The sequence below is a fragment of the Pholcus phalangioides genome, unplaced genomic scaffold (genome assembly GCF_987345545.1).
Source record: "Pholcus phalangioides strain wild (caught in Gottingen) unplaced genomic scaffold, Ppha-v1.0 ptg000015l_1, whole genome shotgun sequence".
NCBI classification, from domain to species: domain Eukaryota; kingdom Metazoa; phylum Arthropoda; class Arachnida; order Araneae; family Pholcidae; genus Pholcus; species Pholcus phalangioides.
The window spans coordinates 116,657,183-116,767,864 of NW_028301608.1; the positions used below are offsets into that span (position 1 = coordinate 116,657,183).

At 41.5% G+C, this 110,682-nt stretch overlaps 1 protein-coding gene and 3 non-coding genes across 4 annotated transcripts; all 4 read right to left on the reverse strand.

Moving 5' to 3' along the window:
- Window positions 1–20,659: 20,659 nt before the first annotated feature.
- Window positions 20,660–59,811, reverse strand: LOC149077693 (protein phosphatase 1 regulatory subunit 3B-like). The gene is made up of 3 exons (XM_089245279.1): window positions 59,196–59,811; window positions 31,762–33,173; window positions 20,660–21,341 (listed from the first exon to the last, which is right to left on the reverse strand). The coding sequence occupies exon 2, from the start codon at window positions 33,066–33,068 to the stop codon at window positions 32,172–32,174; it is 897 nt and encodes a 298-aa protein (XP_089101405.1). The 5' UTR covers window positions 33,069–33,173; window positions 59,196–59,811; the 3' UTR covers window positions 20,660–21,341; window positions 31,762–32,171.
- On the reverse strand, window positions 57,957–58,030 carry TRNAT-AGU (transfer RNA threonine (anticodon AGU)). The gene has a single exon. It is a non-coding gene; the product is annotated as a tRNA-Thr (tRNA).
- A 33,751-nt stretch (window positions 59,812–93,562) lies between the features above and the next one.
- TRNAI-AAU (transfer RNA isoleucine (anticodon AAU)) lies at window positions 93,563–93,636 on the reverse strand. Its single transcript has one exon. It is a non-coding gene; the product is annotated as a tRNA-Ile (tRNA).
- A 2,476-nt stretch (window positions 93,637–96,112) lies between these two features.
- On the reverse strand, window positions 96,113–96,184 carry TRNAE-CUC (transfer RNA glutamic acid (anticodon CUC)). The gene has a single exon. It is a non-coding gene; the product is annotated as a tRNA-Glu (tRNA).
- Window positions 96,185–110,682: the final 14,498 nt, after the last annotated feature.

A 110,682-nucleotide genomic window follows, 5' to 3' on the forward strand; every position in this document is an offset into this window, starting at 1 on the left:
GCCCCTAATGAAAAAAGCATCGAGAGAGAGAGAAAGAAATAAACTTTGTTTTGCATTTTTACAGATTAAGATGGGTTTTATGTAACAAGCTACCTTAAAATATGGTCAAAGCTGTACTAGAATTTGGTGTATCTAAAATTCTGGTGTTTAAATTTAAAAAAAATAGAAAATATAGCAAGTAAAAGGAAGCAATTGGGGGCAACTTCATTGTCCACCATTAGGAAGGAAACGGTCAAGTTCGTCCCTCTTTCTCTGCGGGCCCCCCTACCCGAAAGTTAAAGTGTTCTACGTCCATTCAAGGGAGTCTAATATTTTATTACACCAATTATACCCATTATAGAACCGGGAGCTGCCTAGTCCCTTTAAAACTGAAATCACTATATAGTACGCAAGTACATACAGTCGAATCCCGTTTTAGCGAATACCGTTATAGCGAAAATCTCGTTTTAACGAACACTTTTCTAATCCCCCGAATAAGTTTACATAGGAATAATGCTAAAATCTGGAATTCCTTTATAACGAAATTTCGTTATAACGAAGTGATTTCTCCGGTCTCTTGGAGTTCGTTATAACGGGATTCGACTGTACTACGTAGTACTCCTGGAAAGAAAGAAAAAATAAAGAAATTGGGTTCTTGGAAGGAAAAAAACAAAGAAATGAAGGTTTCGAGAAAAGGAAATTGCCTCTGATTATCCGGAAACTCGAACTTTTGGGGCTCGGATTTTCGAGGCTCCACTGATGTCCTAGTAGTATAACGATCCCCATCAGCAGGTCATCGCCACGTTGGCATCTTTCTTGTGTGATAATTATGGCTATTTATAATTAGCAATTATGGTCAGGTATGGTAACCCTAATTTCCAAACGAATCGAAGGCGTTTTTCAAAGGAATTTGATACCGATATAGTGATCCATATATAGAGATGTATAGGGATCAACATGTAGGGACCGGCCAAGCCCCAGAGAAAGCCCGAAATTCGGCACTGACCGGATCAACTGGGTCGGCAAGTTCGCGGAGTAGCCAACTTCCAGTTTTGGCAGTAACATATACATATATGTCTAACGGCGAGATGAGAGAAGAAAGCGTCGTGTTGGGGCAACTTGAACGACATCCTGAGTGTATTTGTGCAGGTCGGAAACCATGTTTGTTCACAGTAGAAGGAAGATTGACGTTGTCGGTTTTTATTTCAACTTATTATTATTTTTTGGTCGATTCGAATCAGCAGCAGCTCCATCTCTCTCTCATTAGAATAAACATTTCTGTTGTGACACGCAAACGGGAGGCCCCTTTCCTTGAACTTGTAGGATATGCCACGGGATCACATGCATGTTGCACCTGTGTAAACAGTCTACGAGACGGATGTCCCGTACCATTCAAAAATAGAACTTCTACATTTCACTTTCACGTGTGCACACGGTTTTCTTTCTCGTTCTCCCGTGTATTGTACGATTCACACAAAAACTAGAGCTATCCATTCTGATAATGCCATAGGCATTAATTAGGATCTCACGCACGTTAGGGAGGCACCGACAGGCGTCCCGCCCACACTAGCGGAATGAATATTAATTTTGTTTATAAAACAAAGTGCTCTTTTATTGGGACAATGTTCAAAGTCTAAATAAATAATTTAAGAAATTATCCAACACTAGTATATACGTACGGCGAAGGGGAAAGTGGGGGGGGGGGCTCGCAATTATTTCGAATCGATCTCGCGTCTGCTAAGGGTGTTTTCAATTTGATGGGTGTTCTTCAATTTCTGCTGAAGAGCTGCGTTTAAATGAACTTATAGGCTAGAGCAGTCAGTGGTCAGGGCGTAAAAGGGTCGACCATTGGGGGCAGGAGGTTAAGGATGGCCACCGAGACCCGTGGAAAAAACACAAATGTGAAGCATTTAACCAGCAGAAATCATTAAAGCTCTTGTAAAATGCCTTCTCTTTTTTTTTAGTAGGTTTTATTCCTATTTTTAGCAGCTGTATGTTATACCATCCGCCTGATAGAAGGGATATATAGGAGAGTGTTCTCCATTGGGCTTTACATAATATCCAGGCTTCCCATTGCTAAAATAAAAGTCATCCAAGAAGGTGAGACATCTATTTCGTCAGTTTCGGGGAAAGTGGCTAAATGAAATGTGGAGGGGATAAAAGGTGACTGCGCTTTTAGAATCTGGTAGAACGACCCGTACAGAGCTCTCCATAACGATTAATAACAATGTATATAATAAATACAGTAGAAGTCCTTTTTAAACGAGTATGGCTCATAACGAGAATCGCTACATCGAGTGATTTGTAAGTGATAGTTAAATAGCTGATGTTTTAAAGATGCAAAAAACATTCGATTATAGCGAGCTGAAAGTTAGGAACCATTCGCTATAACGTAAAAATACAGTTAACCCTCTGGTTACGAACGTTTGTGTACAATTCGGTTTACGAACAACAAAATGATTCGAGTTACGAACTAGTCTTGGTTTACGAATACACAAGCCGGCGAAAGTAAGCCTCACAAACATGCAAAATGGGCAATTTTCCTCTGTGTACATGGGTTATGTGATTATTTTATTCGACTTTAGTCTCTTCCAAAGACTAAGAGACCTCGGAAGAGAGACCCAAGAGACTTACAAGTATAAACCCCACGTACATTTGCCGCTGTGGTGGTCGAGTGGTTATAGTGACGGACTCGCGATGCGAGGATCCGGGTTCGAACCCCACAGCGGTGGTCGGCTGAAGTTGGTTTTCTGTGGTTCCCAACTTCAAGGCGCAAATGCGAGCCGATCTCCCCGTTAAAAAGTCTCGCCACAGAGAGCAACAGTCCTACAACAATAAATCATTCAATCATAACACTTCACTCATAGTTAGAAAAACTAGTGGCAGATGGCAGCACTACACATAACAAGCATTACAGAGAAACAACAAAAAATTTCACGTCAGGTTTCACTACACGTACACGCACATTCCCGCATGTACCGATTCGTTGGGGGACCATTAGGGGGGCATGTGTGGTGTAGCAGTTGTAGGTAGGGCCTCCAAAAAATGGCTCGGGGATCCATGATGTTCTTAAGTCAGCCACCTCGTTGGGCAATTTGCCTGTTGTGGCGTGTATTTGTACACAGTGTAACGTGTCGCCCCTTTGGGTCTCCCGTTACGGGTTGCGTTACCGATGTCAGCAGTGGTAAAGCCCGAAAATTTAAAATAAAAACAAAAAAAAAAACACATTGTGACTTTTCTGTGAAATGGGAACCAAAATTTGCAGTTTAAAGTCGTTTCCGACTGACTGAAGAAACTTCCCGATTAGCGGGAAAAATGCTGACGAGTCGCATAACAGCCATGAAAGTGAAAAATTTAATACAATTATTCAATCATTACACTTCATTCATAGTTAGAAAAAATGTTGGCTGATGGCAGCAATACATGTAATAAGCATTACTAGAAACAAACTTCTCACGTCAACTTCATCACACGTACACGCACATTTCAATTTGTTAGAAGTTCTGCAGAGGAATGTGGACGAGGTGCATGTCTAGCTTATTAGTAGTCAAGGGCGCAGCGAGGGGGGGGGGGCTTGGGGGTCTGGTCCCCCCCCCCCCGAAATGTGAGAAAATGACCGAAAAAAGGGAAAAAATGGCCAAATCCATTGTTCTGTCACTTTGGTCCCCCCTCCCCCCAACGAAATTTCTGGCTACTCCCCTGTTAGTAGTAGCCATGAAAGTGAGAAGTGATATTGTAATTGAGACTTTTAACTGCTGAGATGGTCGACTAAATCACTTTGATAATACGAAATTCTGCGCAAAAATATTTTAGAAAATTAACTGCGGTGATATACAGTCGAATCTCGTTTTAACTAATACCGTTATAGCGAAAATTTCGTTATAACGAACACTTTTCTATTCCCCCAGATAAGATTTCATAGGAACAATGGAATTTCTTTATAGCGAAATTTCATTATAACGAAGTGATTTTTCCGGTCTCTTGGTGTTCGTTATAACGGGATTCGAGTGTACCAAAAATGCATTTCATGACTCTAGAGATCTGTTCATTCGTTAATATTAGAACGAAACGGTCTAAAAAGACGTTCTATTGCAGATAAGGGGGCAATTTTCTACAATTTTATAACCCGACAGAACAAAAATGGAAAGTCACTTTTAACGAGAAGTTCGTAAAAACGACAATTTCCCTCGTGATTGCGAACTTTCGTTATAACGGACTTCCATTGTATTCCGGACTGATGGGTTATAGATATATACTATGTTAGTTACACTACCAAAGACCGAAATTGGAAAATTTCGTTAAATATTCATCCGACCAATGTCCGAATTGGCCGATGATCCCTGGCCAAAGCCCGACAACAATAGACATTATTCGGGATCATCGTCACGTTGGCGGATTTTTTCACGATAATTACTGTATATCCAGGTTGGTTATGGCAACCCATCAAACCGCAGTAACGATGCGGTAATCATTTTTTCCTTCAAAATTTAGCAGAAAAAAACTATATAAACGTATATATAATTATTTTTACAGTTTTTATCCCAAATTTCACTTTTTTTTCCTCTCGTCACATGGAGCTAATCCAATATAGCTGCTATGTAAAGACATGTATCACACACGTTGGCGATTAAAAAAAAAATTGCTTTTTCTCCTACCGAGCCGTCTTACATCAGCATTTCGAGCTTTGCCCAAGGATCTCCGGCCACTTTGCGAAATGGCTGGCCAAAGTCCGAATCATTTCTGCAATTCGGACCTTGTCCAAAACTCTTGGCCACTTTGCGAAATGGCCAATTTTTGGATTTGGCACTAATACAATCAAACCTCGTTAATGAGTCACTCTTGGGAGAGCAAAAATATGACTTAGTAAGCGGAGTGACTCGTTAAACGGAGTAAGCCATAGCTGTGCCAATTCCTGCCCGAGGACAATCGGGACTTCCAAAAAGTGACCCGGTAAGCGGAGTGACGTGTTAACCGGGTGACGCACTAACGAGGTTTGACTGTATATATATATCGACCGGGGTTATATAAAGATCCGCCATGTTTGTCAAATATTTGTACGCTGTAAAAATGCTCAAAATGTACCGTTTAAGCGAAGCGCAAAGCAAAAGATGCAGTTACTGTGCCATGTGAAAGGCATAAAAAGACCGACTCTATTTTTGAACGAACCATTTTTCCGGTGCCACCACCAATGATGACAAAAAGCTTACAACTGTCTTCTTTTTTTCACTTCTTGGCATGTTTTTGGTAGAAAGAGGCGAAAAAAAAAAACCGTCTGGAATTTTTTCGAAGCAAGGCAAGAAAATGTCAGCGAAGAGAGAGGCTAAAATAAGGACAAAACGCACCGTTTGAAGGAGGAGGGGGAAAAGTTCAACTTTTTTTTACGTGTAGTTTTGAGGGGCAGTTGGGGAGGCAAGTGACCCGCTACGGGAACCTCCCCACCGCGACTTTTCATAAATCAAACGAACACCAACCTTGAAGAAGGTCGACGGTAGGGAGGGAGGGAGGGAGAGGCCCCCCTTCACCAAAAAATTTAGCCGGGCACGTAATAACACACGGGTTGCGTCTGTTGAGTTTGGCTTCTAAAATATCTTTTGAACCCGAAGAAAAATATTTCGTCGTTTTTTTGGGACATTGACCCAGTCGGTGTTTCGAAACAAGGATCGCATTTCCCACAACACTTCCAGATCAACAAGTGATGATGATGATGATGATGTCATCCGTTCAATTGGCATTATTTGAGTCTAAAATGATCTGGTTCGAGATGCGAGAAATGAATTAACCTCGTAAGTCGAGGAAACGAATTAATCTCGTTCGCACCTCCTTCCGTCAATTTATTTACCCGAAGCTAAGAATATAAGTACGGGGTGTTCCATAAATTTGTAAATGGTGTAAAAAATCATAAAAACGTGAAAGAAATGGTCATTTCAATGCGATTTGCAAAAAAAAAGTTATTCTCACTAAGAGAAATTTTTTGGTACGGGAAAAAAACAATTTTTAGTTCAAATTTTTGTGATAGAGAGCGCTGCACGAAAGTAAATTACTAAAGTATACAAATTAGGGTCCTATTTGTATGCAGGGTAAACGATTAACAGCTCATTTCTGAATTTTCCTGTTACTTGCGCGTATGTAAGGGTTTCTAATGGGATGTTGAACTGTGGTGAATAATGCACTATTGGTGAAGTTGTTTTACCTCAGCACACGACTCGTCGGCTGATGCTACACGAACGTTTCGAACACGGAATAGATTGAGAAAAGGTAAAGGCCCAGTCACTCCTGCCGGGCTGGTTGCGGCGCCCTTTATCTGTCCCAAATGATTCCCCCCCCCCCCCCTCGTGAAAATAACTTTTTTCAGAGAGAGAGAGAGAGATATAGACAACTTTTTCCTTAGCCCAAGATATCAAGGAAACAAGTATTTTCTGGATATTATGCTGGGGTGAACTCGGAAAGAAAAGTTGTCTTGTGTCTGCCGAACTCGAACCCAAGCCCCTCGCATACTGGGTAAGCATGCTATTATCTACACCACCGGAGACACGACCCTGTCTTCCTTATTTCACGCACTGTGGTGCGAGGCGCTGAAGTAGAGACATTAATAGCGTCTCTTAACTTCAGGGAGGCAGGGTCGTGTCTCCAGCGGTGTAGATAGTAGCATGCTTGCCCGGTATGCAAGAGGGCCTGCGTTCGGCAGAGACAAGATCACTTTTCTTTCCTAGTTAACTTCAGCATAATACCCAGAAAATACCTGTTTTTCCTTGATTTTTTTTTTTTTTTTTGCCAACCGCATTCAAATGTACCCAATTCCTTCAATTTTTATGCAATTTTAAACCATTTCCGAATTTATGGGACACCCTGTACGTAGGTCTATCGGAAGTGAAGGCATCACAAGCATTGTTTTACCACTCAAGGCTGGTCGTCCACTGGAAGCTATCACGATCGAAAACAAGTCGCGAAATAAGTCGCACGTAGGCATAAGACTACTATAGCGGTCTTGCGCATATAGGCGACTCATTCTACGCCTTGTTTTCACTCGTGGTAGCTTCCAGTGGACAACCAGCCTTAGTTTGGTTATCCACTGGAAGCTAGTAGGAGTAGGAGCGATAACAGTTACAGTTCGAGCACGACTAGGCTCCGTCATTAACGTGATTTAAGCTCAGTGCCGGAGATAACTCCAACCGGGAAACCGGCTGGGCGACGAGCGGTAATAAGTCGTCGCGTGTGTATGCACAACACCGCTATTATAGTCTTGCACCAACACGTGACGTTGTTTTCGCTCGTAGTAGCTTCCAGTGGATGACCAGCCTAATAATAAAGCCCGTCGTCCACTGGAAGTGGCAACACGCGGTAATCAGAGAGAGCGGCAACAGCCGATACCGAGTCAAACGACTAGCGGGTGTCTGACGTCGTCCACTGAAAGCGACCTTCACACGCTACTGAATTCGCGACTGCACTCCGTGCACAGACGAGTGTGTGTTCGTTAAATAATCTCTTGAAGAAATATTGAAAAAACTGAAATTTTTGAGGAATGTGTACAAGGACCTGCATTTATTAAGTCCACACAAACTCGGAGGAAGCACATTCTTGTTGTGAATAAACAAATAATATTATTTAACAATGGTTGCTACTTACCATTACAACCCATGATCGACAATTACTAAATTCGCAGCTTCCACGTTCACACATGACACAACATTATTTGTCCCCAGTCAATTAAGATGAGAAACTATACAATATATAACTTTACAATTAAATTACATATTTTACAATATTTAAAAGAAAATAGAGAAAAAAATTATATTTGTTGAATGGACACACAGAGTAGAACAGTTACTTATAATGTGATGACGAAATCTGGGACAGCAGTAGCTATAAGAGCTAGTACATATACAGGGTGTTTCAAAAAAGAATCATCCGATTTAAAAAAAATCATAACTATTCAGCTTTTAATCCGTTTTGATCGAATAACGTATAGGCAGAAAGAGGGAAATCTCGAGTTTCACGCAGTTGCCAACAGGTAGCGCTAGCGCTCTTCCTTCGACCGCTACTTCAGTGTTTGTCAAGATTGGCTTTTCTCACAGTTAGAAACAGATTCGGATGACTTCATTTTCCATCAGGACAGGGCACCACCACACTGGAGCTTGGACGTTCGAGAATTTTTGAACAATCGCATTCCTAAACGATGGTTCGGCCGTACGGAACCCGACGATTCAGGTAAACATCACGACCTGCAAGATCGCCGGACTTCACAGTGTGCGATTTGTTCTTGTGGGGGTTTATAAAAGACTATGTTTATGTGCCTCCCCTTCCAGCTACATTAGCCAAACTGAAAATACACATAACAGCAGCCGTGGAAGCAGTGAATGCAAACATGCTCGCAAAAATTTGGGACGAATTTGACTACCGTATAGACATAGGCCGTGCATCCCAAGGAAGATCACATTGAGCACCTTCAATTTGGTTTGTAAAAGACTTTATGATTAGCCGTGTAATATATAAAATTAATCTTAAATGCTTATTTTCAATATTTTTCGTAATTTACGCATTTCAAATCGTGTGATTCTTTTTGAAACACCCTGTATATAAAATACTCCCGACCCTATGAAAGGATAAAGACCGAGGAGAGGAGTTAAAAAAACGCGGAGCAAGTGGCACGTAAAAAAAAAAAAAGAGTAAACAATCGTACCGCGCTTGCGCGCGCAGATAAGGTAAGAAGCGCATGATCCCATTCGATTCGGTTTTGGTCCGTCGTCTGATGCTGTCGTCGGAAAAGATCGTTTCTAGTGGACGACGACGATCTCCTCCTTTCTTGCGAATGCAGACGACTGCGCGCGACTTGTTTATCGCTTCAAGTCGCTTTCAGTGGACAACCAGCCCAAGACCTACTCTCTTGCACATGCACGCGATTTGCTAAAGTGAGGCGATCATCTCACGGCCCAAAAAAAGTAACTCATTCTCGAATGTAAAACATGTTTCAACCAATTAAGGAAACTCTCTCCTTCGTTCGCATAAATTAGCCTTGACATAAACAGGGACATCCCATTTTCCCCGAAGACAATACAAGCTCGTAAATACTCGCGAGCTCCATAACTTGAACGCGTGCAATATTTACGAGTTCCAGTGGCTTGCATTTTTACTGCGGAATCGAGGAGCCCTGGAACATCGCGTGTAAACGAAACACCCCTCCCCCCTCCCCACTCGACACGTTCCCTTCAAATAGACAACAACAATGATGCGAATAACCGTAAATTCCACCAGAGGACGTCAAAGTCAATAAGATGATGATGGTGGGTGCCGTTCAACTCTCGACAACTCAAAATGGAAGCACGTGTGTGTGTGTCTTACTCATGCAGCCTTGGTGTCTCTCTGTACAACAAATGATAACTTAAAGCATCAATAAATATCAAGAGGCAGCTTCCGTTTTGTGAATGATGAGACGCCTTATAGACACCAATGACATTTTTCTATTTTTAGGCCTTGAGGAAATTGCCGACGTGGAAGACAGACATAAAGAGAGGTGTCTTTGGCGTCTCGGAAGTTGAGTTCGTATTTTTGTGGAAGACGAGGATTTGTAGGATATTCAAGGCGATGCGGGTCATGATCCGTCGATGCCCTGTCAAATTTCTGTGGCTTCGGCTCATGTGTGTATGATGCCACTACCCACTTTTATATAGACAACTAGTCAGTGGAGGGGCGGCTCGAGCTTACTTGCCGCCCTTAAAGACGATCCTTGCGGGAGGATGACAGGGCTTTAGACTAGAGCAGTGCTTCTCAACCTAATGGTCGGCTGACCAGAGGTGGTCCGCAGGCAGACTTGATGAAATTATTCACCCGTTGTAATTGACATCAGTAATATCCATATGGGTCCAAATAAAATTACACTTTCATTCTTGCAGGTTCCCCATACATCATGGAAGATAGGAAATTGCGATCCTAAAAATACGGGATAGCAATGAATTATGCCAAAAATTTCAATACATTACTTTTAATGCAGTTTGCTAATTAGTGCTAAAATTGTGTTGAGGGGGGTGTGGAAAGAAAGGGCTGCTACAAATCGCAGTAAATAAAAATGCATTTCACGAAGAAAAATATTCAAATTGTTTGATGACCATATTTCAATGAGAAAAATAAAATTCGGTAAACTGAGATCTTAAATAATAATCCGAAAAATATTTACGGGACATCGTTAATTTTCATCGAAAACGTTGTCAGATCGCCAACTCAAAATCGCCAATAGCGATTAAAAGTCCAAAGAGATTTAGGACAAAACCTTAAACCTGACGTATATGTGAGATGAATTTCAATAATTTTCGTCATAATTGTTTGTCATAACATTTTTATATTATAAAAACGCTGTGTATTCACTATCCGCAACTTTAGCATTACAAATTCAAATAAGTCTCGTTGAAAAAACAGGACAAATCGTAAGAACGAACGAAAATTACAGGAATGTCCCATAATACGGGACAGGGGGGGGATCCGTTAAATTGTTTCAGATTATTTAACTGGTCCTTGTTCTCACCAAGGTTGAGAAACACCTTGGGGACCCTGGGATAAGCCCGATTCTCTTTTTAATATAAAGCCGCACACTGGTGTTTTAAAGAGCAAAATACGCGTTTGAAGAAACTGTCCCGCTTTTTGGTCCACGATCACATTTTATCTTTCTTAATTTATGCCACATTACAGATCTCTCTCATTGACGGTCCCCATCATTTCATTTACACTTATATCCTGTGAAGGGAAAAGAGCAAGAATAACGCGCGATTTACCAACACATTTACTAACAAATTTATTTCAAAGGCGATTCTGGTGCTCCAAAGACCGGACAAGTGAGAAGGCGAATTTCTCCTTTGCTTTGGGTCGTCGAATCCCGTTTTAACGAATACCGTTATAGCGAAAATCTCGTTTCAACGAACACTTTTTTATCCCCCCCAGATAAGTTTACATAGGAATAATGCGAAAACCTGGGATTCGTTTATAACGAAATTTCATTATAGCGAAGTGATTTTTCCGGTATCTTGGAGTTCGTTATAACGGGATTCGACTGTATTCAATCGTTCCGGAATAATTTACTGAAGGGGGGGGGGGGCACCAGAATGCACACTTGCCTCTCGTGGCGTAGTATATTCCATCATTGACGTAGTCGGTCCCAGGCCCTTTCCGTTTCCGCAACGTCTTCATCGCTGAGATATCGCTCAAAGCGTGATGTCACGTGAATTTCACTTTTGAAATTTTTTTTTTAATGTGGTGTCTAACTAAAGATTAATATTTGCCGCCCCTTACACCAGGCATCTTCAACCCGTTGCTCGCGAGTACCACGGTGCTCCCTGAACCACCCAGATGCTTATGTCCGATTTCGTGCTCGCGAGCACTTGATCAACAATTTCAATTAAGCACTTTCAACACATTGCATCCAAAGATTGAAATTATCCTGATTTCATGTACAGTCGAATCCCGTTTTAACGAATACCGATATAGCGAAAATCTCGTTTTAACGAACACTTTTCTAATCCCCGAGATAAGCTTACATAGGAACAATGCATAATAACCTGAAATTCCTTTATAGCGAAGTGATTTCTCCGGTCTCTTGGAGTTCGTTATAACGGGATTCGACTGTATTTGTATGTCAAACTTGCTGTAAGGGGTGCTCTTCTTTCGATGATGAGTACGGGCAGTGCTCGCGACTAGAAAAAGGTTGAAGACTTCTACCTTACAGCCTCTCTCAAATCACCCTTGGATCGGTTTGTCGCTTCACGAAGTGGTTAATTAGTGTACGAGGTCCCTTGGAGGAGCTACACTTCGAGACTTGGACCGAATACATACGGGGCGTACACGGGGCCGTCTTAAAAGCACCATCGGCCCTTGGGCCAAGTGATATTTTGGGGTCCCCCTCCCTCACTTTTCTGAAAAAGTGCCTACCAATTTATTCACATTTTTACTCTTGAAAATCGCACTACGAAATGTTTGTTTTTCCTCAAGGCCCTTATGGTCGTAAGGCCCCCCCACGGCCTCCTCCTCAGTTAAAAAATCTTCATGTTGATCATTTTTATTGCACCACGGTCATTTTCTGCCCACGAAGGCTAATTAGACCCCGGCACCTACAATTTATTGCCGATTCCGAAAGGCAGGCTTGTTTTTTATACTCATCGAGAGGTTGGTGCGCTAACCCCTCGATGGGGGAACTCCCTGCGGTAGAAATTTTTTGCTGCGGTCAAGTCGTTATTTTTTGTTGTACCCCTGTGTCAGGAGAGTGTTCTGACAAGGACAAACTGGGTATCGAACTCGTGACACCTTTTTATTCCGGTTTTTTCCGGTTTTTATTCATTTTGAATGTTTTTAAGGACTTTTTTGCCCACCCTGTATTACACGGGCCAGGACCCCACTTACCAGACGCGAGGCCCGGCACGAAAATAAACGGCCCTTAGCCCACGATTTTTTTTCTTCCGTGAGAGAGGGGGGGGGGAATCAAAAAATTCCGAATAAATGCAAAAAATAATTTCAGAATTAGTGAAAATTCAGAATAAATAGAGAACGAAATATAATAGAACTGATGAGATTTTTTTTTTCGAAATGAATGAAAGAAATGTCTCAAATATATCGAATAGATAATTTCAATTTTCTGCAGTTAACGACCATGATTTCAAATTTATAGAAAAAAGAAGAAGGTTCCAGAATTGCGTGATGAAAATCGGAATTTATTTCAAAAAAATAGGCCGCCCTTGATTATTGAATGGATAAAAAAGGTTTGTTTTGTGCGCGAAACACTTTTCTACGTACTTCGACATTGGAATGACATCCGATACAACAAATCGATCAACGCATTTTCCGTGGATTCGTTGTTTGGATCCCACCATTGTGTTATCTGCAGGTTATCACCGCCCAGAGTTATCTGTTTTGCACCGCTCGCTGGGAGAAGTGGCCTTGGAGATGATGTCGTAACTTTATGTCATACTCTGTGAAAGTTATTCTATGGATCCGATGTTTTCGAGAGAAAGTTTTCCACTCTTTCTCTTATGAAATAGTGGATTTTAAAAAAACAAACAAATTCTTATTTACGATTTGGTCTCTCTCTCAACGGTATAAACTTCGGCGTTTGAAACCCATTCTCGACGACGTTGTCATTCGTCCTGTTCCTTGGACGTCCAAATCATCAAATCATTTCGTTGTGACGTGTTGTCCTTCCTCAGACGCGCGTTTGAGGGTTTTGCCACCCTTTTCCCATTCTAGTCTAATTTCCTTGACTGCTCTTTCCTCGAATTCGCCACCCTGTGCTATAACCCGCTTGGCCCATCCCTCACCCCACTCCTGCAAGTACACCCGCGTCTCTAAAGTCACTCTTTGAGTCATTCACATTCTTGCACACTGTTTTGATCGATAGCATGCTTGCACACTATTTTGGTCACTTACGTGCTTGCACACGCTCTAGGTCACTCACTGATCTGATTCCTTCGCTCTGTGGCTCACTCGTTTGGTCATCCACATGCTTGCTCACCCTCTGTGTCACTCTTTTGCTCACTCACGTGCTTGCAAACTCTTTAGGCCACTGTTTAGGCCATTCACTGACCTAGTCCCTTGGCCATATTTTCAGCCACCTCGTTGGGCATTTCGCCTGCTGTGGCATTTCTGTGTGTATTTGTCTGGGCAGAGGCGGATTTATTGGGGGGTTATACAAATTTCGCCGCTCTGCTCCAACGCCCCCTATAGATAAGATATCTCATATGTGGGGGTGTTGCCTGCTCCCACGCCTCACGCACATAAACAAACTACATACTTTTTCCCCGTAATCACCTTGGCGGGGGGAAGAAGAAGTTTCCCTCTTGCTCCTCCCCTCATGAAGTGAACAAGGTTGTCATATTTTGGCGACTTCTGAAATGAGGTAATACATGTATCGCTTGAATGAGTGGGTTGCGAACGTTGGTTTTCATTGAAAAAAAATTATTTGTTTTCACACCATCCATTTCGGTAGTAGAGTTCTAGAACACACTGTATATAATTTTGTCACACTACTGGTCACAGAAAAGTATTATTGGCGACATTTTCAGGAGAATTCATTGCATGTGGCGATAATGGAGCTGGATGTGACAGATTTGTTTTATTGGTCACCCTACTTATAAGTATACAGGGTGTCCCAGAACTCTGCCGCCAAAACGAGACAGGTGATAGTCAATACAAACAACTTTTCCAATGGTAGCCAAGGTTCGCAACCCACTTATTACGGGCTATAAGCGAACTAACATACTTCAGAAGTCGCCAAAATATAGCAACCTTGCTCACATCGTGACGAGGAGTGAAAACGAAATCTCTTTCTTCTAGTCGCAGACTGCGCCGCCTTAATGCATGGGCCCGACCCTCAAGAAAAGAGGGGCCTCAGGAAAATGAGAAGTAGTTGAATTTTTCGATAATTTAATAGGTAGGGCCTCAGTGAAATCACTTGGCCCGGGAGGGCCCCCATGATGTTCTTAAGACGGCCCTGGTCGCAGTTATTTACGGAGGAGGACGGGAGATATCACGTTCATTTTCCCCTTTCTTTCTAACGGTACTGTATTATAAGTGTGTGGGGAAAATTTTTTCCCTCACTCTCTAATTGTTACTTTAAGACCCTTTTTTGGAGCAATGGCTTAAATTCCATAGTAATATGCACTGAGGGGCTATTCAAGTATTACGTAAGCAGATTTTTAGCCGTTTTTGACTCCCCCTCCCCCCTTTCAGTAAAATTTCGTCAGCAGCTTAGAATATTTCATATCTTCAAAAAGGGTAGTTGATGACGTAAGCAACCTTCAAACCCCCCCCCCCCGTCATCACAATTCAGCGAATCCGAAACATCCTCCCCCCCCCCCTCGATGCTGACGTAATACTTGAATGACCCCTGATCAAAAAAGTTACTTGCAACCACAAGTTCCCATTGCAAAAATTTTCGTCTTGAAGTGCACTATCACTCCCCTTTCATTTTAGCGGTACAGTACTAGAGCACCCCATATAGCACGATGGATAATAGAACAGTGTGTGTTTTAACTCTCAGCGTGCTCCCATAGATTTCCCACACTCATTTCAGGGATGATTACCATTTTTTTCTTGTAAGATGAAATTCTTTAAATGACGTATAGATGGCGTACGCATATATATTTTAGTTTTTTTTTTATTATCATTATTTCTCTATTTTCAGACAGATTTGCTCGTGCGGGTGTACGTTGTTGAGGTAGAATGCAGAGGCCTACCCTAATCGACATTTACTCGGTAATTGTGGGTTCGAATCCAGATTCTTTGTTTGAACCACACCTTTTTTTTCGATTAGTTTCAGTTTGCAAGTATGTGAGTTTGATCGCCATCTATCTGTCACAAAAGACAACAGTAAAAAAGGGAAATTATTTTACTCAGGCCCTCCGGCTATTCTCGCAGCCTAAGGGTTAAGCTCGTGCACTAATCTCAGTTAAGCAGATCATGGGCTCGTCATCCTTCATTAGAAGTCGAAGCAAAAGAGAACGTTTCTCCCTCGTCCCAAACGTCTCTAGTTTATGCCGTTAGGAGGATCCTTCACCCAATTCAGCGGAACTGTCTTCTCCATTTTCAAATCGAGTTTCACTCACAGCCAATCAATGACAATAAAAAGAAAATGGCCTTTTCTCGAAACAAATTCGCCTTTTAGGATGAAAAAGATTTATGGCTGCCTTTTATTCAATTTAGCGTCTTGGATGTGTAAAGGGGAGGAGGAAACGGGGCGATAACCCTAATTTCTCGTCTCGTATTTCCTATCCGAGTCCCAAATATTATTTATCATCGGCTGCCTCGATTTTGTTTTCGAGCCGGATGCTGTTTTGTGTTTGTGTGTCCCCGATTGTCCGGTCTAGACGACCCAGACCAGAGCTTATACCCGATATATAATATATATGCCCTTCCTTCCTTCCTGTTTTCGTGTCCGGGCGATTGACCAGAAAACTCACAGTTGATTAAATAATAATAATTGGAGCTCTTTTCATCATGAATGAATGAATGAACGATGCGAGAAAGCACGTCTTCTCCGAGAGACGCCCTAAAAACCATGCTTATGTCATGCTACCTGTGGCTTAAGAGGATATCTTTCGGGATCTGAGGAAACGGGCGGATCGTCTATCTGGACATAAGACGGAGGTGGTCTCTCATGGATTCGATATTCCACAAATCCACATCGACTCGTACAAAAAAGCCACACCCGTTTTTTTTTTTGGAAACAAGTTCCAATCAAACATAGTCTATACCAGAGGTCTTCAACCTTTCAGACACTGCGGGGCAAATTCAAACGAAGCCCGCGGGCCACAAACTCATGTAATTTCGTGACCGTCTTAATAGAAGAGGTCAGTGGGACCCCTAGTTAAACAGCGATGAAAATAATTGGACTTTTATTTATTCCGAAATTATTTTTCATTAATTATCTCAATTTCGATTAGTTCTGATGAAAAGTAAATAATAAGTGGTAAACAATTATTATGTAAATTATTAATAACTAAATAATTCGCTAATTAAAAAAATAATTGGTGAAACGTTTTTCGCTAATTGTGACAAAGTTTTCGATTAATTACTGATGAAATTAATTAATTCTGAAATTAATTTCAATCTGGAATCACTTTTAATGATTCTGTATTAATTTCGGTAATTCTGAAATTATTTTTCTTCTCAATATATCTTGAAATTATTTTTTTCAATAATTATTCTTTTATTGATTGTGAAATAATTTCTATCAGACTCCCTCTTTCATTACTCATCAGAAATTGCTCTCATCTCGGAAATTATTTCTCTCGTTGATTTAGAAGTTACTTTCCTCATTGATTCCGAAATTCAAAAATTATTTCTTTCATCAATTTGTTCCGGAATCGTTTGTTGCATTTATTCTAGATTTAATCGTTTTTCAATCTTTTCAGTCATTTTCTGAAAATGGGCCAAATGTGGCCAGCGAGCCACGCGTGTTGAGATCTACACCCTTATAAAAGAAACTCTACTTGCATTGGCGCAATACACCGTCTGTGCAAAAAGTTCCTAGACACAATTCCGGGTTTTGTTTCTTTTCCCATACATTAAACATCGACGGTGACAAATAATTGTTAAGTGTTTATGGTCGTTTATTTCTCGAGATTTTTCGCCTCGTCACTCGATATGAACAGAAATAGAAAAATTTGGTTTTAAAACAAAAAAATTTCGTATTTCTGAGAATGTTCCGTGGAGATGACTGATTGTCTCCAGTGGTATCGATACTTCAAAAAGAGCCACCAGTACTTAGAAAATTGTCAAAAGGAGGGACATCGGACAAGGGGAAACTATAGCATGAGTGAAATTTTTTTAACATGTACAAAGTAATATAGACGTAAAATCAGCATTTGTGTGACATCTGTAACAGTCAGGCGCGGATCCAGGGAAATGTGCCGACTTATTGTGAAGTCCCGTAAAATTGTTCGTCCCATATTCTACGGAAAGAACAATTTTTCTTATATTACTCGTCTCTTCAGAGGGGCGATCCATGGTCCCCCTCCTGGAGCAGGACCCCTAGGCTGGGATCTTTTAGGGGGCCCTTCTATAGTTAATTTATAGCGTGAAAAAGTAAAAAATGACGAGCATTGTCCCGGGTCCTGTCAGCCGCACCCATGTGGGGGTCATGGGGCGATCGTTTCCATCCGGATCCACTTTTGGTAATAGCACAATGTTCATAATTAACTGATGTTCTTGACAAAAGAAAAAAGCCGGGGTCAAAGTTTCGGCCCAAAACGAGGACCGGCTCTAGCATACCGTACTCATCAATACTTTTATAGTGAAATTTTGCACTAAACGTTGGTAGCGGAGAGGGGTACCCAAAATCGGTAGGTCAGAGAGTAAATTTTCGTTTCCAGTTGCAACTTTTTATCCCGCAATCATCAGACTTGACACCTGCAGACATTTTTGTTTCTAAAAATGAAAGGAATCCAGATTTAATTCTGTGACCAGATACCTGAACAGTGCCTCGTAAAACAAATTCTACTGACCATAATGTGAATGCTCAAAAGCATTGTTTATGTGAAAGAGGGGGTTGCTGTGTGTGTCTCAAAGACTAAGTCAAAATAGTAATTTTTTTTATAACATCAAAATATTAATTTCTTATACATCAAGTAGGCTACTCCAGTGCCCGAATTAATAAAACCGGCTTTGTATGGCTCGTCACAGCATGGATTGTTAAGAAATAGAAAAGAATTAAAACCCGTATTTCTATAGAGGAATCCATTTCACAAATGCAGTTCGACATCATCTCTATTTTTGTCGAAAGACGGCCGAGGTAATATATTGTGGTGATGGTGATTTTTTGATTCTTCGTCGATCGAACCCGATGATCGATCACCGTTTTCTTTATTTCATTCTTGTGCGATAGAGTGGACTTTGATCATAGTAAGAACCAACGGATGAGACAAGAGAAAAAGAGGATCACCCTTCTCTTCTCTCGTCTATCGAACTTAAATATTATCAGGAGCAGCAATGATCATCGTATGACTATTATGACGTAATAATAATACTCTAGCGGTAGTGGCTTTCGAACGCGCAAGACAAAAAGTATGTATCTCTCTCTCTCTCACTTTGTATTCTTATCTATTTTTTCGGGATGAAAACATAAATGAGTTCATCGACCGCCAATGTCTGAAACGTCCGAGAGAAAAACTCCAAATGCAAATGATATTCCTGTGGTATAAACACCACTGATAAACATCGAGAAGAGAAAAAAACTGACGCAGTCGGCGAGTTGCATTGATCATCTCTTGCCGCCATCTCTGAAAAACGGCCGTGGTGCGAGTCGCGGAGACGACACGTGTCAAGTTGACATTTCTTGGCAAGCTGAGGAAAACCACTCGGTCAAGAGAAAAAAATTGGATATATTTTCCGACACGAGGTGGTCTATCTCGATGCGGTGAACGTACTCACTAAACTAAAAACCACCTACACGTGCAACCTTCTAGTCGCCATTTCATGACACAAATAGCTTTGATCGCGAGCTATCACTAGAGTGCCGCCGTGGCTTCGCGTCGAAAAGCCCGCAACCAGTATAATGGTGGTCTACTGAAAGTGGTTTTCAGTAACTTCGAAACACATGCGATCCGACTTCTACTTTAAAAACGAAAGTATCACCCGGACAACATCTAATACAGGAGTGTATAACCTCCGGTCCGCGGGCCAAATGCTGCCTACCAAGAGATTCCATCCGGCCAACGAAAGTTGCTCCGGTATAGAAAAGTATCAATACACACAACACAATACCTTGTCTGACCACATTTCTTTCGACATCGCTAAAAAAATTATCAAATGCAAGTGTGAAGCTGTCAATTACAGCCAACAAGCAGTCAAAGGCAAGTAAAGTTGCAAAATATCACTAAATTTGCTAATCGCGGAAAATGGTAGGTACTGGAAGTCAAAAACGTAATTATGTGATTTAACCAAAGAAAACGGATACGTTTGACAAATATGTGAAATGAATATACTGTAAATGATATAAATTGTATTGTGATAATTATGACTAAATCATGAAAGTAATCTTTTTTACTTGACTTCGAAAATTCAACCAAGCCATGTTGAAAGCAGGGGTTAAAACTGGACATTTTGTTAAAAAGTTGGGCCAAAATAACGGGAATGTCCCGTAAAACACGGTTCATATGATCACTTTCTATACAAGATTGTGCACATCTGATCTAACAGAAAGAAAAATACCGCATATGGCTCGTGTACAAGTCGACCCGACCACCGAAACGGCTTAACAATTGAAACCGGTGCAAAATCTGGGCACATTTTAGAGAGGAAATGAGTTTTATAGGATACAAAAGTTGCAATGAAAAAAATTTCACAACTCTTTTTCTTAGCTTCTCTCTTCTCCAATTTTTTTCATGTTGGTGTCCGTCGATATCCGTTATTTAGGTCTCGTGCTTCTCTTTCAATTTTTTTTAAATGAAAATCTTCAGCCTGAAAATAATCTTATTGGCAACAGATAGGAGTGACGAGATTACAATGAAACGAACCATAACATCTAGCCAAATGTTGCCAATTTACGACGAAATCGGTCGAGACCGATCTTTTAATTACTTCACTTTCAAGCTTTTGGCAAAAAATTTGGTTTATCTCTATTTGACGAATCGGCGATAAATCTGGTAACCTCGTCCTAAGTAACTGCATGTTAGGAAAAGGGAAAAGAAAAAAAATGAGAGGAAAAGTATAATAGATAAGAGTTTTCTTTGAAGTCTCTTTTCACCCTCACCCTACGTGTTCTCTTTCGATCTTACATGCATATAGTAGATACATTATGTATGGGGGAAAAATCATTAACAGGAATATAAAAAGAAAGGAGGGAAAGAAAAAGCAACTTCCATAAGTAATATTACCACAAAGCTTCACGATGGTGGAGAGAAAATAAAACAGAACTTGTTTAAATTTATTCCCCTTATGTCAGTTTCCCAAAAACTTTTTGTTCCATCGCCCCCCTCTCTCTTCATCAGCTATTATTTTCCTCTCATTGCCCTAACTCAAGTGAACCCATAGGATCCTATGTTAAGTCCGTAGCTTCTATCACCCCCTGGACCCTTACATCGCCTACGAGGGGGAGATATTGCCCACTTTGGAAAACACAGACTTATATGCTCTCAGTTGGTAACACAGGTCACCACGATATATACAAGAGGAAGCATTAATATAAATATTGATTTCTCTACTCGTTCAATTATGTAAATAAAAATCACGTACGTTTAATGCTTATCTATTTGTACATGGGTGTAAACAAAACTCATTTCTCGCAAAAAAATAAAAACCGAAGAACAAACGTCGAAACTAAAACGAGCGAATGAATATAATAATCGATTCTTTCTTTTTGAAGCCTTTTTACAAATACATCCAAATAAAAAATAAGATGTCGTTCGCTTTCTCTTATTTACAGCATTAGGAACCATTTTTATGTATAACATATACCTATAATAATAATGTCATTCGCATCGACTCTTTGCCACATCGTCACAGTTTGTTCACGTGGACAGAACACAAAAACTTTCCAGGACTAATTGGAGCTGGAGTTCACATCGCGCACGCGTGACATCATATACTGTACAATTCACACTATCTTCCACAATAAGAGTACATTTTTCGAATAAATAACGACTCGAGCGATCAACGCCCGAGGAGACGGAGACTTTCTTGATATTATTTACGTCGCCAAACACTTATTTCTCGAATAAAATCAGACATACGGAAGACACGTCGGTCGCAATCGTGCGACACACACTTCGAAGACTTTTATGGCTCGGTAATGGCATCCGGACGAACAAGGAACGCTGACTATGGACCAGAACGCAAAACTGTTGCTTGGACGACTCTTCCTGGATCGCCTTCCCTTTCTTCTATATGGCACTCTGCAAATGAATTTAAAAAGTTCAAATTAGGACAACTTCACATGCATGTCATCACATCATATCGAAACAGAAAGTGTCATCATTCGAAGTCTTAACCCTTTGCGGTCTTATGTCCAGGTGGAATAGACATCGGGAAAAAAGGGTATTTCATTGTTATCACGGCTTCTTACGATTACAGGAAGGCTGCTGTGAGTTAGCTTCTTAGCATAACTTATGAGCTATTCAAAAAACGCAAGAACTAGAGTCCAGGGGCCTTTCTTATCGTGAGAGGGGGTGCTACAAAGTATGAACTGTACTAACGATATACCGAAAAACCCTCTGGACCGCAAAGGGTTAAGAAAGACCAAAGTAAATTTGGTGGTCTTTAATATTGCCAAGGTTTTTTTTTTTTAATAACGTGATCACCACCTATTCCCAAGAGATCATTGCTGTCTGTCCAGGGATTTGTTCGTGTCCGAACCCAGACCTGAACAGTCAGAGGCTGGCTCCCTAAAAACTGGATTACCAGGCGGCTTTGAAAAAGGAGTTTTCTCAGAACGAAATTCTGAATAATTCAATGGGACAATTTGACGTTGCTTTCATCAAGATAAAAAGGCCGGGCATGAATATCGAAATGAAAGCAGATACACTAGTGTCCCTTGCATATATGTCAAGGCATTCCCCAAATGTATAGACAGATTTTACGGGAGTGGGAAGGACCCGGTACAATTCGTGCATCGCTACTTTTAGCAGCAGTAATGCTTATTTTACTTTTGATGTTGCATATTTGGTTGAATATGCCCTTGTAGACGTGATTGTACCGTCGGTTTAAAATAGGAAATGAAAAGACAAAACTCGGCGAATTTCTGCAGTGGCAAATTTAGTAGAAATCACGAAAATGCTTTGACACGGTGTTGATAGGATGCTTGGGCTGCTTCACATCCCCTGTGGACAGTAGCGTACACAGGACTACGTATGCCAGTGCTTGTGGACAAGGATTTATCTACTGATACTAGAATATAAAAGCCGTATAAAAAATATTACAGTGGGAATATTCTCCTGGATGTAAAAATTTGAGAATCGAGAAAATTCATTTCCCCCCGTAAATAATGTTTTACTACTTTCATAATTATGAAATATAACTGTTTTCATTGCTAGAAACATTTGAAACAAAAGGATTTTTGGCATAATCACCTCATAATGACAAGTTTTAGTTTGAGAATATTCTCGGTCTACTGTTTTTTTTAAATTTTCCTCGAGTGGCCGCGGAGCCCCTGGAGAGTGCACAAGGAGCCCCAAGGGTTCCGCGGAGCACCGGTTGAGAACCGCTGCTGTAGTTCAATATATGGCGGCGTTTCTCAACCTGTGGTCTGTGACGATGGCATAGGTGGGTCCACTGGCAGACTCGATAAAATTATTCACCCGGTGTAATTGATATTAGTAATATCCATATGGGGTTCGAATAAAGTTAAACCTTTATACCTAGGTTCATCGAGAATACAGGAAAGTGCGATTATAAATAAGGGGCACCACTAAATTTAGCAGAAAAATGCAATTCATTGCCTTAAATGCAATTTGCTAATTACTGCTGAAAGGTGTGGAAATGAAGGGCTGCTACAAATCGCAGTAGACAAAAACGTATTCCATGAAAAAATATTCAAATGATCTGATGACCATATTTCATTGAGAAAAATACGGTAAACTGGGGGAATCTTAAACAATAATCCGTAAAATAATATACGGGACATCGCCAATGGTCATCAAAAACATGGTCACAAGTGAGCACGACCACCAATCGTAATTACAATTCCAAAAAAAATTGAGGACAAAACGTTACATGTGGGATGAATAATATTTATAATTTTTGTCATAATCATCATAATTTATATTTTGAAAACGCTGTGCATTGGCTAATTTTGTAAATTCCCGCAGGAATACCGAAAACAAATAAATCCGAGATTTTTCGGGGGGTCGTCTACCACGTGTTTTTAAAACAAGGGATATTTTACGAATCTGTCGCTACATCAAGGCTTCACAAAATTTAAGGAAAAAAATTACGCACTAGTCACATTTCTTAGGCACTAAGCGTTTTTTTTTTTGTGAGATTGAACTGATGCATGTTGTATGGTTATTGTAAACGCGGGGCAAAAACTACTTCGAAGCAGTAATTTTTCGGATATGCTAAAAGCGATCTGAATGGACGAGCCGCATTTTATGAATTTCATATTTTTTCATTATTTTGGATATATGAGCTATATAAGAAAAAAATATGTTACCGTGTAGATTAAATGATAAAACATTTTAAGTGCTCATAAAACAGGAAAGTGCGTTGCTGGAATGTCGTAAAAAAGTGCAGGAAATGGCGTAAAATTTCCATTTCTTTTCCTCCTACCGAGTGTCGTAAAATAGATAACCGGCAGTTGCAGACGGATCGCATCCAGACTTCCGAAAGATTTCAATTCACACACGTTCGTGTCTCGTAGGAAATTAGGCTACCGTGAAAACAGGAGAAAAAATTCTCAAGAATATTGACGTGACTATTGATAAATTCGGTTAAAGTACTGATGAGTTTGCCAAGAGATGGCGTAAATTTTGATGGATTTAGTTGAGGACCTTGACGATAGGGCGTTGCTCCGGACAGAATTCAAGTCGATCGGAGCAAGACTTTCGGAGTTGGCAAGAGCATGATCGATTAATATTTTGGTAATAACGACTCACGTTTTGGTTTCGAATTGATTAGCGAAATCATTTCGGATGGGACACCGAGCTTACAGATTAAAAAACAAAATTGTCAGTCATCAACGAGTGGCCGAAATTTTAAGCGCGTTGTTCTGCATTGACCAAAAACACGGAGTAATACCTTCCTTGGCTTAATTTCCCCCTATCCTAGAACACGCCGTTCGGTTTTGGAGGCCACACTTAGACTCGGTTTAGGGGGTGAGGTAAACTTTCTAGGCCACTTGGTACACAAGGTTTGAGCTTATGAAGTGAAATTCTAATCTTGCAAAGTTTTCATTGGAAACATTTAAAGTATTTAAGACAAAGGCGATAGAAGTGTTTTAGACCTCTGTCTAGGTGTTTGACTTGATTTCTAGATTTTGATTTCTAAATTAATTCTGGGGTGCTACAACATATTGTGGTGGGCACCCCCGGCTATGCCGCTGATTCCAGCTGTTCAATGGGGAGGACTACGAGTTATCAATACATCGTAAGAGAGGGCCGAGATCTCGGTCCAACCTGGTGACTGGAATGAAACTCATTCTTCGTATGCGGAATGTGGATAAGAGAGTGGCAAGCAACTATCCTTCATTCGAATTTTTAAAAAAAGGAAAAAAAGGGGCGGTGCTTGAAATCGATCTTTTCCCCTTCCACATCGGTCTCAGTGTTTGCCAATACGCACCAAAATTAAATTTTACTCTTTGTTAAGGAGTGAAAAATATTCTTTCAAATTTTAGGTTTTTTAAATGGAGTTTTTTTCCCATAAAAGAGAATAAATACACCCTCCTTTTTACAAAACTGCCCTCAAAATTTTGAAAAGTGAAATTATTCTTGAAAATATATTTTTTTTTTGCGGATAACAACACTGCTCGGTCTAATTCAAGTTGATTTAAGGGACATCGTATACCAGCGGTTCTCAATCTTTTTTGACTCGCGGAGCTCTTTTCGGTAAAAAATTTCTATGACGGAGCCCCGAACACTTATTTTTGATTTATTCATCGAAGTTACCGATTTATCCTTAAAAATATTTATAATTATTTTTTCAAATTTACTGGTGCTTTTTTTTTGTTCTGTAGCGTCCGCGGAGCACCGGTTGAGAACTGCTGTAGTATACAAAGGCGGATATAACGGCGGGCGCTAGCCCAGGGTCCCAAATTCTGAAGAACCCCGAAAAATCCCAGCTTTACACTTTATTTATAATTTAAGAGGCCCAATATTTTCTTCCGCTCCCGGGGCATCAGCCGACCACAATCCGTATCAGACAGCGTATATCGCAGTTCTCCAAACTTTTTGTGCCATCGCCCCCTGACTCAAGTGAACACATAGGATCCTATGCTACACTCGTAGTTTCTATCGCCCCCCCCCCCGGACTGTTCCATCACCGACCAGGGGGCGGTATTGCCGCCCACTTTGGGAAACACTGGTGTATATAAACCCAGAAGAGAAATACTCTCGTAAAAAACCAGCAGCATAAAATACAGCGTACTGCATATAATGTGCCAGAAACGAAGGAACCTACTAGGCCGATGTGAAATGAGACGAGTGTGTATGGAATAATCTTGTATTCGACAGAGTTGCAACATAATACTGTACCACGCTAATGTTGTGCCAAAAAAAGACTAAATACTTGTGTGGATAGAATCAATCCGATACTTTAAGATAAATACGAGCATCGGTTGGTTGAGGACAATTCCAGGTTGTGGTGCCATGACATGGAAAAATGCTTAAATTCCACGTTGAAGAGGAAATCGTATTTATCGTGGAAAAATCTATAAAAGTGATTATTCCCAAAAATTTTTTTTAGGCTGTTTAAATTTGAAGGGAATGTGCAGAAACAAATTCACGCACTAAAGCACTTGGCATTTAAGCCCTGCCGATTTATTTATAAAAAGGTGTAAAAAATATCAATCGCATCGCTATTTATTGTGGAAATTTTCTGGATTCACCAGCCACGTTTAACAATTTAGCAAGTTGTGTTTGCATTGTATAATTTAGCTCGTAGTGTTTTGATATTTGCCGATTCCTTTTCCCTGTGGCTTTTGACAAACGCGTTAATTAATCCCTCAAACGATGAGCTATTGGCTGATCGGTTCACCGTCCATTGCACGGTTCCGTTCGGCACATATATACGCTCTAGCGAAGGAAAATCTCTATCTCCTCTGTAGCTTAGTGGTCAGAGCACTCGTCCGGCAATCGAGGGACCCGGGTTCGACTCCCGGTAGAGGCAGAGATAATTTTTTTTAAGGAAGGAAAAACTCAACATCTCAAATAATAAATATCTTCACAACATCCAGTCTTCCGTATATCTTGAATCTCTTAAACGTCAGTCGATTTAAACCAAACTCATCAAATACAGCCATCATCACCGAGGAGTTGCATTATCGTTAGCAACAACTCGGCTAAAATTAAACCGTGTTTGATAACAAACATGAGAAAGAACACGAGGTAATCGCGCCACCGACCGGTGTCAGTGCCACACTCCTCCGTTCGTTCGATAATAATCAGCTAAATAATATTCACGACCACTTGACATTCGTTACCGTGACCTCGAAAGATAACGAGAAAGATCTCAAAGAGTTATTCAACCACTGAAAAAAGGGTCTGGGTTCGATTCGGGAAGAGTGGATGGACGGCAGATAACAACCATCCTCTCTGCTTCTGACACAGTAAAGAAAAAAGAGAAACGGTGCACTGAACCAGATATCTCTGCTCCATAGATGCGAAAAGAAAAAGAATGATGGTGCTTGTCAAGCACAATCTCCACGTGGCTCGACCTTCTCTTTACAAATAAGGTCATCTCGTGGGAAATAAAAACCACTTCCAGCTCCAAATTTATATTTTCACTTTACGAACGGGGGGGGGGGGGGTAACAAAAAATGCTACTCGGGAAAGTCTATGAAGAGCACCGCTTGAAGATTGAGCACAGAACCGATTCCCGTTTAGAGAATCACGCGTGTAGAGCGAGCACTCACTCGCCAATACGAATTTCAGTGTCATTCTTTTAGAGCTGTCATTCGAATGTGAAACCAGATAACGTATGTTCATACGGCCACCCCTTTCGACATAAAATATTTGGAACACGTACGCGAGTCAAATTCCGTTCGTAACTGGAAACAGAACAGAACGTTTTACAGCAAGCATCTCCAACGTGGCACTGTCACGAAGTGATCGAGAGGCACTGATCACAATACCACAGCTAAATCATCCAGACCAGGGGCGTATGCAGATCGACCTTTTGGGGAAGGGGCACAAGGAATATTTTCTAAAGAAATTTTAGGCAAGTATTCAGAAAAAAAAAACATTTCAAATAAACAGTAATTGATTAATATAGCATACTAGCAAAAATGCCCGGCACTGCCCGGGTTTTCAATTGCTGGGAGGAAAAAGTGACAAACCATTATGAAGGAATGAACTATAATCATTGGGGCCAAGCCAAGATTATAGTGTTATTTTGCAGGAAAAAAGTAAACCCCCAGAAGGAAAAAAAATCTTAAACCCCCATCGAGAAAATTCTGCGTAAGCCTATGACTATAATACTGGCAGCCATTGTAAAGACATGTGCGCATGTCTGAAACACATTGTTAGAGAACCACGATAACCGAAGTAAACATTCCGAAAGTGACTGTTGGGGCCCAGGAACCATTGCTGCCCTACGGTTTTTTGCCCATTTCGGGCATTTTCCCTGCTCTGACGAACTTTTAAAGTATCCTAAGGTTCAATCCCGGTCCTGTTTGGGGAAAAATATGCAAAATTTGGGGATCGGTCTAAAATTGTAGATTTGTATAAAGAACAGACATACTTTCACATTTATATATAAGATACATGGCATGAGCAGATTCATCCCGCTTCACATCTTTTGCCCGCTATCAAACCCAAATCTGGGTTCCTTTTTCCATCATCATCATCATGGGCATCAGCCATAGCAGATTCACTGTACAGGTTCACTGCCATAGACTTGACAAGTCTATGGCAGCCATCTTCGACTTGCAGCTCACGAAAATCGCAAAGCTCGATGAAATACCCAAGAGCGATCTCAATGACAGATTTATTGCTCACGGAATCATCCTTCAAAAGCTCTATTCAATTCACATTCAAGAGAGGGCAATAACTACGCTGGAGCAATTGGGGGAGGGGCGCGCATGAAAATTTCAACTCTTAAACGTGTAGCTTTGTATATGTGCAAATGATTTTTCATTACGGCAGTAAGTTTGAAGATAGAAAATAGGCCAGAATCGACTTCGCACATAAGGCGAGACCAATTTATACGTTGAATTTGCTGTCGTACGTCGCAATTAACGGCAGCAACTCTGTTGCAGAGCGTGGTGTGCGGCTGTGATTTTGCTAATTTGTTAAAATGTTTTGTTTGCATTATTTTTTTACCCCGAAATTTGCAACTCGAATTTTTTTTCTTACTATAGTTGGAATCGCAAAGAAGGTAGTTATATACATAGTGTATGAAAATAATATTACTTTAATACATTTATTTTATGTACGATTTTTAAGGCTGTGCACGTTCTCATTGAGGTCTTGTATAAGCACTACGATTCGAAATTGATTTTTTTAAATGATTTTCACGGCTTTCAATACATATCAACTATGAAGAAAATTATCAGGTCGGAAAAAAAATCATGCATTTAAGGGTTAATCCCTTAAGATTGCGGACGAAATATTTCGTCCAAACATCGGTGGAAGAAATTCAAGCCATTTCTATTTTCTTTCCTCTCTCATCATCGCGAAGCGTTATTTAACCCTTTGAACCGAAGTTGCTTTTTTCCCCCACACACATCCGTTTTTTCTGTATACTGTTACTTTTTCCCCTTACATACAATATATCTTTCTACTATATGCATGTAAGTGTGAAAGAGCACGTGGGGTGAGGGTGAAAAGAGAAATCTACATTTATACTTCTCTTACAGACTTATTTCTTTTTTTCCCATTCTTTTTTCTAACGAGTGGTTAGGTTGAAACGAGGTTACCAGATTTATCGCCGATTCGTCCGAGATCCGAATTTTTTGTCAAAAGCTTGTAAGCGAAAGGGGGGTGTTAATGTTTGAATTTTTTCCAATAAATACAGGGAAAAACCTTTTGCGGACACAGACGGAACAAAAAAAATTCAACGTAAAAAAAGGGCGACTGTTAATCAGGGGTTTGAAATGCACAATTTTTATTATACAAAGGGAAATTATTTGGCCGTAAAAGAGGAGTGATGGCATCCGAGTGGTGTCCGTTAAGAAAGGGTTTTACTGTATTTTGAGGAAGTACGTGTCACGCAATCACGCAAGTTTCCTCTTTTTTGGTGATAATTTTTCACATTTTAAAATACAGAATTTTTGTTCTTTTCCATGAAACGCCTCGTCCATAGCCTTAAAGAAAATCGACTCGAACATAAATTGGCGCCGACCAAAAATCAAAGACAAATAAATAACGAAGCCGAAATTAATGGCAGCGATTCGTTTCATTCACGATCCCGACGGTTAATTTCTAATTGCGCGCGCGCACATTTCCCTCCCCCCCCTTATCAGATGGAAAATAATTAGTTTGAACTAATTACGAACGGGCGGGAATTTGATCACGGAATCGAAATCAACGAAATGCTTCGCATCATGAGTTCGAGGAAAATATATTTTTTTCTTCTCATTTTTACTATTTGTTTTAATTCATAACGAGACCACAGAATAGAAGAAAAAAAAAATAATATATATATATATATATATATATATATATATATATTTTGGTGCTGCAGGTGCTACTCGAAGGACGGAAACTGGGGAAATCCCCGAAACACCGAGAATATCAAAATATTTACCGTAGTTTTTATTCAAGGAACGCTTTGCCTCTGAATTCCACACGTCGTGGACTTGGGGATAACTGTGCTAACCGATCAGAAAAGCTGGATCCATATTAGCAGAACTCTACAGCGCAAAAACCGGTTTTGTGATACGGCTACGCAAAATCGACCATTTAAATTGCCCGCGCTGTGCTAACCAAGCTTCAAAACAGTCTACAGAGTACATCTGGTGTGGATCCGGCTTTCAGAGAGGAGTTTTCCACACATAATAGTAGAATAAAAATTAGTGAACAGTATCGTGCATATTTAGCCGGATCCACATCAGAGCACTGCAGAATTCCGCAGCACCAAAACCGCCTTTTGAGGCGTGGCTAGCGGAGCGCGGGTGATTTAAATGGTCGATTTTGCGTAGCCGCACCACAAAACCGGTTTTTGCGCTGCGGAGTTCTGCTGGCGTGGAACCGGCTTCATGAAACTGCTGAGCAAAAGTTTCCCCCAAATCAACGGCTCTAAATAACGACTGCCATCCATCTTCTATATACGACGATATCTGGCATACGCGTCGTCGTCGTCCCCGACAGAGGGAACGCAAGTAAGGCTAGAGCACCAAAGACTTTGTATCAACCTTTTTCCCCCCACTGTAATTAGCAACTAAGCCAATGCTTGGGCTCACCAAGTGACCTGACCGAAGAGCCCCTACAAAATAAAACCCGGTTATGACTTACACATCCTTGAGTGGGCTCCTAGGCCAGGACCTTTTAGCGTTTCTATATTTTTGGTCTCCAGGACAAAACCTTCAGCTCTCCCTGTTTATTAATAATTTCAACTGCCATCAATCATTTTGGCACGAAGCCATCAGCGACCTTTTAATTAACGGAAAGCACATAAAACGAAGGTAATCCTGAAACTATAAAACCTTGGCAATAGGGCCCCAAATTTCTAGAGCCGTTTTCCGAACAAACATTTACATTATATATATGTTACCGCCAAAGCCCGACGTTGGCCGCTTCGCAAACTGGCCGGTCCAGTTGATCAGGCAGATATCCGAATTTCGTGCTTTTGCCGGCCCTTATATGTCGATCACCAAGACATCGATATTCAGATTTCTTTGATCATTAGGGTTGTCGTAGCTAACCATAATTATTACGGTTAGCTATGGCTAATTATAAATGGCCATAATTATCACACAAAAAAAACCATCATGCTAACGTAACGATAACCCCGAATCATAGGGTTCGATTTTTAGGGATAAGAAGGGGCAAAAGCCCGACTTTCGGACACTGGCTGGGTCAAATGGGCCGGCCAGCTGTATAAAGACATTAAACTTATGTATGAGGTACTGACCCGCATCAAGGAGAAAAAATATGAATGGGGCGGTTTTTGGTACTAAAATGGTTGTTTTGCTATGGTGGGGGCAGGAAGTGAGCATTTGTGTAACTCCGTTCCACCACATTAGGCCGGATTCTACATACAGCCATAACCATGCTTGGGAAAGCAAGCAGAGGTAAGCTGATTAACATCCCGGTTGGACAATCACCTCCTAGAGATAGGCCTCCGCACTCTGCCTGTGACGTCAGTAAGTAGTCTATTTTCCCCCAGAATACTGAGGGGAAAAAAATTCCCTGCTCGTGCTAGTATCAATGTTGTGAGGAAAAGAAATGAGCTCAGTATTGGCGATTTCTATGCCCCACATCCAATCACTATGCGGCTTTTGTGAGGCAATCAGGAAGATTCGACGCCAAAATAAGAAGAAACGAAATACGATGCTGTGTGGCAAACTTGCTAAGGTAGTCTGATGTTTATGGCAAACACTGCAGAGGCCTTCTATCTCTAGGAGGTGATGGTCGGACACAGCCTCGCCACATGCGCATAATCAGTGTCATATTAAACTGCTGTAAAAAGAAAAGCAAACTGACAAATACGAGGGAAACTTACTGTTTGTGATATGTCGTATCCATGTCTTTTTGGATATGTATGTACACCAAATGATCATTCCAGAGGAACCAAGTGTCGTTGGCACAAGTTACATCGTTCGGTGGACGGGAACAAATACGTCACAATTTCAACACTGACACTAATATAAGAACTAAACAAAAGAAGCATCGCAAGTAATGAGAGAGAGAGTAAAGTCACGTTGTTGTGATGGCGGCTGTCCTCGAAATAACATCACACACAATTCGTTCTTACGAGACAAAAACCTTTCTCGCAGCAGCCAAATATTTCTAAAAAAAACAAAGTAAAGGGGGATTTACACATGCAACGACTCTTAAAAGGCATCACGAGGATGGAGTGGTCGTATTTAGAGATGGATGTTTTTCATTCATTAGAACGGCATTTCCGAATCCTCACCAATAAGGTCCATCGGTGATGAGGTGGCTCCAGCTCGAGAACTCAGACCACGAGTCCAGGTTGGCTTTGAGGGCGTCGTTGAACTGCCTGAAGTGAGTGTGGTCGTCGAACTGCTTGCCCTTCTTGCCCAGGACGGTCAGCTTGTAGTTTTGGCCGTCGTTGTTGTCCCAGTACTCGCGATCGTTGCACTTGAAGCAAACGCAGAACTCGATGACTTCGAACTTGACGGCCGAGGGCGGTATGGGCACTGCGAACGAGAACGTGTCGTACTGCGACGTGCCGCCGTCCATCCCCGACGGCACAAAACACGCCGGCATGTCCTGGCTGCTGTGCCATCGATCGAAGGTCACCCTGACGAAGACCTCTTTGTCGAAAGCCATGTTCTTGACTTTTATGGTTCCGGAGAAAGTGTCAGAATCTCCGCGCAGTATCACGTTCTCCAGCGAGACGCACATCCTCTGCAGCCTGTTCCTGAAGGCCATGTAGTCCGAAGCAGGCTGAGCGAACATAGTCTCCCACTGGACTTCGGGGGTCGTGTTGGTCTTGATGCCTTTAGTGATCTGCTCCAGGAACGAGTCCGACCAGCGAGGGGGGCAGTTTGACGGTTCCGACATGACCTTGACGTGGGTCAGGGCCAAACCCTTGTCGTCGGCGAACCAGACGCGCTTCTTCTCGGATCGGTTCTGGTCGTCGTCGGTCCTGTCCATCATGCAGGACCGGACATCTCCGTTGTGTCCGCGGCCGAACTCGTGGACCGTGAACTTGTTGAGTCCGCCACGCTGCTGCTCGTGGCGGTGGTGATGACCGTAATGGCTGTAGTGGATATCCATGAAAGCGGACGTGTTAAATATAGGAGGACTTGCAGACAAGATCATCTCAAGATCTACTGGCATAGTTAGGAGGTCCACCTCTTCTACGATTCGGGTTAGCTTTTTTTGTCTTTTCTTTTGGGTTCTCCTATAGGCGCGATCTTCAGAGTCGTCTCGTTACATGTTTACCTGCAGAGAAAGAAGTGAACCACATTATTGTATGCTTTATGGGTATGAGCAAGTTGAACATGCTATATCAAACATTGATAGAAATTAGTGGTAAATCGATTGTGGTTGCCAGGACCCGAATAAGTAGGTGCCCAGCTGCACCAAGCCGATAAATATTAGGCACCATGAAACGGGATTAAGAACCATTGACTACGTAATTAAATTTTGGCTTTAAATGATCGATAAAAAAAAATTTACATAGAAGTTCCATCAATTTAATAGATACGTAAGTTATATCAAAAATATTGCTAACGCGTATACATACAGCCTCCTGGAACAGGATCACCGCATGGCTCCTAGGCTGGGATATTTGGTAGGCCCCAGGTCAGAATTTTCACGGACCTCCTCCGTAGTGAATTTATAGAGTGAAAAAAAAGGTAAGAATCATATCTAGGGGCCACGGCCGGCCTAGGTACAGCTCCCTAAAGAGGAAACTAACGGGGCAGTCACCAACGTCAACTTTTTTTTAAAATAAAAAATAAACAAGAACGTCAATAAACAGGGAGAGCTGAAGGTTTTGTCCTGGAGACCAAAAATATACACTGGTGAAATAAATTAAGAGAATTTGCATATTTTATCGAATTCCATGAAAAGAACTGAACGTAAAACCACTGCTTTTAGACAAAAATGCAAATCTTGTATGTCAAATACGTAAGCGTACACGCGTGTGTGTAGGCGGAGCCAGTAGAGAAACAGGCTTTATAAGCTAAGACGCATTTCGTTCGCTAGCACACCTCGGCGAATTTCTTCGTGTTATTTTGCAGCAATCGGTTAATTTCAAATTGTAACAGTAAAAATGAGTAACCACCAACGCTTAGATGATGGAATGAGGTGGCGAATTGTGGGGAGGCTAGAAGCAGGCCAATCTCAAGTTCAGATTGGTATAGAGTTCAATTTAACGCCCAGCGTCGTGTGTAACTTATGGAAACAGTTCCAGGATACCGGATTCATCGAGAGAAAGCCTGGGCAAGGTCGTCCAAGAGCCACGACGGCCAGAGAAGATTGCCATTTGTCGATTATAGCGAGGCGTAACATGAGTGCTACAGCTTCTCAGCTCTCTCGTGATTTGTATGCAGTCACAGGAACCCGTGTATCAAGGGTGACGGTTTCCAAAAGACTTCATGAGAGAGGGTTGTTTGCAAGAAGACCTGCTGTTTGCGTCCCGCTCACTTCTACGGACAGGAGAATCCGTTTATCATGGTGCAAAGAGCATAGAGATTGGAGTATGGATCAATGGGCAACCGTTCTCTTCACTGATGAGTCCCGGTTCAGCCTAAGCACCGATTCTCGCCGTACGTTCATATGGACAGAACCAGGGACCCGCTACCTACCCTCCAATGTCCGCGAAATCGACCATTATGACGGAGGAGGTTTAATGGTCTGGGCAGGCATCATGTTGGATGGCCGCACACCTCTCCATGTCTTTGAAAGAGGCACTGTGACTGGTTTGAGGTCTTGGAGCCCTATGTTTGCCTTTTCAGGGGTGCAGTTGGCCCTGAGTTCATTTTAATGGACGATAACGCCAGGCCACATAGAACTACTCTTCTGATCGACGATTTTCTAGAGAGTAAGGATATTCGCCGGATGGATTGGCCAGCCAGATCTCCAGACCTTAACCCTATAGAGCATGTCTGGGACGCTCTGGGGAGGGCAATTGCAACTCGCAACCCCTCTCCGGGAACCATCCAGGGAATGAAAACACGTTGCTGAACGAGTGGGACCAATTGCCACAGGAACTGATAAACTGCCTTATTTCAAGTATGAAACCACGCTGCGAGACCTGTATATCTGTAAGAGGGGACCATACCCCCTATTAACCCCTTTTTTTTTATTCTGCAACCGCTGCTTCATACCTTCCGACTCCAACGAGTGTTACGCACGATCATGCGTGTGTATTACAATTATTGAATGGTTATTTGTTTTGTATTGTATCAATGTATGTACATATCAAATTTCATTAAAATCGGTACAGTAGTTCTAGAGATAATCGACCAAGTCTGCAAATTCTCTTAATTTCTTACACCAGTGTAGAAAAACTAAAAGTCCTGGCCTAGGAGATCACTCAAGGATGTGTAAATCATAACCGGGTTTTATTTTGTCGGGACTCTGCGGTCAGGTCACTTAGTCATTGGCTTAGTTGTTAAGTACAGGGGGGGGGGGGAAGGTTGATTGCAAGGTCTTTGGTGCTCTATCCTTATTTGCGTTCCCTCTGTCGGGGAGGGGGGGACGCGTATGCCAGATATCGTCGTATATAGAAGGCCGTAATTAGTGCCTAAGCCCAGTCCTGGTGGTAAAAATCCACACACACAGCATTTATGAAAAAATTATAAGCAAAAGGAACAAATCTAAGGATCTTAAGAAGAAAACCGCACAGAAGCCGATTTTGACGCCTAATGTATCAAACATGGTTCGCGTGAAGAATTTATGCCTTCACCCCAATTTCCGGTAAAAAAGATCGCCCGATGTTATTTATACCCGGGGATGTTCCAATTTTAAAGGTTGTTTTTTTAAAAAATATTCTACGTGGAAAGAGGGGAGCTGCTCACACACACATCAGGCCACCTACACACTCACTTGAAACACATTTGAACCGGCTCAGCTGCTGCTATTTCAGCCAGTTATTATTCAAGTGGAAAGGCATTGCTTTTTCCGACCCCCACGAGCTAATTAATCGTCTCAATTATATCGCATTACATGAACGCCACGTGGAATCTCGTCGATTTACGGTATCCGATCGATTCGAACCAGACGGTGTTTAATTTATATTAGGCTATTTTTCCTCCATTATGCAATGGTTGTCGTTATCCATAAACTCAATCATATGGGATAGGTATTCAGCATCCGGGGTGATCAATAATTTATATTATCGGGAGAAGTCCGACCGAATGGTCAATGGTCTTCGTATACTTACGGGCACCAAAAAAAATGGGGGTTACTATTTTTTTTTTACCAAAACCCATCGTTCACAGACCGTTTTTTTGTGTACGGTGTGTGATAATGTCATATGTTACATGCTGTAACGGTGTTAAAAGGCGTATCTGGCCCTTCGGCTCGAGTACTCTCAACATTTGCCACCATCTGATATCTACCGAAATATTACGCCCGAGAGTCAACCACCTGCTCCGTCAATAGTTTCAATAACTTCACGTCTATGATTGTGTATAAGATAGCAATTTGTTGCACTAAACACGCTTGCAGCAAAGGGTAGGCGTAGGGCAAATCAGCCAGGATATCTCCAGGTTGTATTCTTCTTTAACTAGAGCCACAGTCCTCTGTTCTTGGATGCTGACACTGAAGGCTAAGGTTTTGGAAGCATTGCCGTCTCAACAGCATCAGGCATCCTCGGGCAAAGTGATATTCGATATTCTAGGGGGATCCTACCTTAAGCTTCAATGTATCTGCTTACTAACTTCTATACTTACTCTCGATAAATCATATGTACAGAGTCGTACGCAGGATGTGGGGGGGGGGGTGCTCAGGGATCCCGTGCTTTCCCTCCCCCAAGCCGACCAAGAACTAGAAAGAAAATTTAACATTTCGGTGAAAAAATTGAAATATAGAAAGAAAATACCCTTTTTGTGCTGCATCAACCAATTTCTGTTAATTCAAATGCTTTTTGAAGGGTGGCAACTCAAAATTTCTCGGGAAGAAAATTTTTGTACATCTCACAAAGGCCGATCCTGCGTACGCCCCTGCACATATATAGTACCTAATCTCAGTAAGGTAGAGGCCTCCCATGCACTTCAGGCAGGATCAGTGAGTTAAACACGGCCCTGCCCGAACGGCCCCTCCTGATTTTCTCAAGTATTTACTAGAATCCATATAAAAAAAACATTAACTTTTATTGCTGTACGAGACCCAAGAGGAAAAAAAGCGTAGGGCATCCAGTGCCGTCTTTACAGCATCATGGACCCCAGGGTCAACAGATTCTTCTGTGGCTCGCTCCATCTGGCTAGAAGTACTTGGCTACCAATTTACATATTACTACAATTTTTGGAGTAACTATCTTACTATCTATGGGGGATCCCAAGACCCATGGGTCGATCCCGCTTAAACGGATAAAATCCCTCCGGCGAAAAAAATCTCTCCTACAGACACGATGTTAATAAAGTTCTCCGCTGAATGATAATTTCTTCGCTGAATATAATAATTTCAGCGTCTCTTTCCCCCGCTTAATCGAATATTACGCTTTACACGTCAACCGTTAATGCATATCAACCACTATGGACATAATGTTTTATTGAATGTAAACATTTGGAATTGATAGAAAATATGTGACTAAGATTTAAAGAAAAACTAAGACATTTTGGTTGTAGGTACTGGTCCCCAAGTATTCAAGTTGTCTTCACTACGTACATTTAATTTTATTTTTGTTCTCTGTTGAGCCAGTAGAGGGCGCTATACTTTCGTAATGAAAAATTAAATCTTAGGTATTTAAATAGAATTTTCATTTTTGATGTAGGATTTATTCGAGAAGCTTCATTGATATTGATCCTTTCCGTCATGTTTTCGATGTACAAACTATACCAACGCTTGTAAAGATGCAATTGAATTGTTCCCCGCATAATCGGTTAATGCGTGCTGGGATCGTTGATATCCGATTAATCGGGGGCCGACTGTACAAAAAGAGTAAACACCTTTTATATGAATAGAACGGAAATTACAGCGGGAATTTCGTAAACACTTTCGAAGAAGAATTGCATCAGCCAACGTGTGCATCAGATGAGCATAATTTTGTTTTACCTTCTCTCTCCGGAACTCAAACAACAATCTCACCTTCTGATTTTTTTTAATGGCCATTGTATTGGTCAATTCTGACAATTTTTTCCACTTCCTACAAATACTACTTAAGAGTGTAAACACCGTCTATTGAATACGAAAATAGTGCTAAAGCCATGAGGTCAGAACGTGGAGACCTCTGCCAAACGTACTTCGAAACTTCATTAACTGAATCAAAGCGCAACACGTGTGAGGGGCTTCGAAGGTCGACCGGCTGAAGTTGGATGCCGAGCTCGGCGGCCTTCCGGCCACACAATGCGGCTTATTATCGCACTCACTAAGTGGATGGACATTTCGATCACGTGATCGGACTATCTTTGAAGCGGCCTGAGCAAACAGATGTAAATATACTGCGGGAAGCGAAGAAGAACGCGCCCGACCTCATTTACGGCGGAGAAACGTGAATTAATTTGCATAAAACAGTTGTTTTCATCCACCGTTAAAAAGAACTTTCCGAAGGTGTCACTTCCTTCATTGCAGTGCTGTCTGTCTTAACGCATAGGCTCAACCGGGCCTCGTGAAAATTTGATCTGGTAAAAAGTTTCGAGTGTAAATCATGTAAATCGGAAAGCACAACGTTATAATCACGCAAGAGGCCTCAGAAAAATCGCTTTTCTGGGGAGAGGGGGGGCCTATAATGCTCTTAACCCAGTGGTCCCCAAACCTTTGTCGACCGCGACTCCCTTGCCCGATTCGTGTGTGTGTGAGATTCATCTACAACGCCCCAGAATTGTTTCGTACCTACATGCTTAACCCGTGATCCGTAGGCCAAATGTGGCCGTAGGAACAATCTAAGGTGGCCCGCTACACCAAACCTAAATTTGTAAAAACGAACTAAGTAGCACATTATTAGATCACTTTAGTAACCCGTGGTGCAGTCTCACATCACTTAACTGGTTTGTGGCGATGCTCCAGATCACTTGAGTTATCTGGGAATGTGCAGCGGGACACTTAAGTGCCTACAATATCTGATCACATAGGTGCCAATTCACGGACTTGAAAAATCTGCAGTTTATCCCGTGATGACACATTCCGCATCAACGAAAACAAATAAAAGGGGGAAAACCGGGGACTTTTGAAATTGCAATGGGTGACCGGAAATAAATCGTTTTTCCGTGACGCATTTTTCCCTCCTGTCCTGATTTTTTTTAGCAATAATTACCCACTTTGCTTGCTTTAATCATATTTGGCGACAATTCCTTACTTGAACTACGACAATTTTTCTTACTTGAAATTCCGATTCCCCATATTTTTCCTGAGAAAACAGGGCTAGCCTGAAATTGCAAGGACTGAAAGAACGTTCTTTAGGGATTTTCCATTCAAACAAAGCTCAGTTTTAGGACTTTCAGGGATTTTTCTATGAAGATATAAAAAATCGGTAGATTTCTCCGACCGGAAGATTTTAATAAAGCTGAAAAATCGGAAGTTTTGGCACTTATGTGATAACTTAAGCAGTCGACGGCACATTTCCCAAATCCCGCGAAAACCACATTGTGGCCATGGGTGGAGATACGGGACGTGGGGGGAATGCCCCCCCCCCCTCCAGCGTCAAAGGTGGAGTCGACTGATCTAATGTATATATGAGCTGACATCATCGTGCCCCCCAGCAATAATGACCTTGCCCCCCCCCCAGCTTCCAAGTCAATCCCGCCTATGATTGTGGCACCTCGGAAAACCAAGAATGGCACATTTACAGATCATTTAAGTAACCCGCGGTGCAATTCCACGTTAATCAAGTTATCAAGGAATGCGCCGCGAACCACTTGAGAGACCGGCGGTACATTTAAAAGATCACTTATACAGCCCATGTCTAGACCACTTCGGTGACTCACGGCACATTCACAGAGCACGCAAGTGGCTCACGACGCGTTTTCAAACCAGTAAAATTGTCTCCCCCCCCCCCGCCCGCCCACTTCCCCAAAAGGTTGAGCACCCTTGGCTTATAGTAGATATTTTCATTTATAAAAAAAATCCCCCATAATATATGGAATCCATATTTGTTACGGGCATCTATTTCTCAACCACCTCGTTGGGCATTTGCTGGTTGTGGATTTGAATTTGTATTTAACCACTTCAAAGCATAAATAGAGAAACAAATCAATACCTCCAGCTCGTCGCGACGCTCCTAGAAGCCGCGATGCACACTTTGAGAAACACTGCTTTAAGCAGGAATTAGAAATCACTAAACCCTTCTTCAAAGAGCCATATCTTTTTCAATGAAGTAGGCTTTAGCCTGATTTCAGCAGACGTAAACTAAGGGGTGTAGGTTTTCCATTGAGAAATCCTTTTTACAAAATATCCGGGCCTGTCAATGCTAAAATAAGAGGCTTTTATGGAGGCTAGATGTGTCGTCATTGCCGCTTAGAAGGCTAAGACGGCCCTGCTTCATTGAGGTTGGCGAATTAAAATAACTCACTCAGGTATGCACCGTGGAATCTTTGAGGTGGCTCATTTTGACGGAGTAAGTGTCATCGTGATGGTGGTCCATTAATCACGAGCAATGAAATCCAGGGCAGCGAAGACATCCACAAACTTATCCCATCGCGCAAGAGGTTAGAAAAACACACACACACTCGAGACGAAAACTAAATAAATCTGGAGGAAGTACGTGTTGCCCCTGATACCTCCGTTGCCAACTTGGCAAAAGCTGACGAAGTAGAGCGTCAGCCAACACTTAACTTTGCGACTATTTCCGTGAACTCGTAGGGAATCTGCGGGCTAATATTTCGAGGATCCGCAATCGAAACTCGTGATCGTTGTGCGGAATCAATTTTGGAAAATGAAAACTACTTCCAAAAATTCTGAGCGCGATTCGCGCCAGTCAATTCCGATTCATATGCAACTGAAAAACAATTTTGCATTTATAATGTAATTTTACGTCTTAATGATGACACTCTCTCCCCGCCCTGCCTGAGTGGGGGAATAAGAAGATGAGACCTGGGGTGGCCAGGCCGTGCCACAATCACGATTATTGAAGCGACGCGTGCCACTACGAATTTTAACACGCAGACCATACAAGCACATTTCCAGATCACTTCACCTCTTTGTGACCACGGGCGTAATATTGCGTCCAAACACCAGTGGAACGAATTCAAACAAGTTCTGTTTTCTTTTCTATTTTTTCAACATCGCGAAGCTTTGTCATTTGATCATTTTTTGTCGCACCGCGATCATTTTCTGCACTCGAGGGCTAATTAGACCGGGACCTACAATTTACTGCCGATTCCGAACGGCAGGCTTGCTTTTATACTCATCCAGAGGTTGGTGTCCTAGCCCCTCGATGGGGGACTCCCTGCGGTAACAATTTGTTCTGCGGTCACGTGCCACGTCGCCATTTTTGTTGTACCCTTGTGTCAGGAAATTTTTCTGACAAAGACGAACCGGGTATCGAACTCGCGACACATCTAAACCTCCTTTGATACTTTAGGCGAATATTTTATCAACATGGGCTACCGCGCCCGCGAAGCTTCATTTAGTAACCCTATCTCTACGCGGAAGTTACTTTCTTTCCCTTTCTTTCTCTGTCTACACTTCTGTTAATGATTTTTTTTTACACATATAATGTATCTTTTTACTATATACATGTAAGAGCGAAAGAGGAAACGTAGAGTGAGGGTGAAAGAGGACTCTTGAATTCTGTTTTATCTACCTTATCTCTATTATACTTTTTCGTTTTATATTTTTCCTTCCCCTTATTTCTTTTTCTAACGTGCGATTAGGGGTTAGGAGAAGGTTACCAGATTTATCGCCAATTCGTCAAATAGAGACGATCCAAATTTCTTGCCAAAAGCTTGTACGTAAAGTGGTTAAGGGAGTCTCGTAACACATTCTCAGATCACCAAATGGACTCGCGGCACATTTCTAGCTCGTGCAAGGGGGATAAAGCACATCCCAGATCACTTAAGGTACTCGCGGCACATTCCAGATCACTCAAGTGGCCCGCGACGCGAAGGGCCAATGAAGTGGCCCCCACTCTCCAAAATGCCCAGCACCTCTGGCCAGGCCACTAGTTGGCTCAATTCAATTCGCCGACAATAGCCCCGGCAAATCGTCTAGGGACAATTTACTGCCGAATCCCTTTCGGGGGGGCTAATGCGGGTTTTTTATTGTTTATGAAAAAATATTTACAAAGCAAGACAAAAGAAAAATATTTACATGATATATACATTATATACATAAAGATTTCACGCCGCTATGTAAACCGACATTTTTCATTTTTTTTTTTTTTTTTATGCACAACCATTCATAGCCCTGATCACAGTTTGTCCCGGGGGTCTCTTGGGCCGTGACTTGGTCGCTAACTTATTGTTCAATGGCGCCGTGTTGCTGCCTGTGCTGCTAGTCTGCTGGATCTTCTCGTAGGCTGATCTGGTCTAGTTGTGTGGTTGCCTATGTCTATTCTCCTCCTGTGGAGTTTTTCAATGCCCTCTTTTTCGAGATAGCGCACGAGATTCTCAAGAGTTCGTGATTCTTTTTCGAGCCGGCTCATCCTCCTAAACCACTCCTTCACCAGCTCCTGCCTTGGTTTGATCAGGTGGAAGACTTTTGTGTAAGGGCAGCTGGTGGCATAGTGGAGTGGTGTGCCGACTTCTCCACACATACATTTGTTGTTGTTAGATATTTTGAATCTCTCGAGGTAGCTGGGGAATGGTCCATGACCAGTAAAGAAAATGGCTTTCTCTCGGGACCATCCCACAGCCCTCCATCCGACTCGAGGTAGGATATCGTGAATCAGTCTGCCTGGGTGTTCAGGTTCGTCCCAGTCCTCCTGCCACATTTTTAATAAGTGACTTTTCAGAAGTCTTTTGGCATGGGAAGGGGGAAGCTTAATTAACATTGCGCTCTGAGCAGATTTGGTGGTTTTCTTGGCGAGCTTATCCACCAACTCGTTGCCATGGATACCAGAATGACCTCGCACCCAGTGCAGACTGACATTTCTGTTGGTGGTCAGGTAGTTGCGGATCTGTCTGGCATTGTGGTGTCGTGTGAGCGGGTCTCTTATTGCTTCCAGGCTAGCTCTGCTATCCGTGAAAATCCTTATTCTTTCCTCTGTTTTTATGGCTTGCTCTGTAGCCATTTTGAGGGCCCACAGCTCCGCTTGGAAGACACTGCAACCGTCCTGCAGCCTCGCGGCCCATTGATTGGTAGTGATTCCATCAGTCAGCCATATAAGGGCTGCTGCCGTCCCGTCCGCTGTTTGGGAGCCGTCTGTGTAGATTGCTTTGCATTTGGGGTCCACGAGTTGCTCATCGGTTGTTATCTGGGCATCGATGGGCTCACTGGCAGGGTGTTGGGTCCATCCTATCGCATTTCTTTCATAATTGGTTGAGTCAAGGTGTATTCCTGCTGACGTGATGTTTCTTCCCAGCCTGGTGAGTCTGGCGGATTTTGCAAGGAATTGCGTGATCAAGGCCAACGGAGGAGTACCTGCCAGCACCTGCATTGCCATGGTAGACGTCGTGCGGTAACATCTAGTCATGTACAGGAGAAATCCTCTTTGTGCGGAATTCAGCATGCGCTGCGTTCTAACCGTCATAGAGGACCCCCATGCGGCTGCTCCATATGTAATTATCTTAACCGCAACTTGGGTATAGAGAATCCTTCGGTATTTTGTTTTGAGGCCCCACTGCGGTCCCGCTGCATTCCGCATTCGCTGTAGGGTCCTCATTGCCTTTGCCTTTTGCTCCTTCATGTGTGCTAAAAAATTTAGTTTGCCATCTATGGTTAGACCTAGACACTTGAGGGTAGCAGAATGTCTAATTGGCTCCCCATTCAGTTTGATAGTGGGACGGGATTTCTCACTAAACCAAATGTACCGGCACTTGTCTGCAGCAATTTCCAAGTCGTACTCTGTTAACCAATCACTGACTATCTTCATCGCAGTCGCCCCTCTAGCCGTCACGCCATTAATTTTCGGGGCCGATAAAAGGAGGAGGACGTCATCTGCATACGCTTGTATTCTCACTCCTTCCGGCCAATTGCGTTTGAGCAGTTGATCTGCCACCAGGTTCCATAGCATGGGGCCCGAGCATGATCCCTGCGGGCAGCCTCTGGTCTGGTGATGAGAGACGAACTGTCCTTGTGTCTCCATGCCTATAACTCTGTCCAACAGGAGATTCTCCAGAGTTGCTGTTATTTCACGTGGCGCCGGAATTGATTTTAGGAGCTTTCGGAGAATGGGGAATCTCAGTGAATTAAATGCTCCTTTTATGTCCAGGGACACAAGTGCGACATAGCGGTTGCTTCTTTTTGCCCCATCGATGGCGTCCAGCAGGTCACAGAGTGCCTCTTCTGTGGAGCGGCCCATGCGAAAGCCATATTGGTGCTGGTGAAAAAAATTCACTTTGTCGAGGTGATAAGTGAGACGTTGCACTAGAATTCGCTCCAGAATCTTGCCCATGTGTGGCAGCAATGTGATGGGCCGGAACGAGTCCAAGTTGTCGGGGGATCTGCCATTCTTAAGGAACATTAACACTTGTCCCGTTTTAAAAGCCGCAGGCACTGAATTCAGTCCGAGGCATTTATTGTATAGGGCATCGAGGATATCTGGAAATTTTTCGTGTATAATGGTCAGCATGGGGATCGTTATTTTGTCAGGCCCTGGCGACTTTTTCCTGCCTGTTCTCGCTAGTGCTCTCTCGATTTCGTTTTTAGTAATGCTAGGTTCCGGATTGACATTGGTTGCGATGTGAGAAACATTTTCATCTTCGTTAGATATATATTCAGCCAGATCTGCGCTCTCATCTATTGGGTATAGTGTGTGTAGTTGGGCCTCTACTGCTTCGAGGATCGTTTTCTTCCCATCACCTAGGAGTAGCACTTGTGGGGGGAGCGTGGACTTTCTCACCGTAGCCTTGTAGACAGCGCCAAATGGGTTGACTGCACTATGACAGAATGCGCGCCATGCGTCCGTTTTTGCTGCTGTCATTTGTTTGGTGTAAATGGCCTTCTGCTTCTTATATTTGGTTAGGGCTTCTGCCTTGTTCGCATCGGCTGATTTCTCCCATCTTTTGTGCAGGGCCCTTAGTTTTCTTCTCTCTTCTGCCAGCTTAGATGACCACCACCTCACCTCTCTATTAGCCAGTCTGTGTTGGGATTGGAGTGTTCTTTCGCCAATTAACTTCAACGTCTGCATGAGAGAGGTGGTGGTATGCTCAAGTTGTTCGATGTTGTTGCAATTTGATATTTTATCTAGCCAGTCTGTGGCTTGCTTCCCGAACTTGTTAGCAAATATTTTCAGTCTTCTCTGGGAGGAACTAAACTTTACTCTGTGTTCCACCAGAGGGGCGTCATTGAGCCACCAGTGGAGATACTTGTGGCTGCTCTGTGTGACCTCTTCCCCTACCTGCCAGTTAGTTGGGCTTTCCTGTCTCGTATTCGTTAGTGAGAGGTCTGGCCATCCTTCTGAGTCCCCGAGCTGATATGTCGGTCTGATGTTATCCCCGTTGAGGATATACAGATCTCGCTCTATGACCATATCCAAGATGGCCTGTCCCCTATCGTCCTCCCGTTTATAGTTCCAATAACTATTTTTACCGTTCAGGTCCATTGCAGTATGCGTAGGTGTAGAGCCTGCTTTTCTATATATTGTTGAAATTTCCTCCAATGCTGGCGTGATGTCTTGAATTGGAGAGCAGTAGCTGCTGATGAGGATATGCTCTTTCCCCATCAGGCCGATTTTTATTGCAACCGTGTGGTCGTGCACCGCCAGCGTTGCTCCTCTAATATTTGGATTTGGAATAAATATGGCAGCCTTTAGGTTAGCAGAGGACCATTTTTGCCAGGCCATCGGGATCCCCTTTAATTTCCCGTTTGCAACCCATGGCTCTTGAACGAGGATTATGTCCACCCGGAGTTCTGCCACTGTTTGCATCAGTTGGTTTGTGGCTTTCCGAGCATGGTCCATGTTAATCTGTAAAATTCTGACTTTGCTGTCGGGTGATGGATTTACTCCCACGTGAGAAGGAAGCAGTTTATTGGTTGATAGTTTAGACATACCAAGTTAGTCACCGATGCTCTTCTCTTTTCCTGTCTTTAATGACGTTTGATTATTGGTTTGAGTGTCTCTCGACCTGTGCTGCACTGCGCTGCGCCCCGTTATATGCTTTGAAGCAGGGGCAGTTCAGACTTGAAGCCATATGATCTGACCTGAATCGGGTGCCCTTTGCCTGGTTTGACCACAGACAGTTTATGCAGTGCAGTTTGTTCATCTGGCAGTCCCGGGTATTGTGTCTGTCTGCGCATTTAGCGCAGAATGGATCGCCTGATCTGCAGTCTGCTGCTTTGTGCCCGAATGCTTGGCACTTAAAACAACGATTGGTGACCTTGAATTCCGATATCCTATAGTCCAAGAAGCCCAAGAGTAGATGTCCCCTACGCAAGGCTTCAACACTTTTTTTACTTATTGGTACCTGAAATACCAGGTGTCCGGTGTCTGGGTTCTTAGAGCGTAGGGAGGTCTTGAAGATAACCGCGTCTTCGGGGGTGGAGAAGGCTTTAGCTAGTAACTTTGCCACCTTCTCTGAGGTCGATGTACGTCTAACTTCCCTCACCATAATATGGTGTCTTGCTTTGCCTGGAAGCTTTGTATCTAGGGTTTCTCTCAGGTGCTCAACGTTAAGTATCGCTTGTCGAATGGTCTCACTATCCCCCTCACTGAAACAGTCAACAGCAAAGCCTCGGGATATTTTTCTGATGGCTTTGATTTTGATCTCATTTTCACAGGAGCTGAAGTGATCTTCTAATAAGTATGGAATATTCGTATCTTCCCCTTCCAGGCGAGGGTAGATCAAAACTGTGTGCACCGTATTGCGCAGCAAAGCCTGTGAGTACAGCTGGCGTGAGCCAGTATTCCTCCACGCCTCCCTTAAGTTCTTGTTGGGATTGGCAAGGCTGCTTTCCTCTCCGTTGCCTCTGTTTATCCTTGTCTCAACTCTCTTGCATTTGGTGTTGTCTGTTGCGGTTCTTTTTTTCATATTGTTTTCTATTCCCCCTGCCACTACTTTTCCGATCCCTGCTCCTTCTCTTCCTTTACCATCTTTAGCTTGGGGTCTGCTTACCGTTCTTTTGTTGAGATTGTATGTGGCATTGCTACTTGTTGAAGGGGCGAGATGATTGTGGATTGCTATTTGTAGTCTTTCTCCATAGAAGCCACTGTTGATCCGGATCTTATCATTTGACTTGACTTGTTCAGTTTCTTGCAAGTTGTGGACAGGTTTGTGTTGGCCGTGGTTGTCACTCTTCTCCTGTCCATGGGAATTAGTGGTCATTAGTTGTGGCATCTTTTGGTGCGTTGCTGTGGGCCCTGAAGTTAATACGCTCTTATTTGCTCCAATGTCTTGATTCCGCGGAACACCTGGATGCGTTTCAATATGGGGATGTTGTGCTCGCCACCTTTTCCAGGGGTATCCTGCCATCGCCAATAGTCTCTCCTGGCAGCTCTTTTGTGTGATACTCTGGGGTACGTTCTTTCCCACTTCTGTTTCTCCAGCCGTGAGATCCTCACTGATTGAGGTGGGTACTTCCGAATGAACTTTCTGCTCCGCAACTTCTGCCTGTACGCTTGACGCTCCCGATCCCGTCACTGGATCCTGTGTCTTAGTACTCTCGTTGCACGCTGTCGGGCTGGATTCCTCCTCTGTTTGTGTCCCTACTGATGTATAAGTTTTTTGTATTTTATTTCCCGCGGGTTCCTCTTCTCCCGGTTTCGACCCTTCCAAATCGTTGAATCTGTGGTGCCCCCCTCTACTTGCTGGTGGCTGTGTCCACTGAAGGTTGTGATTATCCGACTCATCTTGGGGCATATCGTAGGCCAGTGGGTCAATTTCATTCGCCAAATACAACTGTAGTAATTTGCTCCCATTCGGGTCATCCGTGGGAAATATTTGCCCGTCTGCCGTCCTGAATGTATCGATTGCAGCGTTGGGGGCGTGGCTAATCCTGGCTTGATCTATAATTTCTCGCAGGAGGTTGAATGCCTCGTGTTGCCTCCCTTTCGGTACCAAAGGGCGCTCTTTCTTACCCCCTTTCCTTGGGGAGGTTAGTAGAGTCCACAGTTGCTGTGCCGCTTTTACCTCAAGATGCTCTTTTTTTAGGAATTTTGTCACCTTACACTTGCGTTTAGAGGGTGTGAGCACCGGCCTGAGTGCGCCCCCACATGCTGACTGTTCAGTGTCCTCTTTATCAGGGGGAGGGGACGCAAGTTTGTTTGTTTTCTTTTTTTTTAACGTTATGGCCTTTCGCTTGACACGTTTAGGCCAGGGAGTCGATATTTGTCCCTTGTTTTTTGGGGTTGCGAGAAAACTACAATCGGCACTGTTTTGTGTTTCCACTTCTGTGTCGCTGGTTATCCATTCCTCAGAGTGGAGATCGGCATTAAAGCCCTCCTGCAGCAGGCTGGCCCCCTCGATGCTGCCATTTTGGGGGGTTGAATTAGGACGGTCCGACATTTCCAGCATAATTCTTTCCTCAGTGGTATCGGGTGTCCATATAAGCAGGGATCTCTTCATTGTTTTTATATAACCCCTCTTTCTTTTTACGAGATGCAAAAAAGAATAGTAGCAGCAATTCACAACAAAAATTTTGCAGTCCAAAAAAAAAGCGATGGGGGTGGAGAGGATGTGTATGCAGGAATCGTATTTACGCGAGGGAAAAGAAGAAACACCCCTTGAATGGCCTGGGGCGAGTTTGTGTGGACGATTTCCTTTCCCTTCCTCACAGATTGAGTGAGAGAGGGGGGGTCGTTGTCACCAGCTTGTCTTCCTTCATTGTCCTTCTTTACATATGCTCGTAGTGTTTTCTTCTCTCTTAGGCCAGTGGAAAGAAAATGGCGAAGAAGAATATTTAAAAATGTTATGAAGTCTGAACAGCTCGATCCATAGAGACAAAAATCTTTAAGGTGGATTAGCGCCTTTCACGAGTCTTTGGACTACTAGTGATTGAGTATATATGAAATATGTACTTGAATCATTCGCTGAGAATAAAAACTTTAGCCACTAGTTGGCTAAAGTTTTTATTCTCAGCGAATGATTCAAGTACATATTTCACTAAAAATAAAGTAAGGAACACGCCATATTTGAAAAGGATATTCTACGTAGTACCAGAGGCGGATTTAACGGCGTGTGCCCGGGGCCCCGAAAAACCAAAACTTCACTTTTTTTTCTAATTTAAGGGGCCCAATATTTTCTTTTTGCGCCCGAGGCCTCGACCGACATTAATCCGTCACTGCGTAGTACTTATCATGGTGTCGATACTTTTGGAATGTGTTCAGATTCTTAACAAGGAGAAAAAACTGGGAGGTATTTGGCACTAAAAACAGAACTATGCAGCTGTATAATAAAACAATAACGATAGGCCTACCGATCGATATTCAGTCCGTGCACACAAAGGGTGGACGGACGTACGGTATTCGATTCACTAGAGGTTGAAATAGAAATCCCTCGAGATCCATCCATCGCTTCCCTCCTAAAATGGCCATTGGAATAACGGTCACGCGAATGACAAAATTCCACACATGATATTTCGTGGATTAAAAAGATTGTTCGTCATTATATCGCACTTTATTCGTGTGTGGGGGGGGGGGGGATTAGAGCACACACGTCTCCAAGCTCTAATTACGATGACGGGCATTTTCTTTAATTACATGAAAAAGAGCAAAGCTATTAAGTACCTTTATTGATTGGGCGCCTGTAATAATTGATGGCCGTCACTTCCTGCGTTAATTCCAACGAGTTTAATTTTATTCCTCGAAACCTCGTTAAACACGTTCCGCCGCTCCGTTAAAATCAACCGAAAATGCAAATATCGTTTGAAAAATAACTAGTTTTCAAACAAACTGACCTTTTATTGCTTTTCTTGAATTAATTTTGCGGTATCTCTTCTGTCATCGGCTTTCGTGATGGATCGACGTTCAAAGTTACAACAAAATTTCAAGGGCGGAACTTCCTTCTCATCGACTGGACGTGATTTATCGTGACTTGACAGATCGGGGGAAACAAACCACACTTCAGTAAAAAACAGTTAAAACCCCTCAAAAAACCGGTTTTTTTTTGGAGAGGCGAGTGCTTAATAGAGGTAGAATAATGTTTGAAGAAGGGACTAGGACCAAATATACTGAAGGAAAAAAGGAAAGGCCGGGTGCGAGTCTGCTACAGGAGGTGTTGCCTAAAGTCTCCGCGCGGAGCGTCGACGTCGCTGAAGTCAGGGCCGTCATTTCAACTTTTTCCGGGGGAGGGGGGCAAAGAACATGTACTCAATGTATTTATAATTATATACATATATGTGTACATATATATACCATTTTTAATGTATTTTCAAAAGTAGGGGGGGGGGCAACGGCCCTCCCCCAAATGACGGGCCTGACTGAAGTCGTCCATTTCACCTGTAGCCACTACGATAAAATACGTGAAATGGGCGACTTCAGTGACGTCACGAGCTTCGTGCCATAGAAGGTATTGGTCTAGGACTCTGAGGGTTCATGAATAGGTTTCACAGTATCGATGCAGAGCAGGGTGACAGCGACGGCCTGCGACGTCCCAACAAGATCCAAACATTTCTATTTCAATAAAAATTCTTATAATTTTGTTAATAAAAAAAGGTGAAGAATTGGTCTCAAAAACGGCAATGAGAGCCATCTACATCAGCTACAAATTTGCCAAAAAACTCCAAGACTTTCAACGACGGTTCTTTGGTTAAGGAATGGATGATAAATGCTGCAGAAAATGTCAGTCTTAAATATGCGCAAACATTTTCATCGTGATATTTTTGTATAGAGGCATATTGGGATCGAAAGAATAACAGCAATAGCTGATAATTTGAGTGACCAGTTGCAAGCAATATTCTCAAATGCACATTGCTTTACATTTCTTCTCGCCAAATTTCCGCTGTTCAGACGTGGCTCAAATGACTACTACTAAACCACACACACACCTCGTCCATATTCCTCCGCGGAACTCCTAACAAATTTGCGTGTGCGTGTAATGAACCTGATGCTTCTGTGTAATGCTTGTTATTATAGTGCTGCCATCTGCTATATATTTCTTGAATTATGATGAGCGAAGTGTAATGATTGAATAATTGCATCGTTGTAGACCTGGCTCAAATGACTTTCTTGGGCCAATACGAACATGATTGAATAATTTTTAGAAATGTTTTCAATTCACGAAACCACAACGAGGGAAGACACCGGGACAAACTGTATCAAATTATGCACTCACTTCGGAAGAGCAACGACCTCTTATGAACAAACTCTTAGCAGAGAGAACAGGTGGTACGTAAGCAACAGCTGAGAAAAATGGAAATTTTGCCGCAAGACCAGCAGTGAAATTGAAGGAAATGTATTTAGACATTTTTAAACTGCAATCTTTCCATTGCGTCATTTATCGGCAGGTCCTTTGATGGAAATAAGTTGCATTTTCTCTCTGTAAAGCCCATGAAGATTATTTTGAACTTCATACGGATCAGACACAGACAGTGTATTGCCGCAATTCCTTCAAGACTTGGAGGGCAATTTCGAGGGGGGGGGGCCCACCTTATTGCACAAAAATTCGTTGATTGTTTTGTCATTAACAGCAAAAAAGGAGAAACTTTTCAAAACTTAAACGAGGTTAAACTGTTCTTAGAAATGAGAAGTTAAGATGCTTCATTTCTTCATGATAAGACAAACGGGTGCATTCTTAATTCAATTGACACTTGAATATCTAACTTCGAGGGAACAATCAGCTAATAATAACGCATATTTTCCCCATGCACTGGAAGGTTTATGTGCAAATTGAATTCGCTCAAAAACCATTTACAGGAGAATATTCTCAATTACTTTTAGCAGGTAGGTTTAATTGATTTTATGCTTTTGTTTAAAACTCCTTCATTTCCTTCCGATTCTAATTGCAACAGTTTTTAAATGTTAAAAAAAAATTTAAAATAAATCCCATCTTAGATACAAAAATAATAAAGTATAAATTATACATTACCTCCTCTATAAATGATTGGTTAGGGGCCGTTCAAGTATTACGTAAGCAAATTTTTAGCCTTTTTTGACCCCCCCCCCCTGTCAGCAAAACGCTGACCCCCTCTCCCCCCCTCCTTTGTCAGCAAAATTTCGTCATTAGCTCTGCCCCTCTGAATCCTAACTCATATTTTCATAAAGGGTGGTTGATGACGTAATACTTGAACGGCCCCTTAGCAACCTTTGAAAACCCGTGGCGGCTAGAGATTGTTTCTATTTAAGAGTGTGAGGCCCGGTCATTTGCGCACGACAAATGGGAAAAAATGAATCACTCATGACCCTGTTAGACTGATGTCAGCGCTGGGCAAAGCTTTCAAGCGGCTTTGGCGCTGGGCCGCGACCCCCAGTACACACTGCTCTGAAGCTCCCTATTACGCGACGTGTGCACTATACTGCTCATTTTTGTAGCGTCATCTAGTGTCGAAGAGAGTCAACAGCTGAAGCTCAGTAAGATCATATATACACACCGAGAGAATATTCACACTCAAAATTAAATTTTAAAATTTTTAATCATTTTTTGAAATTATTAATAAAAAACATTACAATATCATTCAATGAACTAAACGGTTAATGTACATTACATGTGAGTATCACATACAACGCCCGTTAACAAGCGCCATTTGGAGGATATGGCGATCCCTTGGCTAAATGTGCAGCCCGCCAGCCATGCGGCAATAGAAATCGGCCAACAACTTTCTCTCAGATTGTCTCGCTATGTATTCATAGTGTAATAATTAGGGTCAAAATGAACCCAGTACTCCAGGGCCACGTGTCCGTGCATCGTGCGAAATACGTAATACGGGTGTATAGAATCATCGGAGCGGAAACCGCTCATTTTGCAATTTCTTTCTGTCGATCCAACTTGAAGTAAATATGAACTTTACGACCGGGAGAGTGTCCCCGACTTTGGAACAGGTTCCAATGTCAAACGGGGGCACGTGCCCAGGGCCCCTACAAATTTTAGGAGGCCTATTCATATGCCGAAACCGGCATCTGCTCTCGACCCTTGCATGCACCTGTCTCAAAGAATGCTATATATACAAAGGGTTCCAAAAAGTCGTGTTTGCCAGGGCCCGAACTTATGACGAAAAGGCAGGGCTGTCTCGAGCATCATGGGCCCCGGACCAAGTGATTTCCGAGACCCTACTAAGCAAATTCTCGAGAATTCCAACCATCTCCTTTTTGTGAGGCCTCCTCCTCTGGAGGCCCCGGGCCGTGCACGGGTGGGCCCCATGCCTTAAGACGACACTGGTAACAGGTCGCGACGGGTTCCCTTCCGCGGACAAACTTTCATGAGTTGAAGTCACGCCAATTTGGCGGAAAAACACTGACTTCAGCAATAGGCCGCAACTAGGGGGAAGGGCAGGCGGGTCTCGTGTGCAGGGCGCAAATTTCATTCTGAAACCCCTCCAACGCAGACTCGAGCTATGCACAAAAAAAATAAGAATTGTCCCGGGTCCTTTAGGTAGGAGCCCTGTCACCCTTGTCATCATGGGTGGGGGGGGGGGGCAATGCCTACACAAGGGATAAGTTTTTCTGAGATCTAACCCAGGGTTCAGGAAAATCCATCTCATTTAATTTTTTTATACAGTAAATTTACTAGAAAAAAAAGCTCTGGCGAAAGGGGACGCTCCCAGACTCAGAGGGGGGGGGGGAAGCAATCACCCCTCCCAAGAGCCAAAAAAATCGGGGGGGGGGGAATTTATCTGCCCCTCAAATTACGGGACGATTCAACGAATCTAATAAAGGGCCTCGTATAGTGGTGTCTGCCTCCACTACATTCCCAGTTAAAGATGCCTGCCTCCGCTTCATTCACTGCTGGCGATGTCCGCTTCATTCACTGCTGGCGATGTCCGCTTCATTCACTGCTGGCGATGTCCGCTTCATTCACTGCTGGCGATGTCCGCTTCATTCACTGCTGGCGATGTCCGCTTCATTTGTAGCTAGAGATATCGCCTCGACTTTATTTGCCGCTGATGGAATCTGCCTCGGCTCCTGTCGTAGCTGAAACTATCTACCTAGACTTTATTAGCAACCGAAGATGTCTGCCTCGGATCATGTGCGGTCCAGAGGAACAACCGCCCCTCCCAAGAGCCAAAAATGGAGAAAATTTATGTGCCCCATAAAATACGGAACGATTCAACGAACCTAAACAATGAATCACTCATTCCCAACACATCGTTATAGATCCGCCGCGCCTGCTCCAAGATGTAGGAAGCCCTGCCCTACAATTATTGCTCAAAAATAGGTATTTCAAATCAGTCTTGCAAAACCCCAGGACGTCACTCAAAAGGGAGGAGGGTCATTCTGAAAGGGTCGAATGTCCAGCCACTGCGATTGAACGAAGACACATTTTTTTGCTAAGCGTTCTTTCAGCCTCGAATTCGAGCACAAAGGCGGCCCTTCTGGTACTGCCGAGATGAAAAATTACGCAGGGTGCTTTTCCAACACCCCCTAAAGGAGGGGGTGTTGGCCTTTCTATAAACGACATTTGGTACTGAACTATTATATGTACATAGTGCTGGTCTACACGTCTTTTTTTGTTTATTGTGTCCTTATTTGAAAAGAGCTAGTGGGAAAAGAACTAGGGCAGTGGTTCTGAAACTTTTGTCACCCGCGGCTCCCCTCGCCCAATTCATGACTCATTCAAATGACTAGATGACCATATTTCATTTAGAAAAAAAAATCAGTTGAACTTGGATGTTAAATACCGTAAAATACGTAACATTGCCATTAGTCGACAAAATGCGCTATTTTAGTTATAACTAGCTGTTACCAGCGGCTTCGTTCGCGTGCGTGGATTTGGTTATCTTACACGGCGATGATTCCCCCCCCCCTTCCCATATAACATTTGAACACCCCATGGAAGGGGGAATGAACTTCCAGAAATTCCGTCTTAGTGGCATCTACGTTATAAAATGTAATACTAAGTTTCATATTTATGGCTTTATCGATTTCCGCTCAGTGATGATTGCTCCATAGGGTCTTTGAACTAGGGGTGGGGGGTGCAATTTTGAAAAATCCCTTCTCAGTGGATCTCTCCCTACATTACAATACAAATAAACTGACAAAACTTCATATTTATAGCTTCAGCGGTTTCGGTTTGGCGTGATTTCTCAATGTTATCCTTGAACCCCCCTTCTTTTTGTCCCCACTTAGGGGTCGGATTTCGAAAAACCCCTTCTTAGTTAGTGTTTGCGTGATGAAACAAAACTATTGACCAAATTTGAAATTTATAGCTTCAGCGGTTTCGGCTCAGCGATGATGAATCAGTCAGTGAGGACATTTTGTTTTATATTTATATCTACCATAGATAGATGAAAAATTGGGAAAAAAAAGTTGCACCAGACAAAGGCTGGCGGCACCCCAAGGAGTCGCATCGCACAGTTTGAGAAACTCTTTCCTGGGGGCGGAGGGTTAAACATAGCGAGGGTTGGAAATTCATGCACGGTGCTTAATATTAAATCACGTCAGTTGTCTTAATGGAGCCATAGATAATGGGGGGGGGGGCCTCCCCCAACAAAAGTGTTTTTGCTGTCCCCTCGTAAAAAATATGATATCGAGTCCCGGAACTTTTTAAAAGTCCCTGTCAAAAATTTCCTGGCCACCTACCGCTGAATAGCAAGTTACCACTTCACCAAACACCAAGTCTGACCATATCGCTATATTGCAATTTACTGCCATTAATCAGTTGGGGTGAAATGAAGGCGCCATCTATCGGTGGTCGCTTCAAGATTGTGAATGCAAACCGTCGCGGTGGTAGACGAGCATCTTACCACCACACCACTAGGGAGCTATACAGCAGGCTACTGCCGTTGAGTGCAAGGCTACTGCCGTTGAGTGCAAGGTTGAGTTGCTGCTGGCCAAACAAACCGTCGCCTACGTCAGTGACTCCAAAACGGGGGCCATCTTAATACATCGGCCTAATCCGGGGCTCCTAAATAAAGGGCCTCGTAATAATGAGATTTGGAGATACAATTTTCAACGGCATGCAGATTGGGCTCTTGAACGTCACTTCGCCCGGGGACTCCTGGTGCTGTTGAGACACCCCTGCTTCCAGGGCTTCAGCCTCGAGTATACTTGTCGGAGTCCGCTCTAGTTACCGGGGACCAACACGTAAAGGTAACCTGGCAGAGTTGTCTTTTGGGGGCCCAAACGGCCCTGCCCTCCCCCCAATCGGTGTGCCACGAGATCAATCATGGTTCAGGGCTTGACAAATCAGCAAAAAAAGATTTGACGCTAGACTAATTTCTTAGGAGCCATTTTTGCAGGTAAAACTGTTTTAAATGATGTTTTTCGACTTTTCGATGGTCATAATGTCCCCTCGGCCCCCATGTTGGAAGGTTTTCATTATTATGAAAGCGAAAAATTTTGCGTCATCCTGAGACAATGATTTCGCAATCACATAGGTAATTTTAGGCGCCAATATCGATTTTCTTGTTGCCATGGCACCTAGGATTTGTCATGCCATCATGGGTACGCGTGATGTTTCTTAGTTAGAATTAAGTGGGAATACATTCCATGCACCCACACAATAAGTCGCTTCTCTGACACATCGCCTTGAATTCACCTGATTCCACCCTATTCTGCCTTCGCTCCATTCGTAGCTGTCAGACTTCGCCCAAAAGGGGACGATAGGAACAACCGCCCCCCCCCCCCGAGAGTAAAATGATACGGGAAAATTTGTCTGTCCCGTAAAATACGGGAAATGATCATGCGGACTTAGATAATTCGTCCTGTATACGCACCAGTTCCCTACCAGTGTATGAGGGCGAATTGAGGTGCTACCGAAAAGCCTCGAGAGATTGAGAACGAGATTGCGGTTAGAAATACAAACGCGCCGCGAATGTGCAATCTCTAGTCTACGCCATTGGGGTGAGCAGGATTTTTTCAAGGGGACGGCTTCAATTTTTTTATTTTTATTTCCGGGGTGTTAAAGTTTTTTCCCATTAAATAACACTATAATCTCGGCTCGACGGGGGGGGGGGCACAACCCCAAAACCCCCCCTTTGTGTACGCGAATGGTCTATGCACATGGTTTTTCGCCACAGACCTACAACGGTACAAATCTTCAAATCAGTGCACTTCACTCATAGTTTGTAAAATATATGGCAGCAATGACAAACATTACACAGAAACAAACTTCATCACGGGTCCCTAAAATGAAAATTTTTATAAATTTAAACATGCAACATGTTAAAATTTGTGTCCATGTTGCGAACCTAACGTTAAGTTTTTGGGACCCAGGGACCCCCATTTTGGGGGACCCGTGATGTCCTGTCCTCATTTTTTTTTTTTTTGTCCAGTGCGTCACCTATACCTTAAAAGTTCCTCAGGGATATTAACGTGAGGGCGCGTTTGGTTTAATAAAATGTTTTCCAACCTGTGGTCCGCGGCCCCCAGGCATTATATTCATTGCATAAATGACATTTCATGCCGTGAAATTGTAATTTATCACTTCGATTTCTGATATATAAATTAAATATAAAAAAAAATTTGATTTCACGCGGGTGGGGGGCGGTAAAGTGACCTCCTCTAGGTGGTGGTGGTGGGTCGCGTGACATCAAATAAACTGGGAAATACTGAACTATAGAAGGTAACGGTAAGTAAGAGGCCGTTCAAATATTACGTAAGCAAATTTTTAGCCATTTTTAACCCCCCCCCCCTTGTCAGCAAAATTTTGTCATCAGTTCTGCCCCTCTGAATCCTAACTCATATTTTCATAAAGGGTGGTTGATGACGTAAGCATTATCCAAACCCCCCCCCCCGTCATCAAAAGTCAGCAAATCGGAACCCCCCCCCCATCGATGATGACGTAATACTTGAACGGCCCCTAAACGATCCGTATCGTGTTACACTAGGATCACGTTCTTTGCCACCGGGGTCTCAGGGCCAGCAATACCGGTTATCAAGGAAACATTTTCTGGATATTATGCTGAGGTGATCTCGAAAAGAAAAGTCATCGTCTCCACCGGGACTCGAACCCAGGTCCTCTTGCATACTCGGCAAACATGCTACCATCTACACCACTGGAGACAACACCATGGGTCAGGTTCCCGGCGAAGACGAGGTGACTTTTCTTTCCGAGTTCACCTCAGCACAGAAGCGCCGACATGAAGAAAATATTGGGGAGGGGCCTGAAAGTTGCTGGTCGACCCGCATATACGGGACTCAAACGCATATGCAAAAGAGAGAAGGTGCATTGCATTTTTTTCAAAAATTATTGAGACGGCTCAGCCCATTTTTACAAAAGTTATTTGGGGGGGGGGGGCTCAAAGGGCTTCAGCCACTAGGTTTCGGCGCCTATAATATCCAGAAAATATCTGTTTCCTTGATATCTTGGGCTGATGAGAAAAATTCCAATAATCAGAGCCGTGGTGTGCCTTTTCGGGGGGCCCCGGGGCAGACTTTTCCTTGAGGCCCTTCTATTATTGTTATTATGTAAAATGAGAATGTTTTGGGGTCCCCTATTCGGCTCGGGGAACTAGGGCAGTGACCAGGTTGCCAATCATCTCTCGATACCGGTTACTGTACGTTTGCACATCATGATAAATGTGAATAAAACCGACATTAACAAGAGGCCGGTAAAAGATTTATTTTCATTTGATTAAATTTTTTATGTATTACGTTTTGTTTAAGGGCATACATGGCCGGCGGGCAAAATGTGGCCCTCGGAGTCATTGGATGTGGCCCGCGACCCTCAAACCTAATTTTGTAAAAATTAACATTTCACAGATCACTAAAATGAACCACTACATTGTTTTTAGATCGCTCAAGTAATCTGAGGTGCAGTTCTACATCACTTGAGTGACCTGTGGAGTCATCAATTTACAGATCACAAAAGTGACCTACGGCGGTATTCCAGATCCCCTTAAGTGGCACGCAAACACGTTTTCAAATCATTGAAGTGGCCCGCACTCCCCCGAAGGTCGAACACCCACCCTTGCATAAGGGCAAAATAGATAAGTGATTGGATATTATGGATATTCAAAATTTAAAGTGATATTTCCCATACAATTTTCTTTCACATTTATCAAACGTACCAACTTCAGCTGGGTATTACACATAATCGCCGGTAAAATACGATAAAATTTATCAAACTTACCGAGAGGATTGGCGATTATGCATAATTATCGTAACACGTGCAGTAATTATTTTGTACACTCACGTTCTAGAAGTGTGTACTGAAAAAACTCACTCACCTCCGATTTTGAGAGATTTCCCGAACAAAATAAAAGCTCTTCTTTTTTGAGACAAAGAATTTTCCCAAACACGATGAAATGTTCTCAACACACAGTAATATTCAGCAATCGAGTCTTGTACCGCGGTACGTATCGCCGGTTCCGCAGACACGCGCGAGGAGGAATTAGATGGATAGAGTCAATGAAAACACGTTTGTTACAGCTGATGCGGCGCCAGCTTCGTAATGGTGATAGTAGCCGCCGAGTTGTGGTCTAATCTTGAAATGGAAGGAGATACCGGCGCGTGTCGACGTCAGCATTCCCGATGCACGTGAGACTCGAATCGCAGCCAATCGCCTCGCATTTGCGTCGAGTGCTTCCGCCATGACACTCGCTTTTGCAAAAATTGCAATATGCCACTGCCATTTTGGCGATTTTTCACACGCTCCTCTCAAAGAAACATTGCCAAAAAGAAAAAAATGGCATCAATGATCTTTCCTCCTCTTATTCTTTCCTCCCCTCTCCATTCATTCCACAGAATACACAGATATTCTTTTACTGTTTTCCTCACCCACAGAAAGGGAGTCCCGATATCCACGACGGGAGAGAAAAATACCCCATCAGCTTAAAAAAACCAAAAGATTTTTTCTATATTCAACGTTAGCGCCCCCTATATTCTGGAGCTGGGCTCGGACCATAGGTGCCGCGGGATCCCAAAATTTCGCCCCTGGTACGTTTCGTCCCCTGTACATTTTGCCGCAAGAAATTTCGCCTGCCCTTAACCTTATTGAGTGAATGACTAAGTGAGAGTCTGTGTGAGCGACCATTTTCATCATTTTTTTCCTGTCAATTTGAGCAAATTTAATTGCCTGTTAAAATTTTTTTGTGGGTATTTCGCAGCATCCCTGTATGCTCTGAAACAGGGACGTAATTAGAGGGTGGGGGCAGTTTTAGGAGGAAAGAAAGAACATCGTTACAAAATTATATAAGTTTAAAGGTGTGGGGGCGGCAAAAATCCTAGCCCTGCTCTGAAATAATGGATGCCGATTCCCCTCCCACCGCCAACAAAATATATGAATTCGGGGGAAAAGGGGGTTCCTAAGCATTTTTTGCGTCCCGAAATTATTGAGACACACTTGGCCTCACTATTATTTTCGCATCGGATACCGCGTCTGGTAAGGGTGGCCCTGCCTCCCCTATTTTTCTCTGGCACTATCACGTCCTCCGGGGCACTGAGCTAATATAGCGATAGCCAAGGGCGTAGCGGGGGGGGGTGTTCTGGTTCCCCCCCCCCTCCGAAATGTTAGAAAATGACCGTAAAAAGATGGGCCAAATCTATTGCTCTATCACTTTGGTTCCCCCCCCCCCCCCGAAATGAAAGTGGTCCTCCCCGAACGAAATTTCTGGCTACGCCCCTGGCAATAGCAACAGCGCTTGATCGTGCTCGGTTCGTTCAGTTCAGCTCTCCACCTGTAATGCTCCCCCATCCTGCAGCAAGTGCCTAGAGGAGTTTGACGGATACCTCTATAGCAGTGTTTTCCCAACCTTTTTGATGACACGGACCCATGGCCCTCACATCCTGAAGCAGGGCCCCGACCAGACTTTCACGGGCCCCCCCCCCTTATGATGAATCTATAGCGTGAAAAAACAAAAAAATGATTAAAATCTTTCCGGGTCCCAGGGCTGGAGCCTTGTCAGCCCACCCCTTGTGGGGTCCGTGACGGACCCCCATTTAGTGAAATTCAATGCATCGCGAACACCCCCCCCCCCACCAATAGCAAAGTTAAATTCTACGCGGACCTCCGGCAGCGAAAGTGAATTCGGAGCGCGCCCCCCACCCCATAAAATCAAAAATGTATTGTTTATTGTTATTATCATAAAAGAGTTGACGTAATAAATAAACATTTCACGCAGCTCTAAATGTGTCATTCCTTGCAACGGTAGTGAATAAAAATGCTACCGCGGACCCTCCCCAAGGGTTCACGGACCACATGTTGGGAAAGTAAACTTATAGTAAATTTAAAGCACGGAAAAAAAATAGCAAGAATCGTGATGGGAGCCCCCGGGTCAGGGATGGGGGGATCCATGTCGAAGTCGAGTTTTTGTCGTTTCTGGATTGAGAAATCGATGAAAAACGTGTTCTGCCGCCAATACAATGACGAGAAGACGCTGCGAAATCGCTGCTGTGAAGCCAAATGATGGGATGACGCAAATCATCACACGGTAAATGTTTCAAGGTCAGATAAGAATATAGCGCGAGAACGAGGCTATTTTTGTCATCCACCGAGAAGAGGGGACGGGCGCCCAAATTTTGTGCTGAGATTAGCCTTTTCTCTCCTAATATTAAATGTGATAGCGCCAAATTTGCTATTATTAGAGAAGATAATTATGACATCGAATCTCAAGTGGGGAACCCCCCCCCTCCCTTCGGACCATATTTTCTCTCTTGTCTCCCCCCCCCCACGTCTAAGTAAGGAATCCTTAAATTTATTTCTGAACAAATTTGTAGATAAGATCGATCCCCCCCCCCGACTCTCCACCTGCCACACCCTCCATCTTACACATCTGTATTTTTTTGTATTCCAGAGTTTTCTCCGTGGCTCACTTCACGCCTCTTTCCACTTGAATTTTACCCGTGGGAATTACCCACTTGAATTTACCCTCCAGGAGAGAGAAGCACCAGTGGGGGGGGGGGGGGCTCACTGAGATACATAGTCGAGGGCGGCTAGCGAATTTGGGAAATGAGTGTTCAAGAAAATTGGTGGAATGGGAGAAGGATGGAAAAATTTGTACATCCCGCAGGCGGTAAAAACATGAATCCTCCTATGCCTAGCCAATGACGGACTAGATCAGTGAGGGACGAAACGAGTGATCTAGTGAGTTTGCAAGCATCTGGGTGACCAAAGTAGTGTACAAGCATCTGGGGGACCATAGCAGTGTACAAGCATCTGGGGGACCCGATCAGTGTACAAGCATGTAAGTGACCCGATCAGTGTACAAGCATCTAAATAACTGCACCAGTGTGCAAACATGTGAGTGACCAAAATGGTGAACTAGGGAGCAACGGACTAGACCAGTGAGTACCCAAAAGAATAACCAAAAGAGGTACAAGCTGAGATAAAACAATGAGCCGAGTGAGATAAAACAATGTGCAAATATGTGAATGGCCAAAAGAGTTACCTATAGAGAGTGTGAGGCCATGGGAGTGGTACCAGATCAGTGGTACCCAACCTTTGGAAGCCCGTGGCCCGGTTGATTTCTTTGTAGTGAGTGCAAAGCCCGGTTATACACACTACTAATGGGGAATGAATGGGGAAAAATGAAACAGTGACTCACTCGGGTCCCGATTTGACAGGTAGCGGAGCCCGCAGTTGAGAAATGTTGACCTAGAATCTAGGTCCTAGATGATGAGGGAGGACAAGGTGAGCAAGCGATCAAAAGAGTGACAAGTGTACAAGAATGTAAGTGACCAAAAAAGAGTGACTTAGAGACGGAGGCGTATTTACGGAGTGCGGGGGCTAAGGGAGCCCCAAATTTGAGGAATGGAATGAGTGGTTAGTAAAATTATACTAGAATGTGAGAAGGGCGGCAAAATCCTAATTCGCCTCTGCCCGTGGCTCCCCCCCTCCCACCTCCCCCAGTTAATCATCACGTGAAGTAGGAGCGGCTCCTTTCGAGAAAGACCAGAATTTTACCGTAGACGAAAAATTAACTGTTGGCTGGTGTTAATCTTTGAATCTTCAAAATGACATGTTTCAACATTAGGGGCCGTTCAAGTATTACGTAAGCAATTTATTATTATGAGGGGGGTCCCCCCTCCCCCCTTGTCAGCAAAAGTAAGCAAATCGGAACCCCCCCCCCCCCATCGATGATGACGTAATACTTGAACGGCCCCTTAATGCTTGCCGTACTTTTTGACATGTTACGACGGGAACGTCATGTTTTGGCGACCGAAATGCGCAAAGCAGGACGATAAAGGGAATGCACATTATCGGAATGTTGCGGCAACCGGCAGAAGTTGGCTGCCAGAGCGAGTGAGCAATGATTAATCAGCTTTCGGATAAACGTGCATCCGTCATGAAAACGTCGTGTCGCGTGTTTGTGCTCTAAAAAGGAGGGTCTCTGGGAAGGCCGTGACAAGACCAGAGGCGGATTTATGGTTTTGCCACCTGTGGGCTTCACAAATTTTGCCTAGGCCATTCTAGTCTAACAACCTTGAGAACTTACTTCTCAAATTTGCCGCATAGTCTGCTCACCCCTCGCCCCTGTAAATACACCTCTGTCTTTACGTCACTATTTTGGTCACTCTCATGTTCGCTCACTGACCGGGTCCCTCACGTTCTTCTTTCTAGGTCACCCTTTTGGTCAAACTGTGCTTACACACTCTGTTTTGATTGCTTACTCACCTGGTCCCTCTATCTCTAGGTCACTCTTTTGGCCGAATCCCTTAGTCTCAAAGTCACTCTTTTGGTCATTAACATGCTTGTACACGCTTTAGGCCACTCTTTTAGTCTTACAAATGCGCGCGCGCTTGCACACACTCCAGGTTGCTCTTTTGGTTGCTCACTACTTCACCAAACACTAACTCTGGCCATATCGCAATTTACTGTCATTGGTGAGATGGGCTGGAAGCGAAGGCGCTGTCTATCGGTGGTCTCCTCGAGTTCGTTAGGGAACGCATCTTATCGATATCCTCCCTTGGGTTCGAACCCGGGACTCTGACAACAACCTTCACGATGGTAGACGAGTATCTTACCACCATGCCACTCGGGCACGCTTTTTGGTTGCTCACTGACCCGGTCCCTGTATCTCTAGGTCAGTTTTTTTGCCTCCCATGCTCACACACTCTCTAGGACCTAGAATCTTGGGTCACTTAGGTCACTTAGAATCAATTAGGTCACTCTTTTGTTCACTTACATGCTTGCAAACTCTCTATGTCACTCATTTGGTCGCTCACTGAGTAAGTCCCTCGCTCTCTGGGCAGCGGTAAATTTATAGTGAATTCTACAAATTTTGTCGCAATGAGCAATACTAGTAAATACCTATGAAATGAAAGTGGCCCGTGAACAATTTTGCCTACGATATGAGAAAACTGTATCCACGGCAGAGATGCATTTCTAGGGAAGCTGAGCGGGCGGCAAATTTCATCAATAGTTGGTAGAGAAATAAAATGGGAAGTGGGCGCCATAGCGTACCGTGGGTAAGCAGGACCTAACTTTGAGGGCACACACTTGTAGATTAAAGGTTTGGGAGGGGCACAGGCAGGGCCGGATTTAGGGGAGTTACAATTTAGGGCCGCTGAATTTTAGGGGCCGCAAAACAGGCCCAAAATTTTACATTTTAACTTCAGCTATTGAACAAAAAGCCCACAATAGCTAAAAATATGCCTAGGACCTCTAAAATCCAGACACCGAATCCTCTGGCTTAGGGTCTCAACAGAAACGCAGGTGCATTAGGATCTGGTGCTGGACCAGAGGAGGCTCTAAATTGTTTCAAAATTATTCAAAACTACACAGAGGAGGCACAATGCACTATTGCCAGAAAGAGTATCTGGCTGTGCAGTGGCTCCTGGTGTACGCCAGGATGTTCACGGACATGAAAAATCCTGCTTAAGTTACGCAAGCATGATTTTTCGGGGGAGGGAGGACTTCACATTTTTTCTCTTCCCAAGGTGGCGTTACATTTTTTTACTGTAAAAATAAACCTTAAACTCGGTTTGGGTAGGGGTTGAGCCCCAAAAGAACTCCCATTTGTGTATGCCAATGCAATGGCGGATTGGGAAACCCCCGTTTTAGAAGGCTGCAAAGCTGTTTTTGCATAGGGTCGCAAAATACCTAAGCCCGTCCCTAAGCACAGGACAGGATAGCCCACCTCAGGTTCTATAGGAAAAGAATTTTCTTTTGTCCAGGCCTGCGGACCCTGGTGTATCTTACCACTGCGCCATTGGCACCCCCTGACGGAATCACATGACCAACGAACTCTGTTTGATTCTCCCTCCGATAGAAATTTCTGGCTACGGATCTGAACGATACCGATGCAGACATTTTACGCCCATGTCTGCAAACAACGTTTCTCACCACAATGCATCAAGAATTTCATTGCACATGAATTAATTGTGCAAACATGGTGTTTTGTTTTTTCAATGGCCATGTTGAAAAAGAAAAATTATGACGAAACACGATGTGAAAAATTGAGACAAGTTTGCTTTATTGGAATTTATTGAATTTCCGAGGTGGAGGTGGCGAGGAAGAGGGCCATTGTGTGCACATAATAGAGATTTCATCTCGCCACGTGGCGCAATAACTTACGTCTCTCGCTGCCCTTTAGACGCTCATTATGAACAGTTGAAAAATCCTTGAGCTTGAGAAATGGTGTCCAATAATTACGATGGCGATTCTCCACCCCGTGTGTCGATTGATGGCCCAATGAGTACTTTCAAGTGGCGAAATTCACGGTCGCAAATCACGGAGAAAGACATTAAACCGAGTTCGTAAAGACTGTTCACATGACGCAATGGACTTCCTCGAGTCAGACATTACACATGTACATGAGGTAATATCCCGAGACCAGACATTATGGGACCCCCCCCCCCCACATCCGTCCACTGTGGCCCCTTAGAAGAGGATTTATGATTAGTGTCAGGCCAGCGCCTCCACATTGGTTTTCCATTAACTTTTTGAGTTGAAATTAAAATAACAAATAATAAGATCTCTCGATATCTAGACCCCTGGCAGCAGCCATCCCGTTCTTGTAGGGTCTATGCCCACTAGAGGAGATTTTTATGCCTTTCATCTTGGATTTGGAACCCCCCTCCTAGAACTGTCCCACTGGAGTCGCACGGCTCAAGAGCCACCCTTGCCAGTGGTGTATTTACGGGGGGGGGGGGGAGGGGTTAGCGGAGTTTACAGGGGAGTATAGCCCAGGGCGGACATCAAATTTGAGGAATGAGTTGCCAAGAAAATGGGAGAAGGGCGACGGGCGAAATTTGTATAGCCCACCATAAATCCACCTCTGCCCAAAGATCTACGAACTACATCATGAACTGACCAAACAAACGTGTGAATTTTCAAAAGAGTGACCTATAACGTGTACAAGCATATGGTGAGTTCCCCCAAATAGTTGTAAGCATGTGTGAGTGACCCAAAAGAGCAGGGGGGGGGGTTTCTTAACCTATGGGTCACAAGGGCTTCCAAGATGGGTCGTACAAATCCACTTACAGCCAGGGATCCTTGAGCTATGGGTCACGACACTAACTTGATTCGCAGGGGCTTCATAGAGGAGTCGTACAATCCCTTTACAGTGTATTATAAATACACTGCGTCACTGATTTCATTAATTTCGAAGAACAAACAGTCTCATGGGTCGCAAAGCTGATCTTGTTGATTTTGGGACGTGACTGAAAAAGGTTAAGAACCCTTGAATTAGCTCATCTCATTAAATAAAAAATTGGTAAAGCTCGGGTTCGAGTGATAATCACTCATCTACCGGGAGACCGCAGCAACAATGTTATTCAACAAATGGATCTCTCATTCTGAATCTTGTGTAAAATCTTACAATGCGCTTCTGTAGTATTGAAACGTCTGTTGAAGATCATTCGAATTGCAGATTTCACTCCGGTAAGACGCATTCGCGTCTGGCCTCCAAGGAAAGGCCTCTCTTTCAGGTCTAACCTAGACAGAAGTAAGTATAACAGTTTCTTGTGCTTGGAGGGGGGATTGACATGGTTAGGTAGTTTTGGGAGGATTTCCAAATGTTTTCGTTGTGACGTTTTTGTGGCCGGTTGTTCTCCCTGTCAGATGGGACTCAGCTCTGAGGATCAGCGTGGTACCGAGTTTCTTGACCTCCTGGCTGGTTGAGTCGGGAACCCTTTGTGTTCTCGAATATCTCTCGCATCATTGGAGGTCAATCGCTCAGCCACTTACACACAAACATCGTCGTGGCAATGGTAACACGGGCTAGTGTATTCTAGTCACTGTGCCAGTTGGTGCCGGGTTTTGAGGTGGTGGGCTTACTGACCCAGAGCTGAGCTCAAATAATTTAATTCAAAACTATGCACAAATGTACGCATTTGAAATATGGATCCGATTATACATCTACTTAATGTACCAGAAGACTTTTGCCCGGGGTCCCGTGATACTGTTTAGATTAGTGGTTACCGACCATTGGAAGCTCGTGGCCCGGTTGATTTTCTCTTGTGAGTAGCAGGCCCGGTCATCCACATGACTGATGGGGATATAAACGGAAAAAAATAAAACGACGAGCCACTCAACTGTGCAGTTTGACTGATGTCGGTACCGACCCATGGCCCAGTAGCTGAGAAACAGCGGTTTAGACGGCTATATGCTTAGTGCTTCGCATGGCTCTTCCACCATGGCCCAAACCCTCTGGATAACCAGCTTATATCTCCTATGGTAGTGTTTCTCAACCTATGCTCCGTGAACCAGAGGTGGTCCGCGGCGATGGTGTAGGTGGGCCGCAAGCAGACTTGATAAAATTAATTCTAATAAAACTTTATTCTAATTGAATGAAAAATTATTGGACCTTCGTTAATTGATGTTAGTTTTTTCCCATGTGGTTTCAAATAAAAATGATGCCTTCATACTTGGGTTTAAGCATACAGCGTCGTGGAAAATGTCGGGAATTGCGATAAGTTATCACTCACTAAATTTAATTTAAAATGCAATTCATTGCCTCATATGCGATTTGCTGCTGGGGGGGGGGGTGTGAAGGACTGCTACAAATCATTGTAAACAAACATGTATTTCACGGGTAAAATATATTCAAATGATCCGATGACCATATTTCATTGAGCAAAATACGTTTAACTGGGATCTTAAAAAAAGATAAAATACGGGACACCGCCAATTGGCATCAAAAACGCTGCCAGAAGTGAGCACAATCACCAATTGTCATTGAAATTGCAGAAAGATTGCGAGAAAAAAACGGTGAACCTGAAAAATATGTGATATGAATGTTTATTGTCATAATTATCATAATATAATTTATATATCATGGAAAAACGGTGTGTGTTCTTGACCTTATAAATTAGTAAATATAACAAAATCAATATTTATATTGTATAAAAAAAATCTGAACCAAAATTAAAGGAATGTCCCGCAATACGGGTCAAAAGTGATCCGTCAAATTGTTTCAGACATTCTACTGGTTCTTGGGTTCAGAAAGGTTGAGAAATGCTATCCTATGGGTGACAGAGCGGGGGGGGGGGGGGGAGGATCATGGTCGGTTGCGGGCCATATATACAGGGTGTCCTGTGAGGTCCTGATTCGACTTTTATCTCACCAACCGTTCGTCGTAGAGATATGGTTTAAATTTAAAAAATGCTCAAGATGTGTTCAAAAATCACCTTGTACCACTTTTGAGAATGGAAATGCGGTGTGCAACAAAATAAAAAAAAAATCTAAATATTTCTACGGACAGCCTGCCTTCAAAAACCCAATCAGAAAGTTATTGGCCTGTCACCCCCCCCCCCCCCCCCCCCGAGGCTAAGAAAAAAAATTCCACGTTTCTAAGTGCAACTAAGATATTTGAATTAGAAAATCGGAGAAAAATTGAAAAACACAACTGAATAAAATAACGGACGCTTCTTTCCCTTATTTACGCTTTTCTTTCCCACCCTTTCTACAATTTTTGAATTCAAATGTCTCGGTAAATGTTGCTCTATGAAACGTGGATTTTTTTCCCCCCGTGTTAGCTTCAGAGGAGATAGGGAAACAACTTTCTAATTGGGTTTTTTAAGACAGGGTGTCGTCATAAAAGTTTTTTATTTTGTGGTGACACACTGTAATGTTTTGCAATTTTCAAAACTGGTACAAGATGATTTTTGAACACGTTTTAAGCATTTTTAAAACTGGAGCCCATACAACATGTACGAGGAACGGTTGGTGAGATTAACACTTGCGCAGTGTATAAGCTGGTCCAAGTAACCCTGGTCTTATATGCATAAAATTAAAAAACATGATTTCATTCGAACTAAAGTTATTTCATATTCAAGTTGCGACCAAAGTCTTGTGGTTTGTTGTCTAATGCGAAAAAAGAGTAGACGGGGATGGAGGGGGGGGGGGTCCTCAAACCAGTGCTTAACGCATGGGCCCTCCTGGACACGAACCAGGGGTCTCAGAAAAATTAGAACAAGTTGAAATTTTCGAAAATTTGTCTGGTAGGGCGTCAGAAAAATCACTTTGCCCCGGGGGCCCATGATGTTCTTAAGACGGCTCTGTCTTCAACGCAGGGCCGGCGGAGCTTTTTGTCGTGGCCCGCCGATCATTTTAAGAAAATGGTCGAAGACATTGAAAACGATTCATTCTAGAATCGATGAAAGAAATAATCTTGGCACTGATTTAAGTCAACGCTTTTCAGTGTGCTTTCCTGTCTATTAACGGTCACTCCCCGCTAGCGGATACTTTTTTCGGTGGTTCCAAGGGTGCCCGCTATTTAGAGGTTCTGTTGTATATGGAAATGCGATTTGTATCTGTTACGTCGAATGGTGCGATGTTTTCGGACTGAGATCGTTTTCTATAAATTAGAGGGATGAGTGCCAATTGTGAATAACGCAGGGTGGCGAATTCGAATAATGAGTGGTCAAAAAAATTACACTAAAACGGGAGAAGGCGGGCAGAATTCGTGCAGCCCGCAGGCAGGAAAAAAAATTAATCTTCTGGCTATGCCATGCGCCTATAATCACCCGCGTACAAGTGCCTCCACGAGCAGTGATAGGCTATCACTGATAGCCACCTAATCACGTTGTAACAACAACGTTATATCACGCGAATTCAACTAACTGATAAGGCTCTTGCAAAAAAAAAAGGAACACATTCTCTCTCCCTTCACTGAAATTGTTCTCAGAATAGTGAGATGTGTATTGTTAAGTGCAGGAGGATGATGCCCTGGAGAGAAAGGTGTCATTTTGCTCCACCCCAGGTTAGACCAGAGGCTAGAAAATACGGAAGCCACTCCCTTCCTTGAATTGAATAGGTGTGTTAGTCAACGAAATTGAATCAGCCGTGATTCAGGACGACATCCATTTCTTTATATGTATAGTCATCCTATCTTCTTATCCGAGGTGAACCGACGCCACACCAGAGATATAGATAAGGTATAGTTCTTATCTATAGGGGGTGTTGACTAGTCTGGGATAGAGCTCCTTGAGATATTTTTCTTTCTAAGGAGCCTTTTACCCGAACCTGACACATCTAACAACACCATGACGTCATCTCTTTTGGATTATGTATTTGTCCAATTCCCATTGCTCACCTGCTGAATGTACTGGCCTAAAGGGCCTTATAAATATCTTGACCTAGAGGTAGCCGTCTCAACAACATCATGGGAAGGGCTACTCATCTGCAAGTACTGCTTACCAATTTACATAATTTCTCACAAAAATCAGCATCATATCTCATTATCATAGTGGCCCCCGGGCTGTGCCCAGCTAGACCTCATGGGTTAAGACGGCCCTGTCTAGAGTTTTTGACTTGTTTTTCTAAAAACCCCCGCTAGAAGATTGCTTGGGTCCGGACAAAGAGGTTTCCATAAAATCATACACAACCCCCGGGGCCGTAACTAGGCTGGAGGGATCAGAGCACTGTCCCTGGGCTCCGACCCAAATTTGGGCCCCTCCCCACAAAATTTTACATTTGTTTTGTATAATAATAACCCTTTCAAGAGGAGCCCCAAGGAAAAGTCTACCCCGGGGCCCCGAGAAGGCACGCACTAGGTCCCTGACACCCACTATAGGTTTGCGTCTTCTCGCATGGTGTGCGTCAGATTCAGGGCCACCCTTACCAGACGCGGAGCCCTGTGAGAAAGTAATAGCGGGGTATTCTGTGGGAAAGGGGGGGGGGGGATCGGCACATCCAAAAATTCACACATTTTAACAAAATATACAGGAATGTGCTGAAAAATTTACGTACAGCTGCTCTCCAAATGCAACTGGATTTTTTTTCTGTTGTTGGAATGATGAATTCTGTGTAAAACACAAATACAGACTGAATTTGAATTAACGGAAAAATTCAATGGAAATTTCTTAGAGAAATTTTTTTTAAATTGATAAAAGAAATAATTTTTCAAAACCAAGTGAAATTGAGACCTTAATGGAAGAAATTGTCTGAAAACTGATGTAAATTCAGAATCGATGAATCAAAAATGAGAAAAAATAATCAACAGGATAAACCCGGCACCCACATGAAAATTCAGAATAAATGAAAGAAATTATCATCACCGTGAGTGCGCCCCCCCCCCCAAAAAAATGCGGAGCCCGGTGTGATCGCACCTGTCACACACCCCCCTAAGGGCGGCTCCGATCTCTTTCTGAGAAAATTGTTCAAAAAATTTTCTCTAGCAGAGAAACGTCGCATTTGATAACCATCAGTAATACTGAGGGCCGGACCGTCTTAAAAGTATCATGGGGGGCCCCCAGCGGAAATTATTTTTAGGCCCCCCTCTGCCTGAATAGAAATGCTTGCCTACCAATTTGCCTGCTTACTATTTAAATTTTTGATCAGATATTTTCATGATAACCCTTCTGTACTTGAGATCCCGAGCCGTGTCCTGGAACGGCCCATGCCAGTCAAGGTGGTACTGCGTGAGGGACGGCCGTAGCCGTAGAATCTCGGGATCCGGTGAGGAAGCTCAGGGTGGCAAATTTTAGTGATTCGTGGTCAAGAACATCAAATTAGAACGGGAGAAAGGCGGCATAGCCATAAATCTGCCATTGTGTGTTACCATATTTTATTATATCATATCGTTATCAGTTCGGTGTGTCCATACTGTTCAAGTAAACCAAGGGATCGGAAATTTCATTCGCTATATCCAGTGTAACTGGATAACAATTCTACGTTCGAACTTTCGTTCGTTATATCCAGAAGTTTGCAGGATCGTCTTAACAACCCCATGGGTCAAAGCCAAGTTTTGAGGCCGTTACCAAGCTCAAAGTATCAGAATATCGCCGGGCCGTCTTAAGAGCATCATGGGGCCCCCTGGCCAAATGATTTTTCTGAGGCCCTACCAGGCAAATTTTCGAAAATCTCAACCAGATCCGATTTTTGTGAGGCCCCTTTTTCTCCTGAGGCCCGGGTGGGTCCATGCCTTAAGATGGCACTGGCCTATCGACTTCGATATTTAATCTCAAAAATTATAGCACCAAATCATATGTACCTCATTATCACAAGCCCCCCTGCACTTGAAGCCCCCCCCCCGTATGGACCGATACATTAAGACGGACCTAGTTATAGCTATATGCGTTATATGGGGTTCGATATATATATATATATATATATATATTATACATGTGACAGTAAATGTGATAAATCAGTTATTATAAATAATAACCGGTTATTATCCATACTTACTAATCGTCTTGGTAAGTTTAATAAATTTATCATTTTAACGCGAATATGTATAATACCCAAGCGTCATTGATAAATTTGATAAATACTTGAAATTTATCGCCTTTATCTGTGATTATGCATAATACCCTAGTGTATTTGATAAATATGAAAAAAAATTTCAAACGAATCTAGTATGTGTGATGAATATAGTCGGACCAAGATATAACGATAACAAATTTTACGATCGTACCCAGATATAATAATACAATACATGTCTGAACTAAGAGGTATAGTATATCATAAAGAACTATTATGATATACTATATGATAGTTGGGTGTCATACATAATCAATCATTGTAAAATCAATAATTTTTCTAGTTCTCATTAAATTTACCAACGACGCTTGGGTACTGTGCATAATCGCAGAAAATGCTCGGTGATTATGCACAATAACCGGATTTATCACATTTACCGTATATACATATATCAAACATCAGGCAGACCTTCAAGTCGAATATCATGTATGCTAAATAGCCTCAAACATGATTTTTTTTTCTTTGGAGGTCAGTTACGATTGTTGAACGACTCATCAAGGAGAAAAAACGAAAAATACGAAAGGAGAAAAAAAAACAACTGACAGGTATACCGGATGGTCCCCGTACCCGATAAAGCCCGAACAGGTCATTCCGGTCAGCTTCGATATAACATCAAATGAAGAAACAAATCCGCTCAGGTCGCCTGTTCAGGTCTTCCACGTGTGTAGCGGCCTGAATAATAAGAATGGAGCAGCGAAAAAGGTCTGGGTAGATTTGTACTACATTATGAATTTCATTTAACGGGGGTCTCATATCTTTTAACAGAGTGAAAAACTATGCTCTAGTAGAAATATTAAAAATATTGCAGTCCGCCCTCGCGGTTTCTTTCCCCGTTTTTTTTTTTGGGAAACTCTGTTGAGGTAATAGTTTTCGTATTGGAACAAAATATAAGTTGTACGCGTTGAATAGACGTTTAAAAATTCCCTCTCGAAGGTTTTTCTGATGTTCCTGAAAATATTTATACAATATTTACACAAGTTTAAATGTTTCTAAAAGTGAAACAAGGAGGAAAATTCGAAATATTAACAAAGGTTAGCTTCATTGCAGCGGTTTCCCGTTATTACGGCATCAATGAGTCTACGGTCAAATATATCAAGAAATAAGAACTTAAAATTCGATCAGCCAGTGCTGTAGTCCAGAAGAACCTGCTTCTATATAGCCCTGGATCCACGTCTCTCATGTAAAAAGTGCTGTAGGTGAGATAAAAAAGGTATGCAAGTCATGTACAGTATTGCATAATTTGCACATTATATCGGTCATTATTTAATCTGCAAATCCTGAGAATTAGAAGACAAGTAATGAACTAGTCTTAAAGTTCATAATGAAAGGCTTATTAGCAAAGGCTTCATAAGTTGAAAGCGGCAATGGATTGTTTCCGTGAAATAGACCCATTTTTTGGTACGTTTTTCACACGTTGAAAAATTGGTAAAGGAAGCCCTGTTACTGGACTTTAGAAGAAACGACTAACAGACATTATGTTGTTCTTTGTAGAAAGCATTGCCTTGGATCACTGTGTGTGGAATGCCCCCCCCCCCCTTTTCTACTTCTTTCACACAAAGCAGATACTGTAAAGATGAGATGCCTAAACAACAAAATTTTAGGGTTGGAGTTATTCGCGGTCACCCCTGAAACGTAAACCCCGCGAATACGAAGGGACGACTGCACTTAACCGTTAATTTATTTCAATTTTTTTAAGCATATTTTTGATTGCATATACTATCTTACGGCAGTATATAAAGAGCTTTTCATATCTTTAATACTTAATTTTCTGCAAATTTTCAAAAAATTGCATTAAAAACAGCTCGAGCATGATAAAACAGCGTGACATCAATATAACTGAATAAAAATCGATTAAAAATATTTGAAAGAAACTGTTCAGTTCGTGAAATGAAGCAAAAGATTGAGATTTCATTGAGTCAACGTTATTTAAAATTAAATTTTAAATTCACATTTTTTTTTTAATTTTAATACTTTAAGTTCGACGTATAGTTTTAAATAATATTCAGTCAATTAAATCTCAATCTTTTGCTTCATTTTATGAACTGAACAGTTTCATTTATATTTTGAATTAACTTTTATTCAAGTAAATTGATGCCCTGCTATTTTATCATGCGCATAAGCTGTTTTTAATGCATTATTTTGAAAATTTGCAAAAATACAAATACAACGCCACAACAGGCAAATTGCCCAACGAGGTGGCTGACTTAAGAACATCATGGATCCCCGAGCCATTTTTTGGAGGCCCTACCTACAACTGCTACACCACACATGCCCCCCTAATGGTCCCCCAACGAATCGGTACATGCGGGAATGTGCGTGTACGTGTAGTGAAACCTGACGTGAAGTTTTTTTGTTTCTCTGTAATGCTTGTTATGTGTAGTGCTGCCATCTGTTTTTCTAACTATGAGTGAAGTGTTATGATTGAATGATTTATCGTTGTAGGACTGTTGCTCTCTGTGGCGAAACTTTGTAACGGGGAGATCGGCTCGCATTTGCGCCTTGAAGTTGGGAACCACAGAAAACCAACTTCAGCCGACCACCACTGTGGGGTTCGAACCCGGATCCTCGCATCGCGAGTCCGTCACTATAACCACTCGACCACCACAGCGGCAAAAAACTAAGTATTAGAGATTTGTAAAACTTTATAATGACATAAGATAGTATATACAATTAAAAATAGACGTAAAAAAATTTGGAATTAATCAATGGTTATATGTATATACATCAATGATATTTCTACTAGAGCATATTTTTGGGCCGCACTAAAAGGTATGAGACCCCTGCGTTACATTTTCGTGAGGACTTCTTCAAGACTGAACAATCGTCAGATATTACATAGGAAATGAATGCAGTGGCCATACATGACGGAGAAAGAGAGGCTGTAAACGTTTTCGGGTTCATTCACCGAATTGTTAATTAATTTCATTAGTCGTTGTCACCAAGAAGGACGAGCCACTCGAAACTCTTTGTGCACCGCGTAGTAAAATAAACGCCCGCTCGGTGTGTGTCAAGGTTTTCGCACAAATTCACATCATTGAGGTCATTGAGAGGACAAAAAAAAAAATATCAACCGAGGACTCATTTTTCCGCTCACTTTTCCCATCTGGATTATTTTCAGAATTAATTCACTTGTCAATACACATTTTCATGGGGGAAGAAAAATAGATTCCAGAGCATTAATTTCTTTTTATAGCTTTTAATACAAAAATTTTGGATTATCTGCTATAATGTGAAATACGCTGAAAAACTATTAAAAAACAGTAGATGTAAGGAAATAATATGCGAATATTTTTAATCTTTGCGTCACTGGCGGACGCAGTGGCGTCGTCGCAGGTGAACCGACAGAGTCGGGTCAAACAGCGCCCGCAAATTATTTGAGATGTTTTTTCAAAGTGATGTACCGATTTTTCGAATCCGAAGACAAAATACAAAATTTAAAAAAGTAATGTCCAAAGGAGGCCTATACGATTAGCACTATGGTTTTCGAGAGTTAGTGTATAAATATGTAAGCTCTTGCACATGTATGTAAGTGCGAGCCCCCAGACATCACTTCTTAAGAGTTCGGACATCGACCTCATATATACAGTTTTTGTTCGCTAGAAATTCACCCAAAAAAAACAACAATTCAATAAGTAAAAAATGGATCATTTTAGGGTTTAAAATCCATATTCTAAAAGCATTTAAAATGGATTTAGTCATTCACTCTGGGGGGAGGGGGAGAGTGCCAGAATAAGATAGAGGAGGCCATAGGCAAAAGAAGATTGAGAAACACTGCTCTAGTGCCCCCCAGGCCATGCACACGCGAGCCCATGCTTTAAGAATATAATAAGCACACTTTGTAGGATGAGGGCATGATGATAATATCTCTCGACATTGTCACAGGAAACCAGAGAACCAAACAATAAAAAGTGATAAAATCATTATTGTAATACTAACCCGATTCCTTGACATGTAAATACAGCACGTCCAGTACAAGTATTCTGGCTTTTTCCTCTCTCTGGAGTGGTGATCGTTCAAAGAAGAGTGCACTCTCTCTATTAATCGATCAATATTATTACGCGAAGGATTGGTTATTATTATCGTCGCTCTGAAGAATGAATGAATGAATGAATTCATTATACATCGAAGAGAAGATGCTCTGGGAATTGCTTTCGCGGTACGATAATGCAAATGAGCTTTTGCGCGAAAAGATTATTGAACTCTTTTTATCGCGCCTTTATTTAGGCAAAATGGTGAATATTTCATCTCAAAGCGTGCTTTCATGTTGCCAATGAGCAAATGATACGACTTTTCATCGCCTTTATCGCTCTCCGAATTCATCGAATATTCTATATATCGCACTTTACATCATTTCAATAATACCTCTAACTAGATGCGCATTTATGATTTTGCCGCGTACGGGCTACACGAATCTTGCCGTTCTTCCCCCGTCCTAGTCTAATTTTCTTGACTACCTTTTCCCTTGAATTCGCCACCCTGTGCAATAGCCTACTTGGCTGCTTGCACACTGTTTTGGTCACTCACATGCTTGCACACTGTTTTGGTCACTCACGTGCTTGCACACTGTTTTGGTCACTCACATGCTTGCACACTGTTTTGGTCACTCACGTGCTTGCACACTGTTTTGGTCACTCACATGCTTGCACACTGTTTTGGTCACTCACATACGTTCACACTGTTTTGGTCACTCACATGCTTGCACACTGTTTTGGTCACTCACATGCTTGCACACTGTTTTGGTCACTCACATGCTTGCACACTGTTTTGGTCATTCTTTTGATTGCTCACTGACACGGCTTCTTGCTGGGTTACTCTTTTGATCATTTACACGTTTACACATGCTGTAGAGGTCATTCTTATGGTCTTTAACAAGCTTGTCCATGCTCTAGATCACTCTTTTGGTCATTGACATGCTTTCACAAACTCTAGGTCACTACTTTGATCATTCACAAGTATGCAATCACTCTTTTGCTCACTCACGTACTTGCAAACTCTATAGGTCACTTTTTTGTCACTCACTGACCTAGCCTCTAGCTGTCTAGGCAGAGGTGGATTTATTGAGGGTTATACAAATTTTTCCGCCCTTCTCCCATTTTACAAATTTCCGTGATCAATCATTCCTCAAATTTACCACCCCTCTAGATTTTTGCCGCCCTGGGCTATAGTCCTCTAAACCCCCCGTAAATACGCCATTGCCTCTAACGTAACGTTGATTTACAAAATTCGTGTGCAGCGTGATTTTTTTTAGGGGTGGTAACTATATAATTTGCGAGAAGAATATCTCTGTAAACCAGGGGTCTTCAACCCAAGGACCCCTAGGAATTTTTTGACTTGGCCCGCCGAGACCATTTTGAGAAAATAGCTGCTTCACCTAGAAAAACGATTAAATTCCAAAACAAATTCGTTAAAAAGTGCTGAACACTAAAATCTATGCTGTTATGTTTGGAACTGTGAGATACTTTCCAGATTCAATAGTAAATTTGTGCATTTGATACATTGAAAGTGCCGTCGTAACGAATTCGAGAAACCCGAACTCAAAACACTTTTGAGACCTATGATTTCATTTATGGTACCCTATCTCGAGCGGAAATAGGCTACAGATTTCATTTATAGTAGCCTATTTGGGAAACGGGGTGTGTCCGGTCTTCAAAGGTCAAAGCCTATTTCGAGAGGCAAAATTCGGAATCCAAAAGGTGCACATAATTACAGAAATGCTGAAAAAAGCACCTTAATGAAGGAAATAACTTTAGAATTATTGGAAAAATAATTTCATAATTGATGAAAATTTAAAATTAATGGAAAAATAGTTGCAGAAATTATTGAAATAAATAATTGCAGAACTACTAAAAAATGATTTCACAATTGCTGAGAGAATTATCATTACATATAATAATTACAATATTTCAGAATTGTTTGAAGTAAAATAACTCATGAAAAAAAAAATTAAGAATTGGTGAAAGGAACGATCAAGTAATTAATGAAAGCGTAAAATCAATGAAAAAATAATTTCAGAATTAATAAAAGAAAGAACTAATAAGAGAAAAAGTGTAGTCGGTTTGAAGGAAGTTATTTCGAAATGAATAATAATGATTCAGAAACTCAATGAAATAAATAATTTCAGAGTAAACAGAAGTTTTCGATAATTTAAGACTGTTAAATACCACGGTATGACTTGATGGCCCGCGGGCTTCATGCAAAGTTTTAATTTGGACCGCAATGTGTCTGAAAGGTTGAAGACCCCATGTTGTGTTACAACAACCCTGCATCAGAGAAAGCACCAAAAACACAATCTTTCTTTGCCTCTTTTTTTATTTCAAATCAAATTTATTCATTTAATGCATGCAGAAAAATAAAAGTGAGTTTACGAGAAACCTATTTACCATCTGGAAGAGCAAATGCCGGTGCGGACGATTGAAAAATTGCATTATAATTGAAGAATATATGTAGGATGAAAACTGCAAAATAAACAAAACATTAAATAAAAAACAATTATGTTGCGGCTTTGAACCAAAACCGTCCATCGCAAGAGGTGAGCTAGCTGTGTCGGAATCATGTTTCGTGAACCTGTGTGTGTGTGCCGTGCGCAACATGCATTCGGATATGTAGTGCCGATATTTATCTTCCAAGTCGTCAATTGGCTAATTGGCCATTTTCGTAAAAATGTTCAGTTTGTCACTCTTTTGAGTTCTATCAATTTTTATTTTTATTTTTTAGTCATAAATTTTATTATCGCAATGCGGACTTTGTATGTACGTATATCGGTAGAAAACCATCTTACCTACACACCATTTTGAGCATAGACCCTGGAAACTGAGGACTCCGGGTGCTTGGGTCCCCCCTCCCCAATAAACTTTGTAAGAGGGCTTAGCACCCTCCCAAGAATTCATGGATATACAATTCAATTGTATTACACAATGCCTGTCTCCCATATGGACGATCCTGAATCTCGTACACATGGGACATTCAGCGACTATGCTCAAAGATGAAAAACCGAACAGAAACGCATTGAATAGAAAGTCATCACTTAATTTTTATTTTAAGAGTGCCTACCGTACTAAATTATAGGCTTGGCAGCCTACAAGACCATCAGTCATGAGCAGGGACCCAGATTTTGGTGACATTTGCATTTTTTGGCCTTTTTCACTTTAATGGCCTTAATAACGATTAATGGCATTTTTTCATGTTTCGGAGCATCTTATGGCATTTTTATGATATTTTTCACTTTCCTAAAAAACTTTTCAGAGCATAAAAGATGAAAGAAATTAAATATACGTGTGTGCTAATTACATTGAGTAATATTATCGAAAATTTCATTTATAAAACGCTCCAATCAAACCGCTTTTTAAGTAATTAAACTACGACTTTGTGGTCGTGATAGAGGAATTCAATGTAAACAAAAAACAAAGTACACATTACATAAAAATATCTTCGTTCTGGTTTCCAAATGTGGGAACCAGACAGGCATGTTGATAATTTGGCTGCAGTCACAAAGTGAAAAATACAACAGATAGAATAGCATTGGCATATGAACTTCAAAAGTGTTTCGTTGAAGATAAGAAGTCGGTTAAGCCGTTCATCGGCAAGAGAAAGCAAAGGAAAAGAAATCGAAAGGAAATTAAAAACACAGCCCACTATTTGCAAAGGGCTTTCACTTCACGATAGTGATGAGCAACAACATATTTTTTCCCTAGAGATTACAATTAGAGCACAAGAGACGATAACTTGAAATTTTTCTCAAGCTTGTGCACTGAAGCTCGTGTGCTGAACGAGGATTGCTGAATTTTGAATAATGCCCGAAAGCAAACCAACTAAATTTTGTCTTTTGCAAAAGCTAGTTGAAGAATTTGAGAAGGGTGTTTTTCCTACTGGCGGGATCATTTTGTTTTGCAAAGTGTGTAAAACAAAAGTTGTAGCTGAAAAGAAATTCACAGCCACACAACATATTGGCAGGAATAAGGGAATTGAGCAGTCAAGGAAAAAGTCTCAATTATCTCAACTCCTCTTTGAACAGTGTAAGCAGTCTACATCATGCTCTTCAAGGAAATGTGCGACGCGTTAATATCAGCTATAAAATTTTTTTAAAAGCTGAACAATTCAAAGTTTAGGGACTTCTTGGAGAAGTTACCGGACATTGCACAACCGATGAATCAATGGTGCGAAAAGATTACGCGAGTTTAATTGAAATGATGGACAAGGTAAGATCTGCCGTAACATAGCAGGCAAAAAAACTTTTTTGTTTCATATAAATTAACTGATGCTGAAACCCACCCTGTTGCTAATGCCAACATTGGATTCTCGAGCATCTAGGAAAACGTTTTCTATTAAATTCTGCGATTCTACAGAAAGTCAATCATTCCACTATCTACCAATTTTTTGACAAAAGCATGAATGTTTTGTGGCCAAATGATGTGGAGTACAATAATATTTTACTTTTCTAGACCGATGCTACTCCATATATGATAAAAGCAGGGCGAGCGATCAGAAGCTTCTATCCAAAAGCTGTGCACGTAGCTTGCCTCGTTCATGCAATGCATAGCATTTGTGAAGAAATTCGATCACGTTTTTCGAACATTGACCATCTTGTTTCCAATGCGAAAAAGGTTTTTGTGAAATCTCGTTATCGCATAGAAGTTTTTAAAAGCCGAAGCTCCTACATTAGCTCCACATCCAAAGCCCGTGATTACGCGATGGGAAACATTTCAAAATGCTTACGTATTCTACAGTGAAAATTTTCAAATAGTCAAATCCATACTAAATGAATTCGACAAGGAAGTGCTGCATGCATTAAAATTTCACAAACTTTGTTTCGCCAAGGGAATATTGAAGGACATGAAATCAAACTTCAGTATTTTGGTTTCCCACTATCCAGTAGAAGTTCTTAGGCGTGCCAAAGGTGGGGTAGGCCAATCTGTTGTAGCAAATTTCGACAAAGTGATCGAAAAAAACAGTGGACCCGAAAATTTCGAGATTGAAAAGGTTCTAACTGTGAGTGAATCAGTTTTTTTAATATACCCCTATAACATCTAAACCTTTAAAATGGTGAGAAGTTCGAATATACATATTATTTTTATTCATTAACTAGATATAAATACATTTCCGCAGAACATATGTGTATATATTTCCGATTCAGATTACATACCCATTCAAAAATTACATTTTTTTTAATAAGGAAAATTCTATTGGTAATTTTTGATGGAATTCAATGTTGAGAGGGGTGGAGGAAAAACGAAAGAAAAAAATCTGATTTTGTTCGTCTTGAAACATTTTCCACGTTGATAATACGCCAACAAAACCAATTCGGCGACGAGTTTTCACAATCTGCAAAAACTGCGTGGATTTGATTGTACGTTTCCATTACTGGAAACGTGAATCAAATATCTGAGGTACTACACATTATTCGGATACTTTTTCCAACTGGAAGTATGTCTCTAGGGCCAATGGTTCGCCAGTAAAATGCCATATGCCCCCGTTACCTATGCGCCCTGTATATTTGAATATAGTACGGACTGTTATGTGAAATATTGTGTTGTGTTTAAGCCAACTTACACGTTGCTTCGTCCGCCTGCGAGAGAGCGGCCACATTATGAACCAAAAAGCCACTTGAAAGTAGCTTGTCATCCAACGAAATATCATATTTTCACCGTATCAAAATTGATGTCAACAAACTGATAATTTTCTTATTTGAAAATCTGCTTATTTATATTTTCCGATGGGCTTGAAATCCTGATAATGAATCATTATTATGTTCACACGAGCAGTTTTGTCACTACGTACATCATTCTCTGGAATGAATGGTTCAAACAAATATTCAAAAAAAATTCACACACTTCATTTTTTTAAATTCATAGTAGGGCTACAACATGAACCTGTATCCTTGATACATGTATTATTGTTGAAAACGATGTGAAAGGTTCAACTTTTCAATTGTGATTCATTTGTGTGGCTACTCCCTCATTACTACTTTTATCCGCATGAACAGAATAAAATTAATAAAACTGCTTGCTACCACTTTTTGCAATTTCTATCATTATAAGAATGCATATTTTGGAGAATCTACAATTGACATTTCTCAATGAAACCATTATCATTTACATTTGGAAATAATACAAATTTCATCCAGTACAGCACAGGGCCGCAACTAGGGAGGAGCAGGCTGGTCTCGTGCCCCGGGCGCTGGACCAGAAGGGGAGCAAATTTTATTCTCAAACCTCTCCTTCGACATTACAAGGGGGCGCCAAAATGCGCACTTGTCTCGGGTGACCAAGCATCTAGTTGCGGCCTTATTACAGTAACTTGATTACATTGTGCCATCTTCAAGCACAGAGTTTACATTGATTGAAAATAATTTGTTATATTTTTTTACAAATACAAATACAAGGCCACAACAGGCAAAATGCCCAACGAGGTGGCTGAGAAAAAGATGCCCATAAAAATATGGATGTCATATATTTCAAAAATACAGCAACCCAATTAATAAAAATTATAAACAATATACACATGATAAAATATTATACAATGCCCGTAAAGAATACTTATGGTTGTTTTATTCTAAGAATGGATAGCTTCTCGATTTACCCCAACATGTTTATCGTATTTCTTTTTAAACGTGTCAAATGTGTTACAATTTACTACCCCCGGGGGTAAGCTATTCCATTTATTACCAACCTATTAGAGAAAAATTCCCTGCGACACCATAGCCTTGCATTGTCCCTCACCAATCGATACTGGTGCCCCCCATTGTATTCTATTATGTTTACTTTGCTTTTTCGTTATTTTTATAAATTAAAAATTAATTAAATTCAAACATATTTACACTTCAGACAATTTTTGAATAATTATCTTCTAATGGGAAAACGGGGGGGGGGAAGGGCTGGGAGTAGAAAATTATTCATGTTCGCAAGAGGGGGCCACAGGAATGAGAAATAGTTGAAAGGGGGGGGGGGCATGGACAAAAAAAAGATTGAGAACCACTGCTCTAGAGGGTACCTCAGTGAGTCCCACGGGGTTAGCATACAATTTGAGTGACTCGATGGGCTCCCTTTCTTCTCATTGTGAATGCACTCCCCATTTGAGTTAATTTTTGGTACCATAGTTCCTCAGCTGTGTTTGGGTGTCTACAATCAGATATGCCATACCATTATCTCTACGTCCATCAACAATTGTGGAAGCAGTGTACACCCTCGTTTCACACCAAAGGGGATCACTCAATTATCAATTTTTTGGCGCAAACACGAGAGACCGGTTCGAATCACGATCAGATCACGCCGAAACAGATAAACAACGCCGGAACAATAAAAATCGTTTTTGATTATTGCGAAGCTATTTTTAGAAAACGGCACCACCTGAAGGCAAATGAATGTTCCGATTCGAGTAAACACTTCCACCGATGATCGAAAGCTGTTTATATTAACATTATTATGGGAAAAACTCTCTTCCAATGCAAAAGAAGAAACGAGTTCAAGGTCTCGACTCGATTCTTAATTAGTTTCTTTTTTTTTCCGAGTCTTGTCAAGAACGAGCCAAAATGTTCACGCGTCGACGACATGGCGTAAACGCCAAACTGGCGCCACTGAAACACCTTCCTTTTATATATTCTTCTACCTTTTTAAAATTAATCTTTGTGAAGTTTGTTTACTTCGAAGGATTTCCATCGAACCAGAAGTAAGGCCGGCGAAAGAAAAAGCCAACATCTAGTCTGAAATTTGACTCGAATCACATTTCGTGTATATAATCCGGGCCTGATTTACGAATGGGCGCAATTGGAGCATTTATACGAGGGTTCCCAAATTTAATCACCACGTGTTCACCGAACTTTTTTTTACTGCTAGTGCGTTTGTTTTGTCCAGAGACAGGTGCGGATTCAGGACGATGTGGCGGGAGGGGCAAATTGTGTAAGTTCGTTTGATCGTCCCGTATTTTACAGGACAGACAAATTTTCAAATATTTTTCGGCTATTGGGGAGGACAGTCATTCCCACCGCACGTCCCACGACCCCAGCTCTGGATGCGCGTCTGAGAGAAAGCAGACATCTTTAGCTACGTATGGAGCGGAAACAGCATAGGCTAGCAGCATAAAAATTCATTTCCTGACCACAATATATTTTTCGTCAAATCATAACAATATTACTACTGCAGTCTACCACCGTTGCCGCGGTGCTTTTGAAATTTAATTTAATTGAAACTTTTCATTTAAAGAAATTTATATGTTTTACAAGGAAAGGGTCCCAAGGTGTCATCCCCAAAAAATTATGAAAAAAATTTAAGCACATTCATCTCACCCAGAAACACGTGAAAACAAAAAAAAAATAGCGGCGGAATGCAGTTATTATAGTCGCAAAAATTATTAGGAAATGATAATAATCGGCTACTCATCACCCCTTGAGCTTCTTGGCTATTTTATTTATAAAGAACTTCTTTCACTTTCTGTTCCTTTCTTTCCTCCAGCCTCTGTTATAAAAGCGAGTTATTTCTATTCTCTCCCTCTTTTTTTTGGCTGTGTTGTACCACGACCTCCTATGTAACCTATTATTTATCTAGGTGGTCGTGGTTGTACTTGATCATGTGTTGTTTGAATGACGTCACTCTGACGCTCTACAGTTGTGAGATTTTTAAATTCATTCTTGGCCTGTATTGGCGTTCCAAATATGAATATTTACTCCTTTTTTTAGTGATCTACAATAGTTCCACCGGATTTTTTTTATACCTGTGTACATATTTAAATGAGTAGAATCAGTGGTAATTTTTTCAAACTTTTTGAAGACGTCACCTTGGGACCATTTCTTCGTTAGAATTTTTTTTATAATTCTACAATTGGACCGTGAACCCCTGGGGTTCCAGGCACCCCTATTTGGGAATCACTGGTGTATTTTATTCAAGCAGTTTAATTTGTCATTTTGCATCGGGATATTGCAGTCAGGGCATGAAAATGAAATCAAAAACTGGCGTTAAAGAATTCCGAGTCGCATCTGAACTGCTTCGAAAATTAGATTCAACACGGAAGCTAAAAGGAATTATAGCACCTAATACGATCAAACGTGGGGGAAAAGTAATCGTCATTAATTGATTAATTAAAAAAAACACAAATCAAGAGAAAAGGAACGAGGAAAACGGACTCTTTCTCTCTTCTTCGTTTAACAACTCTAAGGAAGGTTTTTGAACCCGTTATGATTGATCATTTCATATTCCCTCGATATAAGCCTTAAATTGCGAAACATTCGAATTTGTTTCAATTTCCTTCCGATACGAAAATTAGGTGGGAAAGAACCAAAAAAAAAAATTAGTTTTCTCCGAAGATATGTTGTTGTGTATATACTTTTTGGAACTAAATTATGAAACACTGATGAAGTCCGGAAGGAAAAACAAAGCGAACAGAAACTTATGTAACAGATTATAGTTAGATATTTCTCGAAAAAGCATGTCAATCGTCGATTGCAAACGTCGAAATTATTGGCTTGGGAAAGAGGTCTATAATGAATATGCGATTAGAAAATATATTAATATTAACCCAGTGTGTGTTTCCCAAAATCCCAAGACGTGGCTCACTAAGGTGCCATGAGATCGGTGAGAAGTGTTGTGAGGTATTCCGGAGATGCAATTATATATATATATATATATATCGAACGCCCTGAAGCAGATAGGTCTTCAACCCTTTCCTGGTAGCGCGAGCACTGTTTACGATTAGCATCAGAAGAAGAGCACTGTAAATCTAACGTAAGCAATAATGTGAATTCTTGAATGGGAAATTTGAATATGATAATTCATTTGGGTTGCCGTTTAAACTCTTTAGTTATTCTACCCAAATTGTAAACGTGCAAGATGAGTATAAAATTGTAAAAATGTAAATATCAGTAATGAAAACTGATGCTCTAACAAAGGGGTACTCGAATTGTACGCCCCAGCACCCTGGTGCGCAGCTAACCTTTCTCAGGGTTTTCAAAGGTTTTTTTCGACGAGATTCTTTGTTAAACTGCGCTGGGGCTCCGCGGGTGGAAAAAGTTTGAGAGCCCCTGTTCTAGCCCAGCCAAACGTATAAAAGTAGGAATCCCTACATTTGTGATTACATGCATAAACACAACACTATATGACGCTTTCTGGAAAGCGCCAATTTGTTGGAAGTTCCTCAGAGAAATGATTATTTGCTTAGTAATACTACAATCAGAAAACAGCCAAACAAGAGGGTTGATTTTTTTTTTCTTTTCGAAGAGGGAAAAACTATTATTTCAAATTCCTTTCAGTCGCTTTGCAGTCACGTGGACAACCGCTGTGCGGTCGTGTGCGCATCGTGCTGGACTCTCGTCCTGAGGATCCAGGTTCGAACCCCGTTGACGGCACAGTGGTGGTCGGCTGAAGTTGGTTTTTTGCGGTTTTCCAGCTTCGAGGTGCGAATTCAAGCCGGTCTCGCATTTGAAAAAGTCTCTCCGCAGAGAGCAGGCAGACTACAACACGATACTGGCATAACATGAAAATACACGTATTTCCATCTTTACTTCAGAAAAATGGAAGACAGATGGCAGCATGAACGTTAAACAAGCGCAACTCGGTAACATAAATACGTTAGGGCCAAGCATGCACTCAGAACACACATTCGTTAGAAAGTCCGCAGAGGAATGTGTACGAGGTGAATGTAGTAGTCACATGTGTGGACATCGAGATCGCGAGGACCCGGATTATATCCTCACATCAGCACGGTCGTTAGTAAAAATTAAATCATTGCACTCACAGATTGAATTATATAGATGGCAGCACCAATTTCACACACCCATGCTCGCTCTTCGGCACAACTCACCCGTGGGGGTAAAAGTAAGCTGTCCACATAATAGCTATAGACCGGGGTCATGAAGAAGTATTTCTTGTCAAATGTCATTCCAATGAAATATCAACACAAAATGAAAATCAGAACAGGGTGGGCGATTCATTCCACAGAAAGAGTTAAAGCATAATTGACGAGTCTCAACAACGAGGCCACGGTCCAGGTAAAATGGGTACTACATACACCGCGCAATAGTAAAATGGGTACTACATACACCGCGCAATAGTAAAATGGGTACTACATACACCGCGCAATATCATTTTAACTGCAATACGAATATACACCGTGTATGTAGTCTACTCGCATATATATATTAGTGATCTTACCACCAGAGAATCGAAATCTGAGTGAATTCAAAGACAAAAAAACCCAACACTTCTTGCGGGTTATACATCACTTGCTGTTTGCAAAATAGTTACGCAATCATAAAAAGAAATAAAAAATGGAAACCGACGCGTGTCTATATATTATTCCAGAATACAGTGGTTACATAAACTCGTGCTATTGAGGCCGACTCTATAGCTGTCATCTGCGGCGGTAACGTCGATAAAATCTCTGTCTCATCACGTGATTCTAATTTATCGCAAATGTCCCGCTGCACCGTCTGAAAATGCAAGATAGAAAAGTCTAGACCGATGATGGACGAAACCCTGTTACAAACGAAATGTACGTGCTTACGAAGCCTACCTTGACACATGGAGGAGCCATTCCACTACTAGTTCGGAGGCCCACCAAAAAACATTTTTGGAGAACCTCCCTCGAGTCCCAAGTTTAGGTTGGAAAAAATTTACTCTGTATACACTTGGGGTGTCAGAAATTCTGAAATATGCTCACACACAAAAAAAAATTATAATAATGAAAATTCAGAATTGAATGAACTAATCTTCAGTTCATACAGTATATGGTGGTGGGTTGAAATCTCCCCGTTGAAATTCTCGCCAGCGGGAGCAACCGGCCTTCAACGGTACAAATCTTCAATCATTACGCTTCACTCATTGATTGAATAAGTTCCTATATTTAATAATAAGTAACGTATATATACAGTTGTCTAATTTTGCCACAGATCACTCAAGGTGAAGATCTTAACGCATGGGCTCCACCTGCCCCCCCCCCCCAATATGATCTAGTATTATGATTAGAGTTCGGATTATATGCACTAAAAATAGTGGCGAAATAGGCTCTAAAAATATGCAAATATGTATGTATGAAAAATTCCAAAATATGTACTAAAAATTTTAAAATATGCACTAAAAATCCCAAAGTTCAAAAATCGCAAAATATGTATGAAACCTGAGAAAACATAACTTATGTATATATAATCTCGCTGAGATATTCGAATTCAAAAACGGAGGAAATTTGGGAAGAACGGCGTTAAATGCGGGTAAAACGGGTTTTCCGCATTTAACAATGTTCTTTTCCGAATTTTCTCCGTTTTTCGAATTCAAATACCTTTTTGAATTGCACTTGAAAACATAAGTTCTTGTTTTCCTTGGCATCAGGAGAGACAGGGCAACACCTTTCTAATTAGAAGTTAGAGAACGGGTGTGCGCACAAAACTTTAGATTTTTTATTTTGTTACACACTGTATTTTCACTCTCAAAACTGGCCAGTGACACCTGTTAAGGCCGGAATTACACTATAAAAGTTCGATGTAACCGATACACTTATTGGTTGCATTTTTCAAGTGTTATAAAATAACTTTAATAAAACTTTTATAGTGTAATCGGAAAGACGGAACTGTATGAGACGAAAACCTGTCTTGAGCGGAACAAAGTAATAGTCCAGTGGAAAATTAATGTTTTTTTCCATTATGGGAAACTTCTTTAAGGCCGGGATTACACTATAACAGTTTTTCCTATTATAAAACTTGAGAAATGCCACCAATAAGATTATTGGTTACATTCTAGAAAATCCAACCGATGATCTTATTGGTAGCATTTTTCAAGTTTTATAAAAGGACTTTTATCAAACTTTTATAGTGTAATGCCGGCCTAAGACGGAAATTACCTAACGCGGAAACGGAAGGCATATTTAGTCTATTTTCAGATAAAAACCTGATGAAACGGAAATAATTTTTGGCCAAGTGCAAGTTTTTTTTTCCTTTGAATGGGAAAAAATTAAGTCGTACCGATTTATTTCCCTTTTGTTAGGGAACTCTTTTACTTCTCGGAAAATCGACGAACGCTCACTATTTTTTCTGGAGCAGATTTATTGAAAGCCCGTTTAGAGCATTTCGTTTATAACGAAAATGACTTTTGTAAGGTAAACTCCTGTTTCTTAGGAAAAAGTTGATAATTTCCATTTAAAACTAGTTCTGGTGAGGGAGACTGAATTATATTATTCACAATTTTAGGAATACCTTGTGTTTTTAGCTGCATTCAGGGTAGAGATGGCCGCCAGCCGCACAAGCAACGCAAAACTGCAGGTGATAAGAGGCTGAAGAAAAGTAAAATTTAAGTGTTACACAGAGATGTAGATCTTTCTTTCACAAAATTGTTTGTTTGTTGCTTGTTGATCTCATTGTGACGATTTTAAAAAAGGTATGCAATTTTTCGTAATTTTTTATTTCAAATATTAAAAATTTTTCACTTTTTTGACAGAAGTTCATTCCATTGCTATTCAGGAGGACGTTTTATATATTGAATTGTAACAATTAACGAATTAAATATGCAATTTCAAATGCATATTAATTTGAAACAACAAACATAAAAAAATTCAAAATAATATGTCTGTCTCTGTTTAAAACTCGTTGGTTTATAGTAGTTAGGCCAGGTTACACTATAAAAGTTTGGCAAAAGATATTTTACAAAACTTGAAAAGAAAACAACCAATGAGCCTGTTGATTCCATTCACTCGGATGTAACCGATACGCTTATTGGTTGCATTTTTCAAGTTTTGAAGAAGATATTTTATCAAATTTTTATAGTGTATAAGGCAGGGATTACGCTTTAAAACTTTTGTAAAAGTTCTTGCATAAAACGTGAACCAATACAAACAACTGTCATCACAGAATGCATGATCTAACATGAGATCTAAATCGAAACGGCCGCTCCGCAAACGTTAAAACGGCATTCCTGATGAAATTCATCGGGAGAAAAAGAACATGCATGCAAATGTAATCTGGGGAAGAAGAAGAAACCGTATGCAAATCTGCGTCACAGTGAATGTCTGCTTTTTCAGTATTACCAAAGTACCTTTTATTCTATGTGACTCAAATTTGCATACGGTTTCTTCTTCTTCCCCAGGTTACATTTGCATGCATGGTGTTCTTTTTCTCCCGCTGAATTTCAACAGGAATGCCGTTTTAACGTTTGCGGAGCTGCCGTTTCATGTTAAGACCATGCATTCTTTGATGACAATTGTTTGTATTGGTGTGCACTCTCACCTCTTAAAGTTTTCCCCATCTTTTTTGAATCATTCTGTATGCATATTTTTAGGTGCACTTTTATAAAACGGAAACCTGTCTAAAACGGAAAATAATTTCACTCCCTTGACGTTCCGTCTTATACAGGTTTCACTGTAAAAGGTAATTTTTGAACGCCTGTTGAGCATTTTTAAAACTGGAATCATACATCTAAGAAGGACGGTTGATGAAATAAAGGGGCCGCTAGCACTTATGGCCCTATTTATACAGTATTTTTAATTTTTATCGCATTAATGCTACGCTGAAGCTAAAACTCGCTAAAATGCGAAATTTCCTCGGAAATGAGGGTGAGTTGATCACCCTGCTAGCGGTGTTTACTTTAATTTGTTATGCATTTCTTTTTACAGTAACTGGTTCGCCTTAATCAAGAAAAAAAAAGACCAAAAGTTTTAACCACCAATGTTCTCAAACGGTAACAATATACGGCCGCTAGGTTCTCGTACATTGGACAGGTTATAAAAAAAAATGCATACAGGGTGACATTTTATGACCACCTTGTGTGTATGTATAAGTACTTTTAGTGATTTACTAAATTTACCTCTCTCTCTCTCTCAAAATGTTGTTTATCTTTTACACAATATACAAACACTTTCTTACTGGTCATTGTTCATGTGTGGGAGGAAAAACCGGTATGTTATGCATTTGAAAAAATTTAAAAATTCAGCTTTCGTAAAACTTCAAAAACAGGCACTTATGATGAAAATTATTTAATTTTACGCATTTATACTGCAAAAAGGTCAAAATATGCAAATGCATATATGTATTTGTATTTAAACCCAGACTTTTTTCTTCTCTTCAGCCAGGCCCCAGAACATAATTTAAAGCATGGGCCCACCTGGGGGCCTCGAGAGAAGAGAGGCCTCACAAAAATGAGATCTGGTTGAAATTTCCGAGAGTGAACATGTAAACTTGTCTGTAGGGCCTCAGAAAAACCACTTGACCCGGGGGGGGGGGGGGGGCTGCTCCCATGATGCTCTTAAGACGGCCCTTGGCTGGGTTCCCCACGATGCTGTTAGGGAGGAGGCACAGACCTCAGTTATTATTAGTTATTTCAGAAACCCCTTCAGTGCAGTGCACTAACTGGTTTCTGTACTAAACGAATATTTCAAGGACGCCAAATAGGAGTATACAGCCATCTCTATTAGAGATAGAAGGCCCCCGCACGCTGTTCGTCACATCACGCGAGTAGTCCATCTTCACTCAAAATATTATTTCACAAGCTATTGAAATGTATACAGAGTGATTCAAAACTCAACGCACAAACTTTTAGGGGAGGTAGAAAACACAAAAACAAAACAGAATCACACAGGAATGTATCAAAAAAAAAAAAAAAAAATTGTGCATAACTGGATGGTAAGAACTTTGAGCGCTTGTTGCGAAACTTAACACGTACTCGTATGTATTGTCCTCTTGTAAAGTATGGCTAAGTAAAGAGTTTTTGCACCCATTATTGGCTGGTAATTTCTGCATCTTCGTTTATCCTACAGCTGATCAGGTTGGGGTTTCTGGTTATACATTCCCATGTGATTCTGTTTTGTTTTTTCTACCTCCCCTAAAAGTTTTACGTTGAGTTTTGAATCACTCTGTATAAATATTTATTTTCAACCAAATGCAAACGGAATCGTTGTAACGAGGTTTCACTGTATATGACTGAAAAAAAAAATCATATGCCGATTTGAAAAATATACTCGAAAATTTTTCTGAAAGTTTGCTAGGAATAAAAATGATATTTTTCTTTAATATTCTAACGTGTGACTGACATTTTGTCTTCTGTTTATCAGATGATATGCAGTCGATCCTGCTCAGTACGACTTATTTTCGTGATCTCAACTCTGATTCTCATTAAGATTTCCCGTTTAAAGCGTTTTCCCCGCTTACAATGTTTTGTCGTGACGTTTTTTTTGAAAAACGTTATAAGCGAGATTCACTGTACACATAAACACAACAGAGGATGACAGACACGAAAATTTTTTTCACAACTTTATTTACATTAATTTACAGTTCATTGCACAAAATAGAAACTTTAATACATAAAAATCAATTTTTAAAAGTTTCTAGTTTTCTCCCCCCCCCCCCCCCCCTTTACATTTGGTCTTCATTTGCTTCAAGTGGGGAATAAAATCATTTTTGCTTTTTTGCAACAGTTATTCAAAAATGTATTTTTTTCTGCACCAAACGAAGCGTCAATTAATCAACTGATAGAAACCAGTGTAAATTGAATACCGAAGTTTTTTGTTCCTCAAATTGTAGGGTTCCTCAAATAAGCGATTCAATTGAGGTCTCCCTCGGTATATAGTCTTAACAGCATCGTGGTGGCCAGATAAGGGCCGTCTTAAGATCTTCAAGGGTCGCTCCAGACCAAGTGATTTTTCGTAGTCCCCACCAGACAAATTTGCATGCCTACTCTCGAAAATTTCTACCAGATCTGATTTTTGTGAGGTTTGGGCCCCCGGGTGGCCTCAGGGTCAAATCATGTTCTGGAGCCTTCCCACCAGGCTGAAGAAGAAGAGAGACAGAAAAATCTACCTACAAATTTCATTCGAGCATCTAAAAAAAAGAGCCTGGGTTTAAATACAAAATGCATATTTTGACTTGAAATGCATACAAATGCGTAAAATTAAATAATTTTCACAAGTGCAAACTCGTAACCAACTAACTGCGGCGCAATTCTACAGTATTTGTTAGTAGAATAATTAAAAAAAAACGCTAAAAATGAGTGGCCCGTGGGGGGATCGAACCCACGACCTTCGCGTTATTAGCACGACGCTCTAACCGACTGAGCTAACGGGCCTTGAAACACGTTGCCAAACCAACGTATTTAAAAAAAATATACTTCCAATATGTGATTTAGCCGCAAGTGTGTCGGTGATTTTATTCATGTGCAAAACCTGCGTGTGGATATTTTATGGACGGGAAAGTGGCCGATTCCAGAAAATACCAAAAAAAAGAATTTCTTTAAATTATTTTCCCGTACTTTCATATTTTCGGGGCGCATTCCATGGTTTTTATTTCCGAACGCAACGTGATGATTGAGGAAGGGAAAAAAAAATATGTTCTGAGCAACGACTAAAAGGAAAATAATAATAGAATAAATACAATATATTCAATCAAAAAATATATTAAGGATGAATGACCCCGTGCTCTTCACAACGACATCGCTATCACGCATGTTGCCAATCTCACGGAATGATGCTGCTGCCATCTATATTGTATATCTCGCAACACCTTTTGATTCCATTCACCGAAAAAAAAAAAAAAAAAAAAACCATTCGGAATTTTAAAGTACAAGTTTCCCGCTTCTTTCAACGACATGCCGTCTTAAGAGCATCATGGGTCCCCGGGCCAAGTAATTTTTCTGAGGCCCTACCAGGCAAATTCTTGAGAATTTCAACCAGATCTCATTTTTGTGAGGCCCCTTTTCTCTTGAGGTCCCCGGGTGGGGCCCATGCCTTAAGACGGCACTGAATGGGGGGGGGGGGGGGTTATGCCCATGAATACATCGTCAAGGTTGTCTTAAGAGTATCATCGGCCCTCAGGCAAAGTGATTTTTGTGAATCAGCGCTCGGGGGCACTAGATCTACCTACATCCTTCTCTTGGATTGGTGGGGGGAAAACCCTAAGAAAGAAGATTTGATATCTGAATATTAGAGGACTTGGACAGAAATGCTTACTTGCGAAAGTTTTAACCAGATCTAATTTCTATGATCGTTTCTCTCTGCACAGCCTCAGGCCGCGCAGACAATACCTGCTATAGATAGTGTCTATAGAAGGTATTGGCCCAGGTGGGCATGCCCCTTCCCCCCATACTAGATCGGAGCCCCCAGACCAGACTTTTCATGGGACTTTCTATATTGAATTTATAGCGTTTACAAAACAAAAAAATGGTGAGAATTGTCTCGTCCCCCAGGGCTGAAGCGCTGTCAGCCCCGCCCTAGTGGGGCCCACGCACACGATTTGAGAACGAGGACGAATCTCCCGCTTTCCCATGCGGAAATCAGGCAGCCTAATGAGGTACCGACAGAGCCATCTTAACAGCATCGGGGGTAGAAGTTCCCACTTACCAGTTTACATACTTACAAAAATCAATGTACCAAACACATAGGACCACAACACGGGGAGGAACAGGGGCATCGGAACGGAAAGGGCGCAAATCTCATCCTTTAACCTCTCCTTCAATAACGGGGCGCCAAAAGGCGTGCTCGCTCCGGCTGACCAAGCACCTAGTTGCGGCTCTGCTACCAAATCCCATTATCATGAGGCCATGCGCTAAGAGGGTTCTGGATCACCGATGATAAAACGTGCAATATTTTAAAATCGGCCAGCGTGCATAAACAGCCGAGGCTTCTCTTTTTAATGCGGTTGGCAAAAGCCGAAACAGTCGTAAATGAAGCATTTGCTACCGGCCATCACTCCTCTGTTTTTCTTTACTTCGGTGCTGGGACGTCTTTTCTCACACGTTCACACATATATAGGCCTAACTACTCTTCAAAGCAAATATGAATAATAATCAAGTTCAAAATCGTGGCCCAATAATAATTAATGAATTCGCGAAGGGTCTTGGTCTTCAGAAAAAAATCGAAACGTCACGTTTCATTCATCGACTACCGGTCTGGCTAACGGTCCAGCCCCGAAAATAATTATAATTCCATATATAATCGAGCAGATGCGACTCACGACTACAAGAAGCCAGCCGTCATGATTAGTGTTCATATATTTCAAAAAATATATACATGTCATTCATTTATCGGCGGTCGAAGGGGTTACGTGCATGATCATCTCATTTGGTAGCTCACGTGGGTGGCCATAATGCATCCTCTCTCATCATGTCCTTCCGTTAATTGCGACCGCAACCGTTAGCAGCTGTCCGAATCGGGCAACGTCCGGACCACCACACGTTAATCACGAACGATAATTCCTCTCGGAAATCCGTGACTCAATTTTTATTAATGAACGTCTGGGAAAAAGTAGTTTTATTCCCGAGATGTGGCCACTTCAACTGCAATGACAATGATAAGTGGAGTCCGAAAGTTAAGGCAAAATCTCCAGTACAAATGGAGATTTTCCAATTCTTACAAAAATCATAAATGCCTATTTCAACGCCTTTTTTAGATTATTAAACATTCGTCTAATAGACCACTGAGTAATACTGATTTAAGTTTAGTTGTCTAAAGGTCGAGTATTTTTTGTTCATTTTTACTGCTTAAACGTCAGGGCTCCAATGATAAGCAAAAAACGCACTATTCCTGGTTGCAGAAAGAAAATAATTCTTCCCACACCGGGAATCGAACCCGGGCCTCCTGGGTGAGAGCCAGGTATCCTAACCACTAGACCATGTGGGAGTTATTCGAGGATAGAACAGCTTTGAATAAAACATTAATCAAACACGAAATAAAATTTTTATTGAAAGGTAGAAGCGCGAAAATTAATTAAAATTGGGTTTTTTTTTGAAAAAACTCCTAACAAATCCAAACGGTGATGAGGAAAACAGTGAGAGGAGAGCGTTGGTGAGGGCAAGGGAATCGGATCACGAAAAAATCGATTCAATGGGATTACGGACTAAATACAGGTCAATCATGCCGACGATGATGTCGTAAAAGAAATTAAAATGAGCAACAATTTCCTTTTGATGAAGAAAATGGAATCCTCCAAAAAATATTTTTTTCTGTCACCCCCTTCTGAAGCCAATCCCGGAGAGAAAAAATTCATTATATCAGAGAGTGATGGTTTGTGAAAACGCTTAACGGGCAACTCAAATAGATCTGGAACAGAGCCGCAGGGCAAGTGATCTGTAAATATGCCTCGGGATGCTTGAGTGATCCGGGAATGCGTCGCAGATCACTTAAGTGATCAGGAAATGTGCCGCTTATATAGTTCATTTATACAAAATTCAATATGGGGTCGCGGGCCACATCAGATGACTTCGAGGGTCACATTTGGTCCACGGATCATGGGTTGAGCATGTATAATTTATACAGAAGCAGTCTCGATAATCTGGGGTAAATCAGAACGACACCACCTCGGAATATTCGAAAAACAATAAAGACACGCGAGATGTTTTATTTTAAAAGAGCACGTTCAAAAAATACTTGTTTAAGATTTCTATTACGGACCAGAGCAACCAACAATCTTAACCCCCCCCCCTTCCGTACTGTTAGCTTGCCAATTTATATACTACTAGCTGATACCCGGCGACGTTGCCCGCCCCGTAAAAAATTTATATCTGTATAGCTTATTAATTATTTCTTAATCAAAAAAATTTCTGCATCAAGTAAGAAAAAATTACTTTTATTTTTAAATATTTTAATTAAAATCTTCAGGCAATCGCTTGTGGATACACAATATTTTTGTTTTCCCATCTGGTGTGTAGATGTACAAATTTTTTGGATTACCTACACGCGAACAGGTGACGAAAAGGTGTCCGTGTGAAAAAGAGGGCTCAAGTAAGTTGATACCTGATACTGCTAACGACTGGCCTTGCGCTTTGTTGATTGTCATGGCAAAAGCTAAACGAATCAGGAACTGTAATCGCTTGAAAGTGAATGGCATTTCTTCGGTGATAATTGGGATACGTGGAATGAAGACTTCTTTTTCTTTGTCACATCCAGTTAGAATCGTTGCTTCAATGATGCAATTTCTTCACGCAGAGTCTGGTGCCATTGCAGAGTCTCGGTGTGTCCAAATTTCTTAAAAGCATTATAGGTGCTCCGACTTTGAGGGTCAAATTGTGTGGTGGCACACCCGGAATATCCAAAGGAGTTCAGAAATTCTGCAGGATACAGAACTAAATGTCTGTGCCGTGTCAACCGATTTTAAGATGTGGAGTCTCCTGGAATAATTTTTAGGATTTTTCCGTTGATCTTGTTCACACTCATTTTTCGGTGCCAGAATCGCACTCTCACAAAGCCACTCATGGTTTCGGTGATTTTGTTGAATGTTTGGGAAGACTTTGTCTGCAAGTCCTTGAACTGAGTTTAACAACTGGCAAAATCCATTTGGGAACGTAATCGGTCCAGTGCTTGGGTCTACTGGTTGGTCAACTGATGTGAAAATGATAGCAGTGCTGAGTCATTTTGCAGTTGAACTCGCATGTTGGTGGATAATGATAATTTTTTAACTTCGTGCCAGAGTGTTGATGATTTGAGGCAAGCATTGAGTTCATCAGTTGGCGTTGAACATTTTTATTCCCAGTTTTGTCAGCGTAGTTGTTAGCGACGTCATACGTCCAGCTTGTGCAGCGAATATTATTCAAACGCCTTTTACGCATTTTTTAAATTGAAACTATACCTATATGATTAGCACTTACAGGACACCCTGTATATAGGCAAGCAAAAATATCTGTAGCTTCCCGGGTTTTCTTCAATTACTGGGAGGATTGGAAAAGTTACAAACCACTATATAGGAATGAACTGTTATAATGGCAGTATTAAAGATGTGACAAACCATTGTAAAGACGCAAACCATTGTCTGAAACGCATTGTTGGAAACCACGGTAACCAAAGTAAGCGTTCCGAAAGTAATTGTTGAGGCCCCAAAACCATTGTTGCCCGACAGTTTTTCGTCCATTTGGGGCATTTGCCCAGCTCTGCCGAACTTTTAAAGTAGCCTACGGTTCAATCCCGGTCCTGTTTGGTATATATGCAAAATCTGGCGACGATCGGTCTAAAACTAGATTTGTATAAAGAACATACATACATACTTTCACATTTATATATAAGATCTAAAATCATAGGACTTTGAACAGATAGTAACAGATCTCATTATCATAGCCGCCCTATGCCCCGCCCCGCCCCCCCCCGAGGGAGGAGGCTGACAGGGCTCTAGCCTAGGGAGACCAGTGCGATTCCTACAATTATTTTGCGTTTTCACTTCAAAATTAAATATAGAACACAGAACAGGGAGCAATGCGCTTAAATTACGCAAGCGACAGAGCCTAGCCGTGTTAGATAAGTAAGCCCCCGGGAGGGGAAGACCATACTCCTATGCATCTGAGTGCACCCCCCCCCCACCCCCTCGGGTATGCCCACGCGTTAAAAGTCATGGCAGTCACGTGACATCTGAATACGGAAAGTAAAATTAAGACAGCGATTCATGTTATCGTTCTTCAAAACATCACGTATATTTAGTGGATTATACAATAGATTACAATTATACATACAATTTAAAGTGCTTTGAAATTAGTCAAGGGATACCTCGAAAAGTCAGAATTTTTAATCTTATATCCATAGGACGTCGCAAACCTGAAAATTTTAGTAATCCCTGATCTGCTTTGTAGGAATTGATAGATCGCTAATTACCCCTAATCGCCGATTTCGTCCTTGGATAATCTCCAACGCGTATTGCGTGTGTGATAATGGAGTGTAATAATTCATTAAATATACATGATGTTTTGAAGAACGATAATTTAAGGTTTAGTCATGAAGTTCTCCGACATGATCGTGCTGAGAGCAATGACTAAAACTGGCAAATTTTGCTGATAGAGCCAGAATCATGTACGGTATAAAAGTAGTGCTGTTCATCGAGAGAAAGTAAATAATATTGATGCTATTGGCTATAGCTAACTAGAATGGGGCAGCCCTTTAGAAAAATAAAGTAAATCTTAATACATGGAATAAATATACTGGACACGCGCACGATCTTGAACTTTAACATGGAGCGATTCTTCTTATTAATTAGACGCGAGAGAGAAAAATAGAACTACTTCTCAACAACACCAAAAAATAATGGAGAGATTAGAATGTTTATCACCATTTTTATTGCGACTCGATCTTAAGGTCATTCCAAAGACGAGGAGAAATCTATATATACTTTTTTCTTTATCTACTCTTTTTTCTTTCTTTTTTCCCGAAAGAAACAAATGTAAAACCATTTCAGGCACGTTAAATTCGCATTACTTAAAAAAAATTATCCTGGAAGCATAGTGTCAGCAGGCTCGGGAGAAAAAAAAAACCTTGGACCTACAGAGTACTGTACATCATAGAACAGCGGTTTCCAAACAATCTCCTACCCAGAGATTGCCTATAGGGCAGGTTCTCACCCACGACTCCCCATGATGGTCTAGAACAGGGGTGGCGAACAGCTGGCCCGCGGTTTTATTTTGTGCGGCCTTCGACTAGGTAAAAATACTGTGAAATAAATTGAATTTCTGATAGTTATTTGAACTATTGGTGCACAAAAACAGCAGACTACCCGATTAAAAGACTACTTACATTCATTTTATTTCTAGTAACAGAAATAATTTACTATATTCTCACCGTACTGTCTTTTCGAACACACGAACTGTTATTATTAAAGTTTGCTCTGAGCATTTTGTTTTTCTATTTCTTTCCGCCACTTCGTAGGGCCAAAGCTGCAAGATAGCTTAGACGTAGAGTATCTAGGAGGTATTGGTTGGACAAGTTAAATGTTGTGGTCCGCATTTTTATCTGAATGCGGGCGCCGACTTTCATAAGGAAACTAATATATTTTCTGCATACCACGCTATGGCTTCACGCAACACTCGCTGAGCAGATGGCGATGCCAGATGAAGGGGAGTATGGGCCGCTACTGCCGCGGCAATTGGGACCCCGGCAGACCGGTTATGGTTATCTGAATTTAAATTTGATGTTCTGCTCACTGTGACAAAACTTTTTCGAAGTGAATGCCAACTCACAATGGCACCTTGAAAACATGAAACACCGACTGGACTACGCAGACCCCCCCCCCCCCAATAATTCCAAAGGGCAAGAATGTGTCATATTTGATAGTTGGGTTGATAATGTGCCATTGTCAAACCCGGAAACTACGATTATTTGTGCCGAAAACAGAGAAGCATTCGCCACTAATTTTGACATGGAAATTGGTGAAACACTTCGCACTACAGACTGACACTTCTACAAACAAAAAACTACCGATGGTTTAAAAAACGTAGCTCACGTAATAAGAATAAACGTATCGCAAATCTGGTTTCCACTAATCTTAAGGACGTACAGGAACATCAGGTAAATGGTGAGCACGCATCCCTTCACAGCCTACAAGTAGTCGGCCTGGTCCATCCAATACTACAGATAATATGGAAGATGTGGAGCAATACAAAGTCCAGGGTAAAAGTTCAACGACTAAACTGTACGCGTGTTTTCCATTATAGCGGAGACAAATCTACAAATTTTCCGGGTCATTTTACTGGCGCAACTTATACACTAAAGTGTGATGGTCTCTCTAGCGCGGCCCGCGATGCTGTAGCTGACCATTATGTTGGCCATCGAACCACGGTTATCTTAGAGGTATCCGGGCAAAGTGATTTTTTTGAGCCCCCCCCCCCCCCACGGCGAGACATATTTACTTTCGAAAATAATTTTAACCAGATCTCATTTCACGAGTCCCTTTGCACTTGCGCCCCCAGGTCGGCCCATGCGTGAAAACGGCACTGCTTAAGCGGCCCGCAGCTCATTTAGAGATAAATTAAGTGCCACGGGTCACTTAAGTGGCATATTTACAGATCACATAAGTGACCTGTGATACAGTTCCAGAGCATAAAGGTTAAGCACCCTTGCTGTATTGTATTCAGAGCCGCAACTAGGGGGGGGGGGAGTAGGTGGTTCTAGTGTTCAGAAGAGGCGCAAATTTCACCCTTTAACCTTCCTTTCATAATTACAAGAGGGTGCCAAAATGCGTGCTTGCCCGGCTGAGCAAGCATCTAGTTTCAGCCCTGGAGACGAACAGGGAGAAGTTGGCCACCCCGGTCTAGAAATAAAGCATTTCAAAGCACTGAACGGGCACATACCAACACAACTCTTCGCGATGCCCTTAAGAGCCGCCATGCAACTTCGAGAACCGCTGTACACGGTATGTATTTTAGAACGGAGTAGAAAGTGAAAGTAAATTATATGAAACATTCAAACACACCCCTATGCGAGTGACTAAAGCATAGCCCAAGGAGTTCTCATGTAGGTTCTTATTGAAAACCAGTTGACTGAATTGCAGTTTAACCTATATGCAGTAATCGTCGAGATGTCAACAGAACGATACACAATTGTGCGAATTCGTTAGAGACCTATTATAATACAAGAATCCATAATTATCAAGGTTCCTTCAAATATATAGTCGATTTAGCGAGACTGCTACCAATTTCTTTAATGATGAAACCTATACAGCTTGGGTCCTGAACTAAGCCGAAAAATAAGAGAGGTGATAGTTATACGTAACGATAAATATTTTTCGCCAATTTGTGGGACCTGGGGGGTTTCTATATTATTTCGCTGCATTGTCAAAAAAAAAAATAGCACAGTAACATTATAAAGAAAATAATTTAACAGAGGGAACTTAACAATTTACGAGTCGATTCTAGGGATCAAAGTAGCTTCCGGAAGCGTTGTTGAGCAGCTGAACATCGGCAGATTCCTGGTGTGGAATTTATCTTGTTCGCAGGGGAAAAAAAACGATTCTTGCTACGAAATCTTCCAGTGATTCTCCGGATGCGCGGTACACTGATATTTAGAGGAGACTAAAGAGGAAAAAAAAATTCTAGGGGATGTAGGTCTGGAGAACGTGCAGCACACGCGCCACAGATCCATCACGCTTAAATCACCGCTGGGTCTAAGTTGCATGCTAGGATGCTGTTCAGAACCTGGGTTCACAGCAGAAATCATTTCGTCTTACATTTATATAAACCCTCTCATTTTATTGGTAGAGTTCAGTACCTCCATTTGTACAACTTGTACATCTAAGTGCGATCAGCTAAAATAAAGGAAGACCTTTCAATTGCACATACACCTCAAGTTGGTGAAGGCTGGATAGGGAGGGTATGTAATGCGAACGCCGCATTGTGGTACCTCAACAGACCATGGGTGGTTCGAGATAGAGACTCGTCAAGTTAACTCAAAACCACATCCCGTTTTTTTTTTACAGCGTGCATAGATGCAATGAAAGCGCAACAACGTCGAAAAGCAGTGAAAGATACAAAAAGAAGAGGCGAAAACCAATTGTTGCAATTTTTTTCATGTTTTCATCCATCTAATTCCTGGGAAAACATGATGGTCGAAAGACAACCGATTCAATACACTGATAATTTTAAGCATCTTAATGAAATATATACGCGTATTTACTATGACTTATGATGTGACATATGGAGCTATTGAAAATAGTCATAGGCATGATAATATGTCTCTATATCGCATGGTTTACTTGGTTCGTCGTAACCCTGAACAGTGACCAGTCGGATCCACCTCCGACAACCGTGGCTGCCGTAGATCAGAGCATAAAGGAAGAACACTGCATATCGACGACGCCCTCGGGAGTATTCGTCGACCAGGGGCTTATGACGAAATCTTGGCAGGACATAATGAGGAACTTCAGGGTCGCCAGGAAAAATCTTCTAGAAATTCTGAACAGGCAATCACAACGAATCGAGAGCCTTCCGTTCGATGGGAGACGATCCGCGGTGAATATCAGATCCAAAAAAGATTTGAAAAGCACAAAGAATACATCGTTCGCTTCGGACTTCGGCAGTCCGAAACATCCTACATCAAATGCTACGGTAATCGACCGATCCGAGCCGTCTAATGCATCATTGTTGGACGATGGTAACGTCAAAGTACGGAATTCGGGCTCGAACGAATCTTTGATGTCGATGACGCCCCAAAAAGCTTCAACCAATAGGTCCACATACGAACTTAGATATTCAAACATCGTAGACCGTAAGAGGATGAAGAGCGATAGAAATAGAGCTAAAGTCGACCGAGATGATGTCGACCCGGTGAGTGCGCTGATTCTAGCCGTAGAGTACAGGTGGTTTAATTCTACAGAAGAGGATAATGTTTCGAACGCATCGTCAACTGGCGTGGCGGACAACAGTTCGGATCTCCGGCTTCTGAAGGTGGGGGTCGAACAACCGGATAGCACTTTGTACATCGACAAAACCAACGGCACGCAGCCCCGAGTTATGGTGCAAGTGCTGGATGAATATCTAAACCTGTTAATCTGGGTATTTATAGGATGGTCTTTCTTGGGAATCATTTTGCTTCTGATAACGGTGTTGGTTTTCGCTCGAGTCAAGGAGGTACTACGTCCAACGAAGAAGTCTCCGAACAGCGAAGTCTCCGACATCCTCATCGACGAAGATTCCAGCAAGCCAGACTGGGAGGAGCCACAACACTGGCCTTTCGAAGCTTCAACAAATCGCTGCATGCTCGTCCAATTGAGAAGTCCGGGATCAAGCTGTAGCTCATTGATGTCACTCAGATCAATAATCGGAGATTGGACATCGGACAGTGAACTAACAGATACGTAGTGAAACAATTCTATTCCATGTCAATTACGCAAACCTGTCTGCTACTGTGTCTTGCAGAGATAAAGTTCCACGTTCGTACGTGAAAAACACAACACACGTGGGTAGAACTTTCCTTCATTGGCGTAATCAGAACACCCTATACAAATGAAAATTGCACCAAAGACATACTTCAAGAAGCTACGATCAACTTCACACTCATAAACACCTTGCCATTAACAATGAAAAACCATGAATCGCTTCTGATTATATCCCCCATTGCAAGCTGGACCATCTTAATAGCACCATGGGGCAAAGTGATATTCTGAGGTCTCTCCTACCACAGGCTTGAAATATCCTTACTAATTAACTCTAAAAACTATAGTATCAGATCTCGTATAATCATGAAGGCCCCCAGGCTGTGCCCAGGTAGGCCCATGCATTAAGGCGGCCCTGATTGCAAGTAAAGTTGAATTATTCTATATTGCTATTCCATGCTTATCTCCTTTAACTGCAGTAAAGTTGGACACCTACAGTTCAATTGAAATCTGTTCAAGTTAGAAAGGTGTCCAAGATTAGAAGTTCCCAATCACGGAGTGGTTTTAGTTTCTCCCCTTGACCACTTTCTTTCAAACTGAGCCTTCAAAACTATCGAAATAGGCAGGGTATGAAAAAAAATCAAGATTAACTGACTGCTTATTAATTAGAGCAAATCTTATTAATCATTAAGAAAGCATATTTTCATATCACCTATCTATTTTCTTGACCTAATCTCTCAAATTTAATTAAGCATTAATGAATAAACTAACAATAAACAAATGAACCACAAGCAAGAAATATGAACATCCAAAATCATTGTTTATGAACCATGAAGGGTTGCTGAGCAAGAATTAATTTCATTTATTAACATTTTTCTTATAGAGGTATAAGTGCTTTTATTTGTGAGGCCCCCCCCCCCCCTGCTCTGTACAGTAAACGCCTGGTGATGGCTTAGTATCACATATGGTGCAGATTCTCGATTCACTCAATGCGCAACCAAAGGGTCATTCTACCCCCCCCCCCCCAAGCCACAGTAACAAACGTAAACTCCCCCTGAGAAGAAAAAAAATTGAAAACCCCCTCCTTGAGAAAATTCTGCATACGCCTATGATCAATAGACAAGACTTTTTTTCTTGCTCAATTGATGGATGCATTTATTGTGATGTGCTTCCGACTTGCATGATGTTGCTTGATAATTTACACATTTTTATTCTTTCAAAGATGATCTTATTACGAATTTAATAAGTTTTGATAAAAAATTGAGCAAACTCTAGACTTAGCTTTTCGTATTAAAATTTCAAGTCCAACAGTATTTATGTTGGTATTAACTCAGAAATTAAGGCATGGAATTCAAGGTCTTATACAAAAAATAATTTCTCTATACTTTCATTAGGACAACCCCGGTGTCCTATTGTCATACATTGCAAATACAGTACTTGGTGCAGCAGGGCAGTCGTAAGAGCTTCATGGGGCTCCCAGGCCAAGTGATATTTTTGAGGCCCTACTGGGAAAAATCTCAAAAATTTCAACCACTTATTTTTGTGAGGCTCCTCTCTTCTTGGGGCCCCTAGGCCATGCCCGAGTGGGCTCATGTGTTAAGATGACACTGTGGTGCAGTTATATCTAAGCTTTGCATCTTTTTTTTTTTTTTTTTTTAACATAACAGAAGATCCTCACATATTCCCAAGGGATCAGCATGATCCGTCCAGGGAATTTGTTAGTGTTAGTAAACATCCATGCCCTATATTTTTCTGCTATTTTTCCCAAGCACAAAATCTACAGAAATAAAACAGCTATATTTTCGCACTGTATCTAAGGATTAGGTTCCAAGTCAAAATTTATCAGATCTTCTATATTTCTTTTAATCTAGAAGCTTACCACATTTCAATAACACATGCATATCATACTAGATAATTTTTACCTTATTATCATTGAAGTTAAAGAAAAAGAAATTCAAATTTCGTGATTTAAATCGGTGTACCCTGGCCATGAGCAATTCCCTTCCCCTTCAACACTGCAACAATAATTCCTAATTGTTACACTTGAACAATAATTTCCCTTGAACACTACTATTAAACCACTTGTGCACCTCGTTCACATGTTCCTCAATGGAATGAATCTGTACATGTTGGAATGTGCATGTATGTGTTATTAACCTGACACATGGGCGGAGATATAGGGGTGGAGTCAAAGGTGGAGTCGACTGTACATGAATTGACACATAATCATCGTGATCTCCTCCCCAGACTTCCAAGTCTATCTCCGCCTATGACCTGACAAAGTTTTTTCTGTGTAATGCTTGTTATAGTGTGCTGGCGTCTACTTTTCAAACTATGAGTGAAGCGTAATGATTGAGGATTTGTACCGTTGCCGACCTGTTTTTAACTTTTCCCCTTGAACACTGCAACACACCAAAAGTGTGGTGCCAATCAACTGTAATAAAGCAGTTTCGTCTGCATTGAAAACAGGGGGTGTAGCCAGAAATTTCATTTGGGGGAGGGGGGACCAAACCGATAGAGCAATAGATTTGGCCATCTCTTTCCGGTCATTTTCTCATATTTCGAGGAGGGGAGGGGGACCAGACCCCCCAAGTCCCCACCCCTGCTACGCCCTTGATTGAAAATACTTTCCTCAGTAAAATCAAAAGTAAGTTAATGTCTGGAAGCTTCCACTTCCAATCTTCTGCTTCTTGAAGATTGGCTCCACCAAATTCACCACACAAAACATTGAATGATACATTATTTCGCTACTGAAAACATTCTAGCCACCTATTGCTTGCCATAAATGTGTTGTTGATTCATAAATCTATAGTAATATTTTTTTTCCTTTCTAGTCACTTGGGGGAATGTCTTACTTTGGAAGGAATGAAAAAACTTTAAAACTTTATAAATTATCTCATCATTTGGAGATGCACATTCTTTTTTCGTTGCAAACTGAAGTTTCTCCCCATCTTTCAGAATTGAAGTTCTATTAATTATTATTTATTTGTGACACAGTCAACTTGGGGAGAGTTTAAATCTTCTATAATTTCTCTTTAAATCCTTGCCACTCAAAAATCAATCAATAACATTGTTTTTTCCTTTTCAATGATCAACTCAATAAACTTTTGTTCCTCATAATGATGAAGTTAAACACAGTTGCTTTAATGACACACCACATACAGATTGTTGGGGGAAAAATTATGCATGCCTTATGCAAATGACAGATTATGCTCATCAGCAACCGGTCGACTTCCATGAAAGGAAAAAATTTCCATCTATAAAAGATGTTTGTTCCCAATCAGTGTTTCATTTTTCGGTTATAGTTGTTATGCAGTATAGTTCAATATATGTTCGTTATGTCTGGTCACCATGTTATTTTCCATGCTAAGCCTGATATGGAATAAAATGAGCTTTTCAATCAAATTGGGTTCTTATTGAGCGACACTGCACATTGGAATGACACAGATCACTACTGAAGACTGACCTACAAGTTTGAAATGCAGAGAAATTCAGGAGGAGGGGGGAGCTTGGAGAAAGCACAAATGTAAAAAAAACCTATAATCTAGTGGTTCTCAAAATTTTGCTGCCAGGGTCACCCTTTTGCCCTAGTCATTGTTTATCTGCAGATTCCTGGAATAGTCTCGAGAAGAACCGCTTCATGGCATTGAATAAGTGCACATTAATATAAACAGCTGACTGCGACACCCCTGTCAAAAGTCCATGATGCACCACTTTGAGAAACTGCCATAATCTGAATATTGCACCCTATTTTGAAGGTTAACAATGAAATCATTTTTTAAATCCACCTCGGAGGCAGGGAAATCTACTCCCTAACAACTTCATAACACTGCCCATGTTCAACCCTTTAGCAGATAATCAGCAGCATCTGTTTAAGACATAGAGGTTGTTTAATGTCCAAATAGAGATATTTCTAAGGTATGGAGTACCATGAACATGCTTCGGTATAGGATTATGGCCAGTTCCTTTCAAAATCGCCAATATAGGGAGGTGTACAAAGTGGCAGGTTATACTGATCACATAGCTGCCAACTTTGGCGAATGAGAATTCAGGAGGTTTTTGTGAGGATGCAAAAAATTCGTACAAAAATAAATGTAAAAAGAATCTTTTAAAACATTTTAGGGATTTTTCATTAGTAAAAAGGAAATTTTAGGGATATTTTCCTGTTGCAAAAACCGTGAAGCCGTGCAAGCCATCACTAATCATGGCCAACCAGTAGGTTCAAGTCCTTGGGTTAAATTATCTCTCAAAAATCTCCCAAATCTCGCAAACCAAAAAATCTGTTGGGCCTGAAACAGGAGATATTGGTAGCAATTGTGCCAATTTTAGATTTCTAAACGTTGGATTGCCGAATTTTGTGGTTTCTCCCCAAAAATGAATTTTTTTGTGATTTGACAAAAAAAAGGTGACAATTTACACAACGCTTGTAAAGCAGCAGTTTTTTTTTTTGTTTTTTTTTTGAGTAAATTCTTGGGGAATAATTTTTCCCTAAAAGTAGGGATTTTTTTACAATCACAGGGGAAATTTGGGAGATAAAAGAAATTTTTGGGAGTCTGGGAGGTAGAATAGAAATTCAGGAGCCTCCCAGAAAATCCGAGAGACTTGGCAGCTGTGATTTAAGTTATTTTTAGGGTATGCTGATTTAAATAATGATTAAAATTAAAATATTTAAATCGTTTTTTTCTTTACATAATTTGAATAAATAACTTTTTGTATAAAGCTTTGAATTCTATGCCCTGATTGCTGATTCAAAATAATAATATATGTTGTACCAACATAAATATCATTGGGCTTTTGACTTTACTTTTCGCATTAAAGTTTTAATTTGCTCGTTTTTTTAACCAAAACTCATCGAATCTGTGAAAGAATAAAAATGTGTAAACTTAAGCAACATTATGCAAGTTGGAAACACATCCACTAATTGTGCAAGAAGCAATCTTGTCATTAGAATTTTTTTTAGTTGATGCTGAATGGCCCTTTAGTTGTACATTGAGTGAATTGAGATACCTGCACCATATGTATGATACTGAGTTGCCACTATGTATTCACTTTAATGGGAGGGGAGCCTTTATGAATAAAAACACTTTCTACAAGAAAAATGTTAATCCATGAAGTTAATTGGGGCTCAATGACCTTTCATGTTACATAAACACAGATTTTTTATGTTTGTATTTTTTGCTTGTAATTTGTTTGTAGTTCATTCATTAATGCTGAATTAAATTTGAGCAATTAAGGGAAAAAAGCAGGTGATATGGAAATATGCATTCTTAATGATTAGCAAGATTTGTTTTAATATAGGGATAATTTTAATTTAAAAAAAAACCACACAATTTAAATCAAAAATACAATTTTTTTTTTTTTAAATCCACGATTTTTTCACACCCTGGTTATCTTTCACACAGTACCTGGTCACTTATTTGATCAGCTTTAATTAGAAGACCCACAAAAGTTGTGACATCATCATGTCCATGAGCCAACAATAGTATTTTCAGTTCCCTTAATTCTTTCAATGTTTGGAATTGAAGAAATGATCTATTTTCGTAATTTCACATTTTCCTTCACCTTTGAAATTCAGTTCCACTGTGCTGCCAATATTGAAACAAAGAATGGTATCAAACACAAATAATGACATCAAAAAATTCCAATAGAGTAGAACCCAGATTTAACGAATGAGCTAAAACTGAAATTTTCACTTGTTAAATTGCAGGAAATCGTTAAATCGGGGTCTGACTGTAAATGAAAAACAAAAATCACAAACTATGTATTATCATAGTAAATTTCAAGTAACATGGACTGAAAAAAAGTGATAACACTCTATTCTAGGATTTTTATGTTTCTAAATGCACAATGGCATTAGTGAGAGGATTTTGTGGTTTCCAGCATGCTTTAAGGGAAGTTATAGCTGTCCAACAGACTCATTGTCAATAGTGCTGGGCATTTGGGCAGATAGAAACAAAGTTATAATTTGGTGGAGTGGAATTCGACCACCCTAAATAAATAATGTTTGCAAAGCCAGAGCAGAGTGCATGAATCAAAGTTGAGATTTTACATGGCAGAAACATGAAGAAATATCATGCAGAATCTTCAAGAAATGTGTCATCAAAGCCTTCCTGCACACAATAGTGGGCCATTCAGTAGCAGCATTTGCCACTGTGGTGGCTGAGTGGTCATAGCGACAGACTCGCATCGCGAGGTCCCGGGTTCAAACCCCACCATCGCCACAGCTGAAGTTGATTTTCTGTGGTTCCCAACTTTGAGGTACGAATGCAAGCTGATCTCCCCATTACAAAGTCACGGCGCAGAGAGCAACAGGCCTAAAACAGTAAAATCATCACATTTCACTCATAGTTCAAAAAATATGCGATAGATGGCAGCACTATAACAAGAATTACACAGAAACAATCTTCACTTTAGGTTCACAACATGGCCACACACATTCCAACATGTACCAATCCATTAGAAGTACCGCAGAGGAATATGGATGAGGGACATGTGTGGTTTAGTAGTAGTAGCATTTCTAAACATGTCCACTCATTTTTCAGCATAACAATGAATGTTG

What these genes read in the sequence shown, in the direction of transcription:
- LOC149077693 (XM_089245279.1), bottom strand. Translation starts at nt 33,068, where the DNA reads ATGCCAGTAGATCTTGAGATGATCTTGTCTGCAAGTCCTCCTATATTT.